The sequence below is a fragment of the Camponotus vicinus genome, unplaced genomic scaffold (genome assembly GCF_025532165.1).
Source record: "Camponotus vicinus isolate PSW18456_S1 unplaced genomic scaffold, iyCamVici1.0 SCAF_11, whole genome shotgun sequence".
NCBI lineage: Eukaryota > Metazoa > Arthropoda > Insecta > Hymenoptera > Formicidae > Camponotus > Camponotus vicinus.
Window position 1 is genome coordinate 3999819 of NW_028141947.1, and position 144179 is coordinate 4143997.

General features: G+C 32.4%; 2 protein-coding genes, 1 long non-coding RNA gene and 4 pseudogenes across 3 annotated transcripts; 2 read left to right on the plus strand and 5 right to left on the minus strand.

The window, feature by feature from the left end:
• Positions 1-2219: 2219 nt before the first annotated feature.
• On the minus strand, positions 2220-3146 carry LOC145961769 (uncharacterized). Its single transcript, XR_014435700.1, has 2 exons — positions 2802-3146; positions 2220-2694 (listed from the first exon to the last, which is right to left on the minus strand). It is a non-coding gene; the product is annotated as an uncharacterized LOC145961769 (long non-coding RNA).
• Positions 3147-18586: 15440 nt separating this feature from the next.
• Positions 18587-21760, minus strand: LOC145961620 (uncharacterized). The gene is made up of 2 exons (XM_083082045.1): positions 19066-21760; positions 18587-18891 (listed from the first exon to the last, which is right to left on the minus strand). The coding sequence occupies exon 1, from the start codon at positions 21758-21760 to the stop codon at positions 19382-19384; it is 2379 nt and encodes a 792-aa protein (XP_082938171.1). The 3' UTR covers positions 18587-18891; positions 19066-19381.
• A 66-nt stretch (positions 21761-21826) lies between these two features.
• LOC145961792 (uncharacterized) lies at positions 21827-24130 on the minus strand. Its single transcript, XM_083082256.1, has one exon. It carries the CDS (start codon positions 24128-24130, stop codon positions 21827-21829), a length of 2304 nt encoding a protein of 767 aa, XP_082938382.1.
• Positions 24131-24739: 609 nt separating this feature from the next.
• Positions 24740-45518, minus strand: LOC145961793 (aminopeptidase N-like; annotated as a pseudogene).
• Positions 45519-47214: 1696 nt separating this feature from the next.
• Positions 47215-65159, minus strand: LOC145961794 (aminopeptidase N-like; annotated as a pseudogene).
• Positions 65160-65488: 329 nt separating this feature from the next.
• Positions 65489-67999, plus strand: LOC145961795 (uncharacterized; annotated as a pseudogene).
• Positions 68000-96135: 28136 nt separating this feature from the next.
• LOC145961796 (uncharacterized) lies at positions 96136-97495 on the plus strand (annotated as a pseudogene).
• Positions 97496-144179: the final 46684 nt, after the last annotated feature.

Consider the following 144179-nt stretch of genomic DNA (forward strand, 5'->3'; position numbering starts at 1 on the left):
AAAAGATAACTAACACGGATACATTTATCTATATAATTATGTTTTTTTCGCGTGCATAGTTAGAATAACATTGATAAACATTAGAATAACATTAAAACGTTAAATATAAATAAGCTCAAAATGTATGCATGAAATGACGCACGAGACTCTAAACTTGTTTAATTTAAGATGGCACAAGATGAAATAATAATAATAATAATAATAATAATAATAATAATAATAATAAATTATTAATTTTTGTAATAATAATAACACTTATGTAAATAATATTATAAAAGAAGTAATATATATGAAAATTTTGTAATTGTAACATACAATTTTATAAAGATCATCAATAAGAGAGGAGGAGAAAGGATAAGATAAAAGAAGGTGTAAATATATATCCATTTATTAAATCATATATAAATATATAATGCTGTTTATTAAATAGACAAATAAGAAATTTTATAACATAATTGTATAATTCAATTGCACAATATAAATGTGTAAATGCATTTGATATAATTATGTACATAAATAAAATTATGGTTTAAAATTGTTACAAAGATGGTGGATGAAAAAAATGTTTTAAACATAACGTTTTCTTACACCATATATATGATATACAGGATGTTCCATCTTAACTTTCACACTCGAATATCCCGAAACCATGGCGGTTTCGGTGAAAATGTTTTAAACAAAAGTTGTATGGTTTTAAGGGGGCCATAAGATGGTGTCATTGGTTTTACCTTGAAAAGTCGTTTGAAGGTCACGTAAACTTCACCTCCAACTTTTTAAATGGGACGTCCTATATACTTTTGCATATTCTTGTAGCTTGCCTCGAGAGCTTTCCAAAACACTATAATAAAGTATTTCTTCATTGAGTACTTTTCGAGTTATGAGGCTTGAAATAATTTCTTAATTTTACATAAACCATAAGATATCTAGTAAAATATTCATTTTTCGATTATCTTACCTTAATACTTTTAAGTACAAAATAATGAGAGGAATCAATTGGTGTAAAAAAACACATAGTTGTTTCGAAGAAAAAATATGTAATTTGCAATTATAAATTACATATTTTTTCTTCGAAACAACTTTAACAAAAAACAAATTCTAATATAAAAGTTTTGCACATATTAATCTTATATTTTGATTAAATAATTTAACAAATTATAATTTCATAACATAACATAATAAATTTCAATTTTGATATATAATTTTGATATATAAATAATGTAATAAACATTGCACATGTATCTACAAAACAATTAAATCAAAATAACCAAGAATATATAAGAAAAATTACGTGTTCTTTTCGGGATCTGCGAGATGTCGATTTAAATTATGTCGGGCATTTTCTATGCATATGCGACCATCAAGATTACCATTTCGCAGCCTCCATTCTTAAACTCTTTGTAAGATCGTGTTCATTAGAAACTTCATCGTATTTTAGTTTATCAAGCAAATCGTATAGTAAGTTTAGCATTTTCCCCTAAATATATAAATATATATATATATATATATTTATATGTATTTATATTGTTACTTGATATAAATTTTATATTTTTCGATTCTTGCATTATATTTTGCCATACCGAAAGATATCTTGCGCAAATGTATTTTACATGGTTTTATATATTAAGAACGTTTTGTCTTGGTAAACAACTCTAAATTTCTTTTTATAAAGATATCTATTAGCTATACTTATATTGTATACGTATTTACGCAAATTTGAATTTTTCTTACGTGCACATTCACATATGCTTAACACATGCACACATGTCCATATCAAAATATACATACAAAAATGCATATTTTGTAGACATATAGACATACATGTAGACATTTAGACATTATATGTATAATATAATTTAATAACTTTTTAACTGTTTGTGTGTATATTAAACACACAAATAACTAATGTACATATACGTTTCCTACCAATTTTCTACCTAAAAATTAATGATATTTAAATCGTCATTATGAATATCATGTTGTGATTAAAAATGGTAACAATTTTCATATTTTTCTCTATTTTCCTCTGCACTTTTTATAATTATTACATACTCTCTCTATTCGAATATTAATTTACTAATAGATACTTATCATTCATCCAAAATATATTTAAAAATCGTAATCAAATTTTTTTATCTAATAAAAAATTAGTTAAAAGGCTACAAGGACCAACGCAATGGTGGAAATATGCAAAAAATAATAAAACGGTTATTACAATAAAATAACCATATGAAAATGTTTATTTAATTTGAACATGACAAACGCCGCGTTTCAATCCAATTCGGATCCTTTTCAATGTCGACTAACAAAGTGAATAATAAACATTAAGATAAAATTAAAATTAACGGTCATAGGAGAAATGTAAATAAGTTTCGGAACAACGCAAAGTCAAAAAAAGTCAAAAAATCGGAAGCAAATATATGTACAATAACGGAAAATTTAAACCGTCAATCACAAAAAAGGAAAGAACGCATCGCATTAACGTATCGCCACAGAAAACCCGAAAGCTCGTACCGCATACCACCAGTATACCGTTAAAAACGAGATGATCCTCTCCAAAAAAGCCGGAAGGAAAACCCATATACAGGTCCATGACCATTTCCAAAAGAAAAAACAGTCAAAGATGCATAAATCGATGACCAGTTGGAAACTTGATGGTCCAAATATGTGCGAGTAAAAGCTTAAAAATATGACACTCTAAAAAAGAAAAACAAGACAGAGCAATAATTTAACAAACAATCCGGAAACTTAAGAGAATCCTTCATATAAAGCAAGAGTAAAGTTAATATAATAAAATCACATACCGGTCTCTAAATTTGAAAGTGATCTCAAATCAAAAAATCGAACACAAAGGGAGAGCAAGTTAAGCACAACTTAACGTTCCAATCAACAGAACCGAACTGAGGCACATGGGGATCACATATAGCCAAGAACGCGAAACATCAAAAAGAGGGGGGGGGGGAGAGAGAGAGAAGGGAAAGGAAGGAGAGGAACAAAACGTCACAGAAGGAAAGAAGACAGAACGAAGGAAAAATTTCAAATAATCACTGCGAACATTTTTTTATAATGGGCAAATACATCTTATCCAAGAATTCGGTATCGCTCTGAATGTTAAGGCCATGGTTCTGACCAGAGATATGTAACATCTCAGCAATTAACCTCTTTTTATATCTAGGTTCCTCCTCCAAAATGGAAACATTCTCCCAATCAAACTCATGTCCGTTCAATCTATGAAGAGACACAACTGAGAGAGAACCAGAAGATTTATTGATATCAGAACGATGTTCTTTAATTCTGGTCAGTAACTTCCTTTTAGTTTGTCCCACATATGAAGCATCACAGTCTAAACAACTAATTTTATAAATGACATTCACGTGGTGGAATTTAGATACCGGATCCTTGTACAATCTAATAAGGGATTTTAATTTGTTATTGACTGTATATGCCAATCTTCTGTTCGCATAACTCTTGATGTTGGAAACAAAACCTCTTGGAAAACTTGAGGAAAAAGGAATGGTGAAGAAAGGAATAAGAGAGGAGGAGGATTGAGTGAGAGCAGTTTCGTTATTGTTCACGTCAGAGATTAAAAACTTTAATCTTTGAGAAATAGTGTGAAAAATAAATTTAATAGGATAACCATTGCCTAATAAAGTCGAAATAATAAAAGAAAAATTCTCATTATGAAACCGTGGATGTGACAGTTTAAAAATTCTATCAGTCAATCCAATGATAACTCCTTTTTTATGTGACAGAGGATGGTGTGAGAAAAATGATAGAAATCTTCCTGAAAAAGTCGGTTTCCTATACCAATTAAATTCAATATAGTTATTGTTGATTATGATAGTTGTGTCCAGGAAATTTATACTGTTGTTGTTTGAATATTCAATGGTAAACCGTAGTCTATTGTGAAGCGAATTAAAAACCTGGAAAATATGTTGGATGTATTGTTTAGGAGCAGCAAGAACAATATCATCAACGTAGCGAACATAAAAGGGAAGGGAAACAGGAAGAGACGAAATTGCTCTGTCTTCCAAATCAGACATAATAATATTCGCTAAGATCGGGGAGAGAGGAGATCCCATGGGAGTGCCAAAAATCTGTTTATATATGACATTGTCAAATTGGAAGTAGGTGGAGTCCATAATAAGATTTAAAGAAATCAAAAATTCCTTATAAGGAATGTTGATGTTGTTTTTAATTAAATGCCATCTTTTAGCAATTCCTCCAATAACCAAATCTAATGGAACATTAGTAAAAAGACTCTCCACATCCAATGAGACCAAATCGTACCAATCATCTAAGAACACATTGTTAAGTCTTTTAATCAATTCAAAGCTATTCGCAATATGGCTATTCGGATTAGGTAAATTTTTGTCTAACATGTTGTGAAGGAAAGACGCTAGCGAATAAAGAGGGCTATTAATACAAGAGATGATGATACGTAACGGGCAATCTTTCTTATGGATCTTTGGCAGTCCGTAGGCACGTGGTAAGATCCCATCTGTACTCAATAGCGCTCTATAAGTACCGTTAGAGATGTAATCATTTTTACGCCAACGCTGTAACAACTCCCTCAACTGGGAGATGACTCTATTCGTCGGGTCGCGGTTCACTACCATGTACGTGTTCCGGTCTGATAGAAGGTCATGCATCTTGTCAAAATATTCGGTCTTATCAAGAGAAACAGTTACATTCCCCTTATCAGCTTTTGTGACAATGATGTCAGGATGGTCAGAAAGGAATTTTTTTGTAATTTTAGTTAAGGATAGCAAACGAGAGTCCAAATCTGAAAAATGAGGAGGAGATAATAGACATTTATTAAGAGTCTGGACTGACAAACATCTAATATTGTTAGCCGTTTCCTGATCCAAACTGGAGATATTATGTTCAATATTTTTAATGAAATCGAATACAAAATGTTGCGAATTAGGAAGGGAACGCAAACAAAATTTCTCTCCCAATTGTAAGAGGGATTGAACTTCCTGAGGAATATCGGTCTTAGACAAATTTACAAACCAATTGTTATTAACCGAATTAATAAGGGATAAATTATCTTTCATGTGAAAATTCTTGGGATTAATATGTACATTAAAAGGAGTATGAGAGGGAGGTTGAGGAGTGGGTGAAAAGGAAAATGTGGGAAGGGGGTGCTGTTCATGAGGGCAAGAACCTGTAAAAGATCTTAACTTTCGCTTGTAAGAATTCATGGGAGGATGGGGGGGGACGGAACAAAAATATTTGATAAGAGGTACGTTAGGACGAAGGAAATCCGGCTGTTTTTTAGCGATCCATTTTAGTTTGTTATTGATTCTCTTATTTTCCACAATATTAAAATGATTAAGAGAGGAACGTTGTCTCCTGATAAATTCATTGAGAATACGAACCGTATTTTCCGTTTTTTTATCTACATGTATTTTATTGTATGTATCTTTTCGGAAAGCACTTAATAATTATTGTCATAAATGCACACAATATTAATATGTGTAATACATAAGTAATGTGTTTAAAGCGTTTTAATATATTTAATACATCACTGTTGATATTGTTTATAATATTTGTTATTACCTTGATGTTAAAATATATTGGTTCCCGAAAAAGAAAGACAGATATTCCAAAGATTGGACAGATATTCCAAAACTTTGAACATGGGATCCATGCCACGTAGTCTGTTTCTCGTGATAGATATTTCGTAATATTCCAGAATACAATGGAATTAAGTCGGTTTGTTATCATTAAATGGAAAGCGTCATCGATAATTTGGGCACGATTCAAAACATGTATTTTCATATAATTTTCAGAATTTAGATAATTTGTAATTCTTCGCCAGTTTTCGATATCGTAATTGACTCGATAATATCCTATCGATAACAAATGAATATATAACGATATAATTCTTTCAAATAGATTTATCAATATAAGGCCCAGTTCAACATACTAAAAAAAAATTCTGGGTAAATCTATGAGATGCATTTAGTAATGCATTTTTTGAAATATTTAGGTTTTATCATCAAGTATGATAATAATAACAAAATATTTAGTAATAGTTATAAACATTTTCCAAAAATAGTTATAAATATTTTACGTTTAATTGAGTTCACTAAATATTAAAAATAATTAAATAATTTCGTCTTAATCACCTATACGTTTAGTTGAAACTATTTCACCACAGCGGTGGGTAACATTTATCAAGTTTGGATTATTATAACCAAGCCTTTTTTTCAGTGCGGTGGCCAGTTAGCTTAACTAGTAGTTAAGTAGTGATGCCAACCACTGAAACAAAATTCGGTAAGCTATTTACAAGCTATTTTAATTAATATTCAGCTTCGTTCTCATTACGATATTCATCGAAAATGGATATCACAAATCGTATACGAACACCAAATTTTTGTCATGAGGAAAAACTGGTACTTGTATCATTAATAAAAATATATAAATTGATAATAGAAAATAAGCGGACTGATGCTGTGAGTGTCAGAGACAAAGAAGAGGCTTGGCTGAAGATATTGGATGAGTAAACTTGTCAAAATCTAACCTTGTAAATAGCTTACCGAATTTTGTTTCAGTGGGTGGCATCACTACTTAACTACTAGTTAAGCTAACTGGCCACTGTTGAACTGGGCCTAAGTATCTGTTTTTATACATTAACACACATAAAAAAATGTATCAAAAATTGTAAATAAATAGGAAAACCAGATTGTAAAATATTATATATATGAAATTACTTTGCACTAAAATTGAGTATATATAATAGTTGTACAAGAAATTTTATATAAATTTAAACCAATTTTTTAATTATATAAATAATGATCAATTTGCATTATATTACATAACATTATTTGTTATTATCTATATATTCATATAGAAACATAATCTAAAATTAAAATAAATAAGTTTTTCTATAATCATTACATTTTGTGTTAAACGGTAGGTTATAAATGGTTTAAAATTATGTAGCTTAAAATTTACACACACATACACACACAAAATGCTATTTAATAATGCTATGTAATACAAAATGTATGTATGGCCAAAATGATAAAATTGATAATAAAATTGATCTGCAATAGTTTGTAACATGATAAATAAGTTGATTAAATTATCAAATAATAAATTTATTAATTAGATAAAAAAATTCTTATTTTTATATATACATTCATCTATATAAATTATATCTTACTTTAAAGAATTATATTATGCATTTAAAAAAGCTATTTAAGCAAAATGAAAAGAAAGTTTTTGATGTAATTAAATTTTAATTAAAATATCCATGCCTAACAATATACAACATCAAAACAAACACAATTTTATTGAAGATTTAAATGCATTGCAGAAATTTAATGAAATTCTGAAATTACATATTTAAATTTAACACAGAAGATATATTATCTAATTTACTATACATTTGTAAGAATATATAACTTTGTTATTGAATATTATACAAAAAGTAGTATTTATCTTTATTACAAATGATAATGTACTCTCTAAAAGTGAATCAATGAAAATATCACTAATTTTAAGTATAATAAGATTCACTGACAAGAGAAGCAAGTCAGTGAGTATTGCACTGCCCCCCCCCCCCCACCCTTCAGTGGAAACGATTATTTTTTGTTACTTCATCTGATATCTCACTGATTATGGTCAGTGGAAGCAAAATTCACTGTAAAACCAGTAAATTTCATTTTTTGTAAAACCAGTAATCGCTAGTTCGTTCGTTTACCGCTACGATGTGCTATGCACTGAAAAAAATTGTATTCTCAACTTAAGAATATGCCACTTACCTTTAGAATATGTACTAAAATAGGTGTCAAGAAGAGATGCTCTTGGCACCTATTTTAGTATATATTCTAAAGATAAGTGGCATATTCTTAAGTTGAGAATACAATTTTTTCAGTGTATCTTTCATATTTAAGTTTTAGTCATGAGAATTAAAGTTTGCAAAGGGCGACAGATAAAATTAAAAATATTACTTCAATTTAATTTCTGATACAATCTGAACAGAGGAACTTCAGATATTAAATCGATTTTATAAGTCGGACACAAATCAATATCCGGCGAATAAACGAAAATGATCCATTCATTATCTATTTAATATAACAAGTTCAACATGCATATAAATAAAATAATATAAATAGTAATATAAATAAGTAATATAAATAAGTAATATAAATAGTAATAATATAAATAGTAATATAAATAAGTAATATAACATTTTTAATATAATAAATATAAATAAAATATTACTGATACTCTGATTGAGACAGTCAATATTACTAATTCTTTCAGTAAAATGGTAGTGATTTACAGTGCTGTATTTATAACTGCTATAATGAGTGACTATTTACTGTTTTTCAGTTATAATACACTGATTCACTTTTAGAGAGTAGCAGAATACTTATTATTATATTTTATAGTCAATCGTTTTAAATATATAACAAGTGAAAAATGTTTAAATAATTTAGAAGCTTATATATAATTAAAATAATATAAAATTTTCATTACGTTAAAAACATTATAAAGTGTGATAAGTTTGTTACATATTTACCAGTTTGTTGTATGTTAAATAGTATCCAGCCATTCTCTTTAAATTTCAAACGTAATCCAAAAGTCAGAAAATAGGACAATAAAGTATTATTTAAAGTAAAATTATGATACGTCTGTGTAGTATACGTTACAGGTATTTCATAATTCGCCAATTTATTTAAATTGTGCATTGATACCTGTATCCGTTCTACAGGAGAACTATATTCTTGTGTTATTTTCAATACAAGATAATATTTTTGTGATAATATTTCATTCAAACAATTAGTTATCTTCCATATAAGTACTAAATTGTTTAGAGATATTTGTGGAGACGAAAAGTGCTTGAAAACTTCACCAACATTGGCAGCAGGCTTGCTAAAGTTACAAAATTTTGCAAAATTTATTGTTAAAGTGTCAAAAGTATTATAAGCAACATATACAATTACCACAATATTACCATAATATATAAAATTGCTACGTTAATTATACTTTTTATTTTATTTAATTAGTTATATAAATAATTATGTAATTAATCATATGATTTATAATTTCCATAAATATTTGATATGCTATAGTTTAAACTATAATTTAACTATAGGAATAGCCTAACTTGATTATTTTTAAAAGATAAGTGTATGTGTAAATTGAAAGTTTATCTTGAATATTTAATGACATTGAAGGTAAAAGAAATTGTGTATGGTTAATAATAAAGTATGTAAGATACGATCAAAGTTAAAATAAAAATAACTATAAAATAACTATAAAATTTGAGACTTTTATGATATATAATCAATCATTCATCATATTTAGCTTTCTGTATTACAGTAATTATAGTACAGTATATTACTTACTTATTCTTTACATATATGCGGATAGTTTCCCAAAAAATATTTCTTCATTAACCACATGTTGAAACACACGCAATGCATTGGATCCTACATTTACATAATTTATATCAAAATATAAGATAATAATACATATAAGTTAATAATAATTACAATTATATATATATACAGGGTGTCCAGAAACTAATGCTTGATATTTTAAAGGCAGATTCTCTGGCCAATTTAAAAACGATTTTTCCTCAGCGAAAATGTCGAGGGAGATCATTATTTTTTGCATATTCCCAATTTTTGTCATCATGTATCTTTCTAACTAAGTCTTAAATTAAAATTCTATTAAAGTAAACTCTACCTAAAATTAACTAAAGAATGTGACTTTATTAATATTTTATTCCCATAAGCCTTAGTTTGCGAAAAACCCTTTATTTTCAATCGTTTATAACTCGAAAACTATTAGTGCCGCGATATTTTCGTTGAGGAAAAATCGTTTTTAAATTGGTCAGAGAATCTGCCTTTAAAATATCAAGCGTTAGTTTCGGGACACCCTGTATATATATATATATATATATATATATATACAGGGTGGCCCACGTAAAGAGTTACAAATTTATATCTCAGAAACGAAGCAATTTAGAGAAAAATGTTTCAGACAAAAGTTGTATGGTTTCGAGGGGGACATAAGGTGGTTAGGTCATTAATTTGACCTTGAAGAGTCACCTGAAGGTCACATGAAGATCACCTTCAACTTTTTAAGTGGGACACTCTTTATGCTTTTGCATATTCTTTTAGATGATCTCGAGAGCTTTTCAAAACACTATAATTAAGTTAGTTTTCATTAAGTACTTTCCAAGTTATGAGGCTTGAAATAATTTCTTAATTTTACATAAACCATAAAATATCTTGTAAAATATTCATTTTTCGATTATCTTACTTTAATACTTTTACGTACAAAATAATGAGAGGAATCAATTGGTATAAAGAAAACACATAGTTGTTTTGAAGAAAAAATATGTAATTTGCAATTAACAATTCCATATTTTTTCTTAAAAACAACTATGTGTTTTCTTTACACCAATTGATTCCTCTCATTATTTTGTATAAAAGTATTAAGGTAAGATAATCGAAAAATGAATATTTTACTAGATATTTATGGTTTATGTAAAATTAAAAAATGATTTCAAGCCTCATAACTCGAAAAGTACTCAATGAAGAAATACTTTATTATAGTGTTTTGAAAAGCTCTCGAGATAAGCTACAAGAATAAGTAACAAGAAATAGGGGGTTCCATTTAAGAAATTGAAGGTGACCTTCACGTGACCTTCAAACGACTTTTCAAGGTCAAACCAATGACACCATCTTATGGCCCCTTCAAGCCGTACAACTTTTGTCTGAAACATTTCTTCCTAAAGTGCATAGTTTATGAAATATTCGACCGTTCCGAGACTTTTGGGACACCCTGTATATATATATATATATATATATGTGTGTGTGTGTGTGTGTGTGTGTGTGTGTGTGTGTGTGTGTGTGTGTGTGTGTGTGTGTGTGTGTGTGTGTGTGTGTGTGTGTGTGTGTGTGTGTGTGTGTGTGTGTGTGTGTGTGTGTGTGTGTGTGTGTGTGTGTGTGTGTGTGTGTGTGTGTGTGTGTGTGTGTGTGTGTGTGTGTGTGTGTGTAGTTAAATATACCTTCTAGAAATATATACATGGTGTCCCACTCTAACATTCATACCGTAATAATTCGTAAACATGGCTTTTGGAAAAGAAAAGTTTTAAATAAAAGTTATAGGGTTTGGAGAGGGAAAGAGGATTATATTAGAGAATATTAATTGGACCTTGGATGTAGGTGTTAAGGTCATGTGAAGATCAATTTAGTTTTTTAAAATGAGACTACCCTCTCTCTAATTTGTCTATATAAAATGATTCCTCATATATTCCATGTAAATGTTATAAGAGTAAGAGTCATAAATTGGATGGTTTATGAGATATTTTATACTTTATATACGTTGACAATTTTATCTAAATTATAAAATATCTCATGAAATATTTATTTTTCAATTATCTTACCTCAATATTTTTATACATAAAATAATGTGAAGAATTTGCAACATACAGCTACACATTTTTTTTAAGAATAATTATGTGTTTTCTTTATTAATTTTAATTAATTTCTTTTATTGTGTGCATTGATTGATTTGAATAGTAATGTAAGATAATCGAAAAATAAATATTTTATAAAATATTTTATGGTTTATGTAAAATTTTGGCAATTTAAAGTATAAAATATCTTGTAAATTACTCAATTTTTGGATATATTATCCTTATAACTCTTTACGTGGAATATTATAAGGAATTGTTTTATGTAAACAAATTAAGATAATCTCATTATAAAGAACTAAATTGGCCTTCACAGGACCTTGACACCTACATTCAAATAATCCAATATATATTAATATTTATTCAAATAGTCCAATATATATTAATATTTTTACCTTCTTTCCCTTTCCAAACCCTACAACTTTTATTTAAATTTTTTCCAAAACGCACTGTTCTCGAGTTATTACGGTGTAAATATTAAAAAGTGAGACCTACACATTTAAATCTATATATAAGTTTTACATATAACGCCTAACTTTTTAAGCATATTCAAAACTCAATTTTTAATTATATCTTTACCTTTAATGTAACGGGGATTTTTGAAAGCACTGTTCAATGATGTATTATAAAGTGATGTATCATATTCAGTATCAAAATGAAGGGATTCTTGTTGAAATTGTACCACAAACAAGTCTATTATTCGGGCATTTGGGAGAGCCTATAAAAAATAATTTTAATGTATTTAGTCATTTGATATTAGATTTACATACAGCAGCAATATGTACTAGGGCTGCTACTTTCTATGTAAAAAACTTTATTACTTATACTCTTAAAATATAAAATAAATAATATTAAAATAATCTTAAAATATAAAATAAATAATTCAAAAATAATATTAATAATAGCAAAAATGGCTACACAATATAACTTTTAAATTAAATATTTCTTATTTATAAAATATAGCAAAATTATCTCACAATTATATTACACAATTTCCATATGTATACATATGCTTAACTTTATAATAACTTTATCTATAATTTATGCAATCTGAATGATAATTTCTCTTTTATTTTATATAATAACTTAAAGATGTCGAACAAATGTAATATAATAGTGACTTTAATACATAAAAGAAACACAAAAGTATAAGAATATTTTATCTACGTTTGTTAGTGATTTACTTGGAAAAATTAGCATTTTTTTTTAAATTATCATTTTTCTTTGTAAATATAGAATCTTCGCGTAATATTTTAATTCACCAAAAAAATTTATACGCTCTGATAAAGCTAAAATTATAAAAAGCTTTTACATTATATATGTATATACATATATCTTTATGTTTAACTCAAACCTTGCTCACTTGCAAACAATATGATACATATATATGTATATTACAAGTTAAGTTACAAAAGTAAGTTACAAGTTTTGCGCTAAAGAATGCTTAAATTAATTACTTTATCGGTGACATATAATTCAAGAAGTGCGATAATAGCCTCATTTAACGAAGAGGATAACGACCAAAGTGGATTTTCATAATAAAGACATTTCTGTACTACTTTATGGGCTATGAAGTGAGCAACTTTAATTTTACTCGCAACAGAATCGACATTCTGAATGTAGGTAACATCTGCATCTCTGAAAATTAAGAAAAAAATGTTTCATAGAAAACTTATTACTGTTGAAAACATTTTGTGCTTACAAATTTAATATAATTAAATAATTCTATAAATTAACATATTAATTATATATTAATGTTTTATAATGTTTGCGCGTATGAATGACTCATCACGAAATAATGCGATACTTACTTAATAATGCTTCCAATATATATATATATATATACATATATATACATATATGTTTTTTAAATTTTGATCGATAAAGAATATGAAAACTTTAAAATAATACGTTATTTAATTTTAATTATTTTAATGTTTTTATTTTATAATTTTTAATTTTGTGATTATAAAATATATATATATATATATATATATATATATATATACCCACACAGAAGAAAATATCTAATGGATATCTACTGGATATCTACATATCCATTTAATATCCATATCCACTATGGATAACCAATAGATATCTAAAAGACGTCTAAAATTTATATCTCCTGAATAACCAATGATGATATCCATTGAATATCCATATAAAATCCCTATATCCATATCTATTGAAAATCTATGGAAGATATCCACTGGACATCCATATAAAATCCACATACTCATATCTACTGAAAATCTACCAAAGATATCCATTGAACATCCATATATTGTCCACATATCCATGTCCACTGAACATCTACCAAGGATATCCATTAGACATCCATATAATGTTTACATATCTATGTCCACTGAAAATCTATCAAGGATATCCATTGGACATCCATATAAAATCCACATATCCATATCTACTGAAAATCTACCAAAGATATCCATTGAACATCCATATATTGTCCACATATCCATGTCCACTGAACATCTACCAAGGATATCCATTAGACATCCATATAATGTATACATATCCATGTCCACTGAAAATCTATCAAGGATATCCATTGGACATCCATATAAAATCCACATATCCATATCTACTGAAAATCTACCAAAGATATCCAATGGATATTCATATATTTCCACGAGCTTCATGCCTCGCCGCTAGGTGGCGAAAAGGAAAACGCCTAATCCGAAAGTGGGATCCATCTAAGACATTATACAGGGTTTGTCAAAAGTGCGGAAATCCCTAAATATCTCACAAACGGTGCATTTTAGAAAAAAATGTTTCAGGCAAAAGTTGTTTGATTTCAAAGGGGCCATAAGACGGTACCATTGGTTTGACCTTGAAAAGTCATTTGAAAGTCACGTGAAGGTCACTTCAATTTTTTTAAATGGAACACCCTATATATTTTTGCACACTTTTGTAGCTTATCTCGAGAGCTTTCCAAAACACTATAATTAAGTACCTTTTCGTTAAGTACTTTTTGAGTTATGAAACTTGAAATAATTTCTTAATTTTACATAAACCGTAAAATATCTTGTAAAATATTCATTTTTCGATTATCTTACCTTAATACTTTTATGTAGAAAATAATGAGAGGAATCAATTGGTGTAAAGAAAACACATAGTTGTTTTTAAGAAAAAATATGGAATTGTTAATTGCAAATTACATATTTTTTCTTCAAAACAACTATGTGTTTTCTTTATACCAATTGATTCCTCTCATTATTTTGTACGTAAAAGTATTAAAGTAAGATAATCGAAAAATGAATATTTTACAAGATATTTTACGGTTTATGTAAAATTAAGAAATTATTTCAAGTCTCATAACTCAAAAAGTACTTAACGAAAAGGTACTTAATTATAGTGTTTTGGAAAGCTCTCGAGATAAGCTACAAGAGTGTGCAAAAATATATAGGGTGTTCCATTTAAAAAAATTGAAGTGACCTTCACGTGACCTTCAAATGACTCTTCAAGGTCAAACCAATGATACCGTCTTATGGCCCCTTTGAAACCAAACAACTTTTGCCTGAAACATTTTTTTCTAAAGTGCACCGTTTGTGAGATATTTAGGGGTTTCCACACTTTTGACAAACCCTGTATAAGGCCGCAGCACAGGTCCCACGAGTCACGGCTTATCGGTCAAAGAGCGCAGACTATTATAGCCGCATGTCCTCTAGCTTTTGCGAGGAGCTCCAGAGCTCCATATAATTAACCGCAGACGTTAAATTTTTTTTAAAATTCCGTTATATATGGTATCTATATACAGAACATTAAATCAATATCCACTCAAAAATAAATATCAATATATACGTAATAAATGTATCTATATATAATAAATATCCACTGAATATTGTATAGATATTTACAGGATATTGGTTTAAATATTCTGTAGATATTTATAGAACATTGAATAAATATCCACGCAGAAATCTGATGAATATCCAGTATACATGCAATGGATCTACAGAAATATCCACTAAATATTGTATGAATATCTAATGGATATTTATGTAGATATCCTATGGATATTTATGAGATCTCGAATGGCGGACATCTGGATATCTAAAGCACGTCTAATAAATGTTTCCTATATATTCGTGGATATTCCTAATGCCCATTGAGAATATCTAATAGATATCTAATAGATATTATGTTCTGTGTGGGTATATACATATACATATATATATATTTTAATTTTATTTTTCGTATAAGTTGATACAGATTAAAGATATAATAAACATTTAAGTATGTTTCTCTCATTGTCTTATACAATTTTACTTACTTTCTAAAATATATTTAAATAATTTTTATTTTTAAAATAGACAAAAGATATGTAGATAATTTTAGGTACAAATTATTATCCTTTTTTCATCTTTCGAAATATATTAATATTTTTTAATTATATAATTACCTATAAATAGCAAGGCCCAGATTTATGATGTTTTCGTTTTCCGGAATATCCGGAATTGCAACATGATTTATTCGCCAAAATTTATTCAAGCGTCCCCATTTACGAAACAAGTATAGAGTTATATTTTGAACAATTTCGTGTGCAAATGCGCAGTGCATTCCACACCACATATCAACCTTGACCTTACTTTCACTTGGACCAGGCATGAAAGATATAGTCCGGTTAGACAGAAATACAAAATAATTAGGCCTTACAAACGTAGTATGAAAATGTGTTATCATCGTCATACTTTCATCATTCATTTCCATTTTTTCTATCGGTATATTTGAAAAAACTATATAATTTTGATCGTGTTTTATACTAATATTATAATAGGCAGGCCAAGGGGACAATGCAACAAATTTGAGCACACGTGGAATTATGTATTCGTTCCCACTACTACCAACATATGTTGCCAACCTATCACATTTAGAAATATGAATTAACGATAATAAATTTTCAACAATTACATAGAAATATTAAAAATTGAATAAATAGAAGATATACGGATGCAATTTATATGTAAAAATAATATATATAGAAAATTATGGCATAGAGTTCTTCTTACTCTTTTGATCTATATCTTGTATAACATTACTTAATCTAATAATGATTTTGATATTATTTTGACATTAATAAAAAGTAATGGTCATGAAATGTTTACTTTAGGACATACAGGTACAAAATAAATAATTAATATTTAATTGTTAATATTTTAGTATCAAAATTATAAATTTCAATGAAATTAAAATTAAAAAAATTTCGTTCAATAAAATTAAAATAAATTTCAATATTACACAGTATTAGAACAATAACTTCTTTTAATTGATTTTAATTACTATACTGTGATTATTGACATTGATATATTACCTAACCATTCCATACATAATTTTATACATGTTAAAGAAACTGCATATTTTAGTGATAATTTGTTAAATGAATCACATATATATGTTTTTAGTTGTTTTTAAATGGGTACTATGTGTGCGCGTGTATGTAAATGTTTAAATATATAAAACAGCATAAATATAGCTTATATTTAATTTTATATATTTATATTTAATTTTATATATAAAGTGTTTATGAAAATTGAGTGATTGTTCATGATCTAATCAAATTTTGTTAGTGACTTCTATGAAATATATGAACAAGAAAATTCATATAAATTTCATACAAATAATTCATACAAAATTCATACAAAAATTCATACATGTGTCTGGAAATGTTTTCGTTCCGAATTATTATAACTTTTAAAAAAAATATTTTAGATCTGTGTCATCAGCTATATTATAGATTAATTTTATGTTATAAATGCCTCGGTAATAGGCTTTATTAAATATTAATAATGATTTCTCAAAGTTTAGTATTAGCAAATAATGTGAAAATGAAATATTTGTCAAAATTTTAAATTTCAAATAAGCAAGTTCTATGAAAACAAACATAAATATTTCAGAATTTGTATTATTTAGATTTTGAAAACAATTCAAGACACTACCGGAATATTTGAATTCGTCCGACTGTTGACGATAAAATATTGTATAAGACGTGCATTATTGCTGATTTAATTAAATTGATTTTTATTTGCAGTTTACATTCATTTTAAAAACAATGATAATAATAATGATAATAATAATAAATTGCAAAATACATTTGTTATTAAAATCTTAAGAAACATATAATTAGGAATGGAAACTTTTCAGATAGGCATGTCTATATAAGTCTTTTCTTAGAAAACACTTTTTAGTAAATAGAATGCTGCACCAGGATTGTATCATCCTGTAATTACTACATATTTAATACTTCAATAGTTTACCATTGTTGTTCATCTTTTTTATAAAAGTTTTTAAAAAGGCCTGTTTTATCACGTATACTATAGGTTAATTTTATAATGTAATGTCCCGGCCATATATAAACCAGGAATATATATTCGAGAACATCATTATGACGAGACAATTCTATCATTTTATAAACGATCATTTCTCCATCATCAGTAAATTTTGGTGGATCATTAAACATTATTATATCGTTAACATATCGTATATCTAAATACAAGCGTATTCTTCGAATTGGTTTTGTTGATACTATCCTAATACTCATATAACAGTTGCCGCGAAAAGCGTAACGTTCAACATATGATGTAAAAATGATATCATATTTTTTCGGTATTATATAGAATGATTGCATGTATGTTTCATTTAGTTTGCTTATCTGATCATCAATTGAAAAGACCGATACGATGATTGTTAAACTGCTACATAATAATAGTTTTACAAACATGATACTATCTTCTTAAATATCTGTAAAAACATTTTTTGTTGAAAAGAACAAACGGACAAATTAAATACAACGCTGTCTCTAGTCATAGTTTAATGAGAAAGAAGAAATAAAGACAAACATGTAGCTGTACTTAATTTTTAATGACTTACTCTGTATATTGAGATATATAACAAAATGGATGCAAATGTATGTCCCCTTATAAGAATTCGCCGCAATAAATCAATGTTTTATCCATTATCATCAGTGTAATATGGAAAGTATACATATGCACAGTTATGACTTCTTAATATCTCGAGAAACTTCCAAAGACTAACAACACTTGGGGTACGCGATATTGTAATAAATATTGTTCCATGTATGGGTGAAATGGTTGTGTTTACAATAAATCACGAGCCCACTTTCTTGTTGGTTTGATATGCATATTTATTTTTAATTAATTAACAAAGAAACAGTCTTGTTTGCTCTACGCCATGAGGCCGACTGACTAGGCGACATAACTGCCACCACGCAGGGGCAGTCAAAAACAAAAGGTAGTGAGCGCGGTCAGTGCTTCGTGCCCCTGATAGTTGATTTTTGATCGGCAGCTAGGCATGAATACTGCATAAGAGAGGATCAAACATACCGGCCGCCTTGAAAAGAGTGTCTTTTCAACAAGGAACAAGAAAAAGACTAAAAAGTTTAAGTGACATACACTCTATATAATCTGAAACAAACGATATTAATTGGAGAAATAAAGGATAAACTGAATTAGTCAAATGAATTCGATGTAAATTAGTCATAAACCAGCAGGCCCTTCTACGTCCATCGGAAGAGGGCATAGCCGTGTCACTGGTCTCTTATAAACTCTTTTTACAGTTTTAATCGTAGCGGCGCGTACCACGCCATCCAACCCGGGATGCACAGTCTCAATCCGTGCCAGTAACCAACACAGTGGTGGAATATTGTCCTCCCGAACGATAACTAAGTCGCCTGGTTTTAGTGATGGCGCGTTAACCTTCCACTTAATACGCTGCTGCAATTCATTGAGATAGTCGGTTGACCATCTTTTCCAAAAATGTTGCTTGATCTGCTCAATGCGTTGCCATCTGGATAAACGATTTTCCTTGACATCTAGTAGTGTAGGCTCAGGGATGGCGGCCAAATTGTCCCCAATCAAAAAGTGTGCAGGACTCAAATATGTATGATCATTAGGATTATTCGACAGTGGGAGGTCTGGAATTAAGTACAGATTCAATTTGAGTTAAAATGGTTTGCAATTCATCAGCCATAAGAGCTGCGTTCCCAGCGACCCTCTTAAGATGGAATTTCATCGCCTTTACAGCGGCTTCCCACAAGCCACCGAAATGAGGGGATTGCGGAGGAATGAAGTGCCACGTTATTCCATTCTGTGCTGAAAAATCAACAACGTTGTTTTGACGTACTTCGCTGTTGAATCTTTGATGTAGTTCCTTTAATTCTCTTGAAGCTCCGACAAAATTCGTTCCGTTATCCGTATATATGTCTGAAGGCCTTCCTCTTCGCGAAATAAATCTCTTAAGAGCGTTTAAAAACGCTTCCGTTGACAAGTCAAAAGCCAATTCAAGATGAATCGCCTTGCATGATAGACATACAAATACGGCAGCGTAAGCCTTTGAGTGCTTCGAATTACGTTTTCTTGTATCTCGCACCATGAACGGTCCGCAATAATCAATTCCGCAATGCAGGAATGGTCTTGAAGGAGATACTCTCGGTAATGGAAGGTTTCCCATGATTGCTGATTTAGGAATTGGCGCTGTGCGGAAGCATCTTACACAATCTCGTATAACTTGTCTTACAGCACTCCTTCCAGCTATTGGCCAAAACCGTTGTCGCAAAGAAGCTAGCGTTGACTGTGGTCCTGTATGAAGCAATCTTTGATGCTCACTTGCTATTAACATTTTTGTAAAATTATGTTTCGAAGGCAACACAATAGGATACTTTGTTGAATATGGTAATTTAGAGTGTGATAATCTGCCTCCAACTCGAATAATACCATCATTATCCAAAAATGGCGATAAACCAATAAGCTTGCTGTTGCGGGGCACTGAATCGCCCTTCTGTAATGCCCTTATTTCGAGTGAGAATGCGGATTTTTGAACGATTTTCGACAGTTGTGTAGTCGCTCGACATAATTCTTGAGCGGTGAGAGGACCAATCTGTCGTTCTTGCTTAACCCTTCTGGCGTTCTCTATGAAACGTAAAGCATATGCCATAGATCGGATTAAGCGAGTTGCACTGGACATAGTGTAAAAAATCCTCCACTCCTGCGACCTGTTTATTGCAATTAAAGTACCCTTGCGAGCTTCTGGAAGATTTTCCGGTATGGACACGAGAGCTGATTCCGCTTTCCAGTCTGCAATTCCACATTTGAGCCACTGCGGCCCATTCCACCAGAGATCTGATTGGATCAATTGAGAAGGTGAGATCCCTCGAGATATTGCGTCAGCAGGATTCTCCTTAGAATTTACATGCCTCCACGATGATGCATCTGTTAGTTCTTGGACTTGTCCGACACGATTTGCCACAAAAGTGTTCCAACGTTTTGCGTCTGCTTGTATCCATCCCAGTGTGATCATGGAATCTGTCCAATAATAAATGTTGTCAAATTTAATGCTAAGAATCTGTAAAATTCTGTGAGTTAGTTGGGCAAGCAAGTGCGCCGCACAAAGCTCCAATCTTGGAAGAGTGACTGCCTTAGCTGGGACAACACGTGATTTTGCACAGAGTAGACGTACTTCTTTATGACCATCGGAACCTGTTGTTCTAATGTATACTACGGCTCCGTAAGCATCCATACTAGCATCACAGAATCCATGCATTTCGACAGTGTGAGGCGATGACTGCATTATGACCTTTCTAGGTATTCTTAGCGTGATTAAAAGAGCCAATTGAGCCTCGTAATTGCGCCATCTTGTCTCAATTTCCACAGGTACTGTTTCGTCCCAATCAAGTTTGAGTAACCAAAGCTTCTGTATTAAAATTTTTGCGACTATGATGACTGGTCCGAGCAATCCAAGGGGATCAAAAATTCGAGCAACACTCGATAGAATAGTCCTTTTCGTTACTGTGTTGTAAGGTGTTGATTGCTTCACTTGGTATTGCAAGGTGTCGTTGACCGAATGCCACTGTAATCCCAGAGTTGATAGATGCTCACTCTTGCTTAAGGTTAAGACTGATTGCTCTGATGCTGAATCCGGAATATTCTGAAGCAATTCCTGACAATTCGATGCCCATTTTCTCAATTGGAATCCGCCCTTGGCTAGTATAGCCATCACTTCATCACGGATCTTGAGTGCTAAGTCTAAATCGTTTGCACCAGTTAACAGATCGTCAACATAAAAGTCTGACAATACTGCTGCAGCTCCCAATGGGAAATTTGATCTCTCTATGTGTGCTAATTCTTGCAATGCTCGTATCGATAAGAACGATGCCGATGCGGTGCCATAAGTGACCGTTTTGAGCTCAAATGCCCTTATTTCTTCTTCTGGATTTGTTCTCCAAAGAATACGCTGATATCGAGTTTGAGATTGCTCAACACGAACTTGCCTATACATCTTCTCTATATCGGCCGTCACAACGTATTGCCAACAACGAAATCGGAAAATTATGTCTAAGAGATCTTACTGCAAAGTTGGCCCTACCATGAGTGCATCATTGAGCGAAATTCCAGTTGTGGTTTTGCAAGATGCATCAAAAACGACACGCAATTTAGTAGTTGAACTCGCTTCTTTAATGACAGAATGATGCGGTAAGTAATAACCTGTTGTCGATGAGTCATGCTTTTCAACCGATTCCATATGTCCCAATCGTTGGTATTCGTCGAGAAATTCAGTGTATTGATTTCGTAACGTTGGATTTTTATTCAGCTTCCGTTCCAACGCGTAAAATCGACGCAATGCTATATCTTTAGATTCACCAAGTTGCTCGATTATATCCCTTCTAAATGGAAGTTGCACGATGAATCGTCCTTCGTCGTCACGACGATGTGTTTCCACAAAGTGCTGTTCACAGAGTTTCTCTTCAGCTGTAAGAGTAATTCGTTTAGGACATTGTTCCTGCTCCCAGAATCTTGTGAGGCTTGCGTCAAGTTGTTGGTTTGTAATGAGGTTGCAATGTGTCGGCATTCGCTTCTGTCTCGTGGATTCACTTGAGCCACCTAATATCCAACCGAAAAGCGTTTTTTGGAGAACTGGACGCTCAGATGTGGCCTTAATTTGTCCGACACACAAACTTTCCCAGAAAATTGTAGCTCCAATAAGCATGTCAATGTCATCTGAAATATGGAATTTGGGATCCGCTAACCTTAGATTTTGCGGAATATCTAAGCTTAATTTGTTGCATGATACCGATGGAAGCCTGTCTGTGATACGCTTCAATATGAGGCAATCCGCTTCCCTGCGAAATGAATAATGTCTTGAATTAATCGTGACCTTTGTAATATTTCGGGCGAGACTCATTGCTTGATTTACTCCCACAATAGGAATGTTTACAGTGTGGCACGGTAATCTCAATTTCTTCGCCAATGTTTCCGTTATCAAATTGGATTGGGAACCAGGATCAAGAAGGGCACGGCATGAATGAGCATTCCCGTCTACGTCTAACACCTGAATGATCGCAGTCGATAGCCATACTTGACCATTGTGGTCCTCAGGACGAATTGCACTCGTGACTATTGAAGATTGAGCTATTGCTTCTCCTTGCTTGGACTCCTTTTGCAATTCGCCTTGATCCTCAGATGATACGAAATGTAGCAACGTGTTATGCCGCTTACCACAAGTTTTACATCCACGCGAAGAACAATTTTTAGCCTGATGCGATGTGGATCTCAAACAATTCAAACATAATTTGCTGTCTCTAACAGCCTTTGATCTGTCCTGAACGCTCATTTTTAATAACGTGTCACACATGAATACAAAATGCTCACCTTTACAAATAGGACATTTTTTGCCTTGGACCGCAGCGTTTGCAGAAACTGATCTCACTTGGCGCTGTTTGCTTGCAGTGATTGACGTGCTTGACGGTAGCGCCTTTCTTTGAATTATTTCTAGCGTATGGCACCTATGTTCCAAAAAGTCTATTAACTCCTGAAGTGTCGGAATGTTCGGTTCCTTCAAACTGTTTTCCCATTCTCGATTAGTAACTACATCGAGTTTACTCGTGATCAAATACACAAGAAGATCATCCCATTCGCCTGTGGAACGACCGAGAGCTCGCAGGGCACGTTTATGTTTTAGAGTACCGTCGATGAGAGATCGTAGAGATGAATGATTTTCCTTTGACACTGTGGGCAACTCAAACATTGCCTTTATATGTTTTTGAACAATTAGTCGTTTATTGTCGTATCTTTGGCGCAGCATCTGCCATGCTTCTAAGTAATTGTCCGCAGAAACCTCTAGAGATTGTATAACATCGGCGGCCTCACCTCGGAGCGATGATCTCAAATAATGGAATTTTTGAATGCTTGGAATGGCTTCCACATCATGTATGAGTGACTGGAAAGTATCGTGGAATGGATACCATTCTTCATATCCTCCTGAAAAAGTCGGCAATTCAATTTTCGGCAATCGCAAATTATTATTAACTTCATGCCGATGCGCTCGCTCATCTTCTCGTGGCGGCGCGACAACTTCGGCGGGTGTGCGAGATAATATAAGTTCGTCAAATCGCGAAATAATATCAAAATATGCATCCTCGAAAAGTTTTCTTTCTTCGTGCATGACCTCCTCATCTGTCGCGAGATCTATCGTTGTTTGGACTTTATCGAACTCATCCCATGTTGCTTCTATCTTTTGTTTACGTTGATGTATTTGTGATAAGATAGCGGTGATTGCATCGTCAGAATCGAGAAATGTGCGAGCTCGCGTGAGAGCACTCTTAATCGCCCCGCGTTTTATTCTAGCCTTCTTTAATTCGGCTTCCGCCATTACAACGAAACAATAGTTTTTTTTTTGAGATGTAATAAAGACGAGAATATGACGTGACTCACCAGAATGTCCACAAAAAAGAAAAGATGGCCGTCGTATCGTCGTCAAGGACGAGAATATGATGCGACTCACCAATATGTCCGCAAGGAAAAAATGGCCGTCGACGATCGTCGTTATGCCGTCGAGAATCGTCGATACTTGTGCTGATTCACAATGCTTGTGTTACGTAGCCTTGCTACTCGGTTTGCTGCTGTGGATAATACGTCTGCTGTAACGCCTTGTCACAGATATTCACAGACACGCTCCGTGATTCTCAAGAAGAAAATGCCATTTGTGTTGATATTTCTGAATATTTGCCAATATTCGTCAAATTATTCGATAATGTATCCGGTACTATCCGGCTCGAAGGACCATGTTCCATGTATGGGTGAAATGGCTGTGTTTACAATAAATCACGAGCTCACTTTCTTGTTGGTTTGATATGCATATTTATTTTTAATTAATTAACAAAGAAACAGTCTTGTTTGCTCTACGCCATGAGGCCGACTGACTAGGCGACATAACTGCCACCACGCAGGGGCAGTCAAAAACAAAAGGTAGTGAGCGCGGTCAGTGCTTCGTGCCCCTGATAGTTGATTTTTGATCGGCAGCTAGGCATGAATACTGCATAAGAGAGGATCAAACAAATATGTATGTCATGTAAACACACAACTTCTGAGGTCATACGTTTGATCGAGAAACGGTATGTAATAGCAAAGCACGGTACCGTTTTTCCTACTCCAAATGCGTGCTAGCGGTCGAGCGCCGTAAGAAAGCAGGCCCGTCTATTTCGCGCCGGTCTAAACCAAAAGGGGCCACCGTCGCGTAGAATACAAAAATCTATAAATATATATAAATATATATATATTTGAATTTTTTTATACTATTTAAAAGTAATATATTCCTTTACCAAAGATTTGAGAATTTTTATAATTTACAATATACATTCAAATAAAATTTTAAAAACTATATTATTACAAGATTGTATCGGTAAATTCTCTCTAAACAAGTTAACGAAAAAACGTAACTTATTCACACTAGAGTATAATATTACAGTATCGTATATAGGAAAATGTAATAAATAAATATTATTTATTAGATTTTTGTTCACGAGCTCTTTCAAATTTATTTGGATTTATGAATAAAACAACAGGAAATTCCTCAAATCGATCAAATCAATAATCATGTCTTTCTTATAACGAAGCAGATTTTTAAATTTAAATTGAGAAAGGTTTTTTATTCATAATGTGGAATAGAAATATTATGGAGATAGCATGCTCCAAGAATTGTGCCATATAATTTATTATTAAATTAACCATTAATAGTATATTAATAAAACATATTCATAAAGAATAATTTTATAGGATTTAAAATATTAATAACATATATTAATATAACGCACTAATTTGTTAATATTTATATACAAGTAGGTATATTTAAATATTAATTATATGTACAGTATTTTATAATATTAATTACACATATAATATTTTATTATATACAACATTCATAATAATTTTATATTATATTACATGTTTATATATTGATATATTTTATTAATATAATAAAAAACTTAAGAGATGTTAAAATAAATAAATAAATATTAAAATATAATTTTATATGTATGGAGTTACTATAGTAAGGATCCAGCAATCAGCTTATTTTTATAATATTAACAAAATATATTAACCTACGTATTAAAAAATAACTCTCTCATTTGCACAATTAATAGTACGATTTAAATATTTCAGATTTGCAGAGCTATAAGAAAATTTATAATCATGCATGAAGTACCCTTATAATACAAACGCACAGAGTATCTTTGCAAGACAATTAAAACCCTACCTTCAGTATAATTAAAACCCTAAGAAATTAAAACGCATTTTATTTTGCATATTACTCAGGGACATGACCTTGACAACATATGTCAAGATCAAAATCATTTGTGGTGGGAAGCATATATAAAGGTGAATATATTTACCAGAATTTTTTATTAATAAAATTATACCAACAAAAAATTCTAATTAAAAGCAATAAATATCATTAACTCTTAATAAATGCAGTGGAAATATTACATAACTTTTCAGCATTGTGACCGTGAAATAAGACTTCCGTGTGTCTACTATATTATCTCGTCTCCGGAATGAATTTGACCTAGTTACCTAGCTGCAGGAACATGTCACGTTATCTGTGCTGAATGCAGGTAACTTATATGCGTGATCAACCGCATAGGTAGGCTTCAATGAAGAAGGAGGTGAGATGATGCAAATGTACGCGACGTTACACAGTAAAAGATTGTGCATCTATATGTTAAAATTTTCTTGTGTTACCACATTTTGATTAGAACTTAAATGTAAAATTAACATACAACCTATATATTATTATTTTTATAACGTTTTTATGTGTTACATTTATGTCACCTTCATAACTTTGTATATGTCTTTTAGAAATGGAATATTATTTTGAGTATTTTGAACATAATCATTTTAAACAATCAACATGTCTCAAAGTCAGTTTAACATTCTAAGAAAAGTTAAAGTGACTCTTCAAATAATCTTGAACTTTGACATACAAAAATAATCAAATTTACTAAAAAAACTCAAATGTTTCTATTACAAATAATTTAAATTAAAATAATTACTATTATATGTTAATATCCTCAACATTTCTTACGAGTTATTGTAACTATTTTTTCATGTAATTTTTAATTAATTTGTATGTTATTTTTATATTACACTTAAAGTTAACAAAACTACAAATTAACACAAATAAATGTAAAATATTGTGTCAATTATTTAACATTTTTAGTTTGACAATAAAAAACATACGACGAATGAGTTATTTTAATTTAAAATTTAGAGTGGATTTTCTGGGACATGTGAAAAATGTTATAATTAACATTTTATTTTTTACTGTGTATAGATGCCGTATCATGTATATAGATATCGTATCATGAGACAAAGACTGGGTCAAGTTTAGTGGAATATGGATAGAGTAATACCGGACTCTCACTTTCAAGTTCCCGCAGCCTATGGATCACACATACACTTGCGGGAGTAAACATTTGCGACGCGTGCACACAGCTCTTTATAGGAAAAAACACTTTTTTGCTGATTTATATATACGAAATATCAAAATTATTTTATTATTTAAGCACAATTGCTCGTGCTTAAATAATGACACTATCGGAACAAATTATTATTATAACACATTATTAATTTGCTTCGCATTTTTTCTCTTCACTTTAATATTCGAACGGAGAGAATTCGAAAAAGAAATTAATAAGATAATTTTGCTTATATAGAAAATATTCATCTTTCATTCGTTAATATAAGATCTTGCACTTGGAGGGAACTATTAAATACGTTTTATATACGATCATCAAATTCTACAGAGCTTATCTCTCGAATTTAATAATATGAAGAGTGTTCTTACAGAAGAGTGCTTTCCTCCGTTCTCCATTTTTACATTTTTCACCGCGTGCGTTTGAAGCATCTTTATTTCATCGTTATCTTTAGCAGACAGATGAATTCTTTTTCCTTTCGTCGCGAAAGAAAGAGGCTGAGGTTTATAAATATCACTGCGAAGCAAAAAAAGATATGTATCGATTCGGCCATTGATTATTCAAGTACGTAACGTTCTACATTTTCCTAATTGATCTCTGCCGTACGGGCAATCTTCTTTTTTCATTGACATTCATTGGTTGTCGTCGACCGCGGGAGATAAGAGTCGGAAATAGTTTCTCCTAAAGTCCTATCGACCTTCGCAAGATTATGGATTCATCCTTGGAAGTCCAGTAGGTGGACCGAAGCAAAAAATCGAAGGTTTCTGCTAGCGCCGAGATGGGCACGAGATAAATTTTAATATACCGATGAGTTTTGTTCCTCTCATATACGTACATCGTATCAATCTTGTGCCTGATTCCATTTGACACAATAAGCTACTATACTCATGTGTCTTGGACTTTTAAATTCATACACACAGGCTATATAATAATAATAATAAAATAATATAATATAAATTTTTTAAAAATGTAATAAAAATAATAAAAAAATATAATAATAAAAAATATAACTCGTGAATAATGTCTTTCAAAATTATTCAATATGAACAAAATTCCAATTACGATTTTATATAGTTTGCATTCAAGCAGCATTTTTTTCATGTAAATTTCTTCGTAAAAATAATTACCTTATACAAATTATTTAAATAGCGTATTTTCGCGAAAATTCATTAACTAGAATATCTCTACATATTTCATTATATAATACAATCATCATCAAAACACGTAATCTAATTTTTTGCAACTATAATTATAACGTTACCATAGCTCGAACATATTTTTTATCTACAATTACATAGATTTTTGCGGTCCAGTTTTGACGAAGTGACAACGCTAAATACTTGATTGTATTATGGAACTCCCGATATATACAGGGTGGCCCATTTTAATCCATCCAATCGAATATCTCGAAAACCAAGCCCGGGAGAGAAAAATGTTTCAGACAAAAGTTGTTTGGTTTCGAGGGAGCCATAAGATGATACCATTGGTTTGACCTTGAAGAGTCATTTGAAGGTCACGTGAAGGTCACCTCCAACTTTCTAAATGGGATACCCTATATACTTTTGCACATTCTTGTAGCTTATCTCGAGAGCTTTCCAAAACACTATAATTAAGTACCTTTTCGTTAAGTACTTTTTGAGTTATGAGGCTTGAAATAATTTCTTAATTTTACATAAACCGTAAAATATCTTGTAAAATATTCATTTTTCGGTTATCTTACCTTAATACTTTTACGTACAAAATAATGAGAGGAATCAACTGGTGTAATGAAAACACATAGTTGTTTTGAAGAAAAAATATGTAATTTGCAATTAACAATTCCATATTTTTTCTTAAAAACAACTATGTGTTTTCTTTACACCAATTGATTCCTCTCATTATTTTGTACGTAAAAGTATTAAGGTAAGATAATCGAAAAATGAATATTTTACAAGATATTTTACGGTTTATGTAAAATTAAGAAATTATTTCAAGCCTCATAACTCAAGAAGTACTTAACGAAAAGGTACTTAATTATAGTGTTTTGGAAAGCTCTCGAGATAAGCTACAAGAATATGTAATGACAAATAGTAGGTTCCATTTAAGAAATTAAAGGTGATCTTCACGTGACCTTCAAATGACTCTTCAAGGTCAAACCAATGGTACCATCTTATGGCCCCCTCGAAACCAAATAACTTTTGTCTGAAACATTTTTCTCTCCCGGGCTTGGTTTTCGAGATATTCGACTGGATGGATTAAAATGGGCCACTCTGTATATGCGGCAGCGAAGGTAGGAATAGAAATTGAAATTTCGAGTCCTCTTGGGTACAATTACGCTATTCTATTGCTTTGCGAACTAATAACAGAAACTCTCGTGAACGACAGTTCCGTCCCCTGATTATCCTGGCTACCTGTCACAGCGATTACTCGTAGATACATAATCCGATCGCCGTTTGTCGATGACAGGCGACGTCGTACAGAACGTATCCACGTGCAAGCTATGATTACACACGATGACCATGTTTATTCGCCGCTGTAACCGGTGCCTGACCATCCGAAGATCTGGAACCGCGATGTACGTGCATTTCATCCGTAATGGCAATACATACAAGTTCACGATTGCAATCACGATCTCCGATGCTGCCGAACGCTACGATGCGCAGCATATATCTCGCTGCTTAAAAGCATCACCGAGCGCATCACGCAAATTATAGATGTAGAAAGCACATTAAATTTAATCAATGTACATGTGTTGCGATTGAATGTGCCAAATAATTCTCTTCGTATTATAGAGTATCTTTTTAAATGTATTATACAGGGTGAGGTATTTAAAGTGTTACAAGCCATTTTTTCATAAAATACGCATTATGACAAAGAATGTTTTAGATAAAAACCATTTTGTTTGTAGGAGAAAATAATAAGGATATTAATTTGATCTTGGGTATAAGTACTAAAATTTTATAAAGGTCAACTTAATCCTTTTTGTTAATGGAATACATAGTTGTTTAAAAAAATATATATATATACAATACAAATATATACAACATACAAAAAATAAAATATATATACAATATATATATATATATATATATATATATATATATATATATATCGCTAATGTATATAATTACCACGCCGTTTTTTAAACGAACATCCAAAGATTGAACTCGGATTGAAATCGGATAGTATGCAGCGATTCACGAATATACATATTAATCTATATATCAATATATATATATATATATATATATCTATATATCTATATATCAATCTAACAAAAAGCAGTGACTTTTATGTGACATCAAGTGAAAATTGTTAAATTTGATAATTTCTATATTGTTATAAATTACAGAAAAAAATGATTCATGATTATAATTTCTTTTTTATTAAAAAATATCGCTATTTGCTCATGTAGGTGCAAAATAATTTGTTTGCATTAGTGCGCGCGTCCGTGTGTAAATATTCGCACGAATGCACGCGAGTGTATATATGTTACATTTCTTTAAATATATGTAAGAAGAAGTATAGAGAAATAGACATGTAGATGTATAAGAAAATTGTGCCATGTGACTTATTATAAATTAAAGATTATATGAAATTTACAAAGCTCATGAGTTTCAAACAATTAATAATATATATTTAAGATATTAATAATACACATTAAATACATATTAATAATACATATTAAATTTATAACAACAATTTATCATTCATATATATATATATATACAATATATATAAAGTTGTTATTATATATGTATATATGAATATTAAAGAATTAAAATACAATTTAAAAAATAAATCAGGATACAATTTAAATTAGATGATACATTTTTAGTACATTAATAATATAATGTTAAATATATTGCAGATACTTTCTCATTTAATATAATTATAATTATTTATATAATACAACATAATTTAATTATAATTATTTATATATTATAATTATAATTTATATTTAATTTAATTATAATATAACATAATTTAATTATAATTATTTATATATTATAATTATAAATATAATTTACACTTTGCATTACTTCATGTAAATAAGGATATAAAAACATCAGTGCAAATATGAATTACAGGATAAAATAAATCCTTGTAAATGCATTTAATTATATATTATTAATGCACATAAGCATAAATAATAAATCGATAACTATAAACATTATAAATAGCTATTTTAATGAAAGATATATAGATATATTTGCATCATAATTATTACTTTCATTAAACGGATATTATTGATATTTTACAAAATTCTGAAAGTAATCCTTTTGACTTTTGATTTCGCGAAAACGTGTCTGTATCTTGCTTTGAATATTTAAAATATATTGCTTAATACTTTTGAACTCTTCGACATTTCTACCCAATTCGCTTGTCTAAAACAGATTATATCGATATTAATTAGTAGTGAATAGCAACTATCAATTATCAATAAATACTATATTAAATATTATCTCGTATATATATACATATATATATATATATATATATATATATATATATATATATTATAAACATTTTATTTATAATAATAATCTTAAATATAATTGGAATAAATAATAATTATAGATTATGAAGATTATATTCTCTTCTCAGAATCAAAATTTTAGTTATCCCGAAGAAAAAACGGATTTATAAGTTTGTAAACATTTTAAATTACTATGTCGATTTCTATCCAGGTTTCGTATATTTGTAAAAAATTTGTCAGCAATCGAATAAAGTGATATGAATTTTAAGAAATTAGTAAAGCTCTAAATGTGAAATATAAATTTAAATTTTTCGAACTAGGAAGAGAAAGTGAAATGCGGATGATAGTTATAACCTCAGTTTCAAAGAAAATTAATTTTTCTTTCAAAATAAATCGTTGTACATGGAATACATTTCTTTCCTCGATGCGATACTAAATAACGAAGTCTTAATTTAAGATTTTTATTAAAATAAATAATCCCTAATCCCTATAAAAAAGCGTAGGCGAAAAAATATCGAGATGAAGTTGCTGAAACAAAAATGAAATCATACTCCTATTATACTACGTGTTCTATTACATTATGTGCATAGTGTTGCACCATATTTTATTTAACAATTCTTATGTCTGCAAAGAATGTTTATAAGTAATATTTTATAAGTAATTCTTGACAAATAAAAATTCACAGAATTTATAATTAGCGATTTTAAATATAAAATTAGAAATTTATAAGAGCTACGGCTATCACAGAGAAAATATCATTATATTATAATATTATAATTGTTCTATCTAGCAGGTCATTGCATTAATTGTTGTGTTAACCTATCATTATCACAGTTTTAGTTTAACAAATGACTTATGTAATATTAGAGTATGCTAATCACATTACCTAATAACTCTCTCAATCATATTGAAGAAATATTTCAATTTATTTAACTAACAGCTATTTAACATCTGAAAGCTATAAATTCTCTTTTTAAAGTTTATATAAATCTATTTTTTATTAAGATCACTAAAATTTCCAAGTAAAGAAATTCTCTTTCTCTTTTGCTTTCGCTTGCTCCCATGTTCTTTCTCACTCTCTTATTCACTAAAAATTATGATACACTACTAAAAAAAAATAGGGAACACTTTTTGTACCCTAAAAATGGGGCTATTTTTAAACCGCTGAAATTCGTCGAAAAATCATCGTAGACAAAAAAGTATTTTGAAGCTTGAAGCTTTAACTTTAACGTGCAGTTGGTGATTTAAAAAAATTTTTTTATCTTTCTTATCCTGCGCTTTAAAAAAGAACACATTGTTTGGTTCCTTAAAATTATATATTTTTAACACACCGAAACTTGATAAAAAAATTTTTCTCGAGAAATTCAACTAAAATTTCATAAACTACAACATTTTGCCTGAAACGCTTTTTGCTAAAACGCTTTTTTTTAAATTTTCTTACGATTTTTTTGACCGAGTAATACAATTTTGAAAATAAACCAGTATTTTTTATCGAACTACAGAGTGTCAAAAATACGTAATAAACAAAACAATGTCTTTTTTTGAAGCATAGAACAAGGAAGATAAAAAATTAAAAAAACTAACGATAGCGCGTTAAAGATGAAATTTCAAGCTTCAAAATGCTTTCTTTATTTTTTGTCTACGACAATTTTTCGCCGAGTATCAACATCATATCTAAAAAATGCTGGTTTAATTTCAAAATCGTATTTATTTTTTATATTACTCGGTCAAGAAAAGTCGGAGGAAAATTTTTAAAAAAGCTTTTCGCAGGGAAAATGTAATTTATAGAACTTGAGGTGAATTTCTCGAGAAAATTTTATTGTTAATGTTATATCGTCTTATGTGGCGACTCCCGTGGCGATATCTAATAGATTCTCAGTTAAAGACTTTTTTCTTTTGTCAATCCTCCCCGGTATGCGCACCTCTTTATCTTCGTGCACTCGTCATTACGCAGTAATCACGCGAGTGTCGGGTCGCTTCGTTTTCTAATAAAGTATCGTAACAGAGTTTATTAGCAAAGAATATTTTACTTTATCTCTGACACAATCGTCCCAGCTCCACGGCCCCTTTTATATCAAGAGTTAAGTTGCGTGTTAAAAATACATAATTTTAAGGAATTAAACAGTGTATTCTTTTTTAAAACGCAGAATAAGGAAGATAAAAAAATTTTAAAAACCACCAACTGCGCATTAAAGTTGAAATTTCAAGCTTCGAAGCTTTCAAGCTTGCTTTTCTAATTTTTTATCTACGATGATTTTTCGACGAGTTTCGGCGGTTGAAAATAGCCCAATTTTTAAGGTATAAAAAGTATTCTTTTTTTTTTTTTTTGAGAAGTGTATTTTAAAAACAGTATATTTTTGGAAATTAGAAATAAAAATATGGTTATTTTATAAGAGAAATTAGATAACATTAATTTTTGCTTGTCGCTTTGAGATACTGTGACTAAATTAATATATTCTGTATGAAAACAAAAAATATCAACGATTAATAACGGAATATATGTATATTCGATAAAATGATATTCATAAAATTTACCTTTACTTTCACATCTTTCTCTTTCTCTTTCTTATATGAAAACCATGTTATCTTCTTATATTCACTTAATTCAACTTGTAATAGACTAATAAATATATTTGTTAGGAAGTCGTTTATCTAAAACAGATTATTTTGATTATATTGAACAACAATATTTAATGATAAATTGATGTCGCATCATGGTTATTTATTTTATACATATATATAAACACATGCAATTTTTACCTCTTCGAGTTGATTCGTAGAATAAACATGATTAATAATAACAATAAACGTTGCATACTCGCTAACTTGTCTATAACAGTAAAATAATAAATTTATTGATACACACATAAATTGTTGAATGATAGATATATATTTACGGAGAAAACTGTATTACTTAGGTTTTATATTTTCAAGATTGTGTAATATGAAACTGAGTACTGCAGAATTCTTTGCATGCTTCGCGATAATAAAAAGAAAATAATTAATATAATCTTGATCGGAAAAATCTTTTAAAAACATAATCGATGTTGTACTATCATTTTTTATTAGATTTAAATAATCTTTGATAAATTGTGAATCCTTAGGGCAAGACAGATATTTTAAAAATTTAGTTTTAAATTTTTCTTTTCCTAGACGATATACTCCCCACCAAGGAGAATCTTCATAGAATCCTCTAAGAGGATAGTACAATACTTTTAAACCTTGACAGTATGTCCATTCTTTCCACCATGGCAAAAGCCTACGAGATTCAATAAAAAACAAATTCTGTTATAAAAGTTTTGCATATATTAATCTAATATTTTGATCAAATAATTTAACAAATTATAATTTTATAACATAATTTAATAAAGTTAAATTTTGATCAAATAATGTAATAAACATTGCACATGTATCTACAAAACAATTAAATTAAAATAATCGGGAATATACAAGAAAAATTACGTATTATTTTCAGGATCTGCGAGATGTCGATTTAAGTTATGTTGGGCTTTTTCTATGCATATGCGACCATCAAGATTACATGTCCATTTCGCAGCCTCCACTCTTAAACTCTTTGTAAGATCGTGTTCATTAGAAACTTCATTGTATCCAAGTTTGTCAAGCAAATTGTATAATAAGTTACTCATATCCATCTAAATATATAAGTGCATATATATTGTTAATTGATATAAATTTTATATTTTTCGATTCTTGCATTATATTTTGCTATATAAAAAGATACCTTCCGCAATTATATTTTACATGGTTTTATATATAAAGAACGTTCTGCATTAGTAAAAAGCTGTGAATTTTTTTTATAAAGATATCTATTATATAGCTGTACTTATTATATACGTATTTACACACAAATTTGTATTTTTTTTATGTGCACATTCACACATGCTTAACACATGTCCATATCATAAAATAAACATACAGAAGTGCATACATTTTATGCATATATTGTAGACATGTAGACATACATTTGGACATTATATGTATAATATAATGCATCAACTTTTAAACTGTTTGTGTATTAAACACATAGATAACTAATATATATGTTTCCTACTAATTTTTTATCTCAAAATTAATGATATTTAAATCGTCATTATGAATATCATGCTGTGATTAAAAATGGTAACAATTTTCAAATTTTTCCCTCTCCAACTTCTTATAATTAGTAGAGGAGACTGGGGACAAAAGTAACATTTTTTGTATTATAGATCACTAATTAATTATCGTTAGAGATATAAAAAAAAAGATTATATTATATGTTAAAAAACTCCACTTATTGCTCTATTATTATACCTGTGTTTCAATCTCAAATGATAGATATTTAAAGAGCTACTATAGTTCTCGCAAGTACGTTGATTGTTACTTTTATACTGGGACGAAAGTAACATAGTATGGGGATAAAAGTACCAGTTCTTATTTTCGGAAAAATAAAATAAATATGACTTTTTTCAATTTAAGGCAACTTTTATTATAATCTTTTATTAAGCAAGATAACTTTTATTATTTTGTATTATGTTATATTAAAATAAAAAATAAAATAAATATTTACTTTATCATCTTCGAAAAACTTAAAAGAAATAATCTTCGTTAAGCAAAATAATTATAAGTAATATCATAAAATAATTATACTTAATATCACACCAGTTTTCTACTTTTTTAAGTCTAAATAATAGTTTAATTCTAAATAATAGTGTAAAAATTGTATGATAATTACTTATACAAAAGAGATTGATATCTATTCCGAATCACAATTATACGTAATAAGAATCGCTTTTGGTACATTTATTATGGGACCAGCCCTTACATTCTAAGCATTGAAACATGTTACTTTCGTCCACAAAGTGTCGTGTTACTTTTGTCCCCAAACACATTTTTTAAAATAAAAGCATTATAATCTAAATATGATGCAAGACTTAGCCAAATCAACTATAAAAACTTATGAATACATTTTAGAAGAATACACCGGCAAATAATTACGTCAATATATACACTTTAATTAGACATAGATACAAAAAAACTAAAACAAGAAATACTTAGGTGAATAATGCAAATACACTAATTTCATTCCTGCATGTGTAACTGGCGCGATCGTTCTACAACAATTAGCTAAAAAGGAAGAGAATCGGGGCGTACGCGTTTGACTATATAATATAAAGTATTCAACATATTGTATAGTTTAGTAGGAGGCTTGTTACACTTTCATGACGTTGTTACTTTTGTCTCCGGTCTCCCCTACATACTCTATTCGAATATTAATTTACAAATAGATACTTATCTTTCATCCAAAATATATTTAAAAAAACGTAATCAAACTTTTTTAGCTACATGTATTTTATTGTATGTCTCTTTTTGGAAAGTATATGATAATTATTGTTATAAAAGCGCATAATTTATTAATATATGTAATTTATTAATATATTAATATATGTAATTTTTGTTAATATATGTAATATTTATTAATTATTAATATATGTAATAATGATTAATAATTATTAATATATGAAATAAGTACGTTTTAGTGTATTTAACATCATTATTGGCAATTTATAATATTTACTTTGATGTTTTCAAAATTTGTTTCCGAAAATAGAAAGATATTGGACAGATATTCCAAAGTTTTGAACATAGGATACCATGCCACGTAGTCTGTTTCTCGTGATAGATATTTCGTAATATTCCAGAATACAGTGGAATTAAGTTAGTTTGTTATCATTAAGTGGAAAGCGTCATCGATAATTTGGGCACGATTCAAAACATGTATTTTCATATAATTTTCAGAATTTAGATAACTTGCAATTCTTCGCCAGTTCTCGATATCGTAATTGACTCGAAAATACCTACCGATAACAAATAAATTATATAACGATTATAATTCTTTCAGACAATTTTCAATACAAATATCTGTTTTTGTACATTAACCCAGATAAAAAAGGTATCAAAAATTATAAATAAATAGAAAAACAGATTGTAAAATATAAATATAAGATTATTTTGCACTAAAATTGAGTATGTATAATAATTGTACAAAAAATTTTACATAAATATAAACTAACTTTTTAATTATATAAATAATGAACAAATAGCATTATATTATATAATATTATTTGTTTTTATCTATATATTCATATAAAAACATAATCTAAAACTATAATAAAAAAGCTTTTTTATAATCATTAATTATATTTCGTGTTATATAGTGGATTATAAATGGTTTAAAATGTAGCTTAAAATTTACACACAAATGCATGCACACACACACATACGCGCGCGCGCGCACACAATGCTACTTAATACAAAATGTATATATGACCAAAATAATAAAATTGATAATAAAATTGATCTGCAATAGTTTGTAACATGGTAAATAAGTTGATTAAATTATCAAATAATACATTTATTAATTAGATGAAAAGAATCTTATTTTTATATATACAATGCATCTATATGAATTATATCTTACTTTAAATTACATTATGCATTTAAAAAAACTATTTAAGCAAAATAAGAGGAAAGTTTTTGTTGTAGTTAAACTTTAATTAAAATATCCATGTCTAATAATATGCAATATCAAAACAAACACAATTTTATTGAAGACTTAAATGCATTGTAAACTCAAAAATTTAATGGAATTCTGAAATTATATATTTAAATTTAACACAGAAGATATATTATTAAATTTACTATACATTTGTAAGAATAAATAACTTTGTTATTCAATATTATACAAAAAGAAGTACATATCTTTTTTGCAAATGATAATGTATTCTCTAAAAATAAATCAATGAAAATATCACTAATTTAAATAATAAAATAAGATTTCATTGACATGAGAATCAACGAGTATTTCATTGACCCCCCCCCCTCCCGCCCCTCTTCAGTGGAAACGTTTATTTTTTGTTACTTCATCTTATATCTCACTGATTATGGTCAGTGGAAGTAAATTTCATTGTAAAACTAGTAATCGCTAGTTTGTTCGTTTATCGCTACGATGCGCTATCCCTTTCGTATTTAAGTTTTAGTCGTGAGAAGTAAAGTTTGCAAAAGACGACAGATAAAATTAAAAATATTACTTCGATTTAATTTCTGATACAATCTGAACAGAGGAACTTCAGATATTAAATCGATTTTATAAGTCGGACACAAATAAATGTCCGGCGAATAAACGAAAATGATCCATTCATTATCTATTATATTTAAGACAACAAGTTCTCAACATGCATATAATATAAATAAAATAAAATTTTTAATATAATAAATATAAATAAAATATTACTGATACTGATTCAGACAGTTAATATTACTAATTCTTTCAGTGAAATGTTAGTGATTTACAGTGCTATATTAGTGATTTACAGTGCTGTATTTATAACTGCTATAATATCAGTGATTATTTTCTGTTTTTCAGTAATAGTACACTGATTCACTTTTAGAGAGTAACAGAATAATTATCATTATATTCTACAGTCAATCATTTTGAATATATAACAAGTGAAAACGTTTAGATAATTTAGGAGCTTGTATATAATTAAAATAATATAAAATTTTCATTATATTATAAACATTATAAAGTGTGATAAATTTGTTACATATTTACCAGTTTGTTTTATGTCAAATAGTACCCAGCCATCCTCTTCAAAACCAAGAGGTATTCCCAATCGTAGAACATCGTTCAATGAAATTTTATATGAATTACCAATATGCGTCTGTGTAGTACACGTTATAGGTACGTCATAATTCACCAACTTATTTAAATTATTTAAATTGTGCGTTGATACCTGTACCCGTTCTACAGAAGAACTATATTCTCGTGTTATTTTCAATACAGGATAATATTTTTGTGATAATATTACTGTCCAAGATTTAATTATCAGCCATATAAGATATAAATTGTTTGCAGATTTTTGTGTAGAAGGATTCTCCATTTCAGCAAAATAGTCAACAGGTTTGCTAAAGTTACAAAATTTGTGCAAAATTTATTGTCAAAGTGTCAAAAAGTATTATGAGCAACATATAAATATTATAAAAACATATAAAATTAACACAATATTAACACAATATATAAAATTGCTACGTTAATTATATTTTTTATTTAGTTGAATTAGTTATATAAATAATTATGTAATTAATCATATGACTTATAGTTTCCATAAATATTTGATATGCTACAGTTTTTAACTATAATTTAACTAGGAATAGCCTAACTTAATTATTTTTAAAAGATAAGTGTATGTGTAAATTGAAAGTTTATCTTGAATATTTAATGACATTGAAGATAAAGGAAATTGTGTATGGTTAATAATAAAGTATGAAAGATTCGATGTAAGTTGAAATAAAAATAAATATAAAAGACTTTTATGATATATAATCAATCATTCATCATATTTAGTTTTCTGTAGTAGAATAATTATAGTAGTACAGTATATTACTTACTTATCCCTTACATATTTGCGGATACTCTCCCAAAATATTTGTTCAGTAACCGTTTGTTGTAACGAACGAAATACACGGGATCCTACATTTACATAATTTATATCAGAATATAAGATAATAATACTTATAAATTAATAATAATTATAATTATATATATATTTAAATATATTGAGAAAGAAAGATTAACATGTAAATATTAAATATATTTAAAATTATTTTATTATAATGTTTATTTTTAAACATATCTAATTTGGTAAATAAAATAAACTCTATATATATGTACACTACGTGTATATATATATATGTAATAAATTATTATTAATTATATGTATATATACAGGGTGTTCACAATTCGCAATTGAAATTTTAATAATATATTCCTGAGCAAAGACAGAGACGAAAATTCTGAGACACAACAAGATTGAGGCTACAATAGTTTTTGAGGTATAAGCGATTAAAGTTTGTCAATGATATCGTGTAGAATTCGCGCGCTTAGATCCGTAACTACATTTACATGTGTACTGATCTATCATCTGTAATGGATTTTTTCATGTGATATTGATTTTTACTGCACAGCTGATTTTATTTTTTTATTTTACTTTATAATAATAATAGAATAATTTCTACAAATATTTCTTTGATTAAAAAGAAATGTATCTCATTTTTCAAATATGTTAAAACGTTAGATTGTATAATTCTGTTTAAATGTAATAGCTGAACAATTATTTAAATTTTTATTTAAAAAAAAATTAAATGTTTTCTGTATATTATTTGTAATTTGTTAATATTAATTAATCACCATAATGTATGATGTACATAATAAAAAACTGAAATAAAAAATGAAATCAGCTGCAGTAAAAATCAATATCATCTAATGACAATGATGACAACATGAAAAAATCAATAACAAATGACAGGTCGGTACACATGTAAATATAGTTACGAACCTAAGGGCGCGAATTCTACACGATATCATTGGCAAGCTTTGATCGTTTATAACTCAAAAACTATTGTAGCCTCAACATTTTTGCATTAGAATTTTCGTCTCAGTTTTTACTCAGGAATATGTTATTAAAATTTCAATTGCGAGTTGTGGGACACCCTGTATATATATATATATATGTGTGTGTGTGTGTGTGTACATATGTAGTTAAATATATCTGCTATATAATTATATACAAGGTGTCCCACTCTAACATTCATACTGTAATAACTCGAAAATATGGCTTTTGGAAAATAATGTTTCCAATCAAAGTTGTAGGGTTTAAAGCGGGAAAGAGGATTATATTAGAGAATATTAGTTGAATCTTGGATGTAGATGTCAAAGTCATGTGTAAGTCAATTTAGTTTTTTATGAGGCGCTATCCTAATTTGTCTATATAAAATGATTCCTCACAATATTCCATGTAAAGGTTATAAGAGTAAGAGCCAAAAATTGAATGGTTTACGAGATATTTTATACTTCATATGTTGACAATTTTATCTAAATTATAAAATATCTCATGAAATATTTATTTTTCAATTATCTTACCTCAATATCTTTATGCACAGAATAATGTGAGAAATTTGCAACATACAGCTACAGCTAGATATTTTTTTTAAGAAACAATTATGTGTTTCCTTCATTAATTTTAATTAATTCCTCTCATTATTCTCCCCATTGATTGATTTAAATATTGATGTAAGATAATCGAAAAATAAATATTTTACGAGATACTTATGTAAAATTTTGACAATTTAAAGTATAAAATATCTTATAAACTACTTAATTTTTAGATATATTATCCTTATAGCTCTTTATGTGGAATATTATAAGGAATAGTTTTATGTAGACAAATTAAGATAGTCTCATTAAAAATAACTAAGTTGACCTTAACATGATGTTGACACCTACATTCAAATAGTCCAATATACAGTGTGTCTGGAAATTTTTCGCAGTCCTGAAATGTGAAGGTAGATTAGCTCGAATTAAAAAGGAAGATCCTATACTATTTTGCAATATTCACAATAATTAACGAAAAATTAATTAAAGAAGATCGGCCAATGCGCGTGGCTAGAAGTATGCAGCGGCGAAGGCGGTCTCATTGTAACATAATGGCGGCGCGCGGCGAAACGGTGATTGGAGAGGGGAGAAACGATGAGTGTGTAGGCTTAAGAAATGATTTCAAGCCTCATAACTCGGAAAGTACTTCATAAAAACTAACTTAATTATAATGTTTTGGAAAGCTCTCGAGATGAGCTACAAGAATATGAATAATAAAAAATAGGGGGTTCCATTTAAAAAAATTAAGTTGACCTTCAAATGACCACTAAATCGACCTCTAGGTCAAAGTCACCATCAGATGTCCCCCTCGAAACCATATAACTTTTGTTTGAAACATTTTTTCGTATCTTTTAGACTTTACGAGATATTTCGATGGCAAAGTTAAAATAGAACACCCTGTATATGTATATATATGACGAAATTATTATATATAAAATTAAATTTTTTGTCTGTTATTTTGCCTAACTTTTTCAGCATTCCTATTCAAAAATTTATGCACAACCAATTTTTAATTATATTATCATACCTTTAATGTAAAGGGGATTTTCGACAGCACTGTTGACTGATGTATTATAAAGTGATGTATTATATTCAGTATCAAGATGATGGAATTCTTGTTCAAATTGTACGACAAACAAATCTATTACTCGATTATGTGGGAGAACCTATAGAAAATAATTTTAATGTATTTACTTTGTTAATATTAGATTTAACACACAGTAGCAATATGTACTAGGGCCGCTACTTTCTACGTATATGTAAAAAAGTTTGTTACTTATACTCTCTCTCTTTCTTTATATATATAAATAATTCAAAAATAATATTAATAATGATAACAAAAATGGTTACACGATATAACTTTTAAATTAAATATTTCTAAAATTATTTATAATATATCATATAGCAAAATTATGTTATTACACAATTTCCATATGCATACATATGCTTAATTTTATAATAACTTTATATATAATTTATGCAATCTCTGAATGATAATTTCTCTTTTATTTTATATCAGTACTGGGATTTACTTGCAACTTTCGGCTAAATTTTTTAGCTTACGCCTACTGTTCCCCTCTTACCGCTCGCGCCGCTCGTAACTAAGGAGCGCTCAGGAACGTGCGCATCACAAATGTAATGTGGCAATCTATCTAAGTTTTCTATTGTTTATTAATAATAAAAATAATCATTCTATTATTAATTACGTATATGTTCTGTAACAATTTAAAATATTTGTGTTTTGAAACGTAATTACAATAAAGAGAACTTAGATAGACAGATTGCCACATTACATTTGTGACGCGCACGTTCCTGAGCGCTCCTTGGTTACGAGCAGCGCGAGCAGTAAGAGGGGAACAGTAGACGTAAGCTAAGAAATCTGGCCGAAAGTTCCAAGTAAATCCCAGCACTATTTCATATAATAAAGATGTCGAACAAATGTAATATAATAGTGACTTTGACAAATAAAAAAAACACAAAAATATAAGAATATTTTATCTACGTTTGTTACTTGATAAATATAGCATTTTTTTTTAAATTATCATTTTTCTTTGTAAATATACATAGAATCTTCGCGTAATATTCTAATTCACACAAAAAATTTATACGCTCTGATAAAGCTAAAATTATAAAGAGCTTTTACATTATATATGTATATACATATATCTTTATGTTTAACTCCAACCTTGCTCACTTGCAAACAATATAATAGATATGTATATACAGGGTGTAACTGAAAAAGTGCCCACGGAGCAAATAGCGTTATTCCTAATTAAAAATCGAGTCGAAAAATCCTGAACCATATTTTTCTATAATTCTTAATAAAGCGGTAATTATTGAGTAAACTTGCGCCAATAAGCACCGACTTTTAGACGGGCGTACGTCAGTGAGCCGCGCGCTTGGTAGTGTGCGTGAGCGCTCCGCCGTTTCGGCGCTATCTTATGCCGCTATCGTGCAATATTCTTATGCGTTGTAATAATGTGAAAAACTTTAATTTGCATTAAAAATCATATTTCTTCCGTCAAAAGTGTTTTCTTAAAAAAAATTTCGACAAGGAGACTAAAGGTCGGTGCTTATTGGCGCAACTTTACTCAATAATTACCGCTTTATTAAATATTATAGAAAAAAATGTTTCAGAACTTTTCGACTCGATTTTTAATCAGGAAAAACGCTATTTGCTCCGTGGGCGCTTTTTCAGTTACACTCTGTATATTTATCATATTGTTTGCAAGTTAGCAAGTTTTGCGCTAAAGAATGCTTAAGCTAACCTTATCGATGACATATAATCCAAGAAATGCGACAACAGCCTCATTTAACGAAGAGGATAACGACCAAAGTGGATTTTCATAATAAAGACATTCCTGTACTACTTTATGGGCTATGAAGTGAGCAACTTTAATTTTACTCGCAGCAGAATCGACATTCTCAATGTAGGTAACATCTGCTTCTCTGAAAATTAAAAAAAAAATGTTTTATAGAAAGCTTATTACTGTTGAAAATATTTTGTGCTTGCAAATTTAATATAATTAAATAATTCTATAAATTAACATATTAATTATATATTAATGTTTTATAATGTCTGCGCGTATGAATGACTCATCACAAAATAATGCGATACTTACTTAATATATATGTAATGCTTCCAATATACATATATATATATATATATATATATATATATATATATATATATATAAAGTTTTTTAAATTTTGATCGATAAGGAATATGAAAACTTGAATATAATACGCTATTTAATTTTATGTTTATAATTTATAATTTATAATTTTGTGATTATAAAATATATACATAATATTTTCAAATAATATTTTTAAAATAGACAAAAGATATGTAAATAATTTTAGATACCGAGAATTATTTTCCTTTTTTCATCTTTCGAAATATATTAATATTTTTTAATTATATAATTACCTATAAATAGCAAGGCCCAGATTTATGATGCTTTCGTTTTCCGGAAAATCCGGAATTGCAATATGAATTATTTGCCAAGTTTTATTCAGGCGTTGCCACTTACCAAACAAGTATAGAGTTATATTTTGAACAATTTCGTGTGCAAATGCGCAGTGCATTCTACACCACATATCAACTCTGACCTTACTTTGACTTCGGTATGAGAGATAAATTAGCCCGGTTATCCACAAATACAAAATAATTAGGCCTTACAATTGTATTAAAATGTGTCATCGTCATGTTTTTATTATTCATTTCTACTGTTCGTCTCGGTATATTTGATAAAACTGTATAATTTTTATGACGATTTATAATAATATTATAGACGGGCGAGATGTGTAAAGATTCGGTCAAACGTGGAATCATGTATTGGATTCCAATAGTATCAACATATGTTGCCAACCTATCACATTTAGAAATATGAATTAATGATAATAAGTTTTCGACAATTACATAGAAATATTAAAAATTGAATAAAAAGAAGATATACGCGGATGCAGTTTATATATAAGAATAATATATATAGAAAATTATGGCATAGAGTTCTTCTTATTCCTTTACTCTATATCTTATCTTGTACAATGTATTCTATTATGTAGCCTAATAATGATTTTGATAGTATTGTGACATTAGTAAAACGTAATGATGATGAAATGTTTACTTGAGAATATACAGATACAAAATAAATAATTAATATTTAAAAGTTAATATTTTAGTATCAAAATTATAAATTTCAATAAAATTAAAATGAAACAAAATTTCGTTCAATAAAATTAAAATAAATTTTAATATTATACAATATTAGAATAATAATTTTTTTAAATTGATTTTAATTGATATATTATGATTATTGACATTGACATATTACCTTACCATTGCATACATAATTTTACACATGTTAAAGAAACTGCATACTTTAGTGATAATTTATTATTAAGTGAATATATATGTTTTTAGTTATTCGCATATTATAGAGAAAATAATTCCTAAATAGTACTATGTATGCGTGTATGTGCATGTTTAAATACATGAAACAGCATAAGTATAGCTTATATATTTAATTTTATATATAAAGTGTTTATGTGTGTGAAAATTGAGAAAGTGTCTGTGATCTAATCAAATTTTGTTAGTGACTTCTATGAAGTATATGGATAAAAAAATTTATATAAAATTTATATAAACTTTATACAAAAACAAAAAGAGAATAACGGTCCGTAAGATAACAATTAAATTTTATAAAAAAGAAAAGGCTAAGGACCGTAGCGTAGGATGTTATTACGTAATTAAATTCAGATCATAGATCTGAGACGAGTACTTTATATATTCTTAATTAATTAATAATAAAGAAAGAAGAACATTGTCCGTCAAAAGAGTAATACAATGCAATAAAAGTTGACAGACGTACGTTTCGATCCAATGCGGATCTTTTTCAATGTCTTAATAACGGATAACATGATCAAAACGCGAAAGTTACAAAGGCGCACGCAGTACAAAATAATCTGGAGGTCAAAACAATCAAATTAAAACGATCGACAGTCTAATGTAGCGCAGAGATAATAAAGGAATAATAACGGTCGAACAAACAAAACAACGCTTGTACAAAAAATAAATAAAGATAAATAAGAATTATATATATATATGCATGGCGATGTAATATTCAAACGAATAGCGCAACGCTCACCTCGATATCAAAATCGTCCGAGTGACACTATGAAACTAGGAGAAATATACTTCGCCGATTTGCAATTAACAATTACATATTTTTTCTTCGAAACAACTGTGTTTTTTTACACCAATTGATTCCTCTCATTATTTTGTACTTAAAAGTATTAAGGTAAGATAATCGAAAAATGAATATTTTACAAGATATTTTACAGTTTATGTAAAATTAAGAAATTATTTCAAGCCTCATAACTCGGAAAGTACTTATTGAAAACTAACTTAATTATAGTGTTTTGGAAAGCTCTCGAGATGAGCTACAAGAATATGTAAAAGCATACAGGGTGTCCCATTTACAAAGTTGGAGGTGACCTCTACGTGACCTTCAGCTGACTCTTCAAGGTCACACTAATGGCACCTTCTTATGTCCCCCTCGGAACCATATAACTATTGTCTGAAACATTTTTCCCAATCTCTTTTACTTTAAGAGATATTCAGCTGCATCACTTAAAATGACACACCCTGTATATATAATTTTAATACATTTAATACATATATATAATACATACAATAATATTAATAATCTTAAACATAATAGGAATAAATAATAATTATGGATTATGAAAATTACAAATTTGCTGAAATGAGAATAAAATCATTCTTCTATTGTACTATGTGTTCTATTATATTATGTGCATTGTGTTGCACTATATTTTACTTAACAACTCTTTTGTTTGCAAGGAATGCTTATAAATAGTGTTGCGCTTACATAACTTAAAATAATCTAGATACAGATTAGATAAATCATATACTCATGTATCTCAGATAAAATATAGATAATTCGGTTTGAGTGTATCTAGATAAAAGATGTATTAGTTAAATATTTTATCTATATACTTTTAAGATAATATTTAAGACAATTTAGGATATATAAAAATAATACACTCCAGACAAATAATTACACAAAATAAGCATGTATTCATTTGACAATAATAACGAGTATAGGCCGTGTCCACAATGTCAATGTCAATCGACCAATGTGATTATGGCTACGTTCCACTTAACAATCGCAACGCTCGCAAAATTATCTTCTCCTTGTTGTTCGCTAAAAGTTAAAGACATATTATGTTTACAAGTTCCGCGATCATTAAGTGGAACGCTTTTAAATCCGTATTACACTATAGGTTGCGGGCTCGATTACGATTGAAATGTTGAAATTGACCGATTAGAGTAGCCGGCCGGTAAATTGCTAGTTTGATGAAATTGTACTCAGTGCACACTGATTACATTATCTTATGTGTTTTAATAAAAGATATCACTTTTCTTATATCTGAGATACAGATAAAGATACCACAAACTTGAATTATATAGATAAAAGATAAAATAAACAATAATTGCATTTAGGTGAAAATCTAGATAATTTTATCCAGATAACGGAAAACACTGCTTATAAATAATACTTTGCAAGTAACTTTCAACAAATAAAAATCAAAATTTAGAATTAGAGATTTTAAAAATAAAATTAGAAATTTATATGAGCTGCAGCTGTCACAGAGATAATATCATTATAATATTATAATATTATAACTGTTATATCTAGCAAGTGCATTAATTCTTCTTAACTTATCCATCTTAATTAAATTTTTAGTAAACAAATGGCTCGTGTAATATTAAAGTATGCGAATCACATTACGTAATACTTTCTCAATCATATTGAAAAACATTTAAATTTATTTAACTAAGAGCTGAACATCTAGACTAACTAAGATTTAAATCTGAAGCTTGTAAATTCTCTTTTTAAAATTTATATAAATCTATTTTCACTAAAATTTCCAAGTAAAGAAATTATCTTTCTCTTTTGGTTTCACTTGCTCGCTCACTCTTTCCCACTTTCTCATTCATTAAAAATTACATATTTTCAAAATAATATATTTTCGGAAATTAGAAATAAAAATATGCTTATTTTATAAAAAAAATTAAATGACATTAATTTCTGCTTATTACTTTGGGATACTGTGACATTAATATATTCTGTATGAAAACAAAAAAATCAATGATTAATAAATGAAATATTAGTATAATGATATTCATAAAATTTACCTTTACTTTCGTATTTCTTTCTTTCACAAGAAACCATAACTTCTTACATTTATTTAATTCAACTTGCGGTACTTTAAAAAATTTATCTGTTAGCAAGTCGTTTATCTAAAACAGATCATTTTGATGATATTAAACAGCAATATTTGATGTCGCATCATGGTTATTTATTTTACATATATATATGTACATAAGCACATGCAATTTTTACCTTTTCGAGTTGATTTGTGGAATACACATGATTAATAATAATAATAAACGTTGCATACTCGCTGACTTGTCTATAACAGTAAAACAATAAATTTATTGATACACAAATAAATTGTTGAATGATAGATATATATTTACGGAGAGAAAACTGTGTTACTTAGGTTTTATATGCTCAAGATTATGTAATATGAAATTGAGTATTACAGGATTCCTTGCATGCTTCGCAATTGTAAAAAGAAAATAATTAATATAATCTTTATCGAAAAAATCTTTTAAAAACATAATCGATGTTGTACTATCATTTTTTATTAGATTTAGATAGTCTTTGATAAATTGTGAATCCTCAGGGCAAGAGAGAAATTTTAAAAGTTTAGGTTTAAATTTTTCTTTTCCCAGACGATATACTCCCCACCAAGGAGAATCTTCATTGCTAAGAGAATAGTACAATACTTTTAAACCTTGACAGTATGTCCATTCTTTCCACCATGGCAAAAGCCTACGAGATTTAACAAAAAACAAATTCTAATATAAAAGTTGTGCACATATTAATCTTATATTTTGATTAAATAATTTAACAAATTATAATTTCATAACATAACATAATAAATTTAAATTTTGATATATAATTTTGATATATAATTTTGATATATAAATAATGTAATAAACATTGCACATGTATCTACAAAACAATTAAATTAAAATAACCGAGAATATATAAGAAAAATTACGTGTTCTTTTCGGGATCTGCGAGATGACGATTTAAATTATGTCGGGCATTTTCTATGCATATGCGACCATCAAGATTACATGCCCATTTCGCAGCCTCCATTCTTAAACTCTTTGTAAGATCGTGTTCATTAGAAACTTCATCGTATTTTAGTTTATCAAGCAAATCGTATAGTAAGTTTAGCATTTTCCCCTAAATATATAAATATATATATTTATATGTATTTATATTGTTACTTGATATAAATTTTATATTTTTCGATTCTTGCATTATATTTTGCCATACCGAAAGATATCTTTCGCAAATGTATTTTACATGGTTTTATATATTAAGAACGTTTTGTCTTGGTAAACAGCTCTAAATTTCTTTTTATAAAGATATCTATTATATGTATAGCTATATTTATATTGTATACGTATTTACACAAATTTGAATTTTACTTGCGTGCATATTCACACATGCTTAACACATGCACACATGTCCATATCAAAATATACAAATATATGTCTACAAAATACAAAAATATTTTGTAGACATATAGACATACATGTAGACATTATATGTATAATATAATTTAATAACTTTTTAACTGTTTGTGTGTGTATTAAACACACAAATAACTGATGTACATATATGTTTCCTACCAATTTTTTATCTAAAAATTAATGATATTTAAATCGTCATTATGAATATCATGTTGTTATTAAAAATGGTAACAATTTTTATATGTTTCTCTATTTTCCTCTGCACTTTTTATAATTATTACATACTCTCTCTCTCTATTCGAATATTAATTTACTAATAGATACTTATCATTCATCCAAAATATATTTAAAAATCGTAATCAAATTTTTTTATCTACATGTATTTTATTGTATGTATCTTTTCGGAAAGCACTTAATAATTATTGTTATAAATGCACACAATATTAATATGTGTAATAAGTAATGTGTTTAAAGCGTTTTAATATATTTAATACATCACTGTTGACATTGTTTATAATATTTGTTATTACCTTGATGTTAAAATATATTGGTTCCCGAAATAGAAAGATATTGGATAGATATTCCAAAACTTTGAACATGGGATACCATGCCACGTAGTCTGTTTCTCGTGATAGATATTTCGTAATATTCCAGAATACAATGGAATTAAGTTGGTTTGTTATCATTAAATGGAAAGCGTCATCGATAATTTGGGCACGATTCAGAACATGTATTTTTATATAATTTTCAGAATTTAGATAATTTGTAATTCTTCGCCAGTTTTCGATATCGTAATTGACTCGATAATATCCTATCGATAACAAATGAATATATAACGATATAATTCTTTCAAATAGATTTATAAATATAAGGCCCAGTTCAACAAACTGAAAAAAAATCTGGGTAAATCTATGAGATGCATTTAATAATGCATTTTTTGAAATATTTAGTTTTTATCATCAAGTATGATAATAATAACAAAATATTTAGTAATAGTTATAAACATTTTCCAAAAATAGTTATAAATATTTTACGTTTAATTGAGTTCACTAAATATTAAAAATAATTAAATAATTTCGTCTTAATCACCTATACGTTTAGTTGAAACTATTTCACCACATCGGTGGGTAACATTTATCAAATTTGGATTATTATAACCAAGCCTTTTTTTCAGTGCGGTGGCCAGTTAGCTTAACTAGTAGTTAAGTTGTGATGCCAACCACTGAAATAAAATTCGGTAAGCTATTTACAAGCTATTTTAATTAATATTCAGCTTCGTTCTCATTACGATACTTCATCGCAAAACGAAAATGGATATCACAAATCGTATACGAACACCAAATTTTTGTCATGAGGAAAAACTGGTACTTGTATCATTAATAAAAAAATATAAATTGATAAAAGAAAATAAGCGGACTGATGCTATGAGTGTTAGAGACAAAGAAGAGGCTTGGCTGAAGATATTGGACGAGTAAACTTGTCAAAATATAACCTTGTAAATAGCTTACCGAATTTTGTTTCAATGGTTGGCATCACTACTTAACTACAAGTTAAGCTAACTGGCCACTGTTGAACTGGGCCTAAGTATCTGTTTTTATACATTAACACAGATAAAAAAATGTATCAAAAATTGTAAATAAATAGGAAAACCAGATTGTAAAATATTATATATATGAAATTACTTTGCACTAAAATTGAGTATATATAATAGTTGTACAAGAAATTTTATATAAATTTAAACCAATTTTTTAATTATATAAATAATGATCAATTTGCATTATATTACATAACATTACTTGTTATTATCTATATATTCATATAAAAACATAATCTAAAATTAAAATAAAAAAGTTTTTCTATAATCATTATATTTTGTGTTAAACAGTAGGTTATAAATGTGTAGCGCTTTATGTTCAGGCGTGTTCGTAATTCGCTCGTGGATGGATTTGCAGAGGTTGCCGAGATTCTCGTGAATAATCGAGGCGATGTAACAGTAGTTGGTTTATTCTGTACACTATATACAATTATTTTTAGATTGTTTTTGGTGGCCCTTACAAGGGCCGTTATTGTATGCGGAGTTATAGCCGCTCTCTATAAGTTATGTGTGGCCAGGCCTTAGTGATTTTTAAGGACCCTAGACAGTTGTTGTTCTCGTCTACTTGGTCCGTTTGCGTGGCCGTGCTGTGACTGGGCGTTTCCCAATCGGAGTCCGATTGAGTGCTCTGATCGATAGTGGGAACTGCGCCGACTTGAGTCCCCCTGTGGACACGGCTTAAAGGGACCGTCTATGAGGCCTGGTCCGTTCGTGAACACGACGACGGCGACGGCGGCAGCGGTGAGACTACGACTGGAACGCTCCAAGGTCCAGTTGGCGAAGTGTATCTTCGTATGCGTATGTCCCAGACTTCGAGCAGGTACCTTGGTGGACGAGTAAATCTCGGTGGTTCCAGGTCTATCTTCTCCAGTTTCCAGGGCAGAAGCTGGAACGAGACCTTTTTCTCTCCTGCTGACTGGTTGGTGCAGGGTGCCCTGGGCGCCTCTTTCCACGGTGATCTGACCGGCCCTGGTGATCGGGGCGTCGAGAGTGGCCGTGGGATGTGACTTCTCCGCCGTGTAATGATGAGAGCGCGAAGCTCTTCCACAATTAATTCCCGAGGAGGTATTATCTCCTCGTACAAAAAAGAACAAGTCTTGGCTATCGATATAGAGAGCTATGATGCTGTACTATTCTCAAGCCGCGACTCGGTGTCCTGTCGTCTCGCGCGGTCTTATATAGCGAGGCTGCCGAATTTCACTTATGCGAAATGGTTTGCCCCTGCGGCCATCTGTCGGCTCGCCGCGTACCGAATCGCCTTAGGGCTCGCACCGCCGTACGCGTAGCGCGTGTACGGTGTACGGTTCAGTAGGCGCTGATTGTGTGGTGGATCGTAGCCGCCACAAATGGTTTAAAATCATGTAGCTTAAAATTTACACACACATGCACACACAAAATGCTATTTAATAATGCTATGTAATACAAAATGTATGTATGGCCAAAATGATAAAATTGATAATAAAATTGATCTGCAATAGTTTGTAACATGATAAATAAGTTGATTAAATTATCAAATAATAAATTTATTAATTAGATAAAAAAATTCTTATTTTTATATATACATTCATCTATATAAATTATATCTTACTTTAAAGAATTATATTGTGCATTTAAAAAAGCTATTTAAGCAAAATGAAAAGAAAGTTTTTGATGTAATTAAATTTTAATTAAAATATGCATGCCTAACAATATACAATATCAAAACAACCACAATTTTATTGAAGATTTAAATTGCAGAAATTTAATAAAATTCTGAAATTACATATTTAAATTTAACACAGAAGATATATTATCAAATTTACTATATATTTGTAAGAATAAATAACTTTGTTATTGAATATTATACAAAAAGTAGTATTTATCTTTATTACAAATGATAATGTACTCTCTAAAAGTGAATCAATGAAAATATCACTAATTTTAAGTAAAATAAGATTCACTGACAAGAGAAGCAAGTCAGCGAGTATTGCACTGCTCCCCCCCCCCTTCAGTGGAAACGATTATTCTTTGTTACTTCATCTGATATCTCACTGATTATGGTCAGTGGAAGCAAAATTCACTGTAAAACCAGTAAATTTCACTGTAAAACCAGTAATCGCTAGTTCGTTCGTTTACCGCTACGATGTGCTATACATTGAAAAAATTGTATTCTCAACTTAAGAATATGCCACTTATCTTTAGAATATGTACTAAAATAGGTGCCAAGAAGAGATGCTCTTGGCACCTATTTTAGTATATATTCTAAAGATAAGTGGCATATTCTTAAGTTGAGAATACAATTTTTTCAGTGTATCTTTCATATTTAAGTTTTAGTCATGAGAATTAAAGTTTGCAAAGGGCGACAGATAAAATTAAAAATATTACTTCAATTTAATTTCTGATACAATCTGAACAGAGGAACTTCAGATATTAAATCGATTTTATAAGTCGGACACAAATCAATATCCGGCGAATAAACAAAAATGATCCATTCATTATGTATTTAATATAACAAGTTCAACATGCATATAAATAAAATAATATAAATAGTAATATAAATAAGTAATATAAGTAGTAATAATATAAATAGTAATATAAATAAGTAATATAAATGAAATAAAATTTTTAATATAATAAATATAAATAAAATATTACTAATACTGATTGAAACAGTCAATATTACTAATTCTTTCAGTAAAATATTAGTGATTTACAGTGCTGTATTTATAACTGCTATAATGAGTGACTATTTACTGTTTTTCAGTTATAATACACTGATTCACTTTTAGGGAGTAGCAGAATACTTATTATTATATTTTACAGTCAATCGTTTTAAATATATAACAAGTGAAAAATGTTTAAATAATTTAGAGGCTTATATGTATATAATTAAAATAATATAAAATTTTCATTATGTTAAAAACATTATAAAGTGTGACAAATTTGTTACATATTTACCAGTTTGTTGTATGTTAAATAGTATCCAGCCATTCTCTTTAAATTTCAAACGTAATCCAAAAGTCAGAAAATAGGACAATAAAGTATTATTTAAAGTACCAGTAAAATTATGATACGTCTGTGTAGTATACGTTACAGGTATTTCATAATTCGCCAATTTATTTAAATTATGCATTGATACCTGTATCCGTTCTATAGGAGAACTATATTCTCGTGTTATTTTCAATACAAGATAATATTTTTGTGATAATATTTCATTCAAACAATTAGTTATCTTCCATATAAGTACTAAATTGTTTAGAGATATTTGTGGAGACGAAAAGTGCTTGAAAACTTCACCAACATTGGCAGCAGGCTTGCTAAAGTTACAAAATTTTGCAAAATTTATTGTTAAAGTGTCAAAAGTATTATAAGCAACATATACAATTACCACAATATTACCATAATATATAAAATTGCTACGTTAATTATACTTTTTATTTAATTTAATTAGTTATATAAATAATTATGTAATTAATCATATGATTTATAATTTCCATAAATATTTGATATGCTATAGTTTAAACTATAATTTAACTATAGGAATAGCCTAACTTGATTATTTTTAAAAGATAAGTATATGTGTAAATTGAAAGTTTATCTTGAATATTTAATGACATTGAAGGTAAAAGAAATTGTGTATGGTTAATAATAAAGTATGTAAGATACGATGTAAGTTAAAATAAAAATAACTATAAAATAACTATAAAATTTAAGACTTTTATGATATATAATCAATCATTCATCATATTTAGTTTTCTGTAATACAGTAATTATAGTAGTACAGTATATTACTTACTTATTCTTTACATATATGCGGATAGTTTCCCAAAATATTTCTTCATTAACCACATGTGGAAACACACGCAATACATTGGATCCTACATTTACATAATTTATATCAAGATATAAGATAATAATACATATAAGTTAATAATAATTACAATTATATATATACAGGGTGTCCCGAAACTAACGCTTGATATTTTAAAGGCAGATTCTCTGGCCAATTTAAAAACAATTTTTCCTCAGCGAAAATGTCGAGGGAGATCATTATTTTTTGCATATTCCCAATTTTTGTCATCATGTATCTTTCTAACTAAGTCTTAAATTAAAATTCTATTAAAGTAAACTCTACCTAAAATTAACTAAAGAATGTGACTTTATTAATATTTTATTCCCATAAGCCTTAGTTTGCGAAAAACCCTTTATTTTCAATCGTTTATAACTCGAAAACTATTAGTGCCGCGATATTTTCGTTGAGGAAAAATCGTTTTTAAATTGACCAGAGAATCTGCCTTTAAAATATCAAGCGTTAGTTTCGGGACACCCTGTATATATAGGGTGATTCTAAATAACTTTATGCTTTTGCAAAAACATAATCTTGACCGAATTTTAAGACGATTTTTCCTTTGGCAAAATTTCGTCCGAAGCTTAGTTTTTGAATTATTAAAGGAAGTAGTTAACGTATGACGGGTCGAATACAAGAGGGCGCAGGCAAGGGTGGCGCGATTCACCGTCAGACGCGGGTGCTTACGCGGGGCGCCTGCTGCGATCAGCTGGTCGCTATACACATACAGACACACATGCGAACACATACATTCTCTCTCTGTCTGTCTGTCTGTCTGTCTGTCTGTCTGTCTGTCTGTCTCTCTCTCTCTCTCTCTCTCTCTCTCTCTCTCTCTCTCTCTCTCTCTCTCTCTCTCTCATTCGCTCACTCATCTGTATTTTTTTTTTTTACGAGAGAGGGGAAAATGCATTTTATGCATACCCACCGGTCGATCCAGTGAGTTATGTGGGACTCGAGTACCAAGTCGAATTACCAACTCGGTACTCCCTACCCACTAAAAATCCCTCTCTTTTCACGAATTTCCTTTGACACACTGTCCCTCTGACTTCCCGAGATCTGTTTTCACATAAATTCAAAAAATAATTATTATTACCTTGTTCGATGACTTTTGCTGTAATTGCTTGAAGGAGAAATGAATTTTCCGATAGATCGTACGTTCTCAAATTTAACGTAGATATCACGTTGCAAAAGACAAGAAATCCACACTAAATTATTAACTGAAAGTTTTTCTTCTTTCACACACACACACACATGAACTGTATTCTTTTATAAACTTTAACGTAATCACATTTATTTACTCACTCGATGAGACGAGAAATTTACTAATGACTCTATCACTAATCACTATTAATCACTGTCGAATAATAACTGTTGGCGATTAAAAATCACTCGATGAAAGAAACACGCGCGGACACGTTACTACACGACGCGACGACGCGACAATGCGACGATAATTACTCGGCGATTGCAAGCAGTTTTTTGTCATGGTAGGTTGCGGTAGGTTAAGATACTACTGGCGCTATCGAACGCGATCATGTGTTCGATTGAAGAATGTGGTAAACATAATAAACATTTAACATATTAATATTATTATTATCATGAATGTGTGTGATATCCATACATCGTATGATATCTATTTAAAAATTAATTAGATTAAATAAGTGTTTTTAAAATATTTATTACTTTTACTATTATCTTAAATAAATATTTAATATTAATATTTTATATGATAATAGTAAAAGTAATAAATATTTTAAAAACACTTATTTAATCTAATTAATTTTTAAATAGATATCATACGATGTATGGATATCACTCACATTCATGATAATAATAATATTAATATGTTAAACGTTTATTATGTTTACCGCATTCTTCAATCGAACACATGATCGCGTTCGATAGCGCCAGTAGTACCTTAACCTACCGCAACCTACCATGACAAAAAACTGCTTGCAATCGCCAAGTAATTATCGTCGCATTGTCGCGTCGTCGCGTCGTGTAGTAACGTGTCCGCGCGTGTTTCTTTCATCGAGTGATTTTTAATCGCCAACAGTTATTATTCGACAGTGATTAATAGTGATTAGTGATAGAGTCATTAGTAAATTTCTCGTCTCATCGAGTGAGTAAATAAATGTGATTACGTTAAAGTTTATAAAAGAATACAGTTCATGTGTGTGTGTGTGTGTGAAAGAAGAAAAACTTTCAGTTAATAATTTAGTGCGGATTTCTTGTCTTTTGCAACGTGATATCTACGTTAAATTTGAGAACGTACGATCTATCGGAAAATTCATTTCTCCTTCAAGCAATTACAGCAAAAGTCACGAACAAGGTAATAATAACTATTTTTTGACTTTATGTGAAAACAGATCTCGGGAAGTCATAGGGACAGTGTGTCAAAGGAAATTCGTGAAAAGAGAGGGGTTTTTAGTGGGTAGGGAGTACCGAGTTGGTAATTCGACTTGGTACTCGAGTCCCACATAACTCACTGGATCGACCGGTGAGTATGCATAAAATGCATTTTCCCCTCTCTCGTAAAAAAAAACAAAAAACAGGTGAGTGAGCGAATGAGCGAGAGAGGGGGGGGGGAGAGAGAGAGAGAGAGAGACAGACAGACAGACAGACAGACAGACAGACAGAGAAAGAATGTATGTGTTCGCATGTGTGTCTGTATGTGTATAGCGACCAGCTGATCGCAGCAGGCGCCCCGCGTAAGCACCCGCGTCTGACGGTGAATCGCGCCACCCTTGCCTGCCTCTTGTATTCGACCCGTCATACGTTAACTACTTCCTTTAATAATTCAAAAACTAAGCTTCGGACGAAATTTTGCCAAAGGAAAAATCGTCATAGAATTCGGTCAAGATTATGTTTTTGCAAAAGCATAAAGTTATTTAGAATCACCCTGTATATATATATACAGGGTGGCCCACGTAAAGAGTTACAAATTTATATCTCAGAAACGAAGCAATTTAGAGAAAAATGTTTCAGACAAAAGTTGTATGGTTTCGAGGGTGACATAAGGTGGTGCCATTAGTTTGACTTTGAAGAGTCACCTAAAGGTCACATGAAAGTCACCTTCAACTTTCTAAGTGGGACACTCTATATGCTTTTACATATTCTTTTAGATCATCTCGAGAGCTTTCCAAAACACTATAATTAAGTTAGTTTTCATTAAGTACTTTCCAAGTTATGAGGCTTGAAATTACACAAAATAATGGGGAATCAATTGGTAAAGAAAACATACAGTTGTTTTTAAGAAAAAATATGGAATTGTTAATTTCAAATTACATATTTTTTCTTAAAAACAACTATGTTTTTTCTTTACACCAATTGATTCCTCTCATTATTTTGTATAAAAGTATTAAGGTAAGATAATCGAAAAATGAATATTTTACTAGATATTTTATGGTTTATGTAAAATTAAGAAATTATTTCAATTTTCATAACTCGAAAAGTACTCAATGAAGAAATACTTTATTATAGTGTTTTGAAAAGCTCTCGAGATAAGCTACAAGAATAAGTAACAAAAAATAGGGGGTTCCATTTAAGAAATTGAAGGTGACCTTCACGTGACCTTCAAACGACTTTTCAAGGTCAAACCAATGACACCATCTTATGGCCCCTTCAAGCCATACAACTTTTGTCTGAAACATTTCTTTCTAAAGTGCATAGTTTATGAAATATTCAACCGTTCCGGGACTTTTGGGACACCCTATATATACAGGGTGGACCATTTTAACCTTTAATGGAGAATAACTCGACCGGTAAGCGAAATAATAAAAAAAGTTTTATACAAAAGTTGTTGGGCAAGGAGGGGGACGTATGACCATGACCTTGAATTTGACCTTGGAAGTCATTTGAAGGTCACATAAAGGTCACCTTTAATTTTTTAAGTGGAACCTTCTATTTTTCATTGCATATTCTTGTAGCTTATCTCGAGAGCTTTCCAAAACACTATAATTAAGTACCTTTTCGTTAAGTACTTTTTGAGTTATGAGGCTTGAAATAATTTCTTAATTTTACATAAACCGTAAAATATCTTTTAAAATATTCATTTTTCGATTATCTTACCTTAATACTTTTACGTACAAAATAATGAGAGGAATCAATTGGTGTAAAGAAAACACATAATTGTTTCGAAAAAAAAAATGTAATTTGCAATGAAAAGTAGTAGGTTCCATTTAAGAAATTAAAGGTGACCTTTATGTGACCTTCAAATGACTATCCAAGGTCAAATTCAAGGTCATGGTCATACGTCCCCCTCCTTGCCCAACAACTTTTGTATAAAACTTTTTTTATTATTTCGCTTACCGGTCGAGTTATTCTCCATTAAAGGTTAAAATGGTCCACCCTGTATATATATATATATGTATATGTATATATATATATATATATATATATATATATATATGTGTGTGTGTATGTGTGTGTGTAGTTAAATATACCTGCTAGAAATATATACATGGTGTCCCACTCTAACATTCATACCGTAACAATTCGTAAACATTGCTTTTGGAAAAGAAAAGTTTTAAATAAAAGTTATAGGGTTTGGAGAGGGAAAGAGGATTATATTAGAGAATATTAATTGGACCTTGGATGTAGGTGTTAAGGTCATGTGAAGATCAATTTAGTTTTTTAAAATGAGACTACCCTCTCTCTAATTTGTCTATATAAAATGATTCCTCATATATTCCATGTAAAAGTTATAAGAGTAGGAGTCATAAATTGGATGGTTTATGAAATATTTTATATTTTATATATGTTGACAATTTTATCTAAATTATAAAATATCTCATGAAATATTTATTTTTCAATTATCTTACCTCAATATATTTATACACAAAATAATGTGAAGAATTTGCAATATACAGCTACACATTTTTTTTAAGAATAATTATGTGTTTTTTTTATTAATTTTAATTAATTTTTTTCATTGTGTGCATTCATTGATTTGAATATTAATGTAAGATAATCGAAAAATAAATATTTTATGAAATATTTTATGGTTTATGTAAAATTTTGGAAATTTAAAGTATAAAATATCTTGTGTGTAAATTACTCAATTTTTGGATATATTATCCTTATAACTCTTTACGTGGAATATTATAAGCAATTGTTTTATGTAAACAAATTAAGATAATCTCATTAAAAAGAACTAAATTGACCTTCACATGACCTTGACACCTACATTAAAATAGTCCAATATATATTAATATTCCTACCTTCTTTCCCTTTCCAAACCCTACAACTTTTATTTAAATTTTTTCCAAAACGCCCTGTTCTCGAGTTATTACGGTGTAAATATTAAATAGTGAGACCTACACATTTAAATCTATATATAAGTTTTACATATAACGCCTAACTTTTTAAGCATATTCAAAACTCAATTTTTAATTATATCTTTACCTTTAATGTAACGGGGATTTTTGAAAGCACTGTTCAATGATGTATTATAAAGTGATGTATCATATTCATTATCAAAATGAAGGGATTCTTGTTGAAACTGTACCACAAACAAGTCTATTATTCGGGCATTTGGGAGAGCCTATAAAAATAATTTTAATGTATTTAGTCATTTAATATTAGATTTACATACAGCAGCAATATGTACTAGGGCTGCTACTTTCTATGTAAAAAACTTTATTACTTATACTCTTAAAATATAAAATAAATAATATTAAAATAATCTTAAAATATAAAATAAATAATTCAAAAATAATATTAATAATAGCAAAAATGGCTACACAATATAACTTTTAAATTAAATATTTCTTATTTATAAAATATAGCAAAATTATCTTATTACACAATTTCCATATGTATACATATGCTTAACTTTATAATAACTTTATCTATAATTTATGCAATCTGAATGATAATTTCTCTTTTATTTTATATAACAATTTAAAGATGTCCAACAAATGTAATATAATAGTGACTTGGACAAATAAAAGAAACACAAAAATGTAAGAATATTTTATATTATTTTATCTACGTTTGTGTTACTAACTTACTTAATAATATTAGCATTTATAAAAAAATTATCATTTCTCTTTTTAAATATAGAATCTTCGCGTAATATTCTAATTCGCAAAAAAAAATTTATACGCTATGATAAAGCTAAAATTATAAAGAGCTTTTAAATTATATATGTATCTATATCTTTATATTTAACTCAAACCTTGCTCACTTGCAAACAATATGATAAATCTACAGGGTGTAACTGAAAAAGCGCCCACGGAGCAAATAGTGTTATTCCTGATTAAAAATTGAGTCGAAAAGTCCTGAACCTAACCTAACCATTTTTTTTTATAATGCTTAATAAAGCGGTAATTGTTGAGTTAAGTTGAGCTATTTGCTCCGTGGGCGCTTTTTCAGTTACACTCTGTATATTTATCATATTGTTTGCAAGTTAGCAAGTTTTGCGCTAAAGAATGCTTAAGCTAACCTTATCGATGACATATAATCCAAGAAATGCGACAACAGCCTCATTTAACGAAGAGGATAACGACCAAAGTGGATTTTCATAATAAAGACATTCCTGTACTACTTTATGGGCTATGAAGTGAGCAACTTTAATTTTACTCGCAGCAGAATCGACATTCTCAATGTAGGTAACATCTGCTTCTCTGAAAATTAAAAAAAAAATGTTTTATAGAAAGCTTATTACTGTTGAAAATATTTTGTGCTTGCAAATTTAATATAATTAAATAATTCTATAAATTAACATATTAATTATATATTAATGTTTTATAATGTCTGCGCGTATGAATGACTCATCACAAAATAATGCGATACTTACTTAATATATATGTAATGCTTCCAATATACATATATATATATATATATATATATATATATATAAAGTTTTTTAAATTTTGATCGATAAGGAATATGAAGACTTGAATATAATACGCTATTTAATTTTATGTTTATAATTTATAATTTATAATTTTGTGATTATAAAATATATACATAATATTTTCAAATAATATTTGAAAATAGACAAAAGATATGTAGATAATTTTAGGTACCATCAATTATTATCCTTTTTTCGTCATTCGAAATATATTGTTTTTTAATTATATAATTACCTATAAATAACAACGCCCAGATTTATGATGCTCTCGTTTTCCGGAAAATCCGGAATTGCAACATGATTTATTTGCCAAGTTTTATTCAGGCGTTTCCATTTATTAAACAAGTATAGAGTTATATTTTGAACAATTTCGTGTGCAAATGCGCAGTGCATTCCACACCACATATCAATCTTGACCTTACTTTTACTTGGACCAGACATGAAAGATATATTAATCCGGTTAGACAGAAATACAAAATAATTAGGCCTTACAAACGTAGTATGAAAATGTGTCACCGTCATGTTTTCATCATTCATTTCCATTTTTTGTATCGGCATATTTGATAAAACTCTATAATTTTGATAATGTTTTATAATAATATTATAGGCAGGCGAAGAAGATACAGCAAATTCGGGCAAACGTGGAATCATGTGTTGAATCCCAATAGTATCAACATATGCTGCCAACCTATCACATTTAGAAATATGAAATAACGATAATAAATTTTCGACATTTATATAGAAATATTAAAAATTGAATAAAAAGATATACGGACGCAATTTATATGTATATAAGAATAATATCTATAGAAAATTATGGCATAGAGTTCTTCTTACTCTTTTGTTCTATATCTTGTATAACATTATGTAATCTAACATGATTTATATCTTAACACTGATTTTGATAGTATTTTGATATTAGTAAAACGTAATGGTCATGTAATGTTTACTTTAGAATATACTAGTATAAAATGAATAGTTAGTATTTAATAGTTAATATTTTAGTATCAAAATTATAAATTTTAATAAAATTAAAATAAAAAAAAATTTTATATTACACAATATTAGACTAATGACTTCTTTTAATTGTTTTTAATTAATGTATTGTGATTATTGACATTGATATATTACCTAACTATTCCATACATAATTTTATATATGTTAAAAAAATTGCATATTTTAGTGATAATTTGTTAAATGAATCACATATATATGTTTTTAGTTATTCGCATATTATAGCGAAAATAGTTTCTAAATGGATACTATGTGTGCGTGTATGTGAATGTTTAAATATAAGAAACAGCATAAATATAGCTTATATATATATATTTAATTTTATATATTTATATTTAATTGTATATATAAAGTGTTTATGAAAAGTGAGTGATTGTTCATGATCTAATCAAATTTTGTTAGTGACTTCTGAAATATATGAACAAAAAAATTCATATAAACTTCATACAAATAATTCATACAAAATTCATACAAAAATTCATACATGTGTCTGGAAATGATTTCTTTCCGAATTATTATAACTTTTAAAACAATTTTTTAGATCTGTGTCATCAGCTTTATTATAGATTAATTTTATGTTATAAATGCTTCTGTAATAGGTTTCATTAAATATTAATAATTTCCTAAAGTTTGTTATTAGTAAACAGTGTAAAAGTGAAATATTTGCCAAAATTTTAAATTTCAAATAAGCAAGTTCTATAAAAACGTAAACATAAATCTTTCAGAATTGTATTATTTAGATTTTGAAAACAATTCAAAACACTACCGGAATATTTAAATTCGTCTGACAGTTGATGATAAAATGTTGTATAAGACGTGCATTACTGCTGATTTAATTAAATTGATTTTTATTTGCAATTTACATTCATTTTAATAATAATGATAATAATAATAAATTGCAAAATTTGTTACTAAGATCCTAAGAAACATATAATTAGGAATGAAAACTTTTCAGATAGGCACATTTCTATATAAATGTCTTTTCTTAGAAAATACTTTTTAATAAATAGAATGCTGTACCAGGATTGTGTCACCCTGTAATTACTACATATTTAATATTTTAATAGTTACTTACCATTGTCGTTCATTTCTTTTATAAAACTTTTTTAGATCTATATCACCCGTTATAATATAATTTAATTTTATGATGTAATACTTCGGCAATAGATTATTCCGGAATATGTATTCGGTAATGTTCTTCTCATTATCATACAAACAATCTACCGGTTCATAAGGGATTATTTTTCCGCGAAAATATTGTGGATCATTAATCACCGTTATATCCATAACACGTTTTACGTCTAAATACAATTGTATTCTTCGAACTGATTTTAATATCCCAATACTCATATTACAATTGCCGACAAAAGTATCTTCCTCAATATATGATGTAAAAATGATATCATATTGTTTCGGTATTATATAGAATGATTGCATGTATGTGTCTGTTTCATTTAGTTTGCTTATCTGGTAATCAATTGAAAAGACCGATACGATGATTGTTAAACTGCTACATAATAATAGTTTTACAAACATGATACTACTTTCTCAGATATCTATAAAGATATATTTTTGTTAGAAAGTACAAACTGACATATTAAACAAAAGCATTGCCTCTATCATGATTTAATGGAAAAGAAAGAATTAAGACAAATACATAGAAATAAATTTAATTTTTAACAACTTACTTTGTATATTGAGATATATCACAAAATGTATGCAAATGTATGTCCTCTTATAAGAATTAGTTGCAATAAATCAATGCTTTATTCATTATCATCAGTGTAATATAAAAAATATATATGCACAGAGTTATGACTTCTTAATATCTCGAGAAACTTCCAAAGACTAACAACATTTGGGGTATGCGATATTGTAATAAATATGTGTGTCATGTAAACACAACTTCTGAGGTCGTTAACAGCCGTTTTGATCGAGAAATGGTATGTAAGAGCAAAGCACGGTGTCGTTTTTCCCACTCCAAATGCGTGCTAGTTCGAACGCCGTAAGAAAGCAGGTCCGTCTATTTCGCGCTGTTTAAACCAAAAGAGGCCACCGTCGCGTAGAATATAAAAATATCTAAAAAAATATATATATATGAATTTTTTATATTATTTAAAAATATTTATTTAAAAAAAGTAATATATATTCCTTTACCAAAAATTTGATAATTTTTATAATTTACAATATACATTCAAATAAAATTTTATAAATTATATCATTACGAGATTGTATCGATAAATTCTCTTTGAACAAGTTAACGAAGAAACGTAACTTATTCACACTAGAGTATAATATTACAGTACCGTATATAGGAAAATATAATAAATAAATATTATTTATTAGATTTTTGTTCACGAGCTCTTTCAAATTTATTTGGATTTATGAATTAAACAACAGGAAATCCCTCAAATCGATCAAATCAAAAAGATTCTATTAATTATTAATGATTTAGTTTAGTTATTAATTTATTAATTATTACTTATTTTCATAATTAATGTGTGTGTGTGTGTGTGTGTGTGTGTGTGTGTGTGTGTGTGTGTGTGTGTGTGTGTGTGTAAATATATACCTTTTATTTGTAAACATATATATTTTTAATAAACATATATATTTTTTTATATTTTTTTAATCATGTACTTTTAATTATGAATTATTTTATTTATTTATATTTTATTATATATCATAACTTTAAGATTAATGTGATGATATACAGAAGAGTAAAGATTGTTGAAATTGCGATAATTTCATGAAATTTTCAGATAGCTGTTGTACATACTTGTGGAATATGTGAAACAATTATTAATGAAGAGAACATTCCGTCTCATGGTTGTGCGGAAGCTTTTCTCCAGTTGTTTATTGATAATAGTTTTAACTTCTATCCAGTAACAGATGCAATATATATATATATATATATATATATATATATATATATATATATGTATATATATGCAATATATATATATATATATATATATTTAATTTTTGTTTCATCATTAAAAAGAATATAGTATTCTACTAAAATTTATATTATTATATGTAGATGATAATCGCATTATTCGACGAAGCCTTGTCGACAACGAAGAAATTGTCTTGCCGGTTCATGAAAACAATCCAGATAAATAGAAACTTTGATTGAAATCCTAAAAGTAATAAATCCTGCAGTAATAAATCTGTATTTCCTAATGAATTTGATTTTAGGAACTATTGAAATACTTTCGGTATCAAATAAAGAAATCTTACAGGAGAAAAATGAAAATAGTCTCAATAATCACTCAATAAAAAAAATAATTGGAGAGCCAACGTAAAGTCGACATTGAATTATGACGACGAAGAATTACTAATTTTATCCGTTCAAGAAAGAAGACCCCTTTGAGATTTTACAATTAGAGCAGCGATGCCAACGGCTAACAAAAAAACTTTGGGATGAAGTGTCTGAAATATTGGGAGGTTAAAAAACAGTAAAAACATTTGTGATTGAAATATTTAAATAAAAATTTCATTTACGGGTAAACTTAGCGAAGAAGAAGCCAAAAAGAAATTTAAAAATTTACATAACGCCTACTGACGGATAATACATTCCGAAAATCATCCCAGTAAATTGGCTAGAGCTCCCCCTACAAAAAAATGGCATCATTATAATTCCATGCAGTTTCTGCAAAACTTATGCTTTATCAAAAAGTAAAAATTAAATATTTTGATTATTTATGTTTTCGAACACCTTCGACTTGTAGTTTTTATATTTTTAGAGGAAAGGCTTCTAATATTGATCTTGATGGTGATATATCCAATAACGAGTCAATAAATAATAGTGATGCAACTGGTGATGACAACGATCAATCAGAGTCAGAAGCATCAGGTAATTAACACATTAATATTTGTCTTAAATAAAATGCGGTCGGGAAGACGCTCTGGATACTTTAATGTGTTTGAATGATCAATCAGGTTACAGAAATCTTTATTCCTAGGACGTTTAATTGGTCAATCAAACGTCCAGAGCGTCCCAATCGCATCCATAAAGTATAGAATAAGAGCGCACTCACACTTGTCAGAAAAGCAAAAAGCAAAAAAAAATAATAATAATAAATAAATAATAATAAAATAATAATAATAGTAAATAATAATAATAAATTTCAGGTACGCCAATTAAAAGAAAGAAGAACTCGGAACAGCAGTCCAGTGCATTGGAAAGAATTGCCGATTCGTTGAGTCAACCATCAACCCCATTCATATCACCGCTAGCACCAAAGTTTGATGAAATTGATTCAACTTTAGCAGTTATTAGATGCAGATTAAGACAGATGAATTGAACCAATCAGTTAGATGCTATTCAGCAAATAATGAACCTAACGTATAATATACTTAAAGAACAAAATTAAATCTTATTAATCATTCCATTTTACTAGTCAGAAATGATGAACGATTAACTAATTGTAAGAAACAGAAGAAACTTTAACAGAAAACAACAACGAAAAAATTAACAATGATGAAATTGCTATATGGAGACATACTGCAGCTTTAATAATTGAAATTGTTTTTTCTATACTGCAATTAATTGGTCGCTGAAAAATTCTCCATTGGTTGACTAGGATACCAAATGTATTCTCTATTGTTTTTCTGGCTCGACTCAACCGATAGTTAAAAATATTTCGCTCGTCATTTAAATTTAGGCAGGGATGGCGCGATATAGGCGATTACGTGGGGCGCTCGCCGCGATCATATGATTGCTATACGCGATGAGTGTAGCAATCAGTGTGTGTGTGTGTGTGTGTGTGTGTGAGTGAGAATGTGCACGCTCACACACACGCACGTGCGCACACACACACTGATCGCGTATAGCAATCAGCTGATCGCGGCGAGCGCCCCACGTAATCGCCTATATCCCTGCCTATCTCTCGTACTCGTTCCGTAATTAGTTAACTATTTTCCTTTATAGTTTATAAAACTCAGCTTCGGGAAAAATTTGCAAAAGGAAAAATCGTCTTAGAATTCATTCAAGAATTTGACATTTTAAAGACAAATGTTTGTTCAGAATATATATATATATATATATATATATATATATATATATATATATATATATATATATATATATATATATATATATATACAGGGTAGACCAGTTTAATCAATACACGCGAATATCTCAGAAACACTGCATTAAATCGAAAAATGTTTCAGATATAAGTTGTACGGCTTGAAGGGAGACATAAGTGGGTACCATTGGTTTGACCTTGGGTGGTGTTGTCAAGGTCAGGGCAAGGTCACTTTGGATTATTTAAATGGAATTCCTTATTTTTTATTACATATTTTTGTAGCTCATCTCGAGAGCTTTACAAAACACTATAATTAAGTTAGTTTTCATTAAGTACTTTCCGAGTTATGAGGCTTGAAATCATTTCTTAATTTTACATAAACCATAAAATATCTTGTAAAATATTTTTTTTTCGATATCTTACCTTAATATTTTTATGTACAAAATAATGAAAGGAATCAATTGGTGTAAAGAAAACACATAGTTATTTTTAAGAAAAAATATGGAATAGTTAATTGCAAATTACAGATTTTTTCTTAAAAGCAACTATGTTTTTTCTTTACACCAATTGATTCCTCTCATTATTTTGTACATAAAAGTATTAAGGTAAGATAATCAAAAAATAAATATTTTACTATATATTTTATGGTTTATATAAAATTAGGAAATTATTTCAAGCCTCATAACTCGAAAAGTACTGAATAAAGAAATACTTCATTATAGTGTTTTAGAAAGCTCTCAAGATAAGCTACAAGAATAAGCTACAAGAATAAGTAATAAAAAATAGGGGTTCCCATTTAAAAAACGGAAGTTGACCTTCAAATGACCTTGAAAATGACCTTTAATGTCGAATCCAAGGTCACTATTAGATAGCCACCTTTGTTCCCTACAACTTTTATCGGAATCGTTTTCCTTCAAACGTTGATCCTGAAAAGTTATGAGGGTGGAACTTTTAAAATGGGACACCCTGTATATTCATATACGGGGTGTTCTAAAAAGGTATGTCAAAAATTTAAGGAGATATTCCTCACACCTGAAGGATGAAAAACGTTATATGGACATAGGTGCGGAAATGCTTATTTCAGGAGTTATGTTGAAAATACTGTTAGCTGTATTACTTACACAAGGAAAAATTTAGGATTAATTATTGTAGACAACAATCGTTTATTTAGGCTTATTTATATTTGGTTTTAATGTGACATTGAGTATGTTACAATAAATGTTGAAAATGTTCACCATTTTCCTGAATACAAGCAGTGACACGTCGACGCATCGATTCATGGATACGTTCAAAAATGCCACCAGTGCGTGATATACAAGATCTTCGTGACCGTATCACTGCAGGTTGCGAGACAATCCGCTGTACGCCAGGCATTTTTGAACGTGTCCGTGAATCGATGCGTCGACGTGTCACTGCTTGTATTTATGAAAATGGTGAACAATTTCAACATTTATTGTAACATACTCAAGGTCACATTAAAACCAAACCTAAATAAGCCTAATTAAACGATTGTCGTCTACAATAATTAATCCTAAATTTTTCCTTGTGTAAGTAATACAGCTAACAGTATTTTCAACATAACTCCTGAAATAAGCATTTCCACACCTATGTCCATATAACACTTTCTCATCCTTCAGGTGTGAAGAATATCTCCTTAAATTTTTGACATACCTTTTTAGAACACCCTGTATATACTGATATATGTAATATGTAATCATGCGTCATCAAAGCGCATGCGTAGAAAAACATACCCTATGTACCAATTTGTACCTAAAATCGTAGACGTCTTATCACAGACGTCTATACAGGGCGATCCCGAAAAACCTTCCGTCTGTAAAATGACGTATTCCTGACACCATTCTAAGAAAATTTTTCCTTTACCAAAATTTGATTTGAAGCGTAGTTTTTGAATTATGAGCAAAAATAGTTAGTAAATCACGCGGGGAGCGTCCGAAATGGCCACGTTCGAAATGGCCACGGATAAATTTGACCACGTTCGAAATGGCCACGTTCGAAACGGCCACGTTCGAAACGGCCACGTTCGTAATGGCCACTCGTTCGTAATGGCCACGTTCGAAACGGACACGTTCGGAACGGCCACGTTCTAAACGGCCACGTTCGGAACGACCACGTTCGGAACGGCCACGTTCGGAACGGCCACGTTCGGAACGGCCACGTTCGGAACGGCCACATTCGAAATGGCCACGGATAAATTTGACCACGTTCGAAACGGCCATATTCGAAAAGGCCACGTTCTAAACGGCCACGTTCGGAACGGCCACGTTCGAAATGGCCACGGATAAATTTGACCACGTTCGAAATGGCCACGTTCGAAACGGCCATGTTCGAAACGGCCGCGTTCGTAATGGCCACTCGTTCGTAATGGCCACGTTCGAAACGGCCACGTTCGTAATGGCTACTCGTTCGTAATGGCCACGTTCGAAACGGCCACGTTCGGAATGGCCACGGGAAATATTGAATAAAGTTCGATTTGACCACGTTCGTAACGGCCACGTTCGAATCGGCCACACGTTCGAAACGGCCACACGTTCGAAACGGCTGGGAGGGTCCCGTTAGCGCACGGTGCGATAGCGCACCAACCCGATAGCACACGAAAAATTGACACAATTCCCGATAGCGCACCAACCCGATAGCACACGTCCCGATAGCACACAAAGTAAATCGCGCACAATCCCGATAGCGCACCAACCCGATAGCGCACGGGTTCACTTTGCAACTTTTCACGCGAAGCGATGGGGATGGGGTGGGTGCGGGAGGGGGGGCCGAAAGCCCCTCCTTGCACCCCCCCCCCGGTTGTGTGTGTGTGTGTGTGTGTGTGTGTGAGAGAGAGTGCGTGTATGAGGGGATAGTGCTTCCAACATTTCGTGGCCATTCCGTGGCCATTCCGAACGTGGCCGTTTCGAACGTGGCCGTTTCGAACGTGGCCGTTCCGAACGTGGCCATTACGAACGTGGCCGTTTCGAACGTGGCCATTACGAACGAGTGGCCATTACGAAAGTGGCCGTTTCGAACGTGACCGTTTCGAACGTGACCATTTCGAACGTGGTCAAATTTATCCGTGGCCATTTCGAACGTGGCCGTTCCGAACGTGGCCGTTTCGAACGTGGCTATTACGAACGAGTGGCCATTACGAACGTGGCCGTTTCGAACGTGACCGTTTCGAACGTGGCCATTTCGAACGTGGTCAAATTTATCCGTGGCCATTTCGAACGTGGCCGTTCCGAACGTGGCCGTTCCGAACGTGGCCGTTTAGAACGTGGCCGTTCCGAACGTGCCCGTTTCGAACGTGGCTATTACGAACGAGTGGCCGTTACGAACGTGGCCGTTTCGAACATGGTCAAATTTATCCGTGGCCATTTTGAACGTGGTCAAATTTATCCGTGGCCATTTCGAACGTGGCCAAATTATATCCACTCAATCACGCGTCGGGTACGGAAGGCAGGCAGGAGCGACGCGGCGTGCCGCGAGCACGGGCGCAGCTGACCGCCCGACGGGTGATTACCACCGCATGAGTCGCTAACTATTTTATCTTATAACATAAAATTATGCTTTAAATAAAATTTTGGTAAAGAAGAAAATATCTTAGAATTACGTCAGAAATACGTGTTCCTTAAAATAACGTTATTTTGTAACGGTCGTATTTTCGGACGTTTTTTCGCTGCGCGGATAGATCGTCGGTGCGAGGTTCGTTGGAAAGAAAATACGCGATGTGTGTTAAATGAACGTATTTATTGTAATATACAGAGTATGTGTATGCGAATGTGCGCGCGCGTGTGTGTGTGTGTGTGTGTGTGTGTGTGTGTGTGTGTGTGTGTGTGTGTTGTACTTCGGCTGGCCGATTAATGACGCGACCAATGCAGTTTCGATGTTAGGTCCGGTTTTTGATCGCGAACACCTGGTCGGTGTTTACAACGTGCGAGACAGCGCGTGTTTTTGCGGCGCTTTTTCCGCGGGGAATCCCGATATTCTTGGAATCCTCGGGTTCTCGGAATCGACGGGCGCTTTCCCGTGAATTATTATTTCCCCGGCGCTACACTTTAAAGGGCCGCGTTTGATCTATTTAACTCGGTGCGCTTTAATCCCAGCGGTGGATGTCGTGATGAATGAATGCGCTTATGCGCTCGGTAACAAAATACGCGGCGGCGGAGGCCGCGATAAACGGATGCGCTTATGCGTTCGGTAATAACATACGCGGCGGCGGAGGCCGCGATAAACGGTTGCGCTTCTGCGCTCGGTGCGATTGATACGTGCGGCGGCGGAGGCCGCGATAATCAAATGCGCGTATGCGTTCGATGTCAAAGTGCGCGAGATAGGATCGCGTCGCGAAGGATGGTACTCGCGTTGCAGCTGGGTCGAGAACGCTCGACTCGGGGCGGCTCTGAGCTCCACCTTCCGTGATGGCCCAGCTGCGGATTAGGTGGATTGCACTTGTACTTTGGAATCGAGATCTCTCGGCTAAGACGGAGCGCGCTCCACCTTTCGTCCTCTGTAATGAGTGCTTGGTAGGATTTCTGGATTGCTGCTGAAGCGTACTGCTTAGAGCGGATCAGGAATATAGTGATTAGACGCCGAGATGTGCCCTTTTTATACCGACTAATTGCCCGCGTCGGCGCGCGGCGGTATAACCCCTTCCGAACGGTTTTTCGGAAACGGTACGGTCGGGCTCGTTCGGAGGGGTTCGGGTTGAGCGCCGAACGCGGGTTTTCGCCGGTCGGCGGTTCGGGCCACCTCGGCTCTGATCGGCGGTGTTCGGCCGTTTCGAGCCCTTAACGGCTCTGGGCCGTAAAGAGAACGATTAAAAGATGGGCGCACCGCGCCCCTGCCTCTGCCCGGCGGGTGTTCTGCCGGGCGGCAGCTTCCGGCTGGTGTTCTGCCGGGAATTAGGAACGATGCATCGGGATGCATCGTTACAATTTTAATAATGAAAAGTTGTTCCGGATCGCCGGCCGTCCGACGTTGCAATCAGCTGATTGCTACACGCGATGTGTGTATGGCGGAGTGTGTGCGTAAGAGAGAGAGAGAGAGAGAGAGAGAGAGGGAGAGAGAGAAAGAGAGAGAGAGGGAGAGAGGAAGGGTAGGAGGGACAGACATTCATACACACGCACGCACTTTTTTTCTCGCTCTCTTTCTCTCTTTTACGCAACACTCATACACTCTCTCATTCAGTCTCTCACTCACACTCTCTCGATCACTCACTCACTCACTCACCTGCTTACTCACTTGCTCACTCACCTTGTAGCAGCGTAGCGAATCTTCATGCTATGTATTGTTGTTATCTGCTGCACGGTTATGATTGCTAGAGATGCGCGACACATCGAAATTTTTTCGATTATTAGTCTCACACTCGATTGATACAATACAGATTACGCGATAACGAGTTTACTGTTTATTCACTCACTATCGATTTATCGATACCAAAAATTACTTTCAAAGAAACGCGAATGCAAACAGCACATGACTCGACGCGAAGCGACGGACCGCGGAGACTGCGCGACCACAAGAGTTATGTTGCCAGAAACGCGACACGCGACATCTAACAAACGACTTGCGCGTGGCCCAGCACCGTCTTGTTGGAAGATAATATCGTTTCTTTCAAATAATGGCACATCTTCTAAGAAATGTGGTAGATTTTCTGTTAATAAATCGACGTAGGTTCTTCCAGTTAAAATATCTGGAAGAATAACTGCACCAATATTTCAGTGCCCATTATTCCAGCCCATACATTAATCTTCCAACGAGTTTGAAAATTTCGAAATCGCGTGACTCTGGGATTTTCTTCGCTCCAAAAGTGCATATTATGCACATTAAAAATTCCTTCTTGTGTGAATAGCGATTCATCGCTGAATATCACACGAGAGGAATATCTGGGATCTCGATCGACGTTTCGCAGAAAATTTTCGCAAAACGTTCGTCTTGCAGGGTAATCTACTGGTCGTAAATGCTGCACGCGTGTATAATGAAACGCGTGCAACTTTTCTCCTTTTAATATTCTCTGTACGGTTGTATAGGATAAATCATGTTCTCGAGCAACTACCCGAATACTTGTTTCGGGATTATCCTCGAAAGTACGTATGACTCTCTCCGTGTTCCGTACATTTCTAACATCGCGATTTCTCCCAGCGTCGTGTTTGTTCGGCAGGACACTGCCAGTATCATACAGTCTTTGAGCTGCTTCAAGTATGACGTAACCCGATGGATGTCTTTGGTTTGGATATAATTCGGCGTATCTTCTTGCAGCAGGGTTTTGTTGCCCGTGACACTCGCCAAGTGCCACCAGCATGTCATAATATTCTTGACTTGTGTACGCTGCCATATCTTCTTCGCGCTTATTGATAATCGCTGATAATCGCAGGCTTATTGATTGCATCATCGATCGTGCGTCTAATTTATACGATCTTCGCTGGGGGTCTATGCACCTCCTCGCCTTCCGCGACCAATCGCGAATGTCGCGGACGCTAATTAGTGATTGGTCGCGAGAGGCGAGGAGGGGCATAGACCCCCAGCGAAGATCGTATAAATTAGACGCACGATCGATGATGCAATCAACGCATGAGAGCTTGCATTAGGATGGATGGCGGGCATTTTGAGCATCTGCTTTAAAATTTTTTTTAGTCAATCCGCTCTTTTCAGAGCGACCAATACATTTTCACGTTGGAACATTTCATTGTGAGCAGAATAAAAATAAATTTTTCCAATTTTAATTACATTATTCTTGCGATTGACTTAAATCTTCGCATCGTGAATGCAATAATTTCGAAAACGTAATAACGTATAACACATGCTTTTTAAAATAATAATTATTTATTATAATTAGAAATAGTTATTTATAATAAATAATTAATTTTTTAAGTATGTCATTATACGTTTCATGTTTTCTACCGCATTCGCAATGCGAAGGTTTTAGCCGATCGTTCGTCTTATTTCGCGTCAATCACGCGCCACGCGCAAGTCGTTTGTTAGATGTCGCGTGTCGCGTTTCTGGCAACATAACTCTTGTGGTCGCGCAGTCTCCGCGGTCCGTCGCTTCGCGTCGAGTCATGTGCTGTTTGCATTCGCGTTTCTTTGAAAGTAATTTTTGATATCGATAAATCGATAGTGAGTGAATAAACAGTAAACTCGTTATCGCGTAATCTGTATTGTGTCAATCGAGTGTGAGACTAATAATCGAAAAAATTTCGATGTGTCGCGCATCCCTAGCAATCATAACCGTGCAGCAGATAACAACAATACATAGCATGAAGATTCGCTACGCTGCTACAAGGTGAGTGAGCAAGTGAGTAAGCAGGTGAGTGAGTGAGTGAGTGATCGAGAGAGTGTGAGTGAGAGACTGAATGAGAGAGTGTATGAGTGTTGCGTAAAAGAGAGAAAGAGAGCGAGAAAAAAAGTGCGTGCGTGTGTATGAATGTCTGTCCCTCCTACCCTTCCTCTCTCCCTCTCTCTCTCTTTCTCTCTCTCCCTCTCTCTCTCTCTCTCTCTCTTACGCACACACTCCGCCAAAACCATAATTTTATGTTATAAGATAAAATAGTTAGCGACTCATGCGGTGGTAATCACCCGTCGGGCGGTCAGCTGCGCCCGCGCTCGCGGCACGCCGCGCCGCTCCTGCCTGCCTTCCGTACCCGACGCGTGATTTACTAACTATTTTTGCTCATAATTCAAAAACTACGCTTCAAATCAAATTTTGGTAAAGGAAAAATTGTCTTAGGATGGTGTCAGGAATACGTCATTTTACAGACGGAAGGTTTTTCGGGATCGCCCTGTATAAATTCGCATTTGCATAAGTGTAATTTCGAAGCTTCGAAGCTTCGAAGTTAATTTCAAAATTCGAAGCTTCGAAGCTTCGAAAACACCTCAAACTTCGAAGCTTCGAATTATTTCGAATCTTCGAATCTTCGAAGTTGTCAAAAGTAACAGCCCTACTTTCTAGCCTCTCGTGGCAGAAAGCAGTAATGCAACAAGACTAACGGGCGCCCGCTTTTTGTGAATGTTATACTTGCATATATACATATAGGGTGATTCAAAATAACCCTATTGTCCGTGAAATGACACATTCTTGAGTCAATTCTAAGGCGATTTTTCCTTTGGCAAAATTTCGTCCGAAGCTTAGTTTTTGAATTATTAAAGGAAGTAATTAACTTATAACAGGTCGGATACAAGAGGCAGGCAAAAGTGGCGCGATTCACCGTCAGACGCGGGTACTTACGCGGGGCGCCTGCTGCGATCATCTGATCGCTACATACACACACATGCGAATACATACATTCTCATTCTCTCTCTCTCTCTCTCTTTCTGCCTCTCTCTCTCTCTCTCCCTCCCTCACTCTCTCTCTCTCATTTGCTTACTCACTTGAAGTTAATATTACTCTTACTTAAATTATTATTTACTTTTTATTATTATACATTTTCACTTTAATTATTATTATTTTTTTATATTGTTTTTTTTTTACGGGAGAGGGGAAAATGCATTTTATGCATACTTACAGGCCGGTCCGGTGAGTTATGTGGGACTCGAGTACCAAGTTGAATTACCAACTCGATACTTCCTACCAACTAAAAACCCTTCTCTTTCACGAATTTTCTCTAACACTGTTTATTTGACATCCCGAAGTCTGTTTTCACACAACACCAAAGAATAGTTATTATTACCTTGTTCGATGCATTGCTGTAACTTCTTGAGAAATGAATTTTCTGACAAATCGTACTTTCACTCAAATTGAACGTAGATATCACGTTCTAAGGGACGGAGATTCACTCTAAATAATTAATCGAAAGTTCTTTTTTCTTTTATAAACTGTATTCTTTTATAAACTTCAACATACGTAATCACATTCATTCACTCACTGAGACGAAAAATTTACTAATGACTCTATCACAAATCACTATCAATCACTGTCGAATAATCACTGTTGGCAATTAAAAACCACTCGAGTAAAGAAACACACGCGCACATACGTTATTACACGACGCAACGACGCGACAACGCGACGATATTTACCCGGTGACAGCAAATAGTTTTTGGTTACGGTAAGATACGGTAGGTTAAGATACTAACAGCGCTGTCGAACGTGAACATGTGTTTGATTGAAAAATTAAGCCGACGGCACACGGTACGATTTTTCGTACTGGATTTGATAAGATTTAGTAAAATACTAAAAATGCACCAATCAGAATGCAGCATTTCTAATATTTTACTAAATCTTATCAAATCCAGTACGAAAAATTGTACCGTGTGCCGTAGGCTTAAGGGGGGAGAGTCATGTAAACGTACGTTTCTTTAAGATTTTTTTATAAAGAAATGGAAAAGTTTATTGAATTAACATAAAGCATATCTCAAAATATACGATGTAAAGTATACCGACAAATTTTTTTAGACTAAAATATTTCAAAATGGCGGCGCCACAGCTGCTGGAAGTCGACACCTCAGATTTGCGCCGTGCAGCCTACAGGTCTCAAATCTCAACTAAAATAAAAAAATCAAATTTTTATCGTTAAAATACATTAATACGCTTTGCATGACGGAGAGAAAAAAGAAAAAATAAATAAATTAAAAATTCAGGACCATTTTGAAAAAAAAAATCACTTATTTTTGTATAAACAATCGGTAAAAAACAAGTATAACAGTATTTATTTTGTTCCTGTTTTGTACCTGTAGACTGCACGGCGCAAATCTGAGGTGCCGACTTCCAGCAGCTGTGGCGCCGCCATTTTGAAATATTTTAGTCTAAAAAAATTTGTCGATATACTTTACATCGTATATTTTGAGATATGCTTTATGTTAAATCAATAAACTTTTCCATTTCTTTATAAAAAAATCTTAAAGAAACGTACGTTTACATGACTCTCCCCCCTTAATTTTTCAATCAAACACATGTTCACGTTCGACAGCGCTGTTAGTACCTTAACCTACCGTAACTTACCATAACCAAAAACTATTTGCTGTCGCCGGGTAAATATCGTCGCGTTGTCGCGTCGTTGCGTCGTGTAATAACGTATGTGCGCGTGTGTTTCTTTACTCGAGTGGTTTTTAATTGCCAACAGTGATTATTCGACAGTGATTGATAGTGATTAGTGATAGAGTCATTAGTAAATTTCTCATCTTATCGAGTGAGTGAATGAATGTGATTATGTTGAAGTTTATAAAAGAATACAGTTTATAAAAAGAAAAAGAACTTTCAATTAATTATTTAGAGTGAATCTCTGTCCCTTAGAACGTGATATCTACGTTCAATTTGAGTGAAAGTACGATTTGTCGGAAAATTCATTTCTCAAGAAATTACAGTAATGCATCGAACAAGGTAATAATAACTATTCTTTGGTGTTGTGTGAAAACAGACTTCGGGATGTCAAATAAACAGTGTTAGAGAAAATTCGCGAAAGAGAGAGGTTTTTAGTGGGTAGGGAGTATCGAGTTGGTAATTCGACTTGGTACTCGAGTCCCATATAACTCACCGGACCGGCCTGTTAGTATGCATAAAATGCATTTTCCCCTCTTCCGTAAAAAAGAAACCAATATAAAAAAATAATAATTAAAGTGAAAATGTATAATAATAAAAAGTAAATAATAATTTAAGTAAGAGTAATAATAACTTCAAGTGAGTAAGCAAATGAGAGAGAGAGAGAGTGAGGGAGGAAGAGAGAGAAAGAGAGAGAGGCAGAGAGAGAGAGAGAGAGAATGAGAATGTATGTATTCGCATGTGTGTGTATGTAGCGATCAGATGATCGCAGCAGGCGCCCCGCGTAAGTACCCGCGTCTGACGGTGAATCGCGTCACTTTTGCCTGCCTCTTGCATCCGACCTGTTATAAGTTAATTACTTCCTTTAATAATTCAAAAACTAAGCGTCGGACGAAATTTTGCCAAAGGAAAAATCGCCTTAGAATTGACTCAAGAATGTGTCATTTCACGGACAATAGGGTTATTTTGAATCACCCTGTATGTGTATATATATGTTTAAATTATAGTTAAAATATACTTAAAATTATATATGCGATTAAATAGTATATATTGATGAATAATAACAGTAAGATTATATAGAAAATAAGGTGAACAAATCTATAATATGTAAGACACGGGTGCCTATTAAATTTGATAATTTGTTGCTTTCTCATATTATCGATACTTCATATATCATGTTAGCGAGGTAGAGAGGTAGTATGATGTCACTTTTGTTTTGATTATTTTTTAGCAACCATAATCATAGTTTCACCCATACAGCACAACAAGATTGCAGAAACAATGTTTTATCGCAATATTGCAACGTTGCATAAACGTTATAAAATGTTGCTGCAAGATTACAACAAGGTTGCAGCAACTGTAAAATGTCGTCTTTCAGAAATATTAATACGCAACGTTGTAACAATATTGCACTAAAATATATATGTAATATTACTTTAGAAATGTGTCAGTATATGATCGGATTGAATTTTTTGTGTCTAATATTTTTCGCGTGAATTTATGTACATTTTTCCTTTAGCAAACTATCCGCTGTTATTATCGGTCTTAAAACGCATTTCAAGCTGAAGCTAGAACAGCAATCACATAAAATTTAATTTATAATTGTACTATTTTAGATTTAGCTTGAGATTGCATTTTAAGACCGACAGTAACGGCGAGTTTGCTAAGGGAAAAGTAATGTATATAAATTCACGCGAAAAGTATTAGGCACAAAAAATTCAGTCCAATCATATATTGGCATATTTTCTATTTGATGATTGATATAATAGAATTTCCGAATAAATATTATTTTTTACATCAAATACAAATCTTCATTTATCTCTTATACACATAAAAAACTATATAAAAAATATATTTTATAAAAATGTGTATGTACATTTTGTTCGAAGTGTTCTTGCATCTTACAACAGTTTCATCTCAAGAAGTTCGATGGTAAGAACTTTCAGCTATGGAAGTACCAAATGGAAATTATCTTTAGAGCCGAAACAGGCATGTTTGATCTAATGAACGGCGTCACAGCACGTCCAGCAGAAACGGACGTTGCGGCGAGAGCAGCATGGGATTCCTTAAATATAAAAGCAATGTTGCTTGTCTTATTGAGAATGGAGTATGAACAGCTCCAGATAGTAGTTACATGTCAGACAGACCCGGAAATGTGAACTCGGCTGAAGGCAGCTCACGAGCAAAGATCGGCAGTGAACATGGTAAGACTGATGGCAGAGAACGAGATGTTAGCGCTTACGTCTGTCGTAGTCATAGACGTAAAATAAGGCAGAGAAAAATATATATGCTACTTACGTATACGTTTTTCTCTGTCTTACTAAGCGACGTAAGCGCTAACATCTCGTTCTCTGCCATCAGTCTAACGCTGAAACAAAGGTTTTTCAATTACAAGATGGCAGACACTGATTCAATCGCGCAGCATGTAAGTAAAGTTGAAGAGATAGCGCAAGCGCTGTCAGATGTTGGTGAGTCGGTAAAAGACGTCGACAAGATGGTGAAATTACTAGGAGGATTACCACCTAAATACAATGCATTCGTGACAGCCTGGAATTCTTACGATGAAACCAACCAGACGTTCGATAATTTGACAGCACGATTGTTGAAAAAAGAACAAAGACTAACACAATCGGAGGATATGGCAACAGCATTTGCGGCAATTAAAATTAAAAACAAGCAAGCAAGTTCGTCAAAACCGAAGAAGAATGAATCACAAAAGGATAAACGGAATATTGAGTGCTTCTATTGCAAGAAAAAGGGACATTACAAATCGGATTATCGATTAAGAATAGCGAAGTAAAAGGAAAGTGAAGAAAAAGAAATTAAGTGAAGAAAAGAACCATCGAGCTCTATGTATTGAAACAAAGAATTTATTAGACACAAACAATGAATACGATTGGTTGGCTGACAGTGCCGCTTCAAAGCATATGTCGCATCGAGAAGAGTGGTTTACTGAAATAAAGAAAAGCATAAACGAGTGTACAGTCCAAATAGGAGATAATTCTCAGTTCGGAAGGTAGAAGGCTATAGTTCTATTTGCTTACATGCATGGGTTGACGGTAAGTGGGAGCCAAGAACTCTCGAGAATGTGCTATTTATTTCAGGATTAAAGAAAAATTTACTATCAGTCGGTGCAATGACAAGTAAGAATTTAAAGGTAACGTTTGATGTTGATAAATTAGAGGTTCGTGGTTCAAGATTGATAGCCACTGGTATAAAGCAAAAAAATGAGTGCTTCAGGATGCTGTTCAAGATGGAAACAACTCAAGAAGAAGCTAACATGCCAGTAGGAGCCCTGTTGTGGCATGAAAGAATGGGACATATTAACTTTCATTCACTGAAGAGCATGGCCGACAATGGACTTATACCAGGTCTCAAAATAAACAGTCCCGACACACTGTTTTGTGAAAACTGTCAATATGGAAAACTACATCGAAAACCATTTCAGAAGAAGACCCAAGAGAGAGCATTGAAGCTAGGTGAGTACGTGTACATGGATTTATGTGGGAAGATGACACATCTATCAACAGGTGATTCAAATTATTTCTTACTTCTCAAAAATGACAGTATATCATATCGGTCAGTGTACTTCATCAAGCATAAGAGCTATGCATTCGCAAAGTTTGCCGAATATAAAAAGCTAGTGGAAACACAAACAACAAACAAAATAAAGAAGGTGCATAGCGACAATGGTCTCGAATTCAGCAATGAACAATTTCGACAGTTCTTCAAGGACAACGGCATAATACATGAGTTCAGTACTCCCTATACAGCCGAACAGAATGGAAGGATCGAGAGAGAAAATCGGTCAATTGTGGAAAATGCCAGAACAATGTTGATCACAGCAAATCTTCAACCAGAAAATTGGGCTGAAGCAATCAGCACTAGTGTATACATTCTGAATCGGAAACCGCGCAGTCTGGACAAGAAGATTCCCTATGAGCTATGGACAAGAAAAGCAATAGATCTCAGACATTTACGCAAGTTTGGCGCCGATGTTTATGTACACATCCCGAAATAATTTCGAACTAAGTTCAGCAGTAAGGCGAAGAAAAGGTCCTAGTTGAATATGAAAACGACAGCACAAACTATCACGTACTAGATACAACTACCGAAAAAATCACTATTACACGTGATGTCAGCTTCAATGAAAGTGTACACAATGAGGAAGACAACAACAAGAAAATCGATAACACCTTCTCTGTATATTTCAATAACAAAAGAGCAGAGCCAGAAAACGAAGAATTAGAACAAGAGGATGAACCAGAGAATGAAGTGTTCGAGGATGCAGTAGCCGGACAAGACAACGAAGACATTCAAGTAACGCAGAAACGAAGATTACGTGACAGGAGCAAACTACGTAGACCATCCCGTTATGATGAAGAATGCTACATAGCATGTTCAGCAGTAACTATAGATGAACCACAAACATTCGAAGAAGCAATAATTGGTGATAATGCCGAAAAATGGAAACAAGCAATGACAGAGAAGATAGAGTCACTCAGAGCAAATAATACATGGACTCTAGAAGAACTACCAGAAAACAGGCAAGCTAAAGGAATACAAGTGGATATATCGAGTCAGGAGGAACATCGATGGATCTATTGAACGCTACAAGGCTCGGCTGTGCGTAAAAGGCTTTCTGCAAAGGAAAGGTATTGACTACGGAGAAACCTTCTCGCCAGTAGTCAGATACGACTCAGTACGCATTTTACTAGCTCTTGCAACAATCAACGAATGGAAAATAAAGCAATTCGATGTAAAGGCATCTTTTTGTATGGTGATCTGAAGGAAGAAGTGTTTATGAGACAGCCAGAAGGATTCAGTAGCAATAATCCAAATCTAGTATGCAGACTGAAAAAGAGCCTATATGGGCTGAAACAAGCTCCACGATGTTGGAACGAAAAATTCAGAAGTTTTCTCAACAAATTTAATTTCAAACAACTCGAATCAGATAGAAGCGTCTACAAGACAATATATGATAATGTTGTTGTTCATCTCGTTTTATATGTGGACGATGGACTCATCATGTCTGAAGAAGGAAAGGTAATCCAGAAGCCACTAAATGAACTCGGATCCATGGTGGAAATAAAAATCAGCGAACTCCAATGTTTCGTCGGATTGGAAATAAAATGGAATCGAAAGGAGAAAACAACATTTACAGTCAAAGAAGCTACATATCCAGAATTCTGAAGAGATTTAATATGGACAACTGCAGAGCGATTTCAGTTCCAGCAGATCCAAGTACATATCTAACAAGCAACGCAAAGTCAAGAAGACGAAGAGGTTGGAAAGAGCAAAACTCTTTATCGTGAAGCAGTGGGCAATTTAATGTTTGCAGCAATTATGTCACATCCACACATCATATATGCAGTAGGTCAAGTCAGCAGATTCTTGAACAATCCACGAAAAACTCATTGGATAGCCGTTAAAAGAATCTTAAGATACCTGCAAGGAACTCAAGATGTCGATACAGCAAGAACTCTGACGAACTAAAAATGTACAGCTACGCAGACTTTGCAGAAGATGTCGAAACACGGAAATCTACATCAAGATATGTGAGTATGTTCGCAAACGCACCTGTAACGTGGTGCTCACAAAAACAAAAGTGTGTGGCACGCTCAACAACCGAAGCCGAATACATCGCCGCATCCAACGCAGCACAAGAAACCATGTGGCGGAGAACATTTCTCAAGGAGACTCGAGGAATAATAATGTCACCTACGAAGCTATTGATAGACAATCGAAGTGCCTTGAATCTTGTGGAAAATACGGAGCATCATAAATTCACAAAACATATAGATGTAAAATATCATTACATTCGTGAGCTTGCAGCAAGAGGAGAAATTAAAACAGTATATGTACCTTCTGATAAACAGTTAGCAGACTTTCTGACAAAACCATTGTCACGTCAAAAATTCAGCTCAAACTGCAAGTCATTGTCTATTGGCACAATTAAAAAGATTTTAACAAAAAATTAAATTAAAAATAGGAGTGTTAAGAAAAGAGTTTAATTTAGTTTCTTTTAGTTATGTTCTCTATGTGTCTCATTTAGATATTTTTCTCTCTATAATTATTTTAAGTTGGCACTAGGCAGAAGTTTTTTTTGTGCGGTTTGTAGCACTTACTTTTTACTCTCTCACTAACTTGTCTCATCTAAGTTCAATTATTCTTTGTATTAGGTGCGCAACTAAGTTCCCGCTGTTTGTCAATAGATTGCGCCACCAATAAGTGTTGGTCGATTTCGACATATCCAAAACGTCATGAATCAAGCTTAGACATATGGTAAACAAACCGTTTTGACACAGTAGTGATTTTGTTTTGGCGTCATATACTTTTGGTTGTGTGAAAATGTCTGATTTTGTGCTAAATAATCGTCATTTGCGGGAAGTGTTGATTTTCTTCTTTCATTCGAAGAAAACGGCGGCTGAAGCGCATCGAGAGCTCCACAAAGTTTACAGAGATGCTGCTCTAAGTGAAACAACGTGCCGTGATTGGTTCCGTCGCTTCAAAGACGGTGATTTCGATGTTGACGACCGTCCGCGTGAAGGAAGGCCAAAAACCTTCGAAGACGCTGAATTGGAGGCATTGCTCGATGAGGATCCATGTCAAACGCAACAAGAGCTTTCATCAGCATTAGGAGTTACCCGCCAAGCCATTTCCAAGCGATTGCATGCGTTGGGAATGATTCAAAAGCAAGGAATTTGGGTTCCTTATGATTTGAAGCCAAGGGACGTTGAGCGTCGTTTTTTCGCCTGTGAACAACTGCTCCAGCGGCAAAAAAGGAAGGGTTTTCTTCATCGCATCGTGACGAGTGATGAAAAATGGATTCATTACAGCAACCCAAAGAAAAGAAAGTCATGGGGACTGCCCGGTCATGCTTCTACGTCGTCGGCTCGGCCGAATATTCACGCTGCGAAGGTTATGCTGTGTATTTGGTGGGACCAGGTCGGTGTTATTTATTATGAGCTGTTGAAACCGAACGAAACCATCACTGTGGAACGGTATCGACTTCAATTGATGCGATTGAGCCGAGCACTGCGCGAAAAACGGCCACAATACGAGCAGAGGCACGAAAAAGTGATTCTACAGCATGACAACGCTCGGCCTCACGTTGCCAAACCCGTTAAAACCTACCTGGAAACGCTCAAATGGGAAGTCCTACCCCACCCGCCATATTCCCCAGATATTGCGCCGTCCGATTATTACTTGTTCCGTTCGATGGCACATGGTCTGGCTGATCAGCAGTTCCGCTCATATGAAGACATCAAAAAATGGCTTGATTCGTGGATAGCCTCAAAAGATGAACACTTTTACCGTAACGGTATTCGAGCTCTGCCAGAAAGATGGGGAAAAAGTTGTAGCTAGCGATGGGCAATACTTTGAATGATTCATTTGTAACCATTTTTTCACAATAAAGTTGCATTTTCATAAAAAAAACAGCGAGAACTTAGTTGCGCACCTAATACAATAAATGAAACTACAATCTGAAATAAGTTCTCTACGAAGGCTCACCTTTCCACAGTTAAATACAATCAAAGTTCAACAGATACAATTAGCCACAAGTACAATAAATTATATATTATTAATTTATAATTGAATTTGAACGAGAATTAGGATTCCATTAATTTCTAATACATTATTGATATAGTATAAAAAAATTCTACGTTAAGTTTAAATCACAGTTAAACAGTTTTAGGTCGAATTTATGAAAACTTGACGTGTCTGGGTTCGGTATATTTCACAAACAAATATATCTCGCCGCTAGAAGGCTCCGTGGCGGAAAACTTACTCGCACTGAAAAACCACTTTCGAAGTGTATATAAAGCAAGCATGTTTGGAGAATTAGCTAAAGATAGAGAAAACATTGGGCAAACTGTTAAAAAAGATGTTAAGCTTCGATTTTACTTTCGGCGTATGCGACGAAAGTAAAATTGATTTTATATATGCACTGCCACCGGAAATATCAAACATCATAATGGCGATGTTAGACAGCAGATCTCTTCAGTACGCTGCGATGGTCAGTCGCAGCTGGAGACGCATATCGGAATACGAAAATCGAAGAAGACTGCGACAGATGAACAAGTCAAGACGAAGAAGGTATGCTGCGGTTAAGTCGAGGAAGAGAATGCTTCTCTTCGATTTAATCGGAAAAAATCAAAACAATACGAAGCGGATATATTGCCAAACACCAATGTATGCCGTTTTTAACGGAAAATGGAAAAATGCGGGACGAACACGTAATATAAGAATATAATGGTAAAATGTAATCAAGTATTCGATTAAATCGTTCGTGAAAACAAAAATGCGATAAATATAGTCGATGTAGACAAATGTAATTTATCATGTTGTTCTTAGATGATGTAGACAAATGTAATTTATCATATTGTTCTTCTTAACCTTGATTATATATATTGCCTTTTACTTAATTACTAAAATAAACATACATATTTATGTGTAATCTAACTTCTTTAATTTATTTCTTTATGTACGTATTTTCTTTAAGGTAATAAACTGTAAGATTAAATGGGTGAGATCGAGATAAAGAGAGAGATAGGGGCAGAGGTGAGGAGGGAGATATTACGATTCGTAATTATTACGGAAATAAAATAGATAGATAATCATGTAAATGTGTTACGACCAGGGGACACGATTCTTTGCTTTCCCATGACACAGGCACGCGCAAGGAGTCTTTAGGAATTATAAACGTCAATAAAATCGCAACAGTATTGTACGTCCAGGCCCGAGGAATGATGGGCCGAAGGAAGGACACTTGTGTCCCGAGAACAGGTGCTTTAAGGGCAGATGTCTCGGGTCGAGCGAGCCTGCGGGAGATCCAACGATAGATCAACGACCGCAAGGGTCGATCTTACGCTATTTCTGGTCCAAATGACCGCTCGACGGTCCTCTTTTTGGTAAAGGAATTTAATCCTTTTTACCCGGGACGGGACCAATTGCGATTCAGGAGCGTGGGAGAGATGATGGATCGATTAAGTTGAACGCGGAAGAATAAATTTAAATGAATTTATTATACATTATAAAGAAAGGTTATATAAAAATTTTTATCATAAATCGATACGGTCTAGTACATGATTCTGTATCAATATTAAATGAGTATGTGTATGTACACGTGAGTGTGTGTGTGTATGCGAGACGAAGAGGATCTAATCAAAATCAGGAGGATACCTTTCCCGGAAGTATTCTATGGGGAAGGCTATGGGCTTATCGGTAAAAGGGGGTGAAACAGGGGATGGAAATATCGGGAGGAGCGGTGCGGAAAAAAGCCTTAAGGCTGGGAATGTGTATGGAGCCAGGTCCCAAGGTGAAATAACCTGGAGAAATGGGATCTGTGTATTCAGGGTAGGTTAAGGAGAGAATTGTTGCGACAGTTCGATCGCTAAGATCGATCCAGAAGAAAATAGGGGGACGAAGAGCGGGAGGAGAAGAGATGAGAATCGGGAGCTGGTTCGTGGGGTGAAGAAGGAAAGGACGACAATGGCGGAAATTCGGGCGGATGGTCGGGTTCCGTGTCGTACACGGGAGAGTAACTAGGAGCAAGGGTTCCAGGAGACAGATACGGGGAGTAATTGGGAGGAGAGGTTTGAGGGGACAGATATGAGGAGTCTCGCGTATCTTCTTGGATGTTACTCAAGAAGATTCGAGTGATAGGAAGATTCGTATTTATTTCGTTTAAATCTAATGTAAAAGAAGGGTCAGCCACAGCCCGAGCCAGTAGTCTGCGGGTTCGGCGATTGCGACGGTATCGGAGTCGCTTTGCTTTGGCTTCAGTGGATTTTTTCGAAGCGGGTTCCACTAGGGAAGCGACTATAATAAATAAAGAGAAGAAAACGGAGGAAGTGCGTAAATAAAAGAAAAGACTTACTATTTGTTTCAGAGAACGCGATTGCGGTTAGCGCTAGCTGGTGGTGTCTGTTGCTGGGCCTCTTGTCGTCGAGAATGACAGGATACTTGCACTGTTATTTAGCAAACACGCACAGACTCGATGGGATTACTGACTGTTTTTTTTAATACAATTAATCCCGAGATTTTCGAGAATAGTGATTTAGTAATGCAAAGAATGCTGAGATGCTGAATGAATAGCCGATTAACTGAATAACTGATTAATCAAGACTTAAGAATGAAAAATACTTGAGAATGCTGATTTGTTCGCGCTTATATATCGGTTTTGGACCCTCTCCTAGAGTGAGGAGCTAGGGAAGTTAACGAATAGAAACTCTCATTAGATTTCCATCGTCTCTTCCCTGCCCCCTCTTATGAGCGTTTAGAACAAATGTAACAAATCGGAATTTTATTACATTCGTTCGCGAATAGGAGAGCATCTTCCAAAACGGGGAGACCTAGGATTCTCAGTATCGGAGGTGGTAGTAATTTATGTCTTGCAGGATGCGTCTGCTAAAGACAAGGGATGACTTTTACTACCCCCTTGAAATTAAGATGGGTACGTGTGTCGCGTCGCGACATCCGGTCACTCGCGTTTTCATGAATAGTTTCTTTTATTTTCTATAGCTTCTTTAGATTTTATGAGTTTTCAAGTGATAGGAAAATATCAAATTCAGGTGACTGGCTGGCGCCTTGACTGTGACCGGATGCTACTCTTTATGATTTTATAGCCTGTTAATATCTGGCTGTCGTTTTTGGAGCACTTACTGAGAATCCTATTCCAATTTAACTGACATTAACGATTTTTTGGAAGTCATGCACGTGTGCGCCAATTATGGGAAAGAAAAGAGTCGTGAAGTCCCTTGGACGTAACAGAATACTCGATACTGTTCCAATAATATCAGTTAATGCTTTCCAATAATATCAGTAAATGCTTTCGACTCATAATATTCTAAAATTAGGGAGATCGTAGCATCCAATCATGTCTAAGTTCACGTCTAATATCAATGCACCAGAACCTGAACAGTTCTAGTAAATTGATCTTTTTTTTACATGGGGAAATGTCCTAGAGTATAGCGGGGTTTATGCAGGACTACGAAAGTCCTCTCGACTCTCCGCTATAACTCCATGTTTGCCTCTATCGCGCATGATTATGGTGGGCCACGGAATCGCTTGCGCATTCGGCCGCGAAGCACGCAAGATCCCTCTCATGTGTAAATAGAGTATTCCCTGTCCCTTGTTGGGGTATTAAACCACCCCATTTCCTGAACAAGTATGGCGACTAGACGCGGCCGCGCTATCTCGTCGCTCCTCCGGGTTGGACAGTATGTATGAGAACGTCTGAAGCAGAATGTCACTCGCAGTCCCTAACCGAGAGTTATTTAACTCTTCTCGACTCGCCACTGGAAGAAGTGCGAGCGTAAATTCCCCTGCAGGAGACATTAGTGTAACCGGACATACTCCTAGCGCTTTCCTTCCTGCGGAAAACGGTTTGTCCTCACGCACCACCATGACGTGACCTCCTTTCGCGAGATTACGTCCTCGCAGAAGAAGACCATGGCGCCCCAGGCATTTTCGCTCCCAACCTGGGCCTTGACCGCGGCCGGGAGCGAGAGATCATCACCGACGATTTGTCCGAGAACACGGCGCTGCACATCCCAGGACATATCTCCAGGATGTTCTGAACGTGTCCCTCACCTTCGCACAATGGTAACATTTTGTTTTTATTTCGTACTTTGCCTTCTCGTGCAAGTACTCACTAAAGGAGCCATGCCCGGTGAGCACCTGTACTAAGAGATACTCCACCATGCCGCCGATCCACCCAGTCCTTCAAGACCGGGCGGATGGCCCCGACAACTCGGAGGCCGGCATTAGCCAGTCTCGCCTTCCATTTTAATATTGCTAGCTGCCGGGCCTAGCAACTTCTGCCACTTGCGGTGTTGGGACAACACCCCATTGGCGGAGAACGGTACGCCACTCGTATAGAGAGCGTACATTTCCGCCAGCAGGTCCCATGGAATGGACCCCGACACACACCGCTAGGGCCGCCTCGTAGGAGGTGGTCCTATACCCCCGTGTGATCCTGATCGCCAGCCTCCGCTGCAGGCCAAGCAGTACGGGTGTACTGCCTCGGCTGATCATCAAATCTTTGGAGCACATGGGTGCCCCTTAGAGTGGCCTTCACTTGGACACAGTACAATTGGACACAGTGCATTTGGACACAATCATTTTGGACACAGTGCCTTTTGAATACAAAAGAAAATTTATTTGGACACCGTTCAGTTGCACACCGCTCAGTTGCACAGCGCTCAGTTGAAAAAATGTAATCAGCTATTTTATTGCGTTTCATGATTGTAAATATTTATATGTTTGTAGTATGAGTGCTGGCGGATAGGGGGTACAGGGCAGAGCCCCTCCCCCATCTTTCATAAAGCTAACATCTATTATAAAAGCAAATATATACTAAAAATATATACTAAAAATCTATTATAAAAGCAAATATATACTAAAAATACCGAAAAGATTAACAAAACCTTTACGCAAGGTAGGACGCTTTCATTAGCGATTCATAATACACTCTACCTTACGTAAGGGCCTCGCTAATCTTTTCAGTATCTATCATTTTTAGTATAATGTAGACTCATCAAGTATTTAGTAAGGCGAAGATTTATGCAATAAAATTCTAAAAAATTAAATATGCAGCAAAAATCTAATCACATTAATAAAATCACATTTCTAATTTTTTCAAGTAAACCGTTCGCCTTTGTAACATATCCAAGCAAACAGTGTGCAACTTAACGGTGTGCAACTGAGCGGTGTGCAACTGAACGATGTGTAACTGAACGGTGCGCAACTGAAAAGTGTGCAACCTAGCGGTGTGCAACTGAGCGGTGTGCAACTGAACGGTGTGCATTTTTATGTGTTCAACTGAATAGTGTCCAAATGAATTTTCTTCTGCGTCCAAAATTATTGTGTTCAAATGCACTGTGTCCAATTGAACCATGTGCAAAGTTTCGTGTCTATTTGCATCGTGTCCATTTGCATTGTGTTCAATTGTACTGTGTCCAAGTGAAGGCCACTCGTATATTTTATGTAAAATCCTTTTCAATACCGAAAGGCAAGAAATAAATAAATCTATCTATCTAATCCCGCGAGTGCTATCTGCGACTATACTATGAAACTCTACAAAATCTAAAATTATGTACTTATAAATGTTGACAAAAAATCAGATGTCGCAAAGAAAAAGACGCTGTATAAAGAATATAATAAGAGAGAATCGCGCAACGTAAAAATAGGAAGTTATCCTTGCAAATGTGAAATTACTGGAAATGTTGCAATAAAAGAGAGTTTAAAAAGCGCTTTAAGTGCACAGCCACAACACTAGCTCAGAATTTTTGCATGTCCAAATATCCAAAGAATAATGAATTGTGATGCAATACACATAGAAAGTAAATCAAAACTGTTGAAATGTAAAAGTTATAATTTTTTGTAACAGTAATATATAAATAGTATTCCTGTAACATAAATAATTTTCTAACAGGAAATTATATTTCCTACATTTTAACCGACTATTTTATTATTATTCTTCCTATTTTTTGTTATATATTTTTTGTTCGAAACGATTAAATAGTATTATGCGTGCAAATTATTTAAATTCAAATTATTTGCTAAATTTATTTTCCTTTAAAGAATTAATAAAATAATTTAAAAATCAAGAAGATTTCGTTTGGAAAATTTGAGATTTTTCTATTTGACAAGAGAAATGTTAACTGCTTCTCAAATCCAGTTTTTTTATAGAAGAAAACATATGTACATATAAACATATTGTTATGTATGTACATATGTACATATAAACGTATTGTTACGCCCGGGGCGAGGGACTTTGAGATTTATCGAAGCGCGAATTAGCGGACTACCGGCACTCGCGGATCACGTTAAATAAATTAACACTTTTAAGGATAACAAGGAACTTTAATACGAACACAGAACACACACATAACAGATTAACACAACGGATTAATAACACAATAAAGGCTCGTAAGAAAACGCGTTTAACTTAACAACTCGGCTCAGACTCAGCTGAGTATCGTTGTTTATCAACATTCTTCTTGTCAACGGGATCCGGACAACGGCAGGGCCGTAACGACTCGGGCGCGCGCATAACACTGCCCCTCCTCTTCAAGATTGTCGTCCCGACAATCAGCAAGGGGCTTCATGACTAATCCTCGCGGACTTCCAGGGACCCCAAACGATATCCTGCTCTCCCTGAGCTGCTGCTACAGGTTACCGAGCATCGCTCCGACCAGGCCCCAATCCACTGGGCAGACTCCCATTCGACTCCTTCCAGAGAGTTGGCCAATCCCTCAAGAGCCGACTCCAAGGCAGCCTCCCATTCTTTTAGTCTTCTTCTTTGTGTTCGGCGCAAGTCTATTCTTCTGTCCTTATCTTCCCGTTGCCTTTCTTCGGACAAGAGGGGGGTATTCACCGTGAATCCATCGTTCTAAAGGACTCCCCAAGTCCCTGCCTCGGCATTCGCCCTCCGACCCACGGGAAAACCACGGTTCAAAAACCGTGGGCGAGGCAATCTTCTATTAAGATCTCCTCTTCAAATGTTTATCACAGTAGACCACTCCGACACGTCTCCAAAATTTCTTTCCTTTACAACAAAAACAATAAAGCGAGTAACAAGTACTAAACTTTTCCATCCATAACTTTCTCCCCTCGAGCCTCGGATGTAGAACCATTCCCTAATCAAAATAATTTGGTTGTCCCTCCCACAATACTTCGAGGATATCTCTACCAATAACAATTCACTCAAAGAAACAATTGGAACCAATACAACCATCATTAAAACAAACATCGAAAGTCACGAATATTGCCATCCAGGCATTCTAATGAAAGAATTATCCCCTGTTCAAGATACATCCGAGCCCGCTTTAATTCCAAACACGTTAGCTCATTCTTTTAAAGAAATTTTTTTAAAGGAAACATTTTTAATGTTTTTTTAAAACAAATTACGCGTGCGGATCTGACTGTGTGCGATTTAGCTGCATTTCTTTTTAATATTGGAGCGACTTAGCTGTGTGAAGGCTGAGACCGGCTCCCTCGCAGAAGCTGCAACTCCTCGTTGTGCCGGCGAAGCATTGCAGTGATTTCCTCGCGCATTCGCCGCATCTCAAGCAACATAGTCTTTAGAGCTGTCGACTCCGTCGCTGCCGATTCCATCGCTCTCGATTCCGATGGCGATTCCGATAGTTTTCGCCTTCTCCTTTTCGCAGTTATCGTTGCCATCACTTTCGCTCTCTCTATCCCGAACGAGCCCCCAAAATGTTACGCCCGGGGCGAGGGACTTCGAGATTTATCGAAGCGGACTACCGGCACTCGCGGATCGCGTTAAATTAATTAACACTTTTAAGGATAACAAGGAACTTTAATACGAACACAGAACACACACATAACAGATTAACACAACGGATTAATAACACAATAAAGGCTCGTTAGAAAACGCGTCCGTTTAGCTTGACAGCTCGGCTCAGACTCAGCTGACTATCATTGTTTATCAACATTCTTCTTGTCAACGGGATCCGGACAACGGCAGGGCCGTAACGACTCGGGCGCGCGCGTAACAATATAACAATAACAAGATAAACGTTGCAATAAGCCATACAAGCATGCACGATCACCTTTGCAATTAGCCGATCGAAAAATGGTTCGCGCATGGCAAATATGATTTTTCGCACATCAGATCTCGTTAGTGGCTTACAATGCGCTCCGGCCTGAGGACGTATGTGAACTTAGCATTCGACATTTACAAAATAGAAATTTAATATAAGCATTCGATTAAATATTGTTTGTACTCGTTTGTACTGCTTTTTGTTTCGTTTGTATCTTAAAGGTGTGAAAGTTATAAGGAATTGAAAAATCACCAGCACCCCATTTTAAGATACAATTTTTAAAATGTTATTCGATTAAGCATCGTTTCTACTTGTTTATATAGTTTTTCGTATCGTTTGTACTCTTCGGAATGGAAACATTGAAAATTCCCCTAAGAGATAATTTTATTACTTTTAAAGATTTTCCAAATCAGAAAGCAGATGCTGCTTCGATTAAGCATCGTTTCTACTTGTTTATATAGTTTTTCGTTTCGTTTGTACTCTCCGGAATGGAAACATTGAAAATTCCCCTAAGAGATAATTTTATTACTTTTAAAGATTTTCCAAATCAGAAAGCGGATGCTGCTTCGTAATCGTTTATCAGTTTACCAGTTTCTATTGTTTTTCATTTCTATTATTTAAGGGGGTACGCCACCTTGACAGGTTCAAAAAAATGGAAAATTTTTTTTTGCTTTATTTTAATGTTTGAAGTGTCTGAAATGTTGGGCCAAAAGGATTTTTCAGGATACAAAGTTTTTACAAAGTTACAGCACTTTGAAGGGTCGCGCGTCCGCGCAGGTAGAAAGCTGCAAGCGGAAGGGGTAAATCTTTACTTTAACTTACCCACCTCTAATGACTTTGACCTTGACATATGTTGTCAAGGTCACTACCCTGAGTGACCTCCAAAAAGTTTTAACCGTCGGTCACAATTTATTAAAAAGTTAGAAACAAATAGTTTCATGAATTTCACGTAATTTTCGAACATATTACGTACTTAATGAAATGTATTTATAAGAAATATACGTTTATTTAATTATTTTTTATTTTTAATAACAAATTTAATAAATTATTTAGGCAAAATAAAAAAAAAATCAAAACAACAGTATCTCTATCACAAGTGAAATAAGTAAGCTAAATCAGAAATATATAAGCATGTTATTACACAGTGCTTCGCAGTATATCAAACATTCAGTATATTCAAAGTTGTCAAATAGTGAACATGTTGCTTATGAAAAAATTACAAACCCATGAGAGGTCCATCAGAAACGTGTGTGTACACACACAAGACGCACACACACACACACACGCGGGAGGTGCAAGGGGGCCTTCGGCCCCCCCTCCCGCACCACCCCGCCAGTAGGCAAGGTGGACCTCGTTTTACAATTTACAATTTACGTTTACAATTTACAACATCTGTCCATTGTAGCAAAGCAACGGGGGGTGGTGCGGGAGGGGGGGCCGAAGGCCTCCTTGCACCCCCGCGCGCGCGCGCGCGCGCGTGTGTGTGTGTGTGCGTGTGTGTATATGTACACATACATTTCTGATGGACCTCTCATGGGTTTGTAATTTTCTATGCTAAGCGATGTATCCATTGTATCCATATAATTCGTCAAACTTTATTTGTTTATAACTTTGTAATAAACAATGACCGACGGCTAAAACTTTTTGGAGGTCACTCAGGGTAATGACCTTGACAACATATGTCAAGGTCAAAGTCATTGGAGGTGAGTAAGTTAAGGTAAAGATTTACCGCGGAAGGGATCGGAGCCTGTTTCTCGTCGCTCGAATGAATTCTTTTATGCTTTATGGCTTGAGATCAATATGAAAATTGTATTACCATCACAGTTTGATGTTTATCTGGTGGCAATTTTTGCTTGATGTTTATAACACTGATTTGTTTCGAGGTTACAATTCACGTACCGTGCGCATAAAGTCGACTTTTTATCGTGACAATGTCGAGTAAAAAGCGTCCTTACATCGATTTAAAAGGAACTCATGAAACTAAAAATCGACAAAAAAGTTTCAAAAAGAATCGGCCGAAGAATAGATATGAAATGGAGCAGGAAACTGCAAGTACGAGTGCGTCGGCGAAAAAGCTGAGTAGCGGGCAAACGGTTGATGTGGAAATGAACGCAATTTTCGGTTACCGAATTTTGAATTTCGTAACTGTATTTTCTACTATTAGCAGTGTTGTGAAATGTAAAAATTGTGGCGGTGACGTAAAATTCCGGAAAACGAGCATACGAAGACTTGGATTCAAGTTACTAATTGTTTGTGATTCGTGTGAACCAACAAGTGTCAATTCAAGTTCCCTTATAAACGATCATACTTATGAAATAAACAGGCGATTGAGTTTTGTTTTTAGATTACTAGGAATCGGTCTTACTGGAATTGAAAAGTTTTGTGGACTGATGGATTTGCCAAAGCCTGTTTATCATTCTATGTACGATAAAATCATGATGAATGTTTATACCGCGGTTGAAGCTGTTTCCAAGAGATCCATGAAAAATGCTGTTGTTGAAGAAAAACAAAACAATCTTGACGTGGGAAATAGTTCAGGATTAACGGTTTCGGGCGATGGGACGCGAATGAAGCGGGGATTTTCGTCGCTTTTTGGCGTTTCGACACTGATTGGCTACTACTCCGGCAAAGTTACAGATTTTATGGTAAAATCCGCGTATTGCAAAGCTTGTGAGAAAACATGCTTGTGAGAAAACATTGGAAAAACTTTCTTCGTCCGTTGAATCTGCATTATGAAAAGAAACTCACAAAGAAACATGCAATGCCAATCATGAAGGATCATCCGGTAAGATGGAAGTAGACGCAATTGCGGAAATGTTTGCCAGGTCGAACGAATTATATTCTGTACAATATACAAGATATGTAGGAGACGGCGATTGTAAAATGTACAACGGAGTTGTTGCTTCGAAGCCTTACGGAGATACAAACATTGAAAAAAAGGAATGCATTTGCCACGTTCAGAAACGAATGGGCACTCGCTTGCGGAATGCGAAAAAGAACCACAAAGGTTTAGGAGGTAGAGGAAAACTGATCAACAAATTGATTAATGAACTGGCTGTTTATTATGGACTCGCAATCAGGAGAAACGTAAACAATAAGGACGAGATGAAGAAAGCAATATGGGCTACGTACCTCCACAAAATTTCAACGGACAAGACGCTGCAGCACAAGAACTGCTCCGAAGAATGGTGTTCGTGGAAGAAAGCAAAGGCGAATGAAACATTGAAGGACTACAAGCACAAGGACCCACTTCCCGAGGACGTACAGGACGCAATTTATCCTATTTATTAGGACCTCACTTCGGACGATCTTCTGAAAAGATGCGAAGGCGGGTTTACGCAAAATAATAATGAGAGCGTGAAATAATAATGAGTCCGTCATTTGGAATATGGCTCCGAAAACCACTTTCTGTGGTAAAAAAAACTGTTGATATTGCCGCAGGTGTCGCCATTAGTACATTCAACGACGATTATATGAACATCCTTTTAATGATGCAATTAATGAATATTACTATTGGCACACAAGCTTTCGAGTACTGCGATAAAATGAACGAGCGCCGCGTCAACCATGCCGAGATTCGAGCGCAGCAGTCATCCAGAGAGGCCCGCCAGCTTCTCAAGGAGGCCCGGAGGCCAGTGTTGCCAACTGGGTGGTTTTTCCGCTAGATTTGGTGGTTTTCGAAGATGTTTGGCGGTAAGATTTATCGGTTTAGTGGTTAACGGGAAATTTGGTGATTTTAAGGTAATTTTAGCGGGAATTTGACGATTTAAAAAAAAGTTTGGTGTTTTTAACGGGAAATTTGATAATTTTAATGTAATTTGATATTTTAGAGATAAATTTTATAATTTTAAAATAATTTAGTATTTTTAATGAGAAATTTCTTAAGGGTGGGTAATATGGAACATTATTAAAAATATCGGATATCGGTATCTAATTTGGTGGTTTAATAATTGATTTATTTTTATGCACATGTAATTTCGACAAATAAACCAAATTTACACATACCAAAAATCTCGCCTAAAATCTCAATTCAAATTCCAAATCCCAAACTAAATCCTAAACCAAACCACAATCTAAATAACCTACATTCAAACTGAAATTTCAAATTTTTAGCAATATCTGTTAATTTATAAAAATTTCAATCACCTACATCTCAGTATAGAATCTCTCGCAGAAGAATCGTAATCTCGTAATTCAAACATAAATGAAAACAAACTTAAATAAACTTAAAATTATTTGTTTTATTATGTATAATCAGTCTTATATACTATCACATTTCTGATAAAATAAAGAACTCAACATTATTGATTGTATAATCTCTGAAATAAATTAAACAACGTTTATAACGAACTAAATAAACTCAAATAGATTAAATAAACTAAATAAACTCAAAATTATCTAGTGGCATATGTCTTTTATAAACATTTTAAAAGTAATTATGTTAATCGAAATAAAAATCGATGATATCATCGTCATTCCCGTCAATTGCTTGCGAATACGACTCATCAGCTGTTTGTTTGGTGTAGGCTTCTTTGGAACCAATTTTCCGTATTACTTCTAACGGCAGAACGTAGTTGTGACAGCATTTGTTGTTTCTTCTTAGTCCGAAACGAATCGTTAAAATTGCATTTGTCATTTCGACCGACATCTTATTTCGTACTTTATTTTTTACAAGATTTAATTGACTAAATATCCGCTCAACTTACGCGTTTGAATATGGCAGAATAAGCATCGACAAAGCAAAAGTGGCCAATTCGGCAAATGGGTTATTTCCAGATGCGTCCTTGTATTTATTCACCTCATCCCAAAATGTAATGGTATCAGTTTTGTTCTGCCAATCAATCAAATTGATTTTTGAAAGTTGTAATTCAATAGCATCGATATTACTTGAGGCGCCCATGTATTCCAGTAATGGTTGTATTGGTTCTTTAACCTTCAATATATTGTCCACTGAGAGCAGCGATATTTTTTTAAGAATAACTACATTCTCAGGTAATCGTTGTTTAAGCTGCTTGAAAAGGCCGAGTAAGAATGATTTGCATCGTTCGCGGATTCCTTGCTCGTCATGAACATTAATTTTTCCGTCCTTTCTAAGCTGCTCAATTTTTTTCTCAAATGAATGTCCCAAATATGGCTTAGGATCGAGATAATCCTCGATGGAACTCAGCAGAGGATCTACTTTACACGTTGGCAACACGAGTTTTTTCGAAATTCCTTGCACGACGATGTTAAGATCGTTTAAAAGTTTCACGTGATCGTTTTTCTCACTTTGAAATGCTTTATTCACAACTTGTATCTCAGACAAAATTGGCTTTAGAAATAACAAATACAACATGTTTGTTTCATCACAATACATGTTGTATAGAATCTCCGCAGAGTAACATTTCTCCGAAAGTCTCGTCATATTGAAATGAGTTTTCAACTCGAGCCATTGGTGCAACGTTCTATCTACAGCCGCCTCTATAGATAACCATCTCGTGTTGGAAACCTGTAGTATTTGTAAAGGGCGTTTACCACAGTTCATCGTTTCGTAAAGCTGAGTGTATTTTATTTGACGCATAGAGGATTTTGAAAACCAATTATAGGTCTCGTGAATTAAAAACTCGAGATTGCGCGGAAGAGTATCGGTCATGGCATGTGACACGGCGAGCTGCAACGAGTGGCAAAGACACCTGATCAAAATCAGCGACGGAACTTCCGCTTTCAATGTTGCATAAACGCCGTTATTTATCCCGATCATAACCGAAGCATTGTCAGTTCCAATAGCCAACAAGTTTTTTAAATCCAATCTCATCTTCTCAAGAGTTTTCTTTAAAGCGTTGACGATACCTTCGGCATTACATGTTTCCAGTTTGGTCAGTGCTAAAAAACTCGCGATTATTTCTCCCTGTTTGTAGCTATAGTATATTATAACGATACCTAACAACTTGTTCACGGACACGTCGTTCGACTCGTCCAATAATAGACTATATTTTCCGTCTCCAATATCGCTGAGCAGCTCGTTGTTAAAATAAGGACCGAGTATATTTTTTATTATTTTACTGCATTTTGTTCTATGCATTTTTATACCTTTTGCTGCCTCACTGTCATTAAAATTATGCTTGCACATTTCACCCAAATGATCACACGAAGCGATTGCGCAGAGAAAAAGTGCCATCGATCCTTCGGCAGCTAACAAGCTCGACGATTGTTCGCAAAAAGACAATTTTTGTTGTCGTTGTGAAGAAAATGGCTCTGCAGCTTGAGTGTGTTTATTTGTTTTGCTGTGATTTATTAAATCCACGTATTTGGCCGCTAAGTCGCATTTGCAGAATCTGCAGTGAGCCTTCGTATCGTTGCCCGCTACCTGTTTTTCCATTAAATTTTGTTACAAAATATATAACCTTGATGTAAGATGTAACAATATTTTTTCTATGACAAACTTTATCAAATTGTCTAGACATATAAAGACTATCTACCTGAACGATCCATTCTTTCAATTGTATGTCCGTGAGCCAGACTTTTCTGAATTTTTGAGTATATCGCTTATTTTTTGAGTTTTTACTCATCTCGAAGGAAATTTATAAGAACTTTTCGTGATTTTCAATTGATGAAGAGGAAGTAATACTCGAGTCAAATTACGATTTCGCGGACAAAGTGGGGACGTGAGGAGAGCGTGACTGTCGCTGGACAAAATATATATACATGCAGCGGTTTTTGGTGGGAAAACATGTACCGTTAGTGATTTCTGGTGGAAAAGAACGCAGAGGAGTTTAGTGGTTTTCAGCGGAATTTACGAAGCTCTCTAGTGAGATAACGACGATCCGAGTTGGCAACACTGCTGGAGGCAAATGAGGAATTTGCAAACACAGAAGGATCCCTTTATGGCTCAGGAATAGCTGACTAAAGGTAAATTTTAAAATATTTGGTTTTATTTAACCTTAAACTTCATTTGAAACTTTAAACACGTTTTTCTCGAAATCACATTTTTTGACCTTGCCACCAGCAGAATTTTGGCGCTGTTCATTCGATTGACTTGAAATTTTGAGGAATCATAGACAACAATATTCTCTTTCGTGTAGCGTAGCCGATTTTTGATATGCTTATTTATAACAATTTTATGAAAGTTTAAAGTCAATTTTTATATAGAAAAAAATAATGCTCAATTTTAAAAGTACCGCCATTTTGTTAAAAACAAAATTTTTAAAAACGGTTACGCTACACTGAAGACAATCTATTTTTAAACAAATTTCACACAACTGGACCTATTTTTTATGTTTCAGGTCCATTTGATGCTGGTGGCAAGCGGACCGTGCCACGCGCTGCACGCTCAGCAGTCATAGTAAATAATTAATTATTGTTATTATATTTGTATCAGATTGACGTGTTTAATAAAAGTCTAAAATATACTTATTAATCCCCAAAAACTGTTATTTGATTCTATTGATTAGTCTCTGAGGAATATCACTTCGAATTTGACCCATTTTTTGAGGCTGTCAAGGTGGTGTACCCCCTTAATTTGTATCCTCACGAGAGTAGAAGTGTGGAATATTGAAAATTCGCGTAAGGAGTACTTTTGTCATTTTTAAAGATATTCGAAATCTAAAAATAGGTGCTGCTTCGTAATTATTTGTATACATTTATACTCTTTTCATTTCGTTTGTATTCTCTGGGAGTGATAATATTGAATATTGAAAATTCGCGAAAATAGGAAAGTTAGGAAAGGGGTAAGTTTGCTATGTTTTTCCGACAGTTCCCGACAGTTCTCGCAAAGTTTTCACTGTTTTGATAGATTTTAACGATAGATCCGGCCTTTAAATACTTTTTTAAAATAATTTTTTAATTTTAGCGGTGGCCACTTTTTTTAGACTTAAGAAGTGCTAGCAATTATTTTTTAAACCTACGCCAAGTTTAACTGCTAATTTGAAGAGCTAAAATCTATTTTATAATCTGTAACTCTTAAAAATTAAGTACAATCAATATAATGTTTAAAATCTTAAATATGAAATAAATATTAAATATGATGAATAGATATTAAATACATGTAGCGTCGTGTGAAGTGTTGCGAAAGGATTTTTCGAAGGATCAGCCACTAAAATTAAAGAGAAAGAAGAAAGTATTTACGATAAATCTGAATGGCGACTGAAAAAGAAAAAAATGGTATCCGTCCACAAATTAGATTTATGGAACAAGAAATAACCGAGGAGGAAATGCAAATGACAATAATAATATATTATTTTTTCAACGATTTGGAATTATTTTGCTTACTTAATTAACCATCCATTGCGCATTTATCTTATTTCGTTAATCACTATTTCTACGAGAAGAATTTATAAAATCACAGCTATTGCACGGATTACCTGCTTACGTGTTTTTTTGTATGGTCTCGATCTCGGACATTTTCGACAGGTGAGCGATTCACATCTTTGAATGATTTCAAATATTTATTTCAATTTTTATTGCGTCTGGCTACAGTTATATATTTAATAATTTGTATTATATTGATATATGACCATTTTTAGCGACCGTTATATTCAAATATGCATCGTTTTTATTATTCAACATTGTTTCTGTTATCGTTTGCATTTGAACTCCAAAACTCTTTACTTTTTATTTTTTCAACATTGAGAAGAAGAATCAAATAGATAAAATAAATCAAATAGAATAGATCGGAACGTTTATCTGTCCACTTTACTGAATTTGTAATCTTCATTATCAACATCAAATTAATTATATTTTTAATTTATATTTATGCATACGTTCCGCGTTTTTGTTTTTTTGTCCTCTTTTATTTTTTATTTGATAGTTTATTGTACGAACCAATTAATACTATAATTATTATTTAAATATGAAATCTAAAATCTTCTAATATTGTATATTTTGTATATAAAAGCTAAATATAATGCATAAATCTATGTCTGAAATTTTTGAAAGCTAAACAATATCTATATATAATCTGTATATCTATATATTTATAATCTATATAATATCTATATGATCAATAATAAAATAATATAAATAATAAAGTAATACATCTATCTGGAGAATAAATCTATCTACATTCTTATCAATCTATTCTACATCTCGATTCAATTTTTTTTAAATTTTATATAAGACTTTTTTAAATCTATTTAATAATTTCATATAATTTTTTATAATTTTTTTGCTTGCATTTTATTTTATAGTTTTTTTTGTTTTGTATTTTATTTTATTGGTGTTTTATTTAATATTTATCGATGTTTTATTTAAACTTATTTAACATATATTCTAAAAGATTTTTAAAAATACATGTACAAATTTATTTATAGAAAATTAAGTATTTATGTAGTTTAAAAGAAGCCTATTCTACTTAATAATAAATGTGACATTGAGAAACTTCATAAAATAAAGAAAAATTAAGAAGAGGTTCAAAAAATATCAATCAAAACAAATTACAGAAGGCTAAAAACCAAGCGTCTATGTAAGAGCGTATACAAAAGATATGTAATTATTATTAATTCACATTAAAATATAATAAATCAAATAAAAGATCGAAATACATAATATAAAATAGAAAAGCGTGGCAAACGTTTCGTTTCCTACTCCAGGCCCTTATCAATGTCATTACAAAAATATTATAAAGTGTGAGCGAAAGTACAATAAAAAAATTGAAAACATAAATCAACGTGTGCTACGATTTTTTATTTTATATTATGTATTTCGATCTTTATCTAATTTATTATACTTTAATGTGAATTATTAATAATAATTACATATCTTTTATATCTTTGTTCTTACATTAAACTTCATAAAGCTGGATATCGCCTTTCGCATATTCTATTGAGCTTTCGACAGATACGATTTGTACCATTGTCATCCTGGTGATTTGCCTCATTCTGATGATCAGTATCGACTTTATGCTCGAGCTGAAGAAAACTGGCATGATCTCATCGTACGCATTATATATTTCACTACTATTTTGTCAGGTGTCACAGGTGTTTCTCTGGTGCTGCGTATATGTGATACTTATCATTTAAACTGTGATACTCGTTGTCCAGGGAACCCGATAATATGAACGTTCTGGAGGACATTCGTGCTGGAACTTAACTTCTGGAATAAACCCGAGACGCAGAATATGACACAATTGTCATCGTCGTACATAACGTCATATGTGAAGGAACTCTTGTCATAATAGGACTTGAGCAATTTGCTCAAAGCCACCACAATGTCCTCTTGAGTATGATAGAGTAACATATTTTTCTTTGAGCCTTTCTTCAGAAGATTCCTATTGCTGTGTACAAATTGAGTCCAATTTTCTGTGTTACAGAATTGGAAATGGCGAAGCTCATAGAATAAAATGCGTCTTTGTGATTGTGTCTGTAAACTCATCTTCTCTAGTTGATCATGCAGGTTGAAGAAGTGATAGCCGAATTTATACACGAGACGCTGCGTCCTTTCGTCTTAGAAGTGGTCTTTGTACATTAATAGCATGATACGCCACCTAATTCTTACAAATGCAAACAATATTTTCTCGCAGATTCGACGTACGATTCGATTACTACGTACTACGTACTAGTTCACTGTTGAGTAATTTTTGCAAAGTAGATTTCTGTCCAACCAAAGTTGAACGACCTTTGAATTCTTCTAGGAGATCCAGTACGTTCATATTTAATAAAATGTTATGTCTCAGGTCTCTAAGAATTTGATGGATGTTGAATTCGAATTCTCTACTGCTGATAAATTAAATAGTTCGTTGCGTTGTAGATTTAGATGCTCAATAATGGCTATAGCATTTTTCATTCATCTTCAAAATGATTGGACATTCTGAGCTGAGATAATGGGCAATAGTCAGACAGACAGGATAGACAGTCTTGTTTATCCGGATCTAAGTGAAAATATTCCAGGTTTAAGATTTTCTGATTTGAATCGTATCTCTTGGTTTGGTGCGCTTAATAACAGACACTGTATATGGATTCTTAGATCATTGATCGAGGCATATCCCAAAGGATGGCATCACCATATTCTGATTTATGATGATTTGTTTTGCATAACTTTTCGAGAACAGGATCGCAATTTCTCGATATGAAATATGTATCCTCTCCATAAATATTTCATATCAAATTGGATGGTGGTACTGCCTTTAAAATAGCTTTCAAGATTGTCTTTTTGTATATTGAGACTACTTTTAATAACTCTTTTTGTGCCTACTGCATCTTAATAGTATATTTTAGTATATAATAGTATATAATAGTATTTTTAGTTTATTTTTGAAAAGCAAACAAAGTCTTAAGTAATTTGAAAATTTTAAAAATGTTAAAACTAAATTACTAATTTAATATATATTTCTTTAATCACATCTGATATATATATTAGGTGTATAAATTAATTCTCGGCCCCTAAGTTTATTCGATGACAGTATTTATTTAAATTCGTATATCTTTTCCGCCGTATAGTTGTTTTGAAGCGACATACTTCAGCTTCAAAACGAGCCATAGTACTTGATGCTGCTGCTAATATAATCTCGAAAAACAGTAGTGAAAGCAATGTCGTTCGAAAAGCAGCACCTGAGGCATTACCTTCTTGAAGCATTGCGTTATTTATTATGAGATGCTCGAACCTGGTGAAACTGTTACTTCGGCACGTTACCAGAAGCAAATGATCAAATTAAGTGATGCGATTGAAGCAAAAAGGCCTTTTACCGGCAGTCGAACGAGGCAGGTGATTTTGCTGCACGACAACGCACGGCCCCGCACAGCAAAAGCGACCATGGAAGTCATCTCCAATTTGAATTGGGAAGTTCTCCCTCATGCGGCGTATTCTCCAGACCTCGCTCCTTCCGACTATCATCTGTTTCGGTCGCTACAACATCACCTTTGCGATTCGCACTTTCGATCTCCCGAGGAAGTCAAAAAAAGCATTGATGAATTCATTGAGTCAAAACCGCCATCTTTTTTCCGAAGTGGAATTCGAAAGTTACCTGAAAGGTGGCAAAAATGTGTAGAAAGTGAGGGAGATTACTTTGAAGACTAGGTGATTACTCATTTTTTTAATAATAAACAACAAAGTTTCATTAAAAAGGCCGAGAATTAATTTATACACCTAATATATTATCCCATGGATTTATTTTTGTATATTATTATATATAATGTAGCTATATAATGTAATGTATATAATAATGTAATAATTATATATTTACTAGAATATAATTTATATCATTTAAGACTATGTTCTACGGAATTAAGTTTAATTCATGTTTAATGTCTAGTCGATTAATATATCATTTGTAAGCATAGATGTATGCATACCTAAAATGAACATAATAATGGGTACATCTATAATAATAGATACATTTATAATAATAAACATCTGTAATAATAAAAATAATAAATATATTAAATCGAAACTAGACATAGAAATAATTTAAATTCAATTATGAAGAATTTTTTGCAATTTTCTTTGCAATTTTTCTTAAATGATATAAATCACATTTTGGTGTGTAGGATAGTACATTATATATATATATATAATATAAGAATAATAACAATGAACATTATATATATCGCATTTGCTGGTACAAATATAATTTAAAAAAATTGTAAAATCCACTCAGATCATAAATCCATATGTGATAATATATGTCAGAGATATGAATAAAAAATGTATATGTATTAAATTAATAATTTAGCTTTTATATTTTTAATTTTTAAGAGTTTCAAATTAATAAGATTTTTTTCCAAAAATAAAAACATACCATAAAGATTTTGAATTAAATTAAATAAAACATAGACGAAATAAAATACAATAAAAAAAATAATGAAAACACAAGTACAATAAAATGAAATACAAATACAAAAAAAATTACAAAACATATAAAATTATAAAAAGATCAATAAGATGTATAGATAAGATAGATTTCAGATTTTTAAATTTCAGATAAATTTATAGATTGTTACACATTTATAGATTATAGACAGATCTCTATTTTCCAGGTAGATTTATTACTTTTTTGAGATTTTCTTATTTTTTCTATTTTATTATTTTCCAGATATATTATTTTGAGATATATTATTATATAGATATATTATTTTGAGAGCCTCTTATTTTTTATTAATTTATTATATATATTTCAGATTTATAGATTATAATTATATACCATAAGATAGGTTTTAGCTTTTAAATTTCAGATATAGATTTTAAGAATTATATATAATATTTAGCTCTTTTAAGATTTAAAGATTATAAGATAGATTTTAATTTTCATATTTAAAATTTTAAGATTTATATATACCAATATATGTGTATAGGCTAAACTATATATTTAAAACCCGATTTCATCAACGTCGTTTATCTTGATTTAATTCCCTCTTTGTCTTTTTTGCACACATACCTGTATGTACATGATATTCATCGTAATTTTTTATTTTAAATAAAGAAATTTATGAAAAGGGAATCGAGAAATTAGTCACGGCACAAGATACATCTAATATTGAAAACAGTGAAATTTCATCTAATGAGATAAGAGAAAAACAAAAACAACAATGGCGCAATAATGCAAAAAAAAGAATTAATTCATCTTCTTCAGATGAAGAGGATAAGGAAAATCGACAGATCCAAAATAAAAAACGATTACCTTCTCTTCCGAAATTACAAGATTTTGCATTAGTAAATAAAATTATGGGAAATATTACGCAACATATGTTTAAAGGGTAATTATGCATAAAAAGGGCCCACCTTCGCACAAATGTGTTATTGATGTATGTTGTGAAGATGTTATCCCTGAATAACATTCTGAAGGTTTTAGCCGGCGGTCGTTCTTTATTCAAAAGTTATTAACAAATAAATGTGAGAAATATTGAAATAAAGATTCTACTTTATTTGTTCACCGATTTGCTTTATTTTTGAATATGTTATAGCGGAGATTTTCCCGAGTAATTTCGTATATATATATATATATATATATATATATATATATATATATATATATATATATACGAAATAATGGGTAAGAGTACCCAATTTCTACGTATTTTTACCTCCTGAACACGAATATGAAACTTAGAAATAGTAGTCGAACTCGCAAGTCGAAGAAAAAAGATAAATTAGAGGTAAATAAAAAATAGGTAAACAATTTAAATTTATATAGAATTTATTACAATTTAATACAATTAAAAAATATCACAAATGTATGTGTACACACACACACACGCGCGCGCGCGCGCGCGCGGGGGGATGCAAGGGGGGCCTTCGGCCCCCCCTCTCGCAACCACCCCGCCGGTAGGAACGCATTGCAAAGAGTTCAATCACAATGGATATATGCAGTAAGTTGTAAAGCGAGGTCCACGCCTACCGGCGGGATGGTTGCGGGAGGGGGGGCCGAAGGCCCCCCCTTTGCACCCCCCGTGTGTGTGTGTGTGTACATATACATTTGTGATATTTTTTAATTGTATTAAATTGTATTAAATTCTATATAAATTTAAATTGTATTAAATGTATTTAAAATTATTATTTTTTCATATAACAGCTAAAATAGTAGGTTTATGAAAAAAATGCATATAACCTTTTTTGTAGAATTTCTCAGCGGCTATATTTTTTGCTTAAAATTTTTTTTCTCAAATCAATATTTGCGGAGATAGAAAGCATTAAAATTGTGAAATTCTTTTGTTAATAACTTTTTAATAAATAACGACCGCCGGCTAAAACCTTCAAAATATTAATTAGAGATATGACCTTGACAACATATGTCACATGTGTCAATGACACATTTGTGCGAAGGTGGGCCCTTTTTATGCATAATTACCAGTTTTTTTTTATTGCAAAAATATAATAAAATTTTTTGTGTTGTAGTGTGGGAGGGGGGAATTTCGCGGGTGTTACAGAGGTTCGGGGGTCGTCAGCCAGGATAAATAGTGGGGAATCTAACCTTAATTAATTAATCCTGGCTGGATTATTACAAATTTATTTCCTTTTATTTCAAATTTTGCTATCTAAACATGCGCATATTATAAAGCGAAATGGGAGAAGACGAAGGGTCAAGGGTTTTCAAATTGGATAGTGGACGGAGGGAATTTTTTCCACAGAGCTTGGATTGGAACTTCTAGTGGAAATCGGGAACCGGGGACGGGGAATAATTGAGTTGGAAGGGGCGGTGGTTAGGTAATGCAATAATTCTTTGTGGTCCACTGGACCAGGGCCCACGCAGAAGGCTCTTTCTGGTAGGGGGAGATCGAGGAGGGGGAATTGAGATAGGAAATAATTCAATGGATCGGGATCGGTGAGTTCAGGGGTTTCGTGAAGGTAAGAGGGGTCAGCGGAACTAGAGGAGGGCTCGGAATTACACGAATCTTCGTCTAAATCGGGGAGATCTCTCGCGAAATCTTCGAGAGCCTCACCAATTTCGGAAGAATTCGAATGATCATGGACTGAAGGAGAGAGGGAATCGGAGTCGAGGGTGATAACTGGTATGGGAGGGGTACGCTCTCGGACAGGAGGTGAGGGAGAACGAAGGGGTTCGGGAGAGGAGTCCGGAGAATAGCTAGGAGGTGGAGGTGTATCTTGTAGGGATTTTGTAAATTATTATTACTAGTATTACTATTGTCACTATTATTACTATTATTACTATTGGTGTGTGGGATAGAAGGGAAGTCTGTTACGTTATCTGTTTCTACGTTATTATTCGGGGTTTGGTTCTCAACGAGGGGTGTGATTCCCGTAGTCAATTTCTTTTTTAGCGCCCGATTCCAACGATTCCGACGCCGCAACGCTGCTCGGCGTTTACCGTGCCCCGGCACTAATAATGATTCAACGGTGAATGAGGGGGTTTAAAATGTAGTTAAGGGGTTGTCGCTAACTAATTACCGTTAACTCTATTACCGTTGTCATCGGGAAAAGATACTTGAATCTTAGACGGGATAATAGCCCGTTTATATTCTTAAATTTAACTGATCTTAATTTGTTGATTATTGATAATGAAATTATATAGGTGAAGGGATGGTTAAGACTAGGGCTGTTACTTTTGACAACTTCGAAGGTTCGAAGATTCGAAAGAATTCGAAGCTTCGAAGTTTGAGGTGTTTTCGAAGCTTCGAAGCTTCGAATTTTGAAATTAACTTCGAAGCTTCGAAGCTTCGAAATTACATTTATGCAAATGCGAATTTATATAAAAAATGATGAAAATATTCTGAATAAATGTGAGTTAATTAATATATATGCTCACACACACAAAATTATTCTTGAATTATAATTTTGAAGTATTAAGAAATAAATGCTCTTCGAGACTTTTTACCCACTCTGTATGTATTTATTAATATTTTCTTTTGCCTCTTTAACAATTTCTTAACTTAAAATTTTATAAATTTTCATATATTCTTATTTTTATAAAATTTTTTATAAAATTTTAATATAAAATTTTATATATTTTTTATACATTATATATATATATATATATATATATATTCTATTATATGTTTTACTATTTTTATTTTTATCTTAGAATAATATCAATTATTTTATATTATTTAAGCCTTATAAATATATATATATATATATATATATTTCTTGAATGACACACATATCACATCTCGTATATCACTCGATATTTATTTACACGCGTTATCATGCGATTGTCTTTCTTCTCCTTTGTAAGAGGGACTTGATAGGACATTTTGAGAACAGTCCCAGTCGCTTGTGGTTATTGTATGCATATCTCTGTACAGCCTCTTTGAAGTAGATTCGTGTAAATTTTCGAATGAAATAAAGTTGCAATCGAGATTTATAGTGTGAATATCAGCAAACTGAGAAAATGAAGAGTTGGGTATGGCAGTATTGTTTGAAAGCTGACGGTCAGTCAGCAACTAGTGAAATATGTGATACCGTACTTCAAACACATAATTCTACAAGCACTTTAATAGATCATTTAAAAAAAGTTCATTCTTTAACACTAAACGAAAATGCAAGGCAACAACGCGTTTACAAAAGAAAGTAAGTACTATTTAATTTTCAATCTGATTACCATTTAAATAATACAATAAATAATACATAATTTACATGTTTTTTATAATAATACTATAATACATAATTTACATGTTTGCCTCATTTATAGCGTACAAGATAGCACGGATATGGATGATCCAATGGAAGGATCTTCTTCTAACACAAGCAATCTTTCTTCCATTGATCCCGCCACTGTACTACAAAAACGTGCACGCACGGTTACATCTCTTAGCAAAGAACGCAGCGAGAAGATCACACAAGCGCTAGTTAAATTAATTGCATTTAACCGATTGCCTTTTAGTTTTTCTTCAAATCCTGCTTTTAAAACATTCATGAAAGAAATTGAATCTAGATACAATGCCCGTGCAGTCAAACAATACTTCGCCGTTTACGTATTCTTGAAGACGAACTAAAATCGAAGATCCAGCACACATTAGATATGTGTGAATTTATAGCTCTGGATACGGATTGTTGGACTTCTCGATCTCAAGAAGGTTACATGAATATAAATGCTCACATTTTAAATAACTTATGGGAGCCAAAAATCTTCACATTAAACATGCAAGAACTTAGTGAAAAGCATACCGCGGAAAATTTAGCTGACAGCTTACAAAATATTGCTGCTGAATGGCAAATTGACACTAAAATTGTATCTATTGTCCATGATAATGCAAATAATATTGTTGCTGCAGTGAACATGATGAATGTTGAATTCAATTGTAGCTGTGCAGCACACACGATAAATTTAGCCGTGAGAGATATGCTGAAGGAAGATAATATTTCCATCGTGCTTGCTAAAGGAAGCAAAATTGTATCTCATTTTCATCATTCTGTTATTGCTTCACAAGCTCTAGCAAAAAAACAAGAACAATTAGGCTTACCTTTACGAAAGCTGATCCAAAGTGTTCGTACTCGATGGAATTCAGATTTGCATATGATTGAAAGACTTATAGAGAATCGTGGCGTTATTACAGCTGTTTTTGGATCGAACGCTGATAAGTCCTTTGCAAACCAAAAATTTAGAGATATGTAAATGAAAATGAATGGAGTATGCTCGAAAATTTAATACCAGTCCTTAAACCACTTGAAATTTCAACTACGGTATTATCCGGAGCCCCATTATCAATGGTGCGTCCAGTAATTCGAACTGTGATTGCTAATCACCTTTCTTGTCAAACTGAAAATATATCAAAAGCGTTGGCAGAGGCACTATCTACTCGTTTTCAGATGGAGTCGCAAGGAGATATATCAATATATCAAAAAGCATCGTTTTTAGATCCTCATAAAGATCTCCAAGCTGAGCCAATTTTACAACGAACCGCGATTAGAGAAATGATCGAATTAGAAGCAAGATCTTTTACTCCAGTAGATTCAGAATCAAGTGCACAAACATTATCAAATAGTGCATTAGACTTTTTTTTTAAAAAGCCTGTAAATACGTATTTAACATCCGCAGCTCAGCAGATTCAATTATATCTTTGTGAGCCACAAATTGATATTAATATGGATCCTTTTCAATGGTGGAAATCACATGAAAAAAAATTTCCACACTTAGCTCGGTTGGCGAAAGAATATTTATGTATTCCCGTGACATCCATTGCATCGGAGAGAATTTTTTCAGCTGCAGACAATATTGTTTCGTCACAACGGAGTTGCCTTGCTTCTGAAAATGTTTCAACGAGTGTTTTTGTATTTCAAAATAAATTCTTATTAGAATAAGTAGTCATGTATTTTTATTTTTAAGAATAAAATAAAATATATAATTTTGTAATTTTTCAAAAAATTAATTGTTGGTTGTATTATATATTATTGAAAAGAATCCATATTATTATATATCAAAAGAATATATAATATAATTAGATTTAAAAAAGTATTACTTTTGGAGAGAAATATGGAGCAAATAATCACTATATGTCACAAATATAATAATTCAATAATTTATATATACGTCACTTTCTACGCAACAGTATCGATAAAATAAATATTCCCAAAAAGAAATAAAAAAATTTGCGTGGCTCGTTATTAGATTGGATGTGTGTGTTCTACTCGCTCAATCCTATTTCACACTTTATATTTCACCTCTAAGAATTCGGAATCACGAGTTCCGAAAAGCAACATAACGTCACATGGACCTACAAATATTTAAATATTATAAATGTATCGCGGTATTATAATTATTATTATTTTAAATTAATAAATTGTATAATTTTAATTATTCGAGACTTCGAAGGTTGAATTATCGAAGTTTCGATCTTCGAAGATTTTAATATCGAAGCTTCGAATCTTCGAAGCTTCGAAGTTCGAATGTCGAAGCCTTAGAAAGTATATCACTAGCCCTAGTTAAGACAAAAAGGGAAATGAAAGAAAATAACGTAGTTTGCAAATTCAAAGAAAAGGTTTCAAATTTAGGAGGGTTCAATCGGGAATCGGTTTTCGGAGATTTGAGCCGGATTAGAAATCGTTCGCGAACCGCCTTGCGGAGATTCTAGGCGAACTGGGAATCGTTCGCGAACCGCCTTGCGGAGATTCTAGGCGAGCTGGGAATCGTTCGCGAACCGCCTTGCGGAGATTCTAGGCGAACTGGGAATCGTTCGCGAACCGCCTCGCGGAGATTCTAGGCGAACCGGAAATAGTTCGCGAACCGCCTTGCGGAGATTCTAGGCGAACTGGGAATCGTTCGCGAACCGCCTTGCGGAGATTCTAAGCGAACTGGGAATAGTTCGCGAACCGCCTTGCGGAGATTCTAAGCGAATTGGGAATAGTTCGCGAACCGCCTTGCGGAGATTCTAGACGAACCGGAAATCGTTCGCGAACCGCCTTGCGGAGATTCTAGGCGAACGAGGAGGAATGAGGAAGATGATTAGGAAAATGATCTTTCCAGAGAAAGATAGGGATGTATGTGGGAGGAGGTCGGACATGTCTTTACGCCCATTTGATCAACGAGCGACAGAATCCATCCGTAGCAACGACATTGACGCATATCCTGTGGAGAGAGCATTCACACATTTTTCAGCCTAACGAATAATTGCTAGAAAACAATATTCGCGGACTACAAAAATATGTGAGGCGCAAGTGGCTGGATCGGGAATCGAACCCGAATCTTTCGCTTTCCGGGCAACTGCTCTAGACCACTGAGCTATCCAGGAAAGAGATAAGGAGTAATTAACTATTATTAAATTATTGAAATTTATTTTCCAGAAAATGGATGTTGATAAATTCTTTAATTTATCTATCGATTAAAGTAGCGATTGGAGATTAATTGGTCAAGGATCATTCCCAATGACAATCAGTTAACAAATGGGGAGGAAGAGAGAATAAAATTAAATCGGACTTACTACTTATAGAGAGCGTTGATATGATAGAGAAAAAAAACAATTTAGCCAAGACGGATCTCGAATCACGGTCAGAGAGTTGGATGGTCCCGATCCTGGAGAACAGATGACTCAGTTGATGTTAGGGCTAGTGATATATTTCGAAGGCTTCGACATTCGAGCTTCGAAGATTTGAAGCTTCGATATTAAAATCTTCGAAGATCGAAATTTCGAAGTTTCGAAGCTTCGAAGGTTCGAAACTTCGATACTTCGATAATTCAACCTTCGAAGCTTCGAATAATTAAAATTATACAATTTATTAATTTAAAATAATAATAATTATAATACCACGATACATTTATAATATTTAAATATTTGTAGGTCATGTGACGTTATGTTGCTTTTCGGAACTCATGATTCCGAATTCTTAGAGGTGAAATATAAAGTGTGAAATAGGATTGAGCGAGTAGAACACACACATCTAATCTAATAACGAGCCACGCAAATTTTTTTATTTCTTTTTGGGAATATTTATTTTATCGATACTGTTGCGTAGAAAGTGACGTATATATAAATTATTGAATTATTATATTTGTGACTTATATAGTGATTATTTGCTCCATATTTCTCTCCAAAAGTTATACTTTTTTAAATCTAATTATATTATATATTCTTCTGATATATAATAATATGGATTCTTTTCAATAATATACAGGGTTTAGCAAAAGTGTGGAAACCCCTTAATATTTCGAAAAATACGCATTTAAAAAAAAAATGTTTCATACAAAAGTTATAGGGTTTTATGTAGCGCATTACACAGCAACATTATTATGACCTCGAATAGCGTTGTCAAGGTTATGTGAAGGTCACCTCCAACTTTTTAAATGGGACACCCTATATGCTTTTGCATATTCTTGTAGCTTATCTCGAGAGCTTTCCAAAACACTATAATTAAGTTAGTTTTCATTAAGTACTTTCCGAGTTATGAGGCTTGAAATCATTTCTCAATTTTACATAAACCATAAAATATCTTATAAAATATTCATTTTTCGATTATCTTACCTTAATACTGTTACGTACAAAATAATGAGAGGAATCAATTGGTGTAAAGAAAACACATATTTGTTTCGAAAAAAAAATGTAATTGTTAATTGCAAATTACATTTTTTCTTTCGAAACAATTATGTGTTTTCTTTACACCAATTGATTCCTCTCATTATTTTGTACATAAAAGTATTAAGGTAAGATAATCGAAAAATGAATATTTTACTAGATATTTTATGGTTTATGTAAAATTAAGAAATGATTTCAAGCCTCATAACTCGGAAAGTACTTAATGAAAACTAACTTAATTATAGTGTTTTGGAAAGCTCTCGAGATAAGCTACAAGAATATGCAAAAGCATATAGGGTGTCCCATTTAAAAAGTTGGAGGTGACCTTCACATAACCTTGACAACGCTATTCGAGGTCATAATAATGTTGCTGTGTAATGCGCCACATAAAACCCTATAACTTTTGTATGAAACATTTTTTTTTTAAATGCGTATTTTTCGAAATATTAAGGGGTTTCCACACTTTTGCTAAACCCTGTATAATACAACCAACAATTAATTTTTTGAAAAATTACAAAATTATATATTTTATTTTATTCTTAAAAATAAAAATACATGACTACTTATTCTAATAAGAATTTATTTTGAAATACAAAAACACTCGTTGAAACATTTTCAGAAGCAAGGCAACTCCGTTGTGACGAAACAATATTGCCTGCAGCTGAAAAAATTCTCTCCGATGCAATGGATGTCGCGGGAATACATAAATATTTTTTCGCCAACCGAGCTAAGTGTGGAAATTTTTTTTCATGTGATTTCCACCATTGAAAAAGATCCATATTAATATCAATTTGTGGCTCACAAAGATATAATTGAATCTGCTGAGCTGCGGATGTTAAATACGTATTTACAGGCTTTTTAAAAAGAAAGTCTAATGCACTATTTGATAATGTTTGTGCACTTGATTCTGAATCCACTGGAGTAAAAGATCTTGCTTCTAATTCGATCATTTCTCTAATCGCGGTTCGTTGTAAAATTGGCTCAGCTTGGAGATCTTTATGAGGATCTAAAAACGATGCTTTTTGATATATTGATATATCTCCTTGCGACTCCATCTGAAAACGAGTAGATAGTGCCTCTGCCAACGCTTTTGATATATTTTCAGTTTGACAAGAAAGGTGATTAGCAATCACAGTTCGAATTACTGGACGCACCATTGATAATGGGGCTCCGGATAATACCGTAGTTGAAATTTCAAGTGGTTTAAGGACTGGTATTAAATTTTCGACCATACTCCATTCATTTTCATTTACATATCTCTAAATTTTTGGATTGCAAAGGAGTTATCAGCGTTCGATCCAAAAACAGCTGTAATAACGCCACGATTCTCTATAAGTCTTTCAATCATATGCAAATCTGAATTCCATCGAGTACGAACACTTTGGATCAGCTTTCGTAAAGGTAAGCCTAATTGTTCTTGTTTTTTTGCAAGAGCTTGTGAAGCAATAACAGAATGATGAAAATGAGATACAATTTTGCTTCCTTTAGCAAGCACGATGGAAATATTATCTTCCTTCAGCATATCTCTCACGGCTAAATTTATCGTGTGTGCTGCACAGCTACAATTGAATTCAACATTCATCATGTTCACTGCAGCAACAATATTATTTGCATTATCATGGACAATAGATACAATTTTCGTGTCAATTTGCCATTCAGCAGCAATATTTTGTAAGCTGTCAGCTAAATTTTCCGCGGTATGCTTTTCACTAAGTTCTTGCATGTTTAATGTGAAGATTTTTGGCTCCCATAAGTTATTTAAAATGTGAGCATTTATATTCATGTAACCTTCTTGAGATCGAGAAGTCCAACAATCCGTATCCAGAGCTATAAATTCACACATATCTAATGTGTGCTGGATCTTCGATTTTAGTTCGTCTTCAAGAATACGTAAACGGCGAAGTATTGTTTGACTGCACGGACATTTGTATCTAGATTCAATTTCTTTTATGAATGTTTTAAAAGCAGGATTTGAAGAAAAACTAAAAGGCAATCGGTTAAATGCAATTAATTTAACTAGCGCTTGTGTGATCTTCTCGCTGCGTTCTTTGCTAAGAGATGTAACCGTGCGTGCGCGTTTTTGTGGTACACTGAGAAAAAAATTTTGTAAAAACATTGAAAATTTTGTTGAATTAACTAAATCCGGCGGTCACGGGCTGCCAACAGCATATACAGGCCGAATAATAAGATTACATAATTGTTTGAAATAATGAAAAGTAGTTAATTGAACTAAATATTATTTTAGATCAACTGAAATATATATAGTGAGAACTAGAAATCTGTTTGGGCGAAGTAAATGAGTTGTTCTTCTGTGTATATGTTTCAATGTTTTGAGCGAATATATAATCCTTATGACAATATATCCATTAAAAACAGAATAATTTTTCGTCAAGTTAGCTAACTACTAAATTTTTATTTTAATGCCATTTCTCAAAAACTTGATCGATTTAATGTTCTCTGTATATAGATACATATATGATGGAATTAAAAAAAAATTAACCGTTTGCTTAATTACATGGAGCTCTGGAGCTCCTTGCAAAAGCTATAGGAGATGCGGCTATAATATCGCTCTTTAATCGATAAGCCGTGATTCGTGGGACCTGTGTCGCGGCCTTATATTACTGTCTTAGATGAATATCACTTTCGGGTTTGGCGTTTTACTTTTCGCCATCTAGAGGCGAGGCGTGAAGCTCGTGGAAGTATATGAATATTATCGTATTTAATTCAATTAATTTTGGTCTTGAAATGATACAACAATGTCGAGAAAATGCAATACAATAATTGATTCAATTAACTAAATGTATAAATTGTATTTAATTGTTTTATGATTTCTCTCAAATCATTATTTCGTTACATCAAGTTCAGACTATTAGTTGTAATATATCTTGTATCTAACTGAAGATTTAGTTCATCGTAACATGCGAACAAGATTAATAAAATGGAATATTTGATTGTTTCAAACCATCAAAATTGTTTTTCCAAATTTTTTAGTTTAACAATATGTGCAGTTACTCAGATTTTGATTCAGTTCATTCAACATATCTTTTTAGTTCCAGTAACACATAATGGTGTTCATGCAACTATACCCATTCAACTAATTGATTCAAGTGTCTCAATCACTTATTTTGTTAATTAAAACACATTTTTTGTTATTTAGACAATTTTAGCATTGAATTAACAAAATAGAAGTCAACTAAAGTTATTTATTTAATTCAACAATTCCTTTTTCTCAGTGTACAGTGGCGGGATCAATGGAAGAAAGATTGCTTGTGTTAGAAGAAGATCCTTCCATTGGATCATCCATATCCGTGCTATCTTGTATGCTATAAATGAGACAAACATGTAAATTATGTATTATAGTATTATTAAAAACATGTAAATTATATATCATTTATACTATTTATGGTATTATTAAAAACATGTAAATTATGTATTATTTATTGTATTATTTAAATGATAATCAGATTGAAAATTAAATAATACTTTCTTTTGTAAACGCGTTGTTGCCTTGCATTTTCGTTTGGTGTTAAAGAATGAACTTTTTTAAATGATCTATTAAAGTGCTTGTAGAATTGTGTGTTCAAAGTACGGTATCACATATTTCACAAGTTGCTGACTGGCCGTCAGTAGCTTTCAAACAATACTGCCATGGGCGCCGGCAGAATTACTTTTAGGGGGGTGCACTCAAAAGAGGATGCACTGGAAAAACGGTTTTTTCCCAGTTCATAATTATATTTTTGTTAACGTCGTTTATGTTATTTATTGAATTTTAATAAAGATTCATTACTGTGTCAGCGTTCATAGAAAAAGAGTGCAAGAGGAGACTGAATTTATTGATAATGTGACAAATGAATTTGGAAAGCAACCAAGACGGCTCAAGTTTTTGTTCAAACATTGATTTTTCTAAAATTGATTTCCCAAAGGCTTATTACAAATGTTAATTAATATTTAACCATTGCATTTTTGTTCAATTGAAAAAATTATCGATATTATTCTATATTACATGATTTTTTTATTGAATTTTTTCTCTATCTCTTCCCCACTTATTTCATAGGCCAGGGCCAGGGGAGTGCAAGTGCACCGCTTTGCACCCCCCTCCCGGCGCCCATGAATACTGCCATACCCAGCTCTTCATTTTCTCAGTTTGCTGATATTCACACTATAAATTTCGATTGCAACTTTATTTCATTCGAAGATTTATACGAATCTACTTCAAAGAGGCTGTACAGAGATGTGCATACAATAACCACAAGCGACTGAGACTGCTCTCAAAATGTCCTGTCAAGTCCCTCTTACAAAGGAAAAGAAAGACAATCGCATGATAACGCATGTAAATAAATACCGAGTGATATACGAGGTGTGATATGTGTGTCATTCAAGAAATATATATATATATATATATATATATATATATATTATGGCTCACCCTATATATATATATATATATATATATATATATATACAGGGTGAGCCATTTTAATTAACGCACGCAATTAATTCGGAAACAAAGCATTTTAGAGAAAAATGTTTCAGACAAAAGTTTTATGGTTTCAAGGGGGCCATAAGATGGTATCATTGGTTTGACCTTGAAGAGTTATTTGAAGGTCACATGAAGGTCACCTTCAATTTCTTAAATGGAACCTACTATTTGTCATTGCATATTCTTGTAGCTCATCTTGAGAGCTTTCCAAAACACTATAATTAAGTACCTTTTCGTTAAGTACTTTTTGAGTTATGAGGCTTGAAATAATTTCTTAATTTTACATAAACCGTAAAATATCTTGTAAAATATTCATTTTTCGATTATCTTATCTTAATACTTTTATGTACAAAATAATGAGAGGAATCAATTTGTGTAAAGAAAACACATAGTTGTTTTTAAGAAAAAATATGGAATTGTTAATTGCAAATTATATATTTTTTCTTCAAAACAACTATGTGTTTTCTTTACACCAGTTGATTCCTCTCATTATTTTGTACGTAAAAGTATTAAGGTAAGATAATCGAAAAATGAATATTTTACAAGATATTTTACGGTTTATGTAAAATTAAGAAATTATTTCAAGCCTCATAACTCAAAAAGTACTTAACGAAAAGGTACTTAATTATAGTGTTTTGGAAAGCTCTCGAGATAAGCTACAAGAATATGCAATGACAAATAGTAGGTTCCATTTAAGAAATTGAAGGTGACCTTCATGTGACCTTCAAATAACTCTTCAAGGTCAAACCAATGATACCATCTTATGGCCCCCTCGAAACCATAAAACTTTTGTCTGAAACATTTTTCTCTAAAATGCTTTGTTTCCGAAATAATTGCGTGCGTTAATTAAAATGGCTCACCCTGTATATATATTTATAAGGCTTAAATAATATAAAATAATTGATATTATTAATTGTAAGATAAAAATAAAAATAGTAAAACATATAATAGAATATACATATATATTGCGACGTCTTTTTATTTTTAATTTTTCGATCCTCCTCGGGTGTTGGAGAGGAGGATGTTAATGGGGAGCGAAAACGCCGTCAAAAACACAAGGCGGATAGAGATACTCGCGCTCGGAGGAACTAAGATGGAGGGTGTTCTCGCGCGCGCCGCGGCGAAGCGAAGGCCGTCTCGAAATCTCGAAGATGGGCGCCAGATACGGTCTTCCACGTATCAGTTCGCAAAATCGTCAGAATAACGCGAAGAACGTTAGCCTGTTTCGCCACGGGCCGACCAGCTCACCTAACGGTAGAGGGGCAGGGTCCGTTGAAAAGGATCTAGAATTATTTTATGCGAAGCTGTCGGTGATTACGAAAATTGACGAACACAACGGAATTTAACACACATGAGAAACGAACACTCAAATAAATTACGCGAATTTAATATAAAAGAGAATGTATCACATTTATTTAAATAAAAGAAATATAATAGAAAGGAATATAAAGTGAAAGAAATAACAAGTTCTAGAAAGAAATAGTAATAATAACATAAATTAGCGAGACTGAATTAACCAAATATAACTGAGTTTAACATAAATGCGAAAATTTGAAATAACGTACCACAGATCGACAGCGATGATAACAATAGCAATACGAAATCGAGATCATAAGACAGCGGAGATATTTATTGTCCTCCAGGCCCGTTTTTATGGCCGGACTTTGCGAAACCGAACGGCGTTTCGAGAGCGTAACGGAAATTTCGACAATCTCCTCGAGGACGCATTTAACAGATCTATTCCCTTTGTTACTCGCTCTTTTAATCGACAGCACTATGTTTGAAATGAGGCTTAATAATTGAGCGATAGTAATCAAGCGATTTGCGAAGACGAAAAATCTCGCTTGCTACGAGCAAGATCGATTCACTCGGAATTCGATAGCCGTCGGACGCCGCTTCGCCTCTTTTTGGCGTAACGCTTTCTATCTACGCGAAACCCTCGAATTTCGACACTTTCTTAATCTATTATGCACCGCGACACACTCCAACGTACGACAAATACCACGCAAATACCACGCAATAAACGCAATTCGTACCAGTATCAAGAGCGACAAGGACAGCACGACATTTGCCACGTCGTCACACGCACACGGTCACACGCTCACATACACGCTAATTACAGACGAAAATTGCCCGGAGATCGATTGCGGGGATGTCTTACGCGGTTTCGACAACTCTTTTCGACAGCACGGATAGCGGACGCATTCCCCGCGATTTACCGCGCACGTGGTCGATATACGAGAGCCGGTCACTACGCGTTTTACGACACCCCGAATTCCGGAGAGAGACGAACGGTTCCTTATCAGCTACGGCCTACGTTACGATCGTCCTTGATGCCTCGGTCGCTTGTCTCCGGTCGCCCGAAATACATGAAAATCGCGAGCTCGGTACAATGCCCGAGCGACAACGAGACACGAAAATGGCGACGGCGACAGAACGGCCGGTCCGCGGACGGAATCGCGTACGTGGCGTACAAAATACCGATGGACAACCTCACCGATACTCGCTCCCGTTGACAGGGGATGATCCTCGGTCTCGTCCTCTCGACAACCTCGGCTGCGACACACAAAACGACAACGACAAAATACGTTTCGCAGAACGACTACAAGCTGAGAGCGCCCGCACCAGAGTGATTCCCTGGATCTCGCGATCCAGGGTCGATAGCGGCGTCAATTCTGCGCGCAGGGGTGCGCGGATTAGCGGCCAATAGCGCCGCGACACGCGAGATATTACTGCGCCCCGCGACAACGCCGTATCGGGGGTCGTAACGGCCCCGATACTTTAAAAATGCTGACTTTCGGCGATCCTGTTATCCACGATCGTCCGGAGGTAGATTTTCCGTCCTCCCTCCTCTGAGGGTGGCGCCGATCCGGCCCGGTTATTTCGGCCCACAAGACAGATGATTTCCTTCCTTTATTTGAAGGGGGCGAAATCCACCCGCGACTTTGTTCCTCCGGCGTTGTCGTATCGGCTGTCGTAATGATTCCTCTTGGGCCTCTTCTGGTTTCCCTCCGGCGGGTTGCCCGACGTACAAAAATGATACAAAAAAAATAATTAATACTAGCGCGAAAAAGGATAATGGCTCGTCTCTCCGGAGATTTCGATACGGCTCTCGCAATCTTTTTCTGGCGCGGCCGCTCGGCTCGCGCCCCGTGAAGATTTCCGGGGCGGATGGACGCGCGTCGGGACGGCAACGTCACAATATATATATATATATATATATATATATATATATATATATATATAATGTATAAAAAATATATAAAATTTTATATTAAAATTTTATAAAAAATTTTATAAAAATAAGAATATATGAAAAATTTATAAAATTTTAAGTTAAGAAATTGTTAAAGAGGCAAAAGAAAACATTAATAAATACATACAGAGTGAATAAAAAGTCTCAAAGAGCATTTATTTCTTAATACTTCAAAATTATAATTCAAGAATAATTTTGTGTGTGTGAGCATATATTAATTAACTCACATTTATTCAGAATATTTTTATCATTTTTTATATAAATTCGCATTTGCATAAGTGTAATTTCGAAATTCGAAGCTTCGAAGCTTCGAAAACACTTCAAACTTCGAAGCTTCGAAGTTAACTTCGAAGCTTCAAATTCTTTCGATTCTTCGAATCTTCGAAGTTGTCAAAAGTAATAGCCCTAGTTGATGTTGCACTTCGTTCACACTTCGCGTTTTTTCGATCAGTTAATTTAACCCGAGAAGAGAAAATTTCCTCGTAGTCAGACGCACAGATTTTTTTTCTAATACTGCGGAGAAAGCTAAGTGTTGTCGGAAAATTTGGATACGAAAAACTGTGTCTCGCGTCTTGCGCTCGAGTTTTTAAAGTTATTGCTCCTCCTCTTTTCTGGATAGTGGGAATCTCTTTTGGGCGAATGAGATAATTTCAGTTACTTCCTTCTTAAGGGCAAGGAGGCTGATTTTGGAGGGGGAGGCGTTTCTAAGATTTTAATTGGCTGGCCCTTTTGGTTCAAGATTTGGCTCTATCCAGCAGAGAGTGGGAGCTTAGTGGACAGATTTATGACCCGCGAGAGTCTTTTCGCGTTTCGGCTTAAGGGTGGCCAGGCGAATTGTTTAGTTTCCCTATTTTTTGATAACCCGCCTAGGATACTGCAGGCCTGAAGAGTTTTCTGATTTCATAGCTCCACGTGTGGAGCGCTATAAAATTTTTATTGCGGCTCTGGTTCCGATTTTTGTTTAGAATCTCTAAGTTTCAACGACTGGCCATCCTTAGCTCTAACATTTTTTGTTTATTTATTGCTTCAAGTCTCCCGGTCTCAGATATCCGCTGCAAGGATTAGATATACATACAGTGGGTGTAAAAAGTATTCGTACACTAGGAATTTTCTCAAAAAATGGATTATTTCTGTGTAACAATAAATAATAAACAAATAATTATTTGTTTATATTATAAATTCTTCTTTTCTTAATAACATTTAAAAAAAAAACTCATAAATTATAACATTTTATATTTCAAAACAATAAAATAATAAAATATAACGATTTTCGAAAATACAAAAAGTATTCGTACACTATGATATCAATGACAACAACTGATCTTAGGTAGGGAACATAGTTTGTATGTTTGTTTACATTTTTTTGATTGATCTCCCCCTTATGTATTGACGTAAAATTTCATAGTTTCATTCAGTCGTTGTTCTCTGTTTTGTAAAAATGGGTCGAAAAGGAAGCGAGGAAGAAAGAAAAATTATTATTAGGCTGCACAATCAATGTAAAAGTCTCGCGCAAATTTCGAAGATTGTTGGTTGAGCCCGCTCAACGATTCAATTTATTATTGATCGATTTTGTACACAGAAAACCGTAAAAAATGCGTCCAGAAGTGATCGACCACACATCTTTCAAAGACCGATGAAAGATTTATCGTGCGTCTTATCAAAAAAGATCCCAAAATTTCGGCTCCGACGATTGTGACTACAATGGAAAAACGAGGTATACATGTTTCAATCAGTATTGTTCGGAATATGTAGCGCAAGAACGGTTATCACGGTCGAGTAATAAGAAAGAAATTTTGGGTCAACGAGACTAATCGGAAAAAACGACTTTAATTCGAAAAAATACGTCAATAAGGATAGTGATTTTTGGAGTAAAGTCATATTCTCAGATGAGAGTAAATTTAATATTTTTGGTTCGAATGGAAGACGCACAGTGTGGCGAAAAAAAATTGTGAATTAAATCCGAATAATTTGTTACTCACTGTGAAACACGGCGGTGGTTCAGTGATGGTGTGGGGCTGTATGAGTACTGGAGGGGTTGGAAAATTACATTTTATTGAAGGTACAATGAACCACAAAATGTATATTGACATTTTGAAAAATAATCTAGCCGTCAGTGCGGAAAAACTTGGACTCGAAAATAAATTCATCTTTTAACAGGACAACGACCCGAAGCATACAGCCTATAATACCAAAAATTGGCTGTTATATAATGTACCCCAACAATTACATACTCCCTCACAATCACCGGACTTGAATCCCATTGAACATTTGTGGAGTATTCTTGAAAATGCAGTGAGAAAAAGACAAGCATCGAATCGTGCAGAGTTTATTAAAATTTTATAACAAGAATGGGATGAAATTTCACCTGCCGTTACAAAAAATCTTATTGATTCGATCCCAAGAAGACTGAAGGCAGTGATCGACTCTAAGGGATACCCGACAAAGTATTAATTTTGTTTCTATTATTCAACAATTAGAGTGTACGAATACTTTTTGTACTTTCGAAAATCGCTATATTTTGTTATTTTATTGTTTTGAAATATAAAATGTTATAATTTATGAGTTTTTTTTTTAAATGTTATTAAGAAAAGAAGAATTTATAATATAAACAAATAATTATTTGTTTATTATTTATTGTTACACAGAAATAAACCATTTTTTGTGAAAATTCCTAGTGTACGAATACTTTTTACACCCACTGTATGTTTATCGTTGGCGCGATTCTTAAAAGGATCGCTTTGTTTCTAGAGTTCCAATGGTTCTAACGGAAGTCCCAACTGTAAACATATGCGAGTTCGATTTTATTACAGCTCTTTATTTTAGTGGAATTTATTATTTATAACGACAGGCTATCCGCGTAGTCTAGGCGTATTTATTATTTTTCATTTCCTTGGTTCAGATATCGCCGAGAGTTACCCGCGCACGTGGTTATCGTATAGTTTTTGTATAGTTTCGAAGAAAGAAAAGAATCACGACGTCCATCGGACGTAACAATGATAATTATTTACTTATACAGATCATCTCCCGATTTCAATAATTCTCACATATGTTATCAAGATCATCACTCTGAGTAATGTTGTGAAGGTTTTAGTCGGCGGTCATTGTTTATTATTAAAGTTATACACAAAAATGTCTAATGAATAATATGTAATTTTATGACACCGTATACAAACTATGTTGTCGTTTGACGTTGTTTATATTGAAATCAGATAGTGGAACAATAATAGGCTTCTATGTTTTTGATATTTCTTATGACTGAAAATATTTAAGAAAAGGTGAGTTAGTACAAGACAGATTGTTGTACAGTTAACATGAAGTTCTACGAGTTTCTCGCTTTAACAACAAAATTTGATGAATTATTAAACTATTTATGCGCGAAAAATGTTACATTTGTAACTTTTTATGCAAAGTGAAGTGTATCCCGCATCACAAACACGGGTTGGGTTAGATTATATCTTCTGAAAGTGGAGCCCCCCGAAGGGGGCGGAACACACTGTCCACGCATGTACTTTCCAAGATGAAGCAAAGTTCACTTAATCTTGACCTCCATTAAGAGTAAATTTTGCTTCATCTTAGGAAGTACATGCGTAGGTACAGTATGTTCCGCCCCCCTGCGGCGGGCCCAACTTTCAGAAGATATAACCTAACCCAACCCGTGTTTGTGATGCGGGATACACTTCACTTTGCATAGAAAGTTACAAATCTATGTGAAGTTATGCAACAATTAACTTTTCTTTCGATAAATGTATTAATGAACTTATGAAACTTCTTTTGTTCATATCTTTTTAATAAACAATGACCGCCGACTAAAACCTTCACAACATTACTCGGAGTGATGATCTTGATAACATATGTGAAACTCGCTTCGCGTGGAAAAGTATATGCGTGGACACAGTGGGTTCCGCTCCCCTGCGGGGGGCTCCACTATCAAAAAACTAGACACATAGGTTCGGGTTGCACCTCGCTTCGCGTGGAAAGTTGCAAACCCATGTGGGACCTTGCTTCGCGTGGAAAAATGTATACGTGGACACAGTGGGTTCTGCCCCCCTTATTTAAATGTTTTTAGCAAAAATCGGTAAAAATCCGTTTAAGGACATTCATTTGACATTATTTATAGTGTTTCTACAAAAATTCATTGCAATCGAGCGTGGGTCGTTTTCGGAAGTTCAGTCTTTATTATTGCGTATTTTTACGAGTATTTTACGTATTTCGTATTTTGTGTGTGGACAACTGTGCATTGCTTTTCTTTTGATACTTGTTGAAAATGGAGAGAAAAGAAGAAGAAAAAACGAAACAAAAATATGACAGAGGCAGAGAAAGCTAGATTTGTGAAGCTAATGAAAAGTTATATTGGTATTATTGAATCTAGAAGACATGATGTTATGGCATTAGAATCTAAAATAAAGCTTGGCGAAAGATTCATGTTGAGTATAATGCTGAAGCACAGCAGGGGTTTGAAAATCAGTTGCGAATTTTGTGGAAAGATTTAAAAGCAAAGAAACCCACACAGCACAAAATTCAACAAATACCTTTCAGAGACCTTCGCAAAGTGTTACAAAAAAGATCTCAAAAATGTCTCATATACGTCTTAGATACGTGAAAATGTCCGCTATTTTGTCACAAATGCGTTTATGAAAGGTTGCTTAAACATTTCCTAGAGATTTTGCAAACGTCTCTATAATGTTTTGCGAAACATTTTGATTACATATATATATAAAATTTTATATAAAAATTTCATATAAAAATTTTATTTAGTAAAAATTATTTTTATTATTTTTTATTTTCCAAGATCGGATATCTTGTGGACGTCCAAATATTGGTCGTTAACAGATGTCTCAAATCGGATGTACGATGGATGTTCATTTCATATCCATGGACGTGCGAACGTAAAATGGACATAAAATGAATGTCCATAGGATGTCCTGTGCTGTTTGGGATTATACTAGTAGTTTTTTCGTATTCTTTTGTATAGAGTTTTTTCCGAGGGGGAGGTGGCATTGTGTAACAAGATTATTTTTATATGATGGAGAAACGAATCAATATATATTTATTAAATATTTTTTGTCATTCCTTTCCTTATTTTATCAGTATTTATAACGTAAGTATATTTATAATTGCGAAAGACAAAGATAAGATATTTTCGAAAGAGATGATTTTATTATATAAGATCATTAAGTCTAATAATATATAAAATATAAAATTACAAAAAATATAAGGTGATACATAAAAATATTAAATAATTATTGTTGCACATGGAACATATATAATTTCTAATAAAATGCGCGTGGTACTCGTTGTTCATCCGGAACCGTTAATAACGCAAAATCCTTTTACAATGAAAATTTTCTCTGGTCTTGAAAGGAGAGTACACCAGGATTTTCATTGTTTATTTTTATTTTAATTGATTTGTATGTAAAAACCTTTCAGAAACATCGTGTAAACGTTTCAAATGTTACGTTTCTATGTTATGTTTCTTAGATGTTTTAGTGACGTTTCAGTATAACTTAGAAACTGTTTTGAAACTTTGAAACGTTTCTGCAACATTTCTGTTGAGTTCTGTTTTGTGCTGTGTGGGAAGATTTAAAAACATAGAAGGCGAAATCTAAACAGAACAGAATGAAGTTCAAAACTGGAGGCGGATTACCGCCAGATCGCATAGATTGCTTAAGTGAGATGGTTATTGATATTATAGAATTAAGGGAGTGACAGATGATGATGATAATGAAGATTTTGATGATAACATTTTGGATGAAAAGAATGATATTCAACTCATATGAAACTCAAGCTAACTCTGGAGAAAAGGCACAAAAAATGTCATCTTTCATGAGAATCCTAGACTTGAGACCAACGTAGAAGAACAACATTCCCCTCCAAAAAATGTACCAAGTAAATTTGTTTTTTTTTAATTTTACTATTTTATTTTGTTTTTTTTAATTTATTTTTATTTATTTTTAAAGTAACGTAAATTAATTTACAATAAGTAGAGATAGTATGTCTGAATATCCTTAAAGATTAGAAAAATGAAAAATAAATAATTAAATTGAAATTGATAAGAATTTAATAAAATACAATTGAAAATTCACACTATTTTTGGAGATTAGAGAAATTAGAAATTATATATTGGAAATATTTATTACCTCTAAAAAAAACCTTACAAAGGTAAAAAAAATACACCAAGTACATAAAAAATATTCTACCTTGTATACATCTTTAATAAAAAAATTCTTTAAAAATAACTTTTTACAGTAATTTTCCCTCAAAAAATCATTTTCCTAAAAAACAAAACCTCAACAAATAATTTTCATAAAAAAATATTAAAAAATAAAATATCAAAACTAAATATGAAATTAATAATTACCATCAGCCAAGTACTTAAGAGCAATTTGTAAATTTGATATAATATTTGCCGTGAAATATCAATTTTATACAGAAGAAATATTATACATAAATTCTCCCTAAAAAATTCAAACGCATTTTATATTTATTCAGAGAAAATTGATATTTAAAATATTTAATGAGAATTAGGATTCTTTTAATTCTTAAAACACTTTTTATATAATGTATATAATTTTAAAAAAAGTTTTACGCAAGTTTTAAATCGCACAGTCTTTAAATCGAAGTAAGTTATGAAAACTTGGCGTGCCCGGATCGTAATCAAATACAGATTAAATATTTAATTACATAATGTCTAATATTTTACATTTTATTGGAGATATATTTGTTTATAATGTAAACAATCCGGGCACGCCAAGTTTTCATAACTTACTTCGATTTAAAGACTGTGCGATTTAAAACTTGCGTAAAACTTTTTTTTTAAATTATAAACATTATATAAAAGTGTTTTGAGAATTAAAAGAATCCTAATTCTCATTAAATATTTTAAAAATCAATTTTCTCTGAATAAATATAAAATGCGTTTTAATTTCTTAGGGAGAACTTATGCATAATATTTCTACTGTATAAAATTGATATTTCACGGCAAATATTATATCAAATTTACAAATTGCTCTTAAGTACTTGGCTAATGGTAATTATTAATTTCATATTTAGTTTTGATATATTATTTTTTAATATTTTTTTATGAAAATTATTTGTTGAGGTTTTGTTTTTTAGGAAAATGATTTTTTGAGGGGAAATTACTGTAAAAAATTATTTTTAAGGAATTTTTTTATTAAAGATGCATACAAGGTAGAATATTTTTTATGTACTTGGCGTATTTTTGTAATCTTTGTAAGGTTTTTTTTAGAGGGATATATATATACATATGTGTGTGTGTGTGTGTATGTAGAAATTCACATATTTGACTGCGCAACCATAATTATAGTTACATAGATATTTATTACATTTGCCTGCGTAAACACAAATATAGTTACGCAGAAATATTCCCTACATATATAATTATATATATAAATTATATATATATATATATATATATATATATATATATATATATATATACGCAGGCAAATGTAATAAATATCTATGTAACTATAATTATGGTTGCGCAGTCAAATATGTAAATTTCTACACACACACTATATATGTGTGTATGTGTGTGTGTGTGTGTGTGTGTGTGTGTGTGTGTATGCACACATACATATATATAATTATTATTATATATATGTATTATTATATATATGTATTATTATATATATGTAAAGAACATTTCTGCGTAACTATATTTGTTTACGCAGGCAAATGTAATAAATGTCTATCTAACTATAATTATGGTCGCGCAATCAAATATGTAAATTTCTACACACATACACAAACACACACATATATATATATATACACGGTGAGTCATTTTAATCTAGAATCCCAATTATCTCGTTGGCAAAGCATGACAGAGAAAAAATTTTCCCACAAAAGTTGTTTGTTTCTTTGGGGGCCATAAGATGGTATCATTGGTTTGACCTTGAAGAGTTATTTGAAGGTCACATGAAGGTCACCTTCAATTTCTTAAATGGAACCTACTATTTGTCATTGCATATTCTTGTAGCTTATCTCGAGAGCTTTCCGAAACACTATAATTAAGTACCTTTTCGTTAAGTACTTTTTGAGTTATGAGGCTTGAAATAATTTCTTAATTTTACATAAACCGTAAAATATCTTGTAAAATATTCATTTTTCTATTATCTTACCTTAATACTTTTATGTACAAAATAATGAGAGGAATCGATTGGTGTAAAGAAAACACATAGTTGTTTTGAAGAAAAAATATGGAATTGTTAATTGCAAATTACATATTTTTTCTTCAAAACAACTATGTGTTTTCTTTACACCAGTTGATTCCTCTCATTATTTTGTACGTAAAAGTATTAAGGTAAGATAATCGAAAAATGAATATTTTACAAGAAATTTTACGGTTTATGTAAAATTAAGAAATTATTTCAAGCCTCATAACTTAAAAAGTACTTAACGAAAAGGTACTTAATTGTAGTGTTTTGGAAAGCTCTCGAGATAAGCTACAAGAATATGTAATGAGAAAATGGAGGTTCCATTTAAGAAATTGAAGGTGACCTTCACGTGACCTTCAAATGACTCTTCAAGGTCAAACCAATGGTGCCATCTTATGGCCCCCAAAAAAACAAACAACTTTTGTGGGAAAATTTTTTCTCTGTCATGCTTTGGCAACGAGATAATTGGGATTATAGATTAAAATGACTCACCGTGTATGTATATATATATATATATATATATATATATATATATATATATATATATATATATATAAATTACATAATTATATTCCACAAAATGATAACTGTCTATTCTCTTTATTAAGATTAATATATAATATGTCAAAATATATTATGTCTAAACAGATAATGAAAAGAATTTTACATTTATACTTTTTGATGAATTTTTCACAATCCACTTGATTGTTGTTAAGTGTCACACACACAAGTCTGTGTTTTTATTATATAATAAATGTACTTGGCGACGCTACCGCGTCGCTTGATAATAACCTTTAATATGTCACTTCTCTTCCTTGTTCCGCACTATAGTTTTATTTATTTATTTATTTATTTATTATTATTATTTTTATTTTTATCATTTTCATTTATTTATTATTAATCTGTGTTTAAGCATTGTACATATCGAAGCAATAATCGTATACGCAGCGGTGTGAACACCGCTTGAGGGACAAACTCGCTTTGCGTGTGTGCGTGCGAGCTATGTACGTGAGTCTGAACCTGAAAAAGGAAGAGAAAGAACGAAAAATGTCACAATTCTGATATTCGATCATCATTTCTCAGGATTGACTGCACCGATTTTATTCAAACAGGTCGCAATCGAAAGCTTGTACTCATATTATATCATAAAAGTGCCGTTAGATTTTTTCTTAAGATCTTAGTTTCTGAAATATCTTAATCGAAAGTTTATATGATGTGAAATTCCGGATAAGCTACTTGGTAGCGCCGCGTCGAGAGCAGTGACTCTCAATGCTCGGATCCTGTTTTTTATGTACTTGGCGTCACGACGCTACCGCGTCGCTTGATTATTAGCTGATTTTGAAAGAGAAGGAAAATTATTCCCCTATTAAAACAAACTGCATTATTATACAATAGAATGTAATTTTCAGGTAGTAGCTATATTAAGGAAAAAGGAAAGTCTAGAAAGCAAACTCAATCAACAGATGTGAGGGACAAAGTACTTGACTTTCATTCCATGAAAATTAAACTTATGCAGGAGGAACACAATGCCAAAATGTTACTTATCGACAAATAAAAAGAAATCACGGAAGAAGAACATAATCTTAGAATGGAAATTCTGAGAAAATGGAAAGAGTGCAGAAAATTGTTAAAGTTCCAGTCATTCTAGCCATAAAACTTCTGACATTATTTTAAATAATTTTGTTGATATGGATAACATGTTTTACGGAAATGGTCCTTTTTAATAACTAAATAACTAATAATGTATAATGAGTTCTTTATAATAAGTTTTAGTAATACTTTATCAATAAAAGAGATATTGTTTTGTTTGACTAGTTTTGTCGGTAAATATTTCGATGAAGGGAGCCCGCCTCGATTATCTTGACCTTGACATATGTTGTCAAGGTCACTGCCCTGAGTATCATCCAAAAGGTTTTAGCCGTCGCTCGTTGTTTATTAAAAAGTTATTAACAAAAGAATTTCACAATTTTAATGCTTTTTATCTCTGAAAATATTGATTTGAAAAAAAAAAATTTTAAGCAAAAAATAAAGCCGCTGAAAAACTCTATAAAAAAAGGTTATATGCATTTTTTTCATAAACCTATTATTTTAGCTATTATATAAAAAAATTATTATTTTAAATACATTTAATACAATTTAAATTTATATAGAATTTAATACAATTTAATACAATGAAAAAATATCACAAATGTATGTGTACACCCACACACACACACACAAACGCGCGCGCGCTGGCGGTGCAAGGAGGGGCCTTCGGTCCTCCCTCCCGCAACCACGCCGCTGGTAGGGGACGCATTGCGAAGAGATGAATCACAATGAATATATGCTGTAAGTTGTAAAGCGAAGTCCACCTTGCCTACCGGCGGGGTGGTTGCGGGAGGGGGGGCGAAGGCCCCCCTTGCACTGCCCGCGCGCGCGCGTGTGTGTGTGTGTGTGTGTACACATACATTTGTGATATTTTTTAATTGTATTAAATTGTATTAAATTCTATGAAAAAAATGCATATAACCTTTTTTGTAGTTTTTCAGCGGCTTTATTTTTTGCTTAAAATTTTTTTTCTCAAATCAATATTTTCGGAGATAAAAAGCATTAAAATTGTGAAATTCTTATAATAATAACTTTTTAACGAACAGCGAGCGACGGCTAAAATCTTTTGGATGTTACTCAGGGCAGTGACTTTGATAACATATGTCAAGGTCAAGGTAATTGAGACGGGCTCCCTTCGTCGAAATATTTACCGCGACAAATTTTCAGAGATTGTCGAGGGCACCATAAGAATCATTTTTTGCAAATGAACCTGGGGTCGGAAACGTGTCATTACATCGCTACGGCATACGGAGTGTTCGAAAGAGTCGGGACCTCGAAATATCACAAAAAATAGAAGTTTTACAAAAAATTGTTTCAAACAAAAGTTGTAGGATGTAAAAAGGTCCATTTACTCTATACTTATCTCCATAAACAGCAATCATGTCAGCATATTCGTTCCAAGAGCATCGCTCCATGTCGCATTTGGTCAGAAAGAAATAATATCAGTAATCAGAAATAAAATACTTTATTTTCTAGATGATGATTTCAATCGGATACGTGCTTTAACAACAATGCACAACAGTACTGTTTGGAGTACAAACTCAAGTTTACAAAAAAGTGAAGGTTTTTATTTGCTCGAATTTCTGTAATAAAAAATGGCCCAAAATATTATACGCATCGGTCAGTTATAAAAGTAGATCCACCATCATTTACCACTTCTACCTTCACGGATAATAATACGATAGCTACAGTCGTCGACTTAGCAGGAAAAACTTTATAACTTCAATAACTTCGAAACGCTTACTTAAAGTTGGTAAAATTAGTGCTTTGAAAAGATCTCGAGAAGGGCTACAAGAATATGCAATAAAAAGTGGAGGATTCCATTTCAAAAGTTCAAGGTGGCCTTGTCGTGACCTTGGCGACGCTATACAAGGTCAAACACATGGCGCCAGTAAATAGACCTTTTTACACCCTATAACTTTTGTTTGAAACAATTTTTTGTAAAACTTCTATTTTTTGTGATATTTCGAGGTCCCGACTCTTTCGAACACTCCGTATGCCGTAGCGATGTAATGACATGTTTCCGACCCCAGATTCATTTGCAAAAAATGATTCTTATGGTGCCCTCGACAATCTCTGAAAATTTGTCGATTGAATTTCCGAACACTGTATATAAATATTTTTTATTCTCAAAAAAAAATTATATAAAAAACTTAAATTGCATTACACACATTTAAAAAAGAATAATAGAAAATTTTTTTAAATTCAACACAAATTAAAAACAGACTATCTTTCAATAAATCTATAAAATATAATTTAGAAGTAATTCAAGTTAAATTTTCTTTTAAACTTAATTAATCTAAAATTAATTATTTGATTTTTTATCATAAATTTTTTTTATTAATATTATTATATTACAGTAATTCTGCATAATATAATTTATACATGCTAAACTTTATCAAATAAATAGGAAAAAATACATCTCATAAACATGAATATTCTTTTAATGAATCCATTCGTCGAATTATCGATTAAAAAATTAACATTAATCTATTAAATAAAATTATTTTTTAATATTCATTACTTCAAAAATAATTCATATAACAAAGAAATTCTTATAATATATAATATGTAATGTATTATAATATATAAATGTGTAGTATATTACAAAACGAAAAATTAAAAGCATACAATTAGAAAAAATACAAAATCACATGTTTGTGTGTATATATTAGGTGCGCAACTAAGTTCCCGCTGTTTGTCAATAGATTGCGCCACCAATAAGTGTTGGTCGATTTCGACATATCCAAAACGTCATGAACCAAGCTTAGACATATGGTAAACAAACCGTTTTGACACAGTAGTGATTTTGTTTTGGCGTCATATACTTTTGGTTGTGTGAAAATGTCTGATTTTGTGCTAAATAATCGTCATTTGCGGGAAGTGTTGATTTTCTTCTTTCATTCGAAGAAAACGGCGGCTGAAGCGCATCGAGAGCTCCACAAAGTTTACGGAGATGCTGCTCTAAGTGAAACAACGTGCCGTGATTGGTTCCGTCGCTTCAAAGACGATGATTTCGATGTTGACGACCGTCCGTGTGAAGGAAGGCCAAAAATCTTCGAAGACGCTGAATTGGAGGCATTGCTCGATGAGGATCCATGCCAAACGCAACAAGAGCTTTCATTAGCATTAGGAGTTACCCGCCAAGCCATTTCCAAGCGATTGCATGCGTTGGGAATGATTCAAAAGCAAGAAACTTGGGTTCCTTATGATTTGAAGCCAAGGGACGTTGAGCGTCGTTTTTTCGCCTGTGAACAACTGCTCCAGCGGCAAAAAAGGAAGGGTTTTCTTCATCGCATCGTGACGAGTGATGAAAAATGGATTCATTACAGCAACCCAAAGAAAAGAAAGTCATAGGGACTGCCCGGTCATGCTTCTACGTCGTCGGCTCGGCCGAATATTCACGCTGCGAAGGTTATGCTGTGTATTTGGTGGGACCAGGTCGGTGTAATTTATTATGAGCTGTTGAAACCGAACGAAACCATCACTGGGGAACGGTATCGACTTCAATTGATGCGATTGAGCCGAGCACTGCGCGAAAAACGGCCACAATACGAGCAGAGGCACGAAAAAGTGATTCTACAGCATGACAACGCTCGGCCTAACGTTGCCAAACCCGTTAAAACCTACCTGGAAACGCTCAAATGGGAAGTCCTACCCCACCCGCCATATTCCCCAGATATTGCGCCGTCCGATTATTACTTGTTCCGTTCGATGGCACATGGTCTGGCTGATCAGCAGTTCCGCTCATATGAAGACATCAAAAAATGGCTTGATTCGTGGATAGCCTCAAAAGATGAACACTTTTACCGTAACGATATTCGAGCTCTGCCAGAAAGATGGGAAAAAGTTGTAGCTAGCGATGGGCAATACTTTGAATGATTCATTTGTAACCATTTTTTCACAATAAAGTTGCATTTTCATAAAAAAAACAGCGAGAACTTAGTTGCGCACCTAATATATAAAAAATTCTCTATTTCAATAATTTACTCATTGTTATATACTATTGTCAATTGTTATATACTATTGTCAACTTAGCGTATATAATTAAATTTTCTTTCAAATTATTATTATTAAGGAAATAATTAAAGAAATTTACAAACGTTTATAAAATTAATAACAAATAAACAAAAAACAGAAATACAGAATATAATAATTTACAATATATATGGAAAAGTTAATTTTTTTCACACAAAATTATAAAACACAATTTACAGTATAAAATATGGTAGAACTAATAATAAAAACGAAATATATAAAATCAATAATGTAAAAAATTTATAAGAATTTATATTTTAAATAAACTATAAGAAATTAGGCTCCGAATATTAAAATATAAATTTTAAAAATTTTTAAACGGCCATAGGAGCCAAACGCGGATGGTAGTGCGTAAACTCAACGAGAATTAAGTTTTCGTTGAAACTTATTTGTGTGCACAGGGCACAAAATTTTCTTGGTACGATACCAAGCAAATTTAAATAATTCTCTATTCGAGAAATTATTTAATTATTATCCCTATTTTCCTATCTTATAGTTTATTTAATTCACGCCGGCGGAAGAGAGCGTTATTCCTTAATTTAATATATATTTGTAGACGACCGAGACGTATCGAGTTGAGGGGTCTGAATTGCTCAGTGGTAAGAGCAGTCGCCCGGCAAGCGAAAGACTCGGGTTCGATTCCCGATTCAGCGACTTTCAGCCCGATATTTTTCTCGCCTACAACACTACAATAGGGGGGGAAAATAGGGATAATAATTAAATAATTTCTCGAATTGAGAATTATTTAAATTTGCTTGGTACCGTACTAAGAAAATTTTGTGCCCTGTGCACACAAATAAGTTTCAACGAAAACTTAATTCTCGTTATATTTTAAATTTTAATTTAAAAAAATGATATAAAATTCAAGTACTTACACGGTCGAATCATTAATTCGAATATTATCTAACGTTTCATTAGAAGACAGAACTTCTATTCCACCTAATTGTTCAAATTCAGATAATTTATCTACTTCTTCATAAATTCTTTCAAATTCCTTTTGATCCGACATATCGCTTCTACTATGATGATTTCTTTTTCTAAGGTGTACTACTTATAAAATTTCAAAAACATTAACATTTAAAAAAATTATACCTTAACCCTTTATATCCTGAATTAATTTACCAGCAACTTTTTAATTGTATTTTTGCATCATTAGATAAGTTTTGGTGGCATAATAACCCTAGGAAAGAGGAAAATACTTTTTACAGTGTTTTAGTGATTTATGCAGCTGGTACTTAGAAATACGGACAGGAATATGGGTAATATGTAAGGAAAAAAAAGTTCAAACACACACATTTTTATGAGTCCCATTGCCAAGTTCCTTCGAAACTCCAATAATGAAATTTCTCCTGTATTTCTTTATAAATGACATAGGCATTGACATATGCCATTTTAAACATCGCGAAGAACAGTCTGTGCAACCATCAACTCTACTGCAAAATGGCTTCCAAATACTGCACGGCAAATATAAAATGCCCACAGCAGAAAGAAAAAGGATTTCTGCCTTCAGCTGCCATCTACTGCCTGCTGTCGGAACTACACTCTTCGTGTCCTTGTGAGTACCGTCAGGAAAAGCGGTCATATTACGAAGATATAATAAAGATATAATAAGCGTTTGATTAAAGCGATACTTTCAATTACCATCAGGATATAAAGGGTTAAATTAACGAAAAAAACAAAAAAAGAAAAAGGTACGAATGATAATTACGAAAAAAACTAATACAATTTGATGAGAAATAAATAATACATGATTTAAATTAAAAATTATAATGAAGAAATTTACAACAATGTCATAAAAATTCACACAAAACAATTGTAATTATTTATTATATTCACAGATATTACATATAATTTTACGTTAATTATATAATTCTTCAATAAATAAAGTTTTTTCATAAAGTATTGTTCGTGTGACAATGCAAATAATATAATATGTTTCTTCCCAGTCCTTTGTTCGATTTCGAATGGTGATCTCTCTTTCATATACCTGTGTTGCGCACCAGATTATCACACGTATATATGGGACCTACAGTTTAATGTCGATTCCGAACGGCTAGATTAGAGAAATTCTCATGGCAAGATTTCTCGGTGGTTTGCCATTGCCTTCCGAGAGAGGAGCGAGCGTATACAATTTTTCGGTTCTACCGGGAATCGAACCCGGAATCTTTGGCTTTCTAGGCTAGTGCGCTGCCTACTGTGCCACGCTTCGCTCTAATATAATATGTTATAAATATAATATGTTAAAAGAATATAAATATATGTAAGAGAAACACAGTAAATGAAACGTGAACAATTCTTGTAAACCAACTGTCAAGAAAAGAATATTTTACCTTTTATGTAAAGTTTTTTCAGCTTGAAATCTTTTTCAACTTTTCTCTTACGCGTCTCTCGCGAACTTCTAACAAGAATCATTAACAATTCGATAATCTACTTTTTCTGTTTTTTCACATAGCAACTTATTAATCGCATAGCAATAGCATAGCACAATTATACAATGATAAAAATATAAATTATATTATAATTTATTTTGTTATTTTACGTCCATAATTTTTAACATTATGATTAATATTTTTAATATTGTGATTAAAACGTTTTTAAATCTATGTTTATATTTTTTCTTAAGATACTGATAAAGTTTGATCGTTAAATTTACATAATATCCTCTCACTTATGTGAATTATTATAAAAATTTTATTCTTACAAATATTTTTTGTTACTTACGTATAATATAACATACGAAGAAAAGTATAGATATACCATTCAAATACCATTTCGAATTCTCTTCTTAAATATTTTGACAGTGTTTTAATTGCTATCATTTCTCGTTTTGTATTTTTTTCTTTTTTCTATAACAAACTATTAACCTTTTAATATAAACGATTACCTTCGCGATGACAACCGCTCTATACTCTGAATATAAATTCATAATAAGAGAAAATCGAGACAATCAATCAGCATCACGGAAAAGCGGCAACAATACTTGCGAAAATCGATTTAACATGCCTTTTTTAATAGTGGACTAGCTCGCAGCGCGCGCTAACGCGCGCGCATTCCATGAACATTCTTAAGAATTTAACTGATTTACTCTGTCAAAAAATATTAATTAATTTCAATTAATTTTAAAGTATTATAATATATTATTTACAACATATTATTATTTTAAAATTCAATTAACAAATTAATATTTCTTTAAATTTTGACACTTATCAACTGATTAAAACGTTAATTTATTAAATTAAGTTTTAAAATATTAACATGTTATAAAATTAAAATAATGTTTTAATTAATAATATTTTAAAAAATAAGTAAAATTGTATGAAGCAATGAGAGGAGAAACATATCTAATCGTTTATTATTAGTCCAGTTTATTATTTGTCCAGAAAGTCATTGCGATTTTTGTTGTTTAAAATTTGGCGCTTTTTTTACGTTGTCTTTCTTTTGTATCTATGTTATATCAATTTAAAAGCGCAAACTTCGCTCTACATTTTAATAAAAATAACTGTGTTTTGATATTAGTTTGCATTTTATTTAAACTATGAAATTAAGAATAAAAAAGTAGCAAATTCCAGCGATTTTTTTATATGAATTCAAAATGAGTCGTAAAGCAGCTGAAGACTCGCAATATTAACGATGCATTTGGTCTAGGAACCGCTAATGAACGTACAATGCAATGGTGGTTTCCGTACATTTTAGTGAAGATGAGAGCCTTGAAGTTGAAAAGTTCTGGACGACTGCGATTATTGACGACGACCACTTGAAGGTGTTAGTTGAAACAGAGTCACGCACATCGATTCAAGAACTAGCGGAAAAACGTGGCGTAAGCAAGTCAGCTGTTTCTGATTACCTGGAACGAATTGGAAAAACAAAAAAGCTCGACAAATGAATGCCGCATCAATTGAGCGAAAATCAAAAGAATCGTCACTTTGAAGTGTGTTCTGCATTGATTTTGCGCAAACAAAATAATCCGTTTCTTGATCGCATTGTAACGTGCGATAAAAAATGGATCTTGTACGATAATCGTCGACGTTTTGCACAATAGTTAGACCATGATGGAGCGCCAAAACACTCTCCGAAACCAAAATTGTATTAAAAGAAGATTATGGTGACTATTTGGTAGTCGTCAGCCGAGATAATCCACTACAGCTTTTTAAATTCGGGCAGAATTATCACGGCAGAGAGGTACTGTCAAGAAATTGGCAAAATGCATCAGGAACTGACACGTTTGCGTTCGGTATTGGTCAGCAGAAAAATTCCAATTGTTATACACGACAATGCTCGACTACACGCCGCACAACCGACGCTGAATTAATCAATTGAGCTATGAAGCTCCATGAAACTCTGTCTCACCCATCATATTCGCCGGTCTTCTCACCAACTGACTATCACTTCTTTAAACATTTCGACAATTTCTTGCAGGGGAAAACTTTTAACAATAAAGCTACTGTCAAAAACGCCTTCGAAGAGTTTGTCGCTTCTAGAAATCTGAATTTTATGCTACAGGAATAAATAAATATTGTTTCTCGTTGGCAAAAATATTTAAATTTCAATAGTTCTCTTTTCAATTAATAAAGTTCACTTGCTAAAATATGCGTATTTGAACTTGAAGATTAAAAACCACAATAACTTTCTGGACAACCTATATCTTCAATGTACATCAACTTATACAAAGAATAATATTCAAATATATATATTTTATAATCAGCAAATTGAAAAACAAATTACAAATTAAAATAAAAAACAAATCATAAATTAAAATATAAAATTGTAAATTAAATAATTATATTAAGGTATAGGTATAAGTATTATATTAAGGTTTTCACTTTTATCGATCAAAATTTAAAAAATTTATATATATATATATATATATATATATATATATATATACTATATGTATATACAGGGTGAGTCAAAAGTATGTTTTAAAAATTTGTGAGCGTGTTCCTGGATAAAAAGGAAGAACAAATGTTCATATGAACATATGGTCGCAAATGCTTTGTTGTCGAGATAAAAAACAAAAAAAAAACAAAAAAAAACAAACAACAATAACAAAATTGTAAACGTTCAAATAAAGCATTATTTGATACTGCTGATTTATGTCCATTATCTCGACAACAAAGCATTTGCGATCATATGTTCATATGAACATTTGTTCTTCCTTTTTATCCAGGAACACGCTCACAAATTTTTAAAACATACCTTTGACTAACCCTGTATAATGCGGTATTCGCTTCCAATATACTGCTTTACTTCGTAATGAGCATTTATAAATAAAACATTAATATATAATTAATATGTTAATTTAATAGAATCATTTAATTATAAATTTGGAAATACAATATTTTTATGTACAATTATACAACAGAAATAAACATTATATAAAACGTTTTCTTTAATTTTCAGAGAAGCAGATATTATCTACAATAACTCTGTAGATTCTGTTGCGACTAAAATCAAAGTTGCCCGCTTCATGGCCCATAAAATAATACAGGAATGTTCTTATTCTGAAAATCCACTTTGTTCGTTATCCTCTTTGTTAAATGAGGCTATTGTCGCATTTCTTGGATTTTATGTCATCAATCAGGTTATTTTAAGCATTCTTTATCGCAAAACTTGCTCACTAGCAAATAATATGATACATATATGTATATATATGTATCATATTGTTTGCAAGTATGATACATATATATACATATATGTATCATATTATTTGCTAGTGAGCAAGGTTTGAGTTATACATAAAGATATATGTACATATATATTGCAGAAGCTCTTTATAATTTTAGCTTTATCATAGCGTATAATTTTTTTTTATGAATCAGAATAGTGAGAGAATACACAGTAAAAAATTTTGTGTTAAATTTAACATATTTCATATGTCCCAATTTATCCACTCTAATTTTAATGTTAATTTAACAGAAGGCAAATATGTAAATAAATAACACAAATAATATGTGAAAAATTAACACAAAAATGTAACACTTAAACGTTATCTGGAAGTAAAGTTCATGTTAAATTAACATATTTACAGTGTTAAATTTAATTAAAAGAAAATGTTATTCTTACATTTTTAAAAGTAGTTATTTAAAGATTTTGATAAAATTAAAATGTTAAATTTATATAATCCGTGTGTTAAGAATTCTACATTTTAACGTAAAAAAAATGTTAACGTTACATTTTTAAAATGTTAATTGATATATTATTAGTATTATCGTTGCAGTGATACTATATATTACTTATTGTTAAGAAATAATACTAATATTAAATATTGTCAAGAAATAACACATTTTTCTGCACAAATTATTTTATTCAATGTTACAAAGGTACATTACATTACGGAGAAAAGTATCAAATTCATTAACTCGTATATCCATTAATTTACAATCTGCAAGACATAGTTCTTATTTAATAAAATAATATTAACCGCCACACATGTACTTTATCTTCACTATATAACTTCACTGAAAGAATATTACTCGCTTCACCTCTTACGCTTATAAACACACAATAAAATGGCTTCAACACATATAAAACATACGAATAGATGCATAAATGCTTGTTGTCGTATCACTCCTTGCCGCACAGTAATCGTGTCCGCACTTGCGCGTGGCAACCAAAAAAATAAAAGACAGTGATATCTCTTTATGATAAATAACACAAGAGACATGTCGATTTAATAGATGGAAACTGTTATAGAGAGAAAAGTAACACAACTTATCTGTTCATTTTAACATATAACATATTTCATCAAAAATTCGTGCATTTACATATTAATTGTGTTGTTTTGACTCTTAGAAACGGTTAATATTAACTCAACGCAGGAAAGTCAAAATAACGGAATGACAATATGTTACATTAACATAAGAGTATGTTAAAAATTTAACACAAAAATTTTTACACGAGAAAATTTCAACAGAAATACAAAATGTTTTTTACCGTGTAGTGTTTCTTTTATTTGTTAAAGTCACTATGTTACATTTGACCAACATTTTTAAATTATAAAATTTATTAAAATATATAAAAGAAATTATCATTCAGATTGCATAAATTATTATGTATAAAGTTA

Coding starts and splice junctions, on each gene's coding strand:
- LOC145961792 (XM_083082256.1), bottom strand. CDS start 24,130: ATGGCGGAAGCCGAATTAAAGAAGGCTAGAATAAAACGCGGGGCGATT.
- LOC145961620 (XM_083082045.1), bottom strand. CDS start 21,760: ATGTATAGGCAAGTTCGTGTTGAGCAATCTCAAACTCGATATCAGCGT.